This window comes from Ochotona curzoniae, unplaced genomic scaffold (assembly GCF_017591425.1).
Source record: "Ochotona curzoniae isolate NIBS_2020 unplaced genomic scaffold, NIBS_Ocur_1.0 contig_832, whole genome shotgun sequence".
Classification (NCBI taxonomy): domain Eukaryota; kingdom Metazoa; phylum Chordata; class Mammalia; order Lagomorpha; family Ochotonidae; genus Ochotona; species Ochotona curzoniae.
Genome location: NW_024466580.1, coordinates 4,885,578 through 5,029,756, shown reverse-complemented (window position 1 = coordinate 5,029,756; position 144,179 = coordinate 4,885,578). Strand labels below are relative to the sequence as shown.

At 42.8% G+C, this 144,179-nt stretch overlaps 1 protein-coding gene across 1 annotated transcript; it reads left to right on the top strand.

Annotated features, from left to right (window-relative positions):
* The first annotated feature begins 64,698 nt into the window (after positions 1-64,698).
* Positions 64,699-134,356, top strand: BARX2 (BARX homeobox 2). Its single transcript, XM_040992641.1, has 4 exons — positions 64,699-65,108; positions 119,464-119,764; positions 124,205-124,289; positions 133,647-134,356. Exons 1-4 carry the CDS (start codon positions 64,733-64,735, stop codon positions 133,914-133,916), a joined length of 1,032 nt encoding a protein of 343 aa, XP_040848575.1. The 5' UTR covers positions 64,699-64,732; the 3' UTR covers positions 133,917-134,356.
* The last annotated feature ends 9,823 nt before the right edge of the window (positions 134,357-144,179 follow it).

Below are 144,179 nucleotides of genomic sequence, written 5' to 3'. Positions count from 1 at the left end.
TTACTCAAGTGTCTAGAAATTTTTGAAAGATTACAGAGTTAATACTCTACTGAGTCAAAGTTTAGCTAATTACTAAATTTTATTTCCCTGAGGTACTTGAGGCTAGACAATGAAAAAGAATTCTATCACATTTTACCAGCCTGAGTGGCAAACTTGTCTAAAAATTTTGTCTTTCTGGTTCTCAAAGATATGTCATGACAGAACATGCTAAAAACAAGTGGATTTTAACTTTTAATGTAAATTAGGAAGTACTAAGTAACAGTTCACCTCAGCCATTATCTTAAGATTATAAATGTGAATATGTATAATTCTTCTTCACAACTATTTAAGGCATCTAGAACCTGTCACAGTCTCATTATTTTTTAACTTTTATTTTTCATGATAGTTTCTTAGGTTCAGGGAATTCCCCTCCTGCTCTCCTATTCCTCCCTCCTCCCCCAATTTTCCTTTATAACAATAGTGTAGTCCTGCCACAACAGTCACAAGTCCATCATTCTGCTATTTAAGTGTATTATGACATTGTAAGTATAGACAATTCTTTTTAAAATAACTATTTATAAAGGGGAAGTTGCACTTATGTAGTTCTAGAGTATAATGTCCCATCCGACCCTCCCTCCTTCCTTTTTCCTCTGAGTTTTGCAATGACACATTTTTCCATTTACTTCTTATTCACAAGCCTAACGCTCTACCAAATAAAGCTTTCAACAAATATTAGAAAAACCACTGTTCCTCAAGAACATAGACAAGAACTATAAAAAATAATCAAATCTCAAAGTGTCCATTTGCTCAAGTGCATTATTTTTGATGCTGTAGTATTTTGTTCTTTAGAATTTTCCATCCATAATTCTACCCTGTGAACTTCATTTTTTCTGTATTACAACATAACTTTTAATGTTTGCAGTATTCTTATGATTATTACAATTTCCAAGAAAGAACTGTTAGGTTCGAAGACACCCAGACTAGCTTGAGAGGCTTTTAGTTCAGGCACAGGGTTTTATTCATCAGAGGAGAGAGTCTGCTAGATCACTCCCTGGCAGGAGATGGCCTGGCACCGTTTTCTCATGGCAGGGTGGCCACATGAAGAAAATGGCCACCCGCCCAGGGTATACAGCACTGGGTTTTATACATCTAAGGTACATGGTATAGGAGAAGGCGAGGTAAGGCAGAAGCTCCTTGTTCAGTGCATATGTCTGATGTGCAGCTCAAGGTACTCCATCTTGGTGGGCTGAGACAAGGTCTAGTTGGTTCCTGCAGTGTATTCCAGACTTTCCTGGATGGGGGCATCAGGCCTCCAGCAGGAGTCCAAGATAACAACCATCATGGATTTACCCTTACTCTGTCTCAGGACAGCATCCTGCTTTGCCAATCCTAAAAGGAACACCATCATGGCTTAAGGTTTTTGAAAAACTGCATTAGGTCTTGTTGTGTCTTCTATGTCTCTTGAACCCATTTATATCACTGAAAAGGATACAGGGAAAGTAGAAAAGGATTAACACAACAACCCAAAATATCTAAACTGATATAAAGTCACTTGATAAAGTTGAGTACTTTTTTTCTACACTTTAGGAGTTAGGAATATGGTATTTCCTTAAATTATGTTTTTACCAAAACATGTCAAGTACACTTTATTGTTAGTAGTGAGACCTACCAATTAATTCATATAAAGTCACGACTAAATATTCTTATGGGCAGTTGAAGACTGAACCTGAAGACGAAAGCTCTGCCAACTATAATGGAAGAATTTAATCTGTATTATTGACGTTCTAGGGGTTCAGGAAAATCTACAATCAAAATAACAGAATTCAGCATGGTTACTCTATAAGAGATGGAAACACAACAGTAATAGCAGCTGAAATATTGAGTGTTACTGTCCACCACTAAGTACTTTACACTTAAGTAATCTTTCAATCTTGCTGAATAATTACTTTTAACTTCACAGATCTGTAAAATGCAGTACTCAGAATTTAGGAAGTCTGACTCCAGGTGTATGCTTCTCCACCCTGCCAATCACACTTCTGTACACTATTGGTAAAGAATTAGAAAATATAACTTAAAACACACTACTTATTAAAAACAATAATCCTTAATATTCTACACTAGATATAATAAATGCATGTAAAAACTTTCTAAAAATTGCAAAAAATGTTTAATTACCTACAAGAGATTTATGTAAATGAAGAGATATACAATGCTCATAAATCAGAAGGTTCACTGTTACTTAGAAATAAATTATCAAAAGAATTTAATAATTAATACTTCAGGGAGGCACCACAGTTCCCCACTCCATAATCTGATAGGCCAAGTCTAAAATTTAAATAGATGGTTTGATAGTCTGTTTTCTGTTACTGTAAAATACCTGATGGTAGTTTCTTGGGAAGCTTTATTGAGTTCACAATTTGGAAATACACAGTCTGAATTTGTAGCCCCATTAGTCTGGCATCAAGTGGAAGCAGACAAAGCAAGTACAGAGGAATTAAGTAGAAAGTAGACCAGAGCAAATCTTGCCTTGTGAACATACTACCTGCAAAGAGTTGCCTCCCATGGATCTATGGGCTTCTTTTGAAGTGCATTTTCCAGATGGTATAACTGCATCAAGTTCCTATCTTTAGTACATTGTCTTTAAATAACATAAGACCCTGGGGTTTAAATATCTACGTGCATTTTGGGAGCTAAATCGACTTCAAATCATAACAGAAGAAAGGGCTAAAACACAAGGCAACTTTGAAGATTCAGTGGACGGACTCAACTGTCCAGATACTGTGTGGTAGCATAAAGTGCTAGAATTTAATAACGGGAAGTTTTTGATGAATAGATGAACCAACAGAATTGGAAGAACTCAATAGCAGAACTCATACATAGCAATAGTTCAAAAAACCATGGAAATGGAATGAGTAGATGCTTATTTGGGAACCAAAAATTAAGAATCATGACTCATTTTTTATAATTTGTCTTACATCAACTGTTAAAGATTCCTCATATCAATTTTTTCATATAAGACAGTCACTATTACAAATCAATGAAGCACAGATATCCACCTACAGATTACATAGAATCCAAAGTTGCTAAATAAGACAGATACTGAGCATGAAAAGGTAGCTGAATAATAGGGGAGAAACTTCATTTTCAGGAGAGTTGGAGATAAGTCTTCAGTGGAAAGCCTACACAACAGCAGCAAAAACTGCACAAAACAGATGCTGGCAGGATAACACAAACAGATGCTGGCAGGATAACACAAACAGCCGACATCTGGCAGTGATGCCATCTTCCCAGGGTAAGGTGAGAGGAGCCTGTAACAGCCTACACACTAAGGGCAATCATGGGGTCCCACTGATGCTGGGCATTTCTTGGAGAGCTTTGGGGAGGGGACAGGGCACCCACTTAGCTCCATGAAGTGGGGAACACTGCATTCCTACTCTCCCTCCACCAAACTACCAGGCAGCCACTGAGGGGGAGCATCAACATCTCAGAATAAGGAAAGTGGTGGAGGCTGCTAAAGCTCTCTTGCCATCTGTGGGTTATATATGAGAGCCCTGCGTGATTCCCATTAACTTTGAGTATTGTCTGGAGAGTTGGAAGGGGGCATCATGCCCATTTTCAGTAAAGGGAGTGTTAAGTTGTTCCCGTCACCTTTTTCCCTCCTCCCCACCTAAGCGCCAGTCTCAGATTCCCAACGTGGAGTAACAATTGATCGCTGTCAGGCAGGTGACTTAGTTGTTCTATGGATTGGGAAACTAACTGTGGAGCTCTACATTCTCTGAATGAAGGAATCCTGGGAGTGTGCACACGATGCGTATACTGGGAAACAAAGAAGGGTATCTGGTATGGCTGACATTTTGGAAGTCAGCCAGTATGACTCCAGAAGGTCCTAACTCCCTGATGTGCTGACGGGAGAAATCAAAGCAGTTGATACCACTAAGTGTCTGACACTCTGCAGGTTCTTGCAGCTGAATTGTGGAGTGTGCCGGCTTCATGAGCACACCCTAAGCAGTAGATTCCCTTTGGCAAAGAGAACAATCATCAGCCAGCATGATCATCTGCCTCCCATGCTTGAGATCTAACAAACCAGCCTTGAGTATCATTCTGGACTCTTGCATCACCCACAAACCTTGGCCAGTGTTCCCTAGACCTACTCAGTACCCATCACTGGATAAACACTGAATATCAAGTGATTCTACTAAGCCACAAACACGGTTTTTTTCATTTTTAAGATTTTTTTTTCTCATTTTTAAAAATTGATTACATGGCTGAGCAGGATGGGAAGCACAGAGCTTCAGGGAAAACTGGGTGAACTCATCGCTTCCAAATTTGCTATTTCTTCTTGTTGTTCCTGGGAGAAGGGGAGAGAAAGCAGGAGCCCATTCATGACTTTCCACACATCCCAGTACCCAGGGACAAGTAACCGCCTCATATCAACAGAGTCTCAATGTGTACATATTCCAAGGGTTCTGTCCAAGTGGTTTAGATAGTTCTGAAATGCTGCTAATTTCACCAATTTGAGGATGATGTCACCCTCCCAATGTCCATTAGCTCCATTCACCAAATTTTTTCAATGTCATTGTTTGTTTGGGATAGTTGTCCAGTTAGTTCTTTTCTTCTGCTGCTATAGCACCAAATGAGCTGTCATATTTTCCTTTTACAACAGGTCTATGTCCACTGCTCTACCTTTTTCATTAGGTAAGACATGTTCTTACAGGCAAGTCCAAGGACCCAGGCCAGGCATCCCAAGCATCACAGAATCCACCACCTCTGGGTCTCATGAACCCAACACCCACCTAATAGGCAGGCCTCACAACCTGGGCTAGGAGACCAAAGCCCCACTGGATTTCCCACCCCTGGGGCTCATAAACTGGGTATCCACATCGCAGAGAGGCCCCGGGACCTAGGAAAGGTGACCTGAGCCCCACCAGTTTCCCCATACCTGGGGCTCAGGGATCAAGCCCTCACCACGCAGGTGGGCACAGGACCTGATCCAAGCTACCTGAACCCTGTCAGCTCCCCAGTCCCTGAGATTCATGAACTCAACCCCCCACTGGGTCCAGGCTGGCATGACTTGCCTCACCTAAGCATCCACAATCTTATTGCACAACCTGACCTAGTCTAGTTTGCCCCCGCTCTACCTCCTGCTGGTGGGTGCTGCAGCCTATCCCAGCCCAGTCTGATTGCTGCCCCAGTCCTAATGTGAACTGGTTGGTGTTGCAGCCTGATCTGGCTCCTCCTGCCTCCTGTCCTGATTCTCAGATCTGTCAGTGGGTGCTATGTGCTGGCCCAGACTGGTCTGTCCCCAGACCTGACCCACATGTATGCCAGTGGGTACTGTAACCTAGCATTGTCTGGGCTGCTCCTTGCCTTGCTTCCTACAATCACCTGCAGGGTGTTTCCCAAGCTCCTCCATTAAGTCTCCTCCCAGTGGTATTTCTCACTCACACCAGTGGGTCATTGGCCCAGGTTGACTTTGTCTACCTCTTGCCCTGGCTGTAAAGACTGATGAAATGCCTGAAAAAAATTCAAAACAGTATTCCTAATATCACTTAATAAAACAGAAATAATTACATGAAATAATCAAACCCATACATGAAATTCATGAGAAATTCTACATGTGAGTGGAGCTATTAAAGATAAATTAAACTGATTTATAAGAAATGAAAAATTCTATATGTGAAATAAAAATACAGTGAAAATCCTTTACAACAGAATTAGGGAGAAAAATCAAAGTTTGAAGGCAAATATTGGAAAAGATTTCAGTCAGGGATCAAGAAAAACACTGACCATAACCAATGATTTACCAATCAACCAAATATACATGTTTTAGGACTTCCCAGAGTGGAAAGAGAAAATGGTTTAGAAAACATATTCAATGAAATAACTATGAAAAATTGCCCCAGTTGAAAAAGATATGTATAGGAAGTGCATAGAATCCCAAATAGATACCATCAAAACAGATGGTCACCCTGAGAAATCATAGCCTAAATTTCAAAAGTAAAACTTAACAGTCTTACATTGTGCAAGACAAAAATGCCAGATAACCTTCCAAAGATCTCTAATAATATTGGCAGGCCCTCTGAAACACAATAGGCTAGTAGAGAAATCAGAGCTAGTCCAATCCCTAAAAGAAAAAAACAAAAATAAAAACAAAAAACAAAAACAAAAAACCCGCCAATCCAGAATACTAAACCCATATCCCTGATGAATACTGATATAAAAATCCTCAGAAAAATGCTATGTTGTCAAATTCAATAACATATAAAACATCATACAACTAGACCAAGTGTGATTTATCCCTCATAGGCAGGAATGGTTTAACATAATCTATAAACATGATATATCATAATAACAATCTGAAGAGTAAAAACATGATTACCTCAATAAATGCAGAGAAAGCATTTGATAAAAATGCAATTCTCTTTCATTATAAAAAATTAAAGAAAACTGGGCAAAGAAGGAACAAACCTCAACACAATCAGAGTAATATGACAAACCCATACCAAACATAATTTTGGAAGGGAAAAAGCTGGAAGCATTTCCAGTAAGATCCAGAACCAGACAAGACAAGGATGCCAACCCCACAATTACTGTTCAATACAGTTCAGGAAGTTGTAGCCAGTCATTAGGAAAGGAGAACATATGAAAATGATACAAATTAGAAAACAAGGAGTCAAATTATTCCTATTTGAAGATAACATAACCCAACATGTAGGAGAGCAAAAAGATTCTATAAAGACGACTGGAATTCAGTGGAGATTGGAAAGTGAAAGGATATAAAATCAGATAAATTTTAATGTCACCCATATATACTAAATGCTGTGGTTAAGAAATAACCTTCAAAGACTAGTTCTATTCACAATAGCCACAGAAAATGTAGATATATTGGGATAAATTTAACTAGGATGTGAAGAATCTATATAATGAAAGTTATAAAATATCAAGAAAACAAATAGAAGAGGACACCCCCCCCAAAAAAATGGAAAGAAAAAACTTTCCTGTTTGTGGATTGGAAGAATTAGTATCATCAAAACATTCAATGTCTGCGACAGTGTTAGGAAACTTGGGTCTCTGCTGCAGAAATAAGAAACCAGAGCCCTACCTTACACCCTATATAAAAGCCAAGAGAAATGTAATAGGAGGCATTTATGTTTAGTGAAATCAAAACATAAAAGATAAACGTGTATTCTCTGATTTGTGATAGTTTATGTACAGATTATTAAAAAAATCCTGAATGAGAGTGAAATATCATCTAATGACAATTATATACAGCCCTTGTCTATATTTGTGTGGAACAGCATCTTTACAATGTTAAAAAGTGTTGGTATTTATGTTGTTAAAAAGCTGAAAGTATGTCATTACAAAATTTAAAGAAAAAGAGGAGGGTAGCAGGAAACCTTCATTATGCTCTTAAAACTGTATTTATAAAATACCTGAAGTCTCTTCTCTTTTGGATAAATTATTTTTATTATAAAAATAACTACCAGAAGAACCATAGAATATGACTGGAAATTACAAGAGTAAATGTAAACAAAAATGTGACTAAAGTCTCTTCTTCCAATAGTCCATCTGGTATGGTTTAATGTATTTTGTACAGAGTCACGTGCTGGAAATGCAATCCCCATTGCATTAATGTATTGAGGAGAATCTACTGTGATTTGCTTTCTTCATGAGGGCTCTGCTCTTATAAATGGACTAATGTGCTTCTTTTAGATGTGGGTTCATGATTCAACACATGAGTTTATTAGAGAAGTATCAAGAGGGCAAGCAAGATGGTGGAATAGATTAAGGACCTGTTTAAACAGATGGAGAAATATTAGCAAGTGTGAAGCCAAGAGAGTACATTCCAGGAAACAGGAGAGGACAGAATAACAGCAGAGGGGCACCTGCAGACTGACACAGGAAAGCAGCAGACACAAAGGTGTGGTGTTGCAGTGACTGATTCCCCAGCAGCATTCAGTAAATGGTGATCTGAACTCCACCAGCAGCTGGGACTCCACCAGCAACCAGGTGGAAAGGGACGTTTACCGGGAGCTGCAGAGGTGAACCCATACAAAGAACTGCTCATTCTGCTGCTTTGTTTCAGCAAAGACATAGCAGCAGGTCACAGACGGGTGGTGCAGGAATAGGGTGGATTTCACAGCCCAGTCCACCTACTAGGCCAAAATAGGCACCATTTTGTCTAAGGAGGCAAGGGCTATAGGGGAAAGACTGCACATGCATGAAGCTGGGAGTGAATTCATTTCTGGCTCAGTGAACAGCAACAACATGGCATCCTACAGGTTCCACCCAACACAGGTCTGGGTAGCTATTAGACCTGACGGGCAGCAGATTAAGAACTGTAGTATGGCACACTAGGCACCATTTCTTACAATGTGGTTAAGAATTTAAAGACTAAATGAGACAACAGTGAGCTGTAAATGTGCTGAGCTTGGTAAAAAAATCACTGAGCTTGGTGGATTGCACTGGTCCCACAGGAAAATAATACTGACTGTGGCATCATACAGGTCAAAATAGGTTCGTGTGACCCTCAGACCTAAAGTCCAACAGGTTCCGGCAAGATCAGTGCCACCAACAACAACCTAGCTAAATAGGATACCTGGTGTCTCCCTAATCCTGGGACCTGCTCAAATTGGAAGTGGGAGAAAGGATGTACAGACAACAGTTCAGCCTCAGCATGGGATCACAGAAGGTGGAGACTGGTGAGCCAGGATCTGGGCCTCAAACCTTAGTGGTAACCTAATACAACAAACCAGACCTGGAACTCGCTGGAGGGAGTGGCACAAAGTGACTGCAAACAAAGAGCCATGTCCCAATCACAATAAGTAAAATAGAACTGTGGACCTGTGGGTGACACAGCTTAGAAACCTGTCCCAAGGACAAGACTCTGATAACCAGGTGTACAATGACCAATAGCAGGAGACAGAGGAATAATAAATATTACTGAAGACTCCCCTGCAAAGGAACAAAACCCTCTGCCAACCTCAGAGTTCACTGAGGAAGACATTGAGAAAATGGGGGATACAGAATCCAAAACACTTGTTATAAAACTTCTTATCAACAATGAGAAGTAGGTAAAGCAGACATTCAAGAAATTTAAGGAATATATTGTGGAGAGTAGAGCTGCTGCCTCAAAGATGGCACTTGTTGATCTTGCTTTGTGGCACAAAGGTGGTAAACAGGTTTCAGGAAATTACTGAGGATTGGGCCGAGCACGCAGGGAAGCTACGTGACCTAAGTCGTGATTGGTGTGCTTACCGCATGATGTGAGGAGCTGTGTATGGACTGGTTTGTGTAATGTAAAAAGGTCTGGGTGAAAAATAAAATGAGGAGATTCTCCCAGGTGCACCGCTAGAGCTAAGGCTATCGCTTCAAGGCTATGTTGTAGCTGCTATCGCTAGCGCTAGACTGTAGCTGCTTTTGCTTTGTTGCAATAAATCTTACAACTGCTGTAACTGTTTTTATTTTCTTTGCTGCTACCCTTGAAGTCTTAAGCAATAAACTTTTTAAAGAATCTTTACCTAGAGGAAGCGCCTGACTCCCAGCTTCAGATTGGCTCAGCTCTGATCATTGAAACCATTTGGGGAGTGAACCAGCAGATGAAAGATTCTTTCTCTCTCTCTGTTTCTGCTCTGTAAAAATCAACTTTCCAAATAAAAATAAATACATCTTTAAAATCAGAAAAAAAAAAAAGAATCTTTACCATATTGGGGTCTTACTTGCGGGACGAGGGACCCTGATAATATACCACGCTGGAAATAAATAAAAGTTGATATATCAGAAATGAAGAATACAGTGGAGCAAATTAAAAGTACAGTGGAGAATCTGCAAAATAGAATGAAGGAGACAGAAGAAACAATCTCAGAATTGGGAGCTATTTCCTGTCACTAGGAAGAAACAAAAAGCTGGAAACAGAACTGGGTCAAGCTAGAATAAGTATTTGAGAACTAAAGGACATGATTACAAGGTCAAATATTAGAGCTATGATACTTTCATAAGGTACAGAAAAATAAGCCAGATTTAAAAGTGTATTCAGATCTTCGGAAAGCAAGATGGCCTACCAAGGAAGGCTGGCATAGAGGAGGATGTGGTGAGAGAGGTATAGATCATAGCTTAGGGGAGAGCAGCAGAGCACAGAACTATAGGGAAGGGTGCCTGAAGCTCCCTGGACTTGAAGCAGCCAAGAAGAACCACACAACTTGGAAGGATGGCCAAAGAAAGAAGGCAGGGAACACAGCGACCGGCTCGAAATGTGGTGAGTTAGCCCAGGCAGGGGGAGTGCCAGCAGGAGACCCAGCCGACCCAGAGGAGACGGAGAGAGCAGGACGGTTTGCCTTTTGTGAACATCCCCACCTGTGACAGTGACAGCCCACAGGAGGGCTAGAAGGGCCCAGTGGAGGGTGACCCAGGGGTTTGCTTCCTGAGAGTGCCACACGGAGCCCAATCCCACTCGTGCCCTTCCAACCGGCGGAATTTCCACCAACCAAAGCTGTGAGTGCCTGAGATTCCAGTCAACACAAGCCTCGGGTGGGACCATACCTGGAGGCTCCTTGGCACTAGCACTGGGGAGGCGGGGGCGCCCAGGGTCCCAGCAATGCAGGGGCGGCTGGGGTAAAGCGACCTCAGATTTCACTTCCTGAGTGCCACACAGAGCCTGATCCTACTCAGTGCCCCTACCCCCTGGCGGAATTCTCAGAGACTGAAACTGTGTGAGAGACTAACATTCCAATTAGCACAGGGGCTGGACAGAAGACGCCTGAAGGCCCCTCAGTGCACTGGCGCCTGGGTTTCACGTCAACATGGGGCCTCCCTGGACTGCACCTGGAGGCCCCTCAGTGGCACCTGCAATTAGATTTCGTGTTAACACAGGGGCTGCTTGGGACCGTGCCTGGAGGCCACTCTGCGGCAACTGCGCCTGGGTTTCACATCAAGACAGGGTCATGCAGGACCGTGCCTGGAGGCTACTCAGTGGCATCAGTGCTTGAAGTCCCCCCTCAGCAGAGGGGATGGGCGGACCGGGCCTGGAAACTCCTTGGTGAGACCAGCGTAGGTAACATGTGGGCACCTAGGGCCCTAAAAAATCACAGGAAATGGGCAAAGCACGCCTTGAAATTGCAGCAGATCTAGTGTCAGCAATGTGCGGGCACACAGGGCCCCAGGAAGCTGGGTGGAGCATGCCTTGAACTATTACGATACTGGCTGCAACAGGGAAAGGAATGCCCGGCAAAGGCTGTAGAGAAACACAGTTTGGGGCAGGGGGCAGAGGCATTAATGGGCTGTGGTTCCGATGCCTATAGCTAGAGCCCCTGGCAGCCTGAGACGAACTCCCTCACAGGCCTGAGGTGCACTGAGGGTCTCCCAAATCCGCCCAGACAAGAGACCTGGAGTCCTGAAGCTACAAAGTGCTGCTACTTCACCCCACCCCTGAAGACGCACACATGATGACGCCATAGCCAACAGACAACAGGGAAACCCAGCCACAGAGGGTTATATACATGTAGGGGTAAACAAAGCTACACAACCCCCCCTCCACCAGACACCCCCAATAGAACACAGAGAAATTCTCTTTATGTTAATGGAAGAGAAAAAAAGGCTGGGGTAGCTGTCCTAATTTCAGACAATATAGATTTCAATCTGACAACCTTTAGAAAAGGACACGTATGGACATTTTTTATTGTTGAAAGGAGTGATCCATCAGGAAGTGATTACCATCATAAACATCTATGCACCAAATTCAAATGCACCTAGTTACGTAAAGCAATTACTTACAGACTTAAGGGGAGACAGATACACATGCAATAATTGTGGGAGACCTCAACACCCCATTAACACCAACAGACAAATCAACGAGACAAAAACTCAAAGAAACAAAGCTCACACAAACAATAGAACAACTGGACTCATTGGACATTTATAGAACATTTCAAATTAAGGCCATAGGCTCGCTTCAGCTGAGCGAGTGGACCTGGGAGTCCGGAGAGCTGAACCTCCACCAGCCTGACTGTGGAGGCTGCCAGGCAAGACGGCTGCCTCATGCCTAAGTCATACGAGCCGCAACTGCATCCGTGTGGTGAGCAGCCACTGGGCGGCCAGTGCGCCATTTTGTGTTAGGCTCTGCCTGCTGGCCACCCGGCCAGGGAGCTCTGGGATTTTCATTCTTTGATATGCTGCCTAAATAGCTCCTAGCTGAACCCTCAGTGCTTTGGGGGTGTGAATTAATCCTAATGATCTCCAAGGACAGTAAATCTTCCTTAGATAAACCTGTAATTAATGCTGTCTCAACCCATGTGTTTTGAAAGATTGTAATACCTACTATACTTTCAAAACCTTGTGCTAATCAGTATGGGGCGGGAGAGCAAAGAAATCTTCCATCTCCTTAGAATGTGTGAGGGAGACGTGTAGTGTAACCTATCAGAAAAATAACAGGTAACTTACTGGTTAGATTAAAAACAGCATTAGACAATAGTTAAACTACAAAGACATATAGGGGGAACCAAGAGCGATCCTAACAACCACAGGAGGTCATATACACAGAGCAGGGGTGGACCCCAGAGTGGAACAGCAGGACTGGAATAGGCTTGTATCCCAAACTTGGAGACTCCAGAATCCCCACCAAGAACTATCAGTATGGGCATTGAGGACTGCATCCCAACTGCCAAAGAGACCACGGGGAACTGGAATGCCTTCAGAGCCCAAGAACTCAGAGGACAGCCACCTCCCTCCCTTTTGGATCTACTACACAGGATAAAAGAAGCTTGAAATCTTCCTCGTAGGATCCAAAGTCGTTGGAACAACAGCCAGGAACCCAGAGCGGTCCTCAGAATCAGAAGAGTAAACTCCCTTCGGGACTAGAGAGAGGAGCTTTCTCTGGTCCTTAGTTCCAACTTTGGGTCTCCACACTCTTTGCAATGACTATCAAGGTCGCTCCAGGGCCCCCCCCTCCGAACACATACACACACACACAAACACACACACAATTAGAATAGATAGACAATAACAAGGAAAGCTTGGTCAGCATGGACTCACACATACCTTACTAGGTAGGACACAGAGTAAGTACTCCTCACCAAAGTATTGAAGATTTCTCTGCACACCCCTCCTATAACTGTTATGACCCTCAATTGTTGAAATGTCAATGGAGTAGTCACAGGATGTGGTAAAGAACTTGCATTGTTTTTAATATATTATTTTCTCAATACTATGTCAATTAATACCATAACACTGTATATTATTGCTGATGTTATATTGGGGCTTTTGATTGATCGTGATTTTACTCTGTTGGCTTTGCCTTCAGACCAGAGAAGGTCTCCCCAAGAAGCCATTGAACTTATCTGATCAATAAGATGCTGGACTATATGCTTGGTATATGCTTACAATGAAGGAATCTCAACTGAACTTGAAGTGTGATTACACAACAAGGTGGAGGAATCCACCATGGGGAGAGGGTTATGGGAGGGGTGGGGGGAATCCCAGTACCTATAAAACTGTGTCACATAATACAATGTTATTAATAATAAAAAAAAGATTAAGGCCAGAGATTATACATTTTTTTCAGCAGTGCATGGCACCTTCTCCAGAATAGACCACATAAGAGAACATGAAGCAAGTCTAAACTTCAAAAAAATTGGAATCATACCATATATCTTCTCAGACCACTAAGAAATAAAACTGAAAATCAACAATTCAAAATGCTCCAGGAAATATGTACACTCTTGGAAGTTGAACAATTAAAACAAACATTGGGTTAGAGAAGAAATTAAAGATGAGATCAAAAAATTTATGGAAACCAATGAAAATTCTGATACAACATTCCAAATCTTGCAGGACACCGCCAAAGCAGTGCTATGTGGTAAGCTCATTGCAATTGGTGCTCATATCAAGGCCCAAGAAAGGCATCAAATACAGGAATTAAGCACACACCTCCAGGAATTGGAAAAGCAACAGCAGAAGGACCCTCAAAACAATAGGAAACAAGATCATCAAAACAAGGGAGTAGATAAACCAAACATAAATTTAAAAACTATATACAAAATGAATGAATCAGAAAGCTGATTTCTTGAGAAGATAAACAAACACCCCACTGGCCCAACTGACAAAGAAAAAAAACAAGAGGAAGCAAGAATTAGCAGCATCAAAGATGAAAAAGGCAACAACAGACACTGCAACCATCAAGAAAATAATTAGAAATTACTACAAAGAATGTACTCCAATAAGTCAGAAGACCACTTGGAAATGGAAAGTTTCCTAGACCCCACCACTTACCAAACTTACCTCACAGGCAACAGAAGATCTGAACAAACCGAAGCAGAGATTGATTCAGTGATAAAGATCTCCCAACGAACAAAAGCCCAGGCCCAAAGGGCTTCACTACAGAATTCTGAAAAAATTTCAATCAGAATTAACCCCAATCCTCTACAAACTATTCAAAACAATAGAAAAGGAAGAAACTCTTCCAAACTCATTCTATGAAGCCAACATCATGTTAATCCCAAAACTGGACAGAGAATTAACACAGGAAAGGAAAACTACAGACTGATTTCACTGATGAACATTGATGTTAAGATTATCAACAAAATCCTAGCCAATAGAATTCAAAAACAAACATCAGACAGATCATTCATCCGAATCAAGCAGGATTCATTCAGGGAATGCAGGGAAGGTTTAACATTCAGAAATCCATAAATGTGAAGAACAAAAATTGAAGAACAAAATCCAAAAACTGAAGAACAAAAATCACATAATAGTATCAATAGATGCAGAAAAAGGTTTCTACAAAATTCAACACGACTTCATACTAAAAACCCTAAAAACCCTAACCAACGTAGGCATAGAAAGAACAATCCACATCATAATCAAAGCAATATATGAAAAACCCAATACCAGCATCATACTGAATGGAGAAAAACTGGAACCATTTCCACTGATATCTGGAACAAGATAAGGATGCCTGCTATCACCACTACTTTTCAACATAGTCCTAGAGGTACTCGCAGAGGTCATAAGGCAAGAAAATCCAAAGGAATCCAAATGGGAAATAAAGAAGTCAAGTTTTCACTATTTGCAGATGACATGCCCTATACATAGAGGGTTTGGTAGAGTGGCAGGGTACAAAATAAGTGAACAAAAATCAATAGCCATAGTGTATGCAAACAGCCCCAAGATGGAAAAAGGTCTAACTAGCAAGGTACCATTCAAAATAAAAGTATGAAGTATCTAGGAATAAATAAACCTAACTAAAAATGCAAGAGACCTCTTTGAAGAAAACTACAAAACACTTAAAAAACAAATTGAGGAAGACCTCAAAAGATGGCGCAACATACCGTGTTCCTGGATAGGCAAATTTAATATCATTAAAATGTCCATACTTCCAAAAGCAATATATACATTCAACGCAATCCCAATCAAATTACCAAAAACATTCTTCATTGAACTGGAAAAAGAGAAACAAATGTTCATTTAGAAACAACAAACCACGAATAGCTAGAACCATCCTAAAGAATAAGAAGTTAGGAGAGGGAATCATAGTCCCAGACCTCTGAACATATTATAGAGCAGTGCTTATCAAAACAGCCTGGTACTGCCACAAAGATAGAGAAGAGGGTCAATGGAGCAGAATAGAAACAACAGAAGGGAACCCAAACAGATACAACCAAATAATCTCTGACAAAAGGTGACAATCCAGGCAAATGGGAAAGTCTCTTCAATAAATGCTGTTGGGGCAACTGAATTATAGCGTTCAGAAACAAGAAGATAGACCCACATCTTTCACCATACACTAAGACCAAATCTAAATGGAAAAAAGACCTAAACCTTCATTTAGAAACCTTCAAACATTTGGAAGAAAATGTTGGAAACACCCTGCAAAGATTGAGGGGTAAGTCCCTGACTTCCTAAAAAGGACACCCAAAGCAATAGCAATCAAGACCAAAATAAACAAATGGGACTTCATCAAACTAAGAAGCTTCTGTACAGCAAGGGAAACAAATCAACAAAGTAAAAAAGCAACCCACAGAATGGGAGAAGATCTTTGCACACTAATCTCCAGAATATAAAAAGAACTCCAGAACAACCAAAATACCAAAACAGTCAAACCATTCAAGAAATGGGCAGATGCTTCACAAAGGAACAAACCCAAATGGCAAACACATGCAAAAATGCTCAAGTTCCCTGGCAATAAGGGAAATCCAAATGAAGACAACAATGAGGTACCACCTAACACCAGCAAGAATGGCACATATACAAAAAAACAAAACAAAACAAAAAACAAACAAAAAACACCAACGACACTTGCTGGCAAGGATGTGGGGAAAAGGAAACCCTACTACACTGCTGGTGGGAATGCAGACTTGTACAGCCTCTATGGAAATCAGTATGGAGAACACTCAAACAGCTGAAAATCAGCATACCATATGATCCAGCAATAGCACTCCTAGGAATACATCCAAAACACCTGTTTCACGACAAACCAACATGCACCCCTATGTTCACAGCAGCACAATCAGCAATTGCAAAAACATGAAAGCAACCGAAATGCCCATCAACAGAAGAATGGATAAAAAAGCTATGGTTCATTTACTCCATGGAATACTACTCAGCTATTAAAGCTATCAAAATGCGGTTTTTTGCAGCCAAATGGGCCCAACTGGAAGCCATTATGCTAAGGAAAATGAGCCAATCCCAAAAGGTTAGATACCACATGTTTGCCTTAATTTGAGATTATGTCAATCCAGAAAATAGTACCTATATAATGTAATATTATTTCAACCTCAAACAGCCTGTATCTAATGCAATAAGATGATGTGATATAACCAATGAATGAACCATCAATGTGAGTCACATTGCTTATGATCCACATCAAAGAACTGTAAAACCTAATATACTTTAAGGCTCTAAGCTAATTGGAAATGGGGCAGGAGAGCAGAGAAATCTTCCATCTCCTTAGAATGTGTGAGGAAGATGTGAAGTATAACATATCAGGATCATAACTGGTAATTTATAGACTACAGACTTGAATCAGCATTAGACAATAGTAAAACTACAAAGGTACATGGGGGGAATCGGGAGTGATCCTGACAATTTCTTAACAGGAGATCATGTACACAGAGCAGGAGGGGGACCCCAGAGTGGAGCAGGTGGACAGGAGGAGGCTTGTATCCCAACCCTGGAGACTCCTGAATCCTCACCAAGGACTATCAATATGGGCACCAAGGACTCCATCCCAACTGCCAAGGAGACCATGAAGAATTAAAATGCCTTCAGAAGCAGAGAACTTTAAAATCATCCATCCCCATTGGAACTGCTACACAAGATGGAAGAAGCCCAAACCCTTCCATGCACGATCCAAGCTCATTGGAACAACAGTCAGAAAAACAGTAAGCTTCCTTTGGTACTAGGGAGAGGAACTTTCTACGGTGCTTGCTTGATTCCAACTTTGGGTCCCCACCCTCTCTTGCAATGACCATCAGCATCACTCCGGAACCCCCTCAAAACAAACAAAAACCCAACTAAAATAGAGAACAATAAGGAATGCTTAGAATCAGACAGGAAATGGTCAGCGTGGACTCACATACACTTTACTAAGTAGGACACAAAATTAGTTACTCCTCACTACAGTACTGAAGATTTGTCTGCACACTCCTCCTAAAACTGTCCTGCACCTAAACTGTTGACATGTGCCTTGTTAGTGTTATAAGCCAGTTTAGATTACCCTAAAAGCTGCCAGGTTCAGCAAAATTATGCTTCAACACTATAAACTGCTGAATAGTGAAATGAAAATAGACACAAGTCAACTGAATATTGCCCTGTAGCCATTTAAAGGTGTGTGGCAGCCGGTTCTGTTTATAAACTGAAATTGAAAAGCCAATGAAGTAGTCACAGGATGTGGTTAAGAACTTGCATTTTTAACATATTTGTTACTCAATACCATGTCAATTAATTCCATAATGTTGTAAATTGTTGTTGATGTTATGTTGGGGTTTAAATTGATTGAGGTGATATTCTGCCAGCTCTACCTTTTTCATACAGAGATGGTCTCCCCAAGAAACTATCGAATTTATCTGGACAATGAGATGCTTGACTCTGTGCTTGGTATATGCTTGCAATGAAAGAATCTTGACTGAATTTGAACTATAATACTTCAACAAGGTGGAGGAATCCACCATGGCAGAAGGGCACGGGAGAGATTGTGGGAATCCCAGAGCCTATGAGACAGTGTCACATAATGCAATGTAATTAATAATAAAAAAAAAAAAGAAATGCAGTGGGTAGTCTGCATTCTATTAATATCTACAATTAACAATTTAGCAAAATTACATTAAATACCATTCATACATTAGGTAAACAAAAATGGTAAATTTATAAATTATCCCCAAAGATAATTTCTTCAAGTCTTTCGCTGACTGAAGTTGGGGGGAATCATGGATGATTTTGTAGACTGAGAACAAAAATGAGAGTTCATCTCAACTTTAAACAGCACAATGAATCTGCCCACAAAAACCCTAGTCCCAGAGAGTTTTAAGATGGCCGACGTAGGAGGAAGGCTGTGAGGGAGCGTTCAGCGAGATAGGGATAAAACGCTACAGAAGCAGCAAAGAGGAACAGCAGGGAACCGCAGGGAGAGGTCTGTGAAGCTCCCTGGGACAGTGTGGAGCCAAAAAGATCCACACAACTCGGAAGAACAACGAGAACAGAGCAGAACAAAGGTAGAGAAACCGACATCCCACTCCAGACCTGCAGAGTCACTTTTGAAAACGGCCTGACGGGAGACGCGGCCAGCTCGGAGGCAGGGAGATCGGGTGGATCGTCGCCGGCGGGAAGCCTTTGACAGCGGCGGAGGCAGACTGCAGCAGCCGGACGTTTGGTGAGCGGGGGGGGGGGGGGGGGGTTGACGTGGCAGCCTCCGCATTCCTCGCCCCCTACTGAGGTTCCAGCCTCTGAGAAGGCGGGGCAGGCAGCCTGAAACGGTTGGGTCTGTGCCTTGGGAACTACGCGCAGTGGTGTTGGTGGTGAGGGAAGGCGCCTCGGATGTTCCTGCGCTGAGGGGGGCCAGTGCGTCTCGGTGCGCAGAGGCTGCTGGCGAGGATCTGGAGTCCCCCACATCCTGCCTGGTGGATGCGCGAGAACACCAGGAGGATTCTGATCGCTGCCTGCAGCAGCCGCCTCCGCAGCACAGGTGTCAGGTGTCAGGTGTCAGGAGAGCTCCCAGTTTTGGGAAGTGTAGCGCTGTGTGTCCCTGGCACGCAGGTACCACTCCCATAGGGTGAACTGCTCACTCCTAGCCTCCCACCCCGCAGTTCTGAGCGTGGGCGACCCACCAGGAGAGCTCTGAAAACTCCTGCATCACACTGACACGGTGAGAACCTGCCGTGAAGTCATTATAACAGGGCGCCTGGGTCACTCCTCCGCTAAGGGCCTGTGTGGGGGAGCCACACGGGAGCAGGGGCTCTGAACACCCACACACCACGAGTGGTGGATTCACTGCACAAGAGCCACGCCTGGAAAGTGCCTCACCCACAGTCCCGTGTGTGGGAGACGCAACAGGTGGGCCCTGAAAAACCCTGCAGTCCCTGACACGGAGAACGCAGGGAGAAAGCACATAAAACCTTCTAAGCCCTGGGGATTCCCGCACAGGGGGCACACCCAGAGAGCGCCTCCATCCCTCCACGCCCTGGGGTGTCACACCTGTAGAAGAGGTGCCCAGAGTGTGCCTGGAATCCACTGGGCCCCCAAGGTGGTGCTCTACAGCCCCGGGCCCTGAGAACGCACCAACGGTGCCTTGAAAATTACCACGCCCGGCAACACCACGCCTGCAGGCTCCAATCTCTACAGGAAAGCACCTGACAGCCCCTCAACACACGGGTCCATTTGCCCCACCAGAATACACCAACGCAATGGGAAAAACCACCAGAAAGAGTTGTGCTCCAGATGAAAGAGCCAGCACCCCACCAAACAAGGGCCAAAAGCCATTATCAATATCGGCGATGCGAGATGAAGACATGGAAGTGTTACCAACAAAGGAATTGATGAAAATAATGCTAAAATCTCTCAGAGACGTGGACACAAAGCTGGAAGACCTCCAGAACCGCATAATCACCGAAATACAACAAATCAAAACCAAACTGGATGCCCAAGAGAATAAAATTGAAAGCCTCATCAACAGAATAAATGCGGCAGAGGAAAGGATCTCTGAAACAGAAGACACACAAAATGAAGGTGTCCAGCGAATTAAACAGCTGGAGACAAACCTCAGCAAAACTAATAAAATGATGCAAGAGATGAAAGATTACCTTAGAAAACTGAATATTCGGATCATCGGCCTCCCCGAGGGAGTAGAAAGAGAATCTGGGATGCAAGCAGTGCTTGATGAAATTATACAGGAAAACTTCCAAAACACTTGGAACACAAATCCACCCCGCATACAGGACGGACAGAGAACTCCCAACAGACATGATCCAAAGAGATCTTCACCCAGACACACGGTGCTCAAGTTCTACTCCAATGAAGACAAAGAAGGAATCCTGAGACAAGTACGAAGTAGAGAAAAGATCACATACAGGGGAAAACCCATCAGAATCACTGCTGACTTCTCCGAAGAGACCCTACAAGCAAGGAGAGAATGGACAAAGATCTTCCAAGTCCTGAAACAAAACAACTGTCAACCAAAAATAATCTACCCAGCAAAGATCTCATTTGTATATGAGAACGAAATCAGATACTTCAATAGCAAAGAAAAACTAGAAGAATATGTCTACACAAAACCAGCTCTGCAAAGTCTCCTTAGAAATGCGCTAGTCCCGGACAAAAAGGAGGCAAATCACAAACAAAGTTGGCAAATAAGAAGGTCTCCAAACTAAAGGCCACACAAACAAGACAATTACATAGGCAACAACACACACACAACACAATCACATGGCAGGGCAAAATTGCAACCTCTCAATTTTAACTCTCAACACAAATGGTCTAAATTCACCAATCAAAAGACAGAGATTAATAGAATGGATCATCAAACAAGACCCAACCATCTGTTGCCTACAAGAAACGCATCTAACCAGAAAGGATGCAAAGAAACTGAAAGTGAAGGGATGGAAAAAGATATTTCACGCCAATAGACGAGAAAAAAAAGCTGGGGTAGCTATCCTAATTTCAGACGAAATAGATTTCATTCTAACTAACATCAAAAGAGACAGGGAAGGCCATTTTATACTGGTGAAAGGAATGATCCATCAAGAAGCAATCACCATCATTAATGTTTATGCACCGAATCTTAATGCACCTAGTTACGTAAAGCAATTACTTACAGACTTAAGGGAAGACATAGACACCCGCACAATTCTTGTAGGCGATCTCAACACACCTCTAACAACAATGGACCGGTCTACGAAACAAAAACTCAACAAAGAAACAACAGAGCTCACACAAACAATAGAACAACTGGACTTAGTAGACATATATAGAACTTTTTATCCTAAGGCCACAGACTATACATTCTTCTCAGCGGTGCATGGCACCTTCTCCAGAATCGACCACATGATAGGACATAAAGCGAATCTAAACAACTTCCAAAACATTAGTATCATACCATGTACCCTCTCAGACCACCATGGGATGAAACTGGAAATCAACAACTCAAAACTCCCCAGGAAGTATAGGCACTCTTGGAAATTGAACAATATGCTATTAAACGAACAATGGGTCAGAGAAGAAATTAAAGATGAGATCAAAAAATTCATGGAAACCAATGAAAACTCTGATACTACATTCCAAAACTTGTGGGACACCGCCAAAGCAGTGCTACGAGGTAGATTCATCGCAATCGGAGCGCATGTCAAGGCCCAAGAAAGACGCCAAATACAGGAACTAACCACACACCTCCAGGATCTGGAAAAACAGCAGCAGAAGAGTCCCACGCACAATAGGAAACAAGAAATCATCAAAACAAGGGAGGAGATAAACCAAATAGAAATCAAAAAAACTATACATAAAATCAACAAATCAAAAAGTTGGTTTTTTGAGAAAATAAACAAAATAGACACTCCACTGGCCCGATTGACCAAAAAAAAAAAACAAGAGAAAGTGAGAATCAACAGCATTAAAGATGAAAAAGGCAACATAACAACAGACACTGCAATCATTAAGAAAATAATTAGAAATTACTACAAAGAACTGTACTCCCACAAATTTGAGGACCACCAAGAAATAGAAAAGTTCTTGGACTCCCACCATTTACCAAAACTCAGTCCGGAGGCAACTGCAGAATTAAATAAACCCATAACCGAGGTAGAGATTGAAACAGTCATCAAGGATCTCCCAACGAAAAAAAGCCCAGGCCCAGACGGCTTCACTACAGAATTCTACAAAACATTCCGAACAGAACTAACCCCAATCCTCTACAAGCTCTTCAAAACAATAGAGGAGGAAGCAACCCTCCCAAACTCATTCTATGAAGCCAACATCACCTTAATCCCAAAACCGGATAGAGAACCATCAGAGAAGGAAAACTACAGACCTATTTCTCTGATGAACATTGATGCTAAAATTCTCAACAAAATCCTAGCCAATAGAATTCAAAAAATCATCAGACAGATCATTCATCCGGATCAAGTAGGATTCATCCCTGGAATGCAGGGATGGTTCAACATTCGGAAATCCATAAATGTTATAAACCATATCCAAAAACTGCAAAACAAGAACCACATAATAGTTTCAATAGATGCAGAAAAAGCTTTCGACAAAATCCAACACCTCTTCATGCTAAAAACTCTAGCCAAAGTAGGCATAGATGGGAAAATCCACAACATAATTAAAGCAATTTATGAAAAACCCAACGCCAGTATCATACTGAATGGAGAAAAGCTAGAACCCTTCCCACTGAGATCTGGAACAAGACAAGGGTGCCCACTATCACCACTGCTATTCAACATAGTCCTAGAGGTACTTGCAGAGGCCATAAGACAAGAAAAAGAAATCAAAGGCATACGTATAGGAAACGAAGAAGTCAAGCTTTCACTATATGCAGATGACATAATCCTATACATAGAAAAACCAGGAGACTCAATACAGAAACTGCTAGAACTTATACGAGAGTTTGGCAGAGTGGCGGGGTACAAAATTAACGAACGAAAATCAACAGCCATAGTGTACGCAAATAACACCAAGATGGAAGAAGATCTAACCAACAGGATACCATTCAAAATAGCAGAGAGAAGTATGAAGTATTTGGGAATAAATCTAACCAAAAGTGTAGGAGACCTATTCGAAGAAAACTACAAACTATTTAAAAAGGAAATTGAACAAAACCTCAAAAGATGGAATAACATCCCGTGCTCCTGGATAGGCAAAATCAATATCATTAAAATGTCTATACTACCACAAGCAATATACATTTTCAACGCAATTCCAATCAAATTGCCCAAAACATTCTTCACGGAACTGGATACAATGATTCAAAAGTTCATCTGGAAACACAAAAAACCACGAATAGCTAGAACCATCCTGAAAAATAAGAATTTAGCAGGGGGAATCACAATCCCGGACCTCTGGACATACTATAGAGCAGTGGTTATCAAAACAGCCTGGTACTGGCACAAAGACAGAAAGGAAGATCAATGGAATAGAATAGAAGCACCAAAAGGGAATCCACACAGATACAGCCAATTAATCTTTGACAAAAAGACCAATGACAGCTTAAGCAAGTGGGAAGGACTCTTTAGTAAATGTTGTTGGGACAACTGGCTGATAGCCTGTAGAAACAAAAAGATAGACCCACATCTATCACCATACACTAAGATCCAATCTACATGGATAAAAGACCTAAACCTACATCCAGAAACCTTCAAACTCTTGCAAGAAAATGTAGGAAATACCCTGCAAGACCTAGGAGTAGGTACCGACTTTCTAAGAAGGACACCAAAAGCAATAGCAGTTGAGAACAGAATAAACAAATGGGACCTCATCAAACTAAGAAGCTTCTGTACAGCAAGGGAAACAATCAACAAAGTAAAAAAGCAACCCACAGAGTGGGAGAAGATCTTTGCACACGATATAGGCGATAGGGGGCTAATTTCCAGGATATACAAAGAACTTCAAAACAACCAAAAAACCAAAACAAACAAGCCACTCAAGAAATGGGCACGGGAAATGGGCAAACATTTCACAAAGGAACAAGTCCAAATGGCAAACAAACATATGAAAAAATGTTCCAGCTCCCTAGCAATAAGGGAAATCCAAATTAAAACATCGATGAGGTACCACCTAACACCAGTAAGATTGGCCCACATAAACAAGAACACCAACGACGCTTGCTGGCGAGGATGCGGGGAAAAGGGAACCCTACTCCACTGCTGGTGGAGCTGCAAATTGGTACAGCCTTTATGGAAATCAGTCTGGAGAACACTCAAACAACTCAAAATCTGCATACCATATGACCCAGCAATAGCACTCCTAGGAATATATCCAAAACACCTGTTTTACGACAAACCAACATGCATCCCTATGTTCATTGCAGCACAATCAGTAATTGCGAAAACATGGAAGCAACCGAAATGCCCATCAGCAGAAGATTGGATAAGAAAGCTTTGGTTCATCTACTCCATGGAATACTACTCAGCTATTAAAAAAAACAAAATGCAGTTCTTTGTGGCTAAATGGGCACAACTGGAAACTATAATGCTAAGGGAAATGAGCGAATCCCAAAAGATTAGATACCACATGTTTGCCTTGATTTAACCTGTAATTTTTTGTTTGGTTGTTTGTTATTTTTTGAACCTGTCATTGATACTGTCTCAACCCAGATGTTTCGAAGAATGGAACTTGCATTATTTTTAACATATTGTTTACCCAATACTATGTCAATTAATTCCATAATGTTGTATAATGATACTGAGGCCTTGTTGGGGCTTTTAACTGACCGGATCTTTACTCTGTTAGACCTATCTTCAGACCATAGAAGGTCTCCCCAAGAGGCCACTGAACTTATCTGGACAATAAGACGCTGAACTTTATGCTAGGCATGTGTTTGCAAGCAATGAATCTCAACTGAACTTGAACTATGGTTATGCAACAAGGTGGAGGAATCCACCATGGGGGGAGGGGTATGGGAGGGGTGGGGGGGATCCCCAGCGCCTATAAAACTGTACTACATAATATAATGTAAGCAACAATAAATAAAAAAAAAAAGAAAAAAAAAGAAAGAAAGAAGCCTAAAAAAAAAAAAAAAAAAACCCTAGTCCCACTTTCTTCAAAAGCATAAGAGTAAATGAAATAATTCATATGAAGGACCTAGCAAAAAACAGATGTTGAGCGATTTTGGTCTGATGTGCTAATGTGCTTGAATGCAGAAAACACCACATTAATTTTGAACTAGAAAAGCTGGCTATTAGAGTTCGAAGTCACTTTAATTTGAACATTACAGCATTAGTGACATCTGGTGGGAAATGTGGGCATTACAATGGAGTATTACTAAACTATTGTCATCCTTCAAGTGCCGCAATATGGGCAGGAAGGAGGGTAGGTTGGAAAGTGTCATTATGCTCCTAAATCTGCATTGTGAAACACAGGAAATTTTTTCATTGTATATAAGTAAAAAGATTCAAAAGATAAAAAGCTTACATAAGAAAACACAGAAAGGTCTATGAATAGATATTTATGATTTTTATGCTAATGATGTTTGAACCTATAGTTTAAAATATATATAGCAGTGGGCCAACTATATATATAAAATACTACGTGACCTAGAGCAAACTGTGACCCACTAAACGGTTGACTGCTACAGCTCTCAGAGCAAACAGGTCCAGTGTTCTTTTTGTCACTGGAACACAGATATGCTCCATTTACATAGAGGCTCTGGCCATAATAGCTAACTTGAGTAGCTGAAAGAGGCCCCAAACTTCAAAGCCTGAACTATTATCTGGCCACTTACAGGAAGCTTGCCAATCCAGTTCCACTGAATCACTTTCACCAAACATCCACAAACCTTTCTCCTCATTTCTGCAGGTGCAGTATACACTACCAAGCCTCTGTATCTCAGTCTACATTTCCAGATGGAACCAACTGTGAACCAACAACATCTGGAAGAGAATTGTACATGTACTGCACATGCAGACTGTTCTTGTCAGTGCTCTAAACAGTATATTCTGACAACTAATTCCACAGCATTTAGACTAAATTGAGTACTACACAATAATCCAGAGATAAATTATGTGGGAAATGTAACTAGATAAAAAGTAAATGCAGCGTAATTTTACATAAGGACTATGAGCATCGGCATTATCCTGGAACCAAACCCTCAGTGACAGTAAGGACATCTACACTCTCGGATCTCTAGAGACTTGGCTTGGTCATCAGACTTGACCGTAAGGTTAGAAGGTTGTAAAAATGTTATAATGCAACATTTACTAAACTACATCCAAACAATTTAACTTTTTCATTTATTTTTACTTGGAGAAAACCAACTTAATATTTTAATGACCTGTGCATAACAATGATTAAGTTTATTAAGGACAGGAAGCAGATATAATCATATTTTACTCATTAGACTCAAAGTCCCACACCACTTACTCAAGCTTGCATTTCTTGGCCCTATGACCTAGCAGGCACAAGAAATCACCTGCTATACAAGGACTGGATCCATTCTAACTAATTAGTTGTATGAACATCACATTACAATAAATATATTTTAAAAAACCCATTTAATTTTATTTCATCATTGTAATATAAGGTTTGAGTTTATAAAGCATATCAATGTTAATTGTTGACTTTCCAGTGATCCAAACCTCTTAAGTATTTATTGTTTTAGGAGCTAAACTTACACAATTTGAAAATCAAACAATTAGAATTTTTTCAATAAATAAATCACACAATAGAATGAAATTGTTGACAAAAGGAGCCAATAAAGCATTATATTATTAGTTAGTTTCACGCTGTCAATGAAGAGTCTGAATACCTGGTTTTTTTTTTTTGTTTGTTTGTTTTATGTTTATGTGTCATCTCTCTATCAGAGTCAGACTACATGATTAGTATGTCTGCTTTAGGAAAGTATTTAGCTTTGTAGGAAATGATTTTCCTTCCACAATATCATCTTGAAATTAAAATGCTAACAAAAATCTGCCAGTTCATTTTCAATTATGTGAAATCAATTTATAATGTCAAAATTGTGGTAAATCAAACAAGTACCCTCAAAATGGAACATCATGTGCAGGTCATTAAAGTATAAAGTTGGTCTTCTTCCCCTTCTGAAAGCTAACAAATGAAAAGATATATACCAAAATAGAATGAAGGAGGCAGAAGAAAGAATGTCAGAATTAGATATTTCCTGTCACCAGGGGGAAGCAATCAAAAAGCTCGAAGCAGAGCTGAGTCAAGCTAAAAGAAAGTATTCAAGAATTAAAGGACATGATTACAAGGTCAAGTATTAGAGCTATTTGAGTTTCATAAGGTACAGAAAATAAGCCAGATTTAAAAGTGTATTCAATGAAATAAATGAAAACTTCCCAAACATGGAGAAAGAATTGGAAAACAATATCCAGAACTCCAAAAAGATTTGACCAAAAGCAATCTTCACCTCGACACATGATAATTAAGCTCTCTTCAGTTGAACATAAGATCCTTAAATGTGCATGTGAAAAAAAAATCAATTGACATATAGAGGAACAGCAATGAAACTCACAGCTTACCTCTCAGAGGAATCTCTACAAGCCAGATGAGAATGGAGAAACTTATTCCAAATTCTAAAAGAAAAAAAAAATCAGCCCAGAATAACATACACAGCAAAGTTCTTTGTCTTTGAAAATGAAATAACATTCACCCACAGCAAAGCTTACAGAATTACCTCTTCTAAACTCGCCCTACAAATGATACTCAGATATGTTCTCTTACCAGAGCAAAGGAAAAGCAACTACCCAAACCAAAAGCAAATGTGGAGAGCATCCAAGTAAACAGCCAACAGAACACTAAATCAATGAACAACCCATTGCAAAAATGACAGGACCAAATTGCCACTTATCCTTATTAACACTGAATGTAAATGGCTTAAAACTCAATCGAATGCCATACATTAGAGGATTGAATCAAAAAACAAAACCCATCTACCTGTTGCCTAAAAGAGATGTATCTCACCAACAAAGATCAGCAGAAACTGACAGTGAAAGGAAGGAAAAAGATATTCCAAGCAAATGGTAAGGAAAAACAAGTAGATGTAGCTATTCTTATATCAGATAATAGATTTTGACATGAAAACCTTTAACAGGGATGAAGAAGGATACCATACCCTATAATGATCAAAGGATCCATCCACGAGGAAAAGATCACCTAACGAATGTATTCACACCAAATGCAAGGGCACATTGCTACATGAAACAAATATTAATGGATTTAAAGTGAGAAAAAGACTCCAATACAATGATAATGGCAGGCCTTAATATCCCATTAACATAAGTGGACAGATCAAGACTGAAACTCTGCAAGGAAACAATAGAACACATCCAGACACTAGAGAAAATGAACTTAGTTGATATCTACTGAACCTTTCATCCTACAGATAGAGAATACACATTTTTCTCATCAGTACATGGAATCTTCTCCAGAATTGACCATGGCTTAGGCCACAAAACAAGCCTCAAAATTTTTTAAAAAGTCAAAATTATACCATGAATCTTCTCAGACCATCATGGCATAAAATCAGAGACCAAGAAGTCAAAACACCCAGCAAGACATGCAAATACATGGAGACTGAATAATATGTTACTAAATGAGCAATGGCTAGAAGAGGAAATCAGAGGGGAAATTTTTTAATTGCTTGAAACAAATGAAGGCATCAACATAACATATCAAAACTTATGGGACACTATGAAAGCAGGGTTAAGAGGAAAGTTCATTTCAATCAACACTTATTTCAATAAATTAGAGAAGCACCAAGTAAATGAGCTAACATTACAGTTGAAGGAGCTAGAAAAACAGAAAAACAATCCCAAAATTAGTAGGAAAAAATAACCAAAATAAGAAAGGAAAGAAAACAAACAGGAACCAAGAGAACTGTACATAAGATCAATGAATCAGAGAGCTGGTTATTTGACAAAATCAACAAAATAGATTCTCCACTAGCTCAACTAATCAAAAAAATGAGGAAGATACACATCAATAGGCTCAGAGACAAAAAAGGAACTATAACAATGGATACCTTCAGACAAGCATAATAATCAGGAACCATTACAAGCAGTTACATGCCAACAAATTGGACCTAGAAGAGATGGATAGAGTTTTAGACACATACAATCCACAAAAATTTAATCAAGAAGTAATTAACAATCTAAATAGATGTATGACATGGAATGAGTTTGAATTGGCAACTAAAGCCCTCCCAACCAAGAAAAGCCCAGGACCAGATGGCGTCACTGTTGAATTCTACCAAAGGTTTCAACAGGAACTTACCCTCAATCCTATACAAGCTTTTCCAAACAGAAATAGAGGCCAATTCTTCCAAACCCATCCTATGAAGCCAATATCCCCTTAATACCAAAGCCAGATTGAGACACAACAGAAAATGAGCATTACAGACCAATATCCTTGATGAACATAAACACAAAGATCCTCAACAAGAAACTAGGGAACAGGATCCTACATTACATCAGGAAAAAAAAAAATCACTCACAGAGACCATATGGGATTCATTGCAGGAATGCAGGGATGGTTTAACATTCACAATTCAATAAATGTGATACATCACACCAATAAAATGAAAAAACCATATGATCATTTCAATAGATGCAGAGAAAGCATGCGATAAAATCCAACATCACTTCATGCTAAAACCCTAACAAACAAGACAGGCAAGAAGGAACATTCTACAACACAATTAAAGCAGTATGCGAAAAACCCAATGCCAGCATCATACTTAATGGGGAAAGACTGGAAGCTTTTCCTCTAAGATCTGGAACTAGACAAGAATACCCTCTCTCACCACTGCTATTTAATATAGTATTGGAAGTCCTTGCTAGAGCTAATAGCCAAAAAAAAAAAAAGAAGAAATTAAAGGAATCCAAATTGAAAATGAGAAATTGAAATTGTTTGCATATGACATGATTCTTTACATAAGAGAACCGAAACACTCAGTAAACAGACTATTGGAACTCATAAGAGACTTTGGCAAAGTAGCAGGATACAAAATTAATGAACACAAAATCAATGTCTTTATTATTGTGTGCTAGTGCACACAAATAATTCCATGACTGAGAAAGAAATTGTAAGTGCAGTCCCATTTAAAATAGCAGAGAGGAATCTTAACTTCCTCTGAATTAATCTAACCAAAGATGCAAAAGACCTCTGATAAAAACTAGAAATCATTAAAAAAAAAAAGAAATAGAAAATGATGCTAAATATGGAGAAACCACGTTCATGCATAGGCAGGATCAACATAATCAAAATGTCCATATTACCCAAAGTAATATACAGATTCAACGCAATTCCAATTAGAATCCCAACAACATTCTTCTCAGAAATAGAAGATACAGTATTTCAACTGCAAACACAAGAGACCATAAACAGCCAAATCTATCCTGAAGAATAAAAATCCCAAGCTGGAGGAATCACAATTCCAGACTTCAACACATACTACAGAGCAATGGGGTCATCAAGTCTGGTGCAGCAACAGAGAAGATCAATGGAACAGAACAGAAACCCCAGAAGGGAGTCCCCACTGCATGACCAACTAATCTTTGACAGGAAAACTGAAAACAATCCATGGAAAAAGGCTAGTCTCTTTTACCGATGCCTTTGGAATAATTGGAGAGTACCCCCACAGAGGTAAGACCCCACCTGTCATCTTATACAAAAATCGGCTCTAAATGGATCAAGGACCTAAATCTTCACCCAGAAACCATAATATGATTAGAGAAAAATATAGGAAGCACTCTCAAAGATAGAGGAATGTGGCAAGAATTCTTGGAAAAGATGCAAAAAGCAGAGGCAGTCAAATGCCAAAAACAAATGGGTCTATTGCAAACTTAAAAGCTCTGTACAGCAAAGGAAACAAAGACACAACCAACAGAATGGGAGAAAAATCTTTGCATATTAGACAAGCAATAGGAGACTAATATCCAAGATTTACAAATATAAAAGCTTCAGAAACTCAATGACAGCAAAACAAACAACACTGTAAAGAACTGGGCAAAGGAAATGGACATTTTTCAAAAGAACAAATTCAGATGGTTAATTAACATGAAACAATACTCAGTTCCCTAGCCATCAGGGAGATACTAATGAAAGCCACATTTAGGTAGTGCCTAACTCCAGTGGGATTGGCCTACATTCAGAACTCTAACAATACCTACTAGTTTGGATGTAAGCAGAAAGGTACCCTCCTCCTTCCCTGTTGGTGGGAATGCAGACTAGTACAACTGCCATGGAATCAGAATTGGGAGTGCTTAAGAGAACTGCAAATAAACCTGCCATATGACCCAGCTATCTCACTCCTAGGAATATACCCAAAGGAAATGAACACTGCATATGAGAAGCTGGCATGTAATCCTATATTTACAGCAGCACAGTCTACAATAGCAAAGACATGGAAACAACCTAGATGCCCATCCAAAGAAGAATGGATAAAGAAACTGGTACACCTACTCCATGGAATATTACTCAGCCGCTAAAAAGAATGAAATTCTACCATTTGCAACTAGAGTCCATTATGCTCAGTGAAATAAGTCAATCCCAAAATGACAAATATATATGTTCTAATAAGGAAACCATCATGCAAATTGGAATGTGTAGTGATGGAGTAATGGACACTACCATATCCAGATGTGAAGACACAATGCAACACGCATCCCTACTTCCAAATCAAAGATGGACTCCCAGTGAAAGTGTTGGACATATGTAGAGGATGGGATGATAGACTGTCTGACATTGTTTCTACCAGCAATGTTGGAGCGCACTTAAATAGCAGACTGATACTGATGGAATTATAACTCCTCTTGAAGGGCTGTACTGTTATATGACAATATGAGAAAAATCAGTCGGGGGGTGAGAATTGAGGGGAGGGGAATCCCATACTGTACAGAATTGTACCATAAAATTCAAAATTTTAAATAAAAATTTTAAGAATTTAAAAAAAAAACTATGTTAAATCTACTCCATGGAATGCTACTCAACCATTAAAAAAAAAATTGATATTCTCCCATTTGCAAACAAATGGTCCCAACTAGAGACCATTATGCTCAGTGAAACAAGCCAATCCCAGAAGGACAAGTACCATTTGTTCTCTCTGATATAAGGCCACCTTCACGTAAAATACAAGATCAATAGATATATAGGTAAACATGCATGCACATATAGTCATCTAGAAGGTCATTATACCAAGATATGAAGATATAATGCAGTATACATCTCTACTTCGAAATCAAACACGGACTCCCAATAAAATAATTAAATATATCTTGACAATAGAATGCTGGACTCTGACATTGTGCATATTTACAATGTCAGGACACACTTAAATTACAGAATGATGGAATTATGACTGTTTTTGAAGGACTGTACTAGTATAATAAAACAGGGAAAATCAGTTCGGGGAGGAGATCTGGGGATGGACCAGGGAAATTCCAAGAGTCTTTGGAACTATATCATTGATTTTTTTAAAAATAAAGTAAAACCGAGTAAATTTTAGAGTAATTATAGAAAAGGTCAGTGAAATGAGCTAACTTTTTTGAAAAGATAAGCAAAATTGATATACCATCAGTCCAACTAACCAAAAAAAAAGTCCCAACTTAATCACATCAAGAAGGAAAAAAGATGTTATAATGAACACCACAGAAATACAAAGAATCATCAGGAATGTCTACAGATATATGCCAACAAATTGGAAAATATAGAGAAACTTTGTAGATTTCTAGATACGTATTATTTACTAAAATTGAGTCATGATGATATAGAAAACCTAAACAGATCAATGACCAATCAGAAATGCATTAGTAATCCCAGGACTGGATGACCTCACTGCTGAATTCTAACAGTTTCAAATAAAATTTAATCCAAATTATTCTCAAAATATTCAAAACAATTTTAAGGAAGAGAATTCTACCAAAATTCTTCTATGAAGCAAACATCACTTTAATTACAAAACCAGAAATATATGAAATAAAGAGAACTACGAAACAATACCCCTAATGAACATGGATGCAAAAGTTCTAAACAAAATACTAGCTAATAGAGTCCAACAACACTCAGAAAGATCATTCACCCAGACCAAGAGGGATTCATCCCTAAAAATCAGGGCTGATTCACCATCTGCAAATCAATAAATGTGATATGTCACACTGACAAATAACAAAAATTCATATATTTATCTCAATAGATAAATTGAGATTACATCTGATAACTAAGAAGGCATATGGTAAAATTGCAAAGGCATCTAACACATTTTTCATGATAAATATCTTAAATTCATTATTGAAAGAACATTTCTTAACACAATCATGGCAACATATGACAAACTCAGTTACATCTCATTGAATAAAGGTTGCAAGCATTTTCATTAATATCTGAAACCAGACAATGATGTACACTTTCACCACTGTTATTTAATATAGTTTGAGAGCATTTACCAGGGCCTTTAGGCAAGGAAAAGAAATGAGTGATATAAACTGGATTGAAGAAAGCCAATTATTTGTTTGCAGATGACATGACCCTATATATTCACTAAGACCTATTGGAGCCCCATTAGTTTGACAATGTTGAACATAAAATCAACACACAAAGATCAATGATTTTCCTATACACAGACAATGGCATGGTTGAGAAATAACTCAGTATAATTCATAATAGCTGCAGAAAATGTAAATACATTGGAATAATTACAGCCATGGAGGTCAAAGGTTTCTACAATGAAAATTTCAAAATATTAAAAGAAGACACAAGAAAACAAAGAATCTGCCATCTGTATGGTTTGGAAGATTTAATATCAAAATCTCCATAATACAATCACAAATTTACAAAATCAACATGACAACAATCGCAAAACACCAACTACAGTCTTCTCAGATCTAGAGAGATATTCAATAATATACCCTGTGGGTCTCAGGACAGGGCATCTCATGCCTGGATCCCAGATGCCAGCCACCACGTGCATGTGGTGAGCTGTCCCCTGGCCTGCCTGGGCTCAGGGGGCTGCTCCCTCTAGTAGGAAGTCAGGGCTGAAAACAGAACCAACCCAGCAATTGCAACCACTAGCTGATTGGGCTGATGGACTGTGCCGGGCCCTGTACTTGCTAGTACATACAAGAATCTGGTCTGAGAACACTTCAGACAGTTTCTTTGGAGATTTCCCCAATCGAAATGCTGGACTTAGAACCCTAATCAAGAAAAGACAGAAGACAGAACATGTCAACCATCTCAGCTATATGTTGGCAGTGAAATACTGGGCAAACAGAGACTCTCTGATGGACTATGTCAATCAGTGGATTCTTCAAAGACCTCATGTTTGGAGTGGCAAGATGGGCAATGATTCATAACTGGTGAAATATCAAAACCACTTGAGCAAGAACCTCGGAGCATGCCCTACATTCCAGACCTGCAGTAAGTGGGAACTGGGTGGGCCTTCTCCCTTAATATTCCCCTTTAAACATGAAGGAAACAATAAGGAAATAGTCTTACCCACTTTCCTATAGCCCTTGAACCTTTTTACCCTAATTAACTATGTAAAAATTGTCAAAAATATAAAAGAAAATATACCTCAATATAAATTATATTTTATTATTAAATTATAAATATGAATGTATTTGTTAAATTTATAAATGCATAAAGCATAATCAAGCTAAATATATAAATACAAATTATATGTATTAAATTCATGTTAATATATTTATGTAGCTATCAATTCTTTACATATAATTTATATTGTATTTATATAAATTATATCTTAATATGAGTAATATTATCATACTAAAATTTATATGGAAACACAAGAGATTCCCCATTTGCTTAAAGCAACACAATACCAGATTTCAGGACATACTACAGGACAGTGGTAATCAAAATAGGCTGATACTGGCACAAAAATACTTTAGAACAATGAAACAGAGCAGAAAAACTCCAGAAATAAGTCCGCACATCTACAACCAAGTGATCTTTGACAAATGAGCTACAATTATTCTCTAGAGAAAGGACAGTCTATTCAACAAATGGTGCTGGGAAAATCAGATGTGTGCAGAGGTCTGAAAAGATTCCTATCTACACCTTATGCAAAAACCAACTCACAATGGATCTATTACTGTTATAATCTACTGTTGGTGGGAATGTAAACTAGCACAATCTTGGAAATCAATATGCAGATTCCTCTGAAATCTAAAAATACATCTACCCTATGACCCAATCATTCCACTACTGAGAATTTACCAAATGAAATCATATGAGTTATCTGTATCCCCTCACTTATGATAGCTCAATACACAATAGGTAATGTACAAAATCAATCCATATGTTAATGGATTGCTAGATAAAGAAAATGTGAGATACACTATGGGATATTATTCAGCCTTAAGAGGAATGAAACCCTGTAGCTTGCTACAACAAAATAGATGCAACTGGAAAGCAGTATTCCTAGTAAAGTAAGCCAGACCTCAAAAAACAAGTATCACATTTTCCCTGATCACGGAAATTAATAAAAACTACCAAAAATAGTGTATTTGAATGAAATTGAAATGAATATTTTGATTTTTTTTTTACAGCCCTTGAGTATACTTTTTAGATTTTATTTTCATTGGAAACTCAGATATATAGAGAGGAGGAAAGAGGAAGATGCTCCATCCATTGATTCACTCCCCAGGCAGCTGCAACTGCCGGAGCTGTGCTGTTCCAAAGCCAGGAGCCAGGAGCTTCTTTCAGGTCTCCCACGTGTGTGCAGGGCGTCAAGGCTTTGGGCTGTCCTTGACTGCTTTCCCAGGCCCCAAACAGGGAGCTGGATGAGAAGCAGTGCTCCTTGGACTAGAATCTGTGCCCATATGGGATCCCAGCACATGCAAGGCAAAGACTTTTAGTCACTAGGCTACTGCACTGGGCCCCTTGAGTATACATTTAAGATCAGTGTTTTATTGTCTGCTTACTATTTAATGCAAAACTCTACCTAAGGTAAGATTAAGCTCATGATTATAAAGTAAACAGAAAGTATGAGCTTGCATAAAATAAAAGGAAAAATAAGAAAGGAAGTAGGAGGCAGGGTGGCACTGAGGGTGAGAGTGAGGACAAATGCTCCTAATTATGTATTTATGAGCACACACACATATAAACAAAAAATTCAAAGAAACACATTTGTAGTGAGCATATAATTTTATAAGAAAAACTGAATTCAATCTACAAAAGAAAGCAGTTCTGCTACTGCTGTGTTTTAGTGTCCACAACACTGTTAGACTTAAGTAGGGATTTGATAAATATTTGAGGAATGCTATAAACGAAGACTGGTCAGTCATAATGACGTTATACACAATAATGTGTAGAAAATCAAGACGGGGAAATGGATGTTTAGGATGACGTGCTGTGGAATACTTTCTTTCCTTGACAGCATTTCCAATTTTTCTGGAAAGCTTGGGCATTATAGTATCTTCCCCCCACTGATGCTATGTGCAGAGATCATTCAAGAAACCTTGATTATAGGAATGACTTTAAATTAGTGCTTTCATCTTTTTTCCATAAGTTTAACTCAGTGTGATTATTGACAATAAACACCTAGAAAATGACAAAAAGTATCACTACAGCTGTAACCTGTCTGCTCCCTGAGTGGATCTGTCCCTGCAGTGCCATCCTGGGCCACTTACTAGGGGCAAAAAATCAAGGCACCAAAACAATTTATTTTAAGCTTTTTAACTTGTTAAATTTGAAATCAAGTTATTGAGAGACAGGGGAAGACAGAAAGAACTTCCCCCTGTTCATTCACTCCCCAAATGGTTGAACCGAGCTGGGACAACCTGAAGACAAGACTCAGGAGCTGCATTCGAAGTCTTTCCCATTACTGCCGGGGCCCAAGCACGTGGCCCATCATCATGCTTCCTTCTCAGGATCAGAAGTGGGACAGCTGGGACGTGAACCACCACCAAATAGTAGCACTTCATATACTGGCCTTACCCACATTGCACAATGGCAACCCTCTAGGCTTTTTTCAATTGTATATAAATTGTATGAAGGTCTCTATATAACAGTTCTCTGAAATCTGCCTTTCACATGAAAATCAATAATTCTTAAAATAGCTGTTCCTCATACAGTTTTTTTTTCATTATCCCTCAAGGTAAATTTAATAAATATTACTTTGAATATCTAATTTAAAAACGCTTACATGACTTTGCCCAGATACTTTGAATGTGGAGCATAATGAAAACACATGATTTAAAAATAATATTCAGGTTTCTTAGGAAGCTACCAGTTAGTATAAAATTACTAGTTTACTGATCACATAGGCTAATATCACATGAAAATAATGTTCAGAAGCATGAAAGACATAAATACATACAGGTTACTCCTGATGATAGGAAATACAGGTGGGTACATTAATATTAGAGTTTTTATTATTAAAGAAGTATAGCACCCCATATTTACAACAGATTGATTTCAGAAAATGGTTCCAAGAGTACTCAGTGGAGTAAGGCGTTTCTTCCAAAGTGGTGCTGGGAAGACAGGGCATCCCTAGGAAGGACAGCGACTTCAGTCTCTCCACAAACCAAAAGTTAACTTCATATGGCTTTAATGATGTAATCATAGCACTCAAAGCTGCAGAAGCACAAAAACAGGATACAAGCACCATGATACTGCCTCCATGCAGGCAGTAATTTCTTTGATAAGATCTTGAAAACACAGGCAAAAGTTAAGACCTTGGATTGCATCGAACTAAAGAGATTCTGTAGAGCAGAGGCAACAATCAACAGAATAAACTCTTAAAATGGAGAAAATGTGTGCAACCATGAGAGACCCAAAAAGGTCAAGGAACTTACTAGTAAGATGACAAATAGACTTAAAATTGGGCAAAAATCTTGAATAGACAGACTCAAAAGGAGACAAATGGGCTTCAAATAAGTATGAAAGGATCTTTGACACTGTCAACTCCAGAGAAATTCACATTAAATCCATAATTAACAGTCACCTTACACTTACTTAGTAGCTGTTCTCTTTAAATTTTCATAGGTTTTCATTTTACTTGAAGACAGTGTATGTGAGAGGAAGAGGAAAGGGAAAGAGAAGGAGAGACAGGGAGTGCATAAGAGTGGGAGAGAAGAAATCCTCACCACCTAGCAGATTCACTCTCCAAATGCCCTCACCAGGCAGAGCTTGGTCAGGCCTTGAACTGAGTTTGAGTTTCAAGACCTTTGAATTCAGTCTGCATCTCCACACATGGTTCTCAGCAGACCACCTGCTGGACCTCTCACCTGTTGCCTCTCAGTGTGTGCTCTAGCGCGAAGCTCAATCAGAAGTAGGACTCAAACCTAAGTACTGCTTCAGGATGTGGGCATTGAGAAATCGTACCTTTAAGGCACTAAGCAAAAATCCACAATGGTTACTGTAAAGCAGATAAAAGGTAACAAATTTTGTGAGAATGTGGAGAAATTAAACCCTTTTTGTTCATTTATTATTTATACTAAAACTCAGAGAAAAAGAAAATCATCTGCAAACCCCTCCAGGTACACAGTTAGCAGGAACTGTGATCAAGCATGGGGCCAGGACTTAAACACAGGCAGTATGGCATAAGGGCAGCCCAAGTTCTATCCTTCTTGCTGCACAAGACACCTTCTCTCAGTGGAGAACCTTGAACGCTGTTTTGTTGGAATGTAAATTAAAGCATACATTACATAGTGTGGATGATCTGTAAAACGTTAAAAATAGAAATACCAGACTCCAGCAATCCCACTGCCGAATCCATATCTAAAAAGTGAAATTAAATGTCAAAGACAGCTATCTACACTTTCATTTTCATTGAGCCGTATTCACAATAAGCAAGGGATGGGTTCATCTTAGTGTCTTTCAACATCTGAATGAAGAAAACGTGAAATTCATGCTTGTACATAGGAGGATTCTATTCAGGATAATGAAAGAAGCAAATTCTGTCACTTGCAGCATCATGAGTGGTTCTGGAAGATATGCGAAGTGAAATAAGCCAGAAACAGAAAAAGGAATACTGCATGAGCTCACATGTAGAATGCAAAAAAGTCAAACTTAAAGACAAAATAGCAGTTTAAGGCTGCGATGGGATGCAGGTAATATATACATGAAATGCTTTGTTTAGCCATTTTACAGTATATAAACATTTCAAAACATGTTTCCATACAGTAAACATAAAAGCTTTTCTGTCAAAAAATAAGTTTAGTATCTAATGATGCTCTCTATACACACAGATATACATATATATGAACTGTATTCAACCTGTTTAAACTGAAAGCATAGCTATGTCTCGAAAATGAACTTTAATACCTGATGATCCTGTGCATATGCACATGCATGCCCATCACACGCACATGTACAGTATCAAACCCGTGGAAACAAACACCATTGTGAAGTGCACAAAGAAAACAATAACCCATTCTCATGCAGAGGAATCTTAATATATCTTTCTTGGATATCTATAAGTTAAGCAAACAAACCATTAGTGTCCATCAAGCAGTCAAAAATGAGTATAATGTGAGCTAATGGGTACCTCTAGGAGCTGACAAAACATTCACTTTAGGGGAATAGCAAAATGTGATGAAAATTATGCAAGGCATGTATTCTGATAGATTGCAGCAAAATCATCCCTCATACTCATGTATTAGAGGTTAAAAACTTTGCCGAGCCAGCATAATGGCACAGCTGGCTAAGCTTCTGTGTGCAGTGCTGGCATCTCATTTGGGTGCCAGTTCATGTCCCAGCTTCTCCACTTTCCATCTGGCTCTCTGCTTATGTGCATGGGAAAGCATAAGAAGATGGCTCAAGTGCTTGGATCATTGCACCCACAGAGAAGACCCAGAAGCAGCTCCAGGCTCCTAGCTTCAGATTGACTCAGCTCTGGCCTTTGGGGGAGTGAACCATCAAATGAAAGACCTCTGTTTTTCTTTGTAACCCTGCGTTTCAAATAAAATTAAACTTAAAAATACACTTTGAAATTATTCTTAAAGAAAAACAGTTAACAGAGGTCAGAATACAAATAAACAATAAAAATACACATCTTGATACATGTGCCATGCAGCTAAAGTAGTGCTAGAGAAGGATCTGGAACATGGTTTAGCAAACACTACAAGTGTGTGACTAAAGAGAATGGTACCAGGGTTGTGGCACAGGAAGGTGTAAGCTCCTGCATCCCGTATCATAGTGACAACTAGAATCCTGGCTACTCTGCTTCTGATCTGGCTTTTGGCATTTGGGGAGTAAACAGTGGATGGAAGACTGTCTCCCTCCCTCCATTTCAAGTTAAATAAAAATACATAAACATTTGAAGAGAGAAAATTCTAAATGAAGACACAATTATCCAGTATAAGAAAACACATAAAAGTAACAACATACACAAAAACAGTCAAATCAAAGAAAGGATCAAATTAAGAACAGAAATTAAATTAGGGGGCAGCACTGTGGAGCACCGGATTAAGCCACTGCCTTTGACATGGCATTCTACATCAGACTGCCAATTCAAGTCCTGGCTACTCGGCCTCCAATCCAGCTCCCTGTACTTGGGTCTCAGAAGGAGCAGAATGGGGCCCAGGTGCAGCCCTTGTTGGCGATCCAGATGGAGTTCCTGGTGTGGGGCTTCTGCCTGGCCCAGCTGTGACTATCCTAGCCATTTGAAGACTCTGAAGATTTCTGTCTTTCCTTCTCTGGCTGTTAATCTGCCATTCAAACTTTTGAAAGAACAGAAATTAAGTAAAAACTGTTATACTTTAAAAACATCATCCAATAGCAATTACAATGTCAAATAGAATCTGTACTCACAGATGTTTTAAAGTGTAAAGATGTTGTTAGTGCAGTTATGTGGAAATTATTATCAAACCACTTTGAAATGTCTTAGCAAATTTCAGAAAATTCATAAATCAGAAAATGTATCTCATGTGGAGAAGGCTGCAATAGATTTAAGAATATTCTAAATAAGCCGCAGATTATTACTGTAGGAACACCTCAACCCCTTCCCATTTTTCTAAATGGAAATTTCTTGCTCATAGTTACAAACATTTGTTAAGCATCAATTACCAGTGAGCTGGAAAGATGCAATGATGCAGCAAGGAGTCTTTGTCATAAAAGTATTCATGGATGCCCTCAGGTGACCAATCTGCACCTATTCCTAATTCCCATCATGGAATTACAGGAGGAATTTACTATGGAGAATGATGAAAACCAAATAGTTTTCCTCAAAACAGTGTGGGCCAAAGATGCACGGAGAACACTTTGCACACGTGGAAATGTTTAAGGATGAGATTTCCTTGCAATGTGCCTGTAGTAGGTAAGGTAAAGATAGAATTTTAAGTTGAATCCTCGCCATCAAGAACAGAGCACAGAAAAGTGTATAATGTATTTGAAGAGCATGGGTAGTGATTAAAGCAGCAGCATGCTGAGGCTGAAGATTGTGAGAAATAGTGGTTTATTGTCAATATAAAATAGTAAGTGGAATATTTCTGGCAGTTAGCCTGCTCAAGCAGTTTGCTGACATTGTAACTGCAAAAAAAAAAAAAACCGGAAACACCTGGAGTAACCTCAGTAAGATACAGCCCTTACCGGGCAACAGCTTCAATCAATCAGCTCCAACCATGTTTACTGCCCTCGGGTACTTTCACTGCTATGGAGAAAGAGAAACTTAAGTGGGGTAACAAATAGGAATAACCTTTCATGGAAACACTAAAATGTAGGTGATATCAGCAAGACTGTACACCCCACAGTACTCAGCCGACAAAGACATGGGGAAGCGACCTGTGTGCTAAGGGGCTAAAATGCTGATTAATCAGCCTGGCTAGGACCACCTGCCAGAACCTGATCCCGCAAGTCTCCTTTCCAACGAGTTTCTTAAGTTCATCTTTTGAGTGGACAAGCGTGGACTTTCCCGCACAGTATTGGAACACCTGTGTCACGAGAGGGAGTGAAGTATGGGGCGAGCGTTGGGAAGCTAGCAACCCATCTAGGAGGGTTGGCTGCTTGCCTCCCAGCTAATGCTCTCTGCTAAAGCGCCTGGGAATGCAACAGAATGGCCCAAGTACTTGAGGTCACTACCTCCCACGGAGAAACTCAAATGTGGAGCTTCTGCCTTTGGCCTAGGTCAGCCCCAACAACTGTGGCCAACTGGGAATGAGCCGGCAAATCAAAGGTCCCTCATCTCCCTCTCTTTCTTTTCCCTCCCTGTTTGTCATTCTGCCTTTCAAATCTTAAAACAAACAAACAAACAAACAAAACCAAGAGAGTAAGGTGGTACTATGATTTCCCAGTACATCAACAGGGTTTAAAACTGTGGCTTAAAGGCACAACACAGATTTGTCAAAAACACGGCCAGACTCCTTGAATTCCTGACTTAACAGGAATTACTGCTTAGACATCACAAAAAACCCTTAAACACTGGTTAAGAGGGCAACCTCAAGCCTCAAGGAAGTGTTGAGTTTCTATTTAACACAGATAGATGCCCTGGCTTTGAACAAGCAGGGCAAGGGGGAGCTCTTTCACAGTTTCCCACCTGTTACCTGCTGCTTCCCAGGGAGAGCGCAGATGGGATGCTGGGGTCGCAGCAGGGTCTGGCACAGGAACAAGGGTGAGTCGGATGCCGGCCTCTGAAGCAGCGGGTGCCTTTGGCCCAACCGCCTTCTTAAAGGCCATGGCGGCCAGCCCCGCCCCTCCACGTGGCTCCCCCTCGAGGTAGTGAGCCCCGCCTCCCACACACACAGCCCACACCTGGGTTTAGGATGGAAACTACTCTAGGATCTTCCTAGGCCTGCATGGAACAGCTGAGACATATTAAAGCCTCCGAAAGGAGCTGAGTGTCTGTGTTCCGTTTCGGTCATACACACGGGTTTTTTCGGCTTACACGCAAAGGCATGTGCTCCAGACCACGGCTGCAGGGATGGAGTGGGCTGTGTGGAAGGGTCAGCACCGGAGAAATCAGCGTTCCTCACTCCACGCATCTGCAAACTGAGGCTTAGCCAGGCGGGCTGCCAAATTGGCCACGTGCAATCAGCTGGTCAGGTTGCAAGGTGGTTCCTGGGCAGGAATTCACTCAGGTTGCAGAGTCTTCTCGCAGCCTCCTCTCGGGGGCTTGAGGCACCTAGTCAGGCCAGTGGGGCTTAGTGGGAAACGGGAACTTCTGGGGGCCCCACTGTTGGCCCCTACCAAGCTCCTTACTTTGGCCCTTCAATGGAGGTTGCCTGTGGCCCCTGGAGGTTGCAGGCTGAGTCCCAGCTGATTTGGGGTCCTGAGGCCCTGGAACACCAGGCAGGAGGAACTCTGATCTCTGCAGACCTCAGCAGCCTCAGGATTTGGTAGCCTTGGCAGGGAGCTGAGGAAAGCGACTCCTGAGAGCACCCCCACAAAGCCACCTCCGTGGGGCCCTTCCCATCCTCCACCCCTCCTGTCCTCTGAGCAGCTGAAGCAGATTTCCTCCCCCGACACCTAACCCTGCCCCAGCCTGGAAACAGTGGGAGAACTAAGAGATGCCACCCCTGTCTCAGGCCACCTTTGCAGGCAGGCAGGCAGGCAGCCAGCCTATGGCCCTGTCTATGACCTTGCAGAATTTGGCCAAGCCCATACTCAGCTGCCCCTTTGGGGGACAACGGGAGGGGCCCAGGTAGTTCCAGGTCCCCACTGGAAGGGCTTTGTGGGGTTGCTTTGGGAAAGAGATAAGTCACCTTTTAGCTGCCACAGGAGCTTGAAGAGACAGGCTGCCGCCATCGAAGAGGACAGTGAGTTGTCTAGGCTGAGCGAGAACCCAGAGAAAGGACAGGTGCAGGAGGCTCTTAGGCAGTTGTCAGTAACCTGTAACCAGCTCTCCCAGAAGACACCTCCTCCTCCTCGCTCAGACTTGAGGGACAGGATCCCACCGGGTGGCACTGGGGTCAAGTGTCTGGGTGGTACCAGTCAATTATGGCAGGAGAGGGCCAACAACACAGACTAGATCTGGCCAATGCCAGAGAAGGGTGAATCTACGGGCAGGGTGGGGTGGGGCAGTCACAAAGGCAGGAGACTGACAAGCAAGCAACAAAGATCCTTTCCTAGTGAGCCCCTACACCCTTGGACCAACCAAGACAAATGTCCTGTGGAAGGAAGGAGCCTAGCAAAGATGAGGGAGGAGAGGTGTGAGGCAGACTGTAAGGAATGGACCTCAGAGATAGGGTAGGACAGGCGTGCCATGGTCTCTGTTGTAAGCAATGATATTGGAAATGAGACCTAACAGTGAGGCAGGTGGAGGGAGACAAGGCTGCTGGCCAGGACTCCTACACACACAGTGGCATTCCAATAAGATGGGGGATTGAGGGAGGGGGCCTGCTGAGCGGGGTTGAAGAGCTAGTTAATGTGAAACATCCCTGTGGTGAAAATCTGTAGGACACATGGAGAGAGGATCAGAGAGCAGTGGGCATAGGGAAGAGAACCCTGAGCTGCAGTAGGGTTGAGTAGGTGGCTCCCATGGATTCAGATGATCCAGGAGGCCAAAAGAATGTCCAATAGTCACAGAAAAGTGTCCAAAAAAAAAAAAAAAAAAAAAACAGAGCCCAGGATGGAGCTTTGAGGAAGCCAATATCCCAAAGAGAAGAGGGAAGAAGTCAGAGAAGTAAGAGAACGGGGGTGAGACCAGGCCCAGAAGGACCCACCAGGAGAACATGGGACATAACTGAAAGGTCCAGGGGGACCTTTAAGAGAAGATCCCCAAGGAGGACTGGGATGATGAAGGGAAGAGGGGAATCCAAAATGGGCCATCTCTCTGCCACCAACTCTCCACCCTCAGGAGTGGTTATGTTATGGAGAGCAGCAGCTCCCACATCCATGCAGACCAGAGATTCTTCTGTCCAGTGTCTGAAATGTGCTGGAAAATGGCTGCCCTGTGGTTGCAGGACCACTGAACAAAGCCAAGATTATCCAGAAAAAAATGAAAACAACCCATCCAGGGTTCCATAGCACATCAGCAGTAGAAAAGGACCAGGCCATTGATATCCTACCTGTGCCTTCTGTGTTGTTACCAGTGAGTGCGGTGATCATTATAGAAGTGAGAAGTGGCTAGCTTTCTTTTGTTTTTATATCTAGGTGGGCCTCTGTTTGATCCTGATGCTTTCTGTACACCAGCCTGGTAAAGCCAGAGGGAGCCCCACCTGCAGGTGCCCCAGCTCTCACCAGGAGGCATCTGGTGGGACTTGGCCTACACAGACACCTGCTTTCCTCATTTCCTCACTGCCAGCTTCTGGAATCTGGGAACAGGCATTGCACATACCGATGACCTTGGCAATGATGCACAAGGGTAGATGAACTCTGAAATAGGAGCCAGACCAGGATTCTGGTGGCTTCCTGGAGTCCCCATGGGCTTTGAACCTCAGTAGGTCCCTGTTCACATCCTGGCTTGGCCACTTGCTGTCTGAGAGACCTTGGGCAAATCCAGATCTCACATTAGAACCTTAACTTCAACCATAAAATGTGTTTCCATGTAAGTCTGTCTCCTAAGACTTCGAGAGGGAAGTGAGTCTCCCTTTGGGTGCCTAGCAAGGAGAGGGACTCTATCAATGACAGTATTGATCTTGAGATCAATAGTGTACAGTGTGTCCTCACAGGACTGATGAGAGAGAACTGTTGTATGCTGCACAGTCCAACATGACAGGAAGTGGATAGTGTAAGGGAATTTTCAGGGTCTCCATATTTTTTTATCAAAAAGCCAAGAAAGCATTTTTTTTCTTTGTCTGGGCTGTGCTCTGTGCCCCATGGGCCAATAGCATGTCCATTCTTTGAGGCTATTACTGTTCGCCTATCTCTGCCCACACTAGGATAAGACAAAGGGTATTTCTCAATGGAGAAAATAATAGGGAAAGGGGTCATCCTTGAGAAAGGATCCTAGGGAAGGCTTGGCTAGGAGGCCATGAGATTGAGAGCGAATTCAGGAGACACAGAGGCAGGGGCAGACCTAGGCCTAGAGCCTGCCTACAAGACAGTCTTGTACCAGCAATTCCCTTCCCCAGAGCATCTATGCAATAGGTAAACAAGAGCTTTTGCAGAGGGTTGTTAGGACTCAATATTAGATCACAGATGTCTGTGCCAGGTGTTCAATAAATCCTTATTTCTCTGATTGCCAGACTCTTTTCTAGGCATGTCCATTTCTCTTCCATCTGCCTTTTCAGTGATCCCTGTAGCTGCCAGGCCTTCCACTCTGGTGAGCTCTGGCTGAATCCAGGCACCAATTTGGTCTTAGCTCCTTAACCTAAATCTGAAGGAGCCTCAGTGCAAACCGTCACAGGTGCCAGGCATGGCTACTTGTCTCTGCAGCTGAATCTTTGCCAAAGATCCATGATTTTTGTTCCAACCCTGACCACAACACACTCAGTGCCCCTCCATGAGGGCCCTGATGAGGGGAGCACCTGCTCCCAGGTGTGTGCCCCCTGTATGTGCTCTTTGCCATCAGATCTTTATCTCTAGGAAGATGATGATCTAAGTCAGGACAGCTACAGCAGAGGGTACAACACTCTACTGACCCTGTGTGTGGAAGGTGCATATGTTGGCTTGGTGGTAGGAAAAGGTGGGGCAGGCAGTATAGGATGCTGGGAACATCCTCCTCCTGCTTATCCGAGCACACCAAACATTTCCACAAGGAGGTTGTCTGCTGTGTATCCTCACCATGAGCAGATGTTTTCCAGGTTGAAGCTCCTCACAATAACTGAGTTGGGTGGCTGCTCTTCCATGGGGTGGGTTTCAGTTCTTCTTAATATGTTGCATGTCACATCCATGCTGCTGGAGTTATTTTCATTGGAATGGATATTTTTCCAAGTATGTCATCTTCCAGTTTCCAGCCCTGCCCAATAAACCCACTATAGTTTCTGTCACTGTGAGTATCCTCTGTTGGCCATGTATTTGTGCCCAACTCACCATTCCCAAGACAGATGCTATAGATTCTTCCATCACTTTCTTTATTAACATGCTTTTCTTGGTCCAGATTTGACTGGATCAATGAATTCTCCAGGGAGATTCTCCTGTTCTGGGTAAAGAGTTGTGCTGGTACTTTGTCACAAGAAGCTTCAGGCCTGCAGGAGGGTCCACACCCCTTGGGTGTGGCAATCAAGTTCTGATGGGAGAATCAACTTTGGGGAACAGGCCAAAAGTAAGACCAGTTATTGACTGGGAGGTGATTGGGCCTGTCCCGATCCATGTGGTGGTGTGCTCATGTTGAGCTGCTGGGAACTTTGAGGAGATGTTGATTTGAGAGGCTGTCACAAGATGATGCTGCCTTCACAGGGATGAAGTATTTCTTGTGGCTCCCTGGTTAGTTCTCCAGAGTGGTTTGTTATGAGACTCCTAGTCAGGCCACACTTCAGGATTCTCTGGCCTCCCAGCTGTGTGTGTGATCTTGGCTCCCACAAATGTGGCCAACACTTCCACTTTCTGTGAGATGCTGGAGCTAGGATACCCTCCCCAGAGCTGGCACTATGCTGTTTGAACTCTTCAGTCTCCAGAACTCTGAACGTAATTCAGAACTCACCTTGATGAAGAGAGCCTGCCTTAGGCACCTCATTATAATCAAGAACACTGGCCAACAGAAAAACCTAGCACAGGTAGGACTACCAGCAACCCAGACCCCATAGGAAGACAGGTTTGTGGCCCCCTCTATGCCAGGAACCAGCATCCCTTGAGACATTGCTTTTTTCTCTTTGGCTATTGATGAAGTGAGCAACTCTGAGCTTCCTGGTATTCACCACCCAGCAACCCCCAACCCTTGAGGGAGGGCGGGCCTGTAATTTGATGTAAACAGCAAAGGGAAGCTGAAAGGATGTCACATGTTTGAGGGGGTGACAAGCTTATGGTGTACCTGGACAGCAGAGTGGCTCCCAAGTTGGATTTGCTAAATGCAATGCCAAGTTGAGAGCTGCTGTCTTGGGGAAGCCCACAAGGCTTCACAGCAATAAACAGAAAGGACCAAAATTCTACGCATGATCTCCAGGCTCAGAAGACGAAGACCCCCTTCCAATTCCCTGATGGAAGCTGTGTATAAGACTCTAAATTAAAGGGCCCACTTAAACTATACTCAGACTCCTGGGCATGGGGTAATGAGTTTGTTTTGCATGAAGCATCTAAATATTATAGTGATCATTCAGCAGCAGACAACTAAGACACGCAAACAGATAGCAAGAATAATGGGTCTTCAAAAAATTTATGGGAATTGGTACTGTTAAAATCCTGCATAGATTTCAAAACTTACTAGTAACATAATATCTTTTAATTCATTTTTTTTTCAGATGTGAGAGTAGAGTAATAATGAGGTCCATCAATAAGTGGTTTGAAATCTCTATTCCATGAAAGTGGAATGAAATCCCCATATCCTTCGATCATGAAGAAACCCAGTGTCCAGTGCGATGGCTCAATTGGCTGATCTACCCTATAAGCACCTGGATCCTATGTGGGCACCAGTTCATGTCCCAGGAACTCCCAATTGTGGCCTGGGAAGACAGTGGAGAATGGCCTAAGAATTTGGCTCCTGCACCCACGTGGGAGACCTGGAGGTAGTTCCTTGACTCGTGGCTTCAGATTGGCTCATCTTTGACCACTGCAGCTATTTCACAACTGAAGCAGCAGATGGAGGACTCTTCTCTTTGTCTCTCCTTCTCTCTGTAAATCTGACTTTCCAATGAAAATAAACAAATCTTTAAACAAAGCAAAAGAAGACCCAAAGGCTACAGCCATTTATCAACAGTAGGGTTGCTTGCTGCAGTCCTGACTTACAACAATGGCCTCCAATCTTGACTTTTTTTTTTTTAAGATTTATTTATTTTGATTGGAAAGGCAGATATACAGGGAGGAGGAGAGACACAGAGGAAGATCTTCCCTCTGATGGTTCACTCCACAAGTGACCACATGGCTGGAGCTGAGCCAGTCCGAAGCCAGGAACCAGAAGCTCTTCTGGGTCTCCCATGCGGGTGAAGGGTCCCAAGGCTTTGGTCTGTCCTCAACTGCTTTCCCAGGCCACAAACAGGGAGCCGAAAAGGAAGCAGGGCCACCAGGATTAGAATTGGCGACCATATGGGATCCTGGTGCATGCAAGGCCAGAACTTTAGCCACTATGCTATCACGCCAGGCTCCAATCCTGATTTCTTAAAAACTTGCTACCTAGAGTGATTTTGGCTATATTTTTCCAATTTTTTTCTTGTAGTAAAGTACAAATAACTTGTAATTAGCCACATAAAGCATTTTTAGCACACATTTAGTGATAAGATGTACATTCACATCTTTGTGCAACTATCACCATTCTTCATTTGAAATAATGTCTTTTTAAAATTCTATGCTTTCATTGTTGACAATGTATAAAAATGCAGCTATACTTCTTTGCATATTTTTTATTATTATTTTATGATGCAGTTTCATAGGCTCTGGGATTTCCTTCCCCCTCTCCTAAAAACACTTTCCCCTACTGATTCCCCTAATATTATTACCATAATATGGTTCTTCATAAACAGTTATAAGTTCGCCATTCTGCTATTTAAACATATCCTGACATTGTAAGTGTGGACAAGGGCAGAGAATCCAGCATCCTGTTCTCAAGGCATATTTAACAGTTTCATTGGGAAACCATCTTTAATTTGAAGTAGAGATGCATTCTGTATTATGTTTTCACATCTGGATATAATAGTCTTTATTTACACAGTTACTGAGCATCCCCATAAATAAAAAACTATAAAACAAAATCAACAATAGGAAAAAGATAGAAAATGTACAACATGAAGTTAAATAACATGCTACTGAATAGCCAATGTGTTACTGAAGAAATGAAAAAGAAAATCAAAGCCTTGAAGAAAATGATGACACTGTGACCTATGCGTCACAGAGGAATTATGTGTCGATCCGAAAAATAGTACCTGTAAATTGAAATATTATTTTGACCTCAAACAGCCTGTATCACATGTAATAAGATATTGTGAGGTAATTAATGAACCAACAATCAATGGGAGTCAGACTGCTTACAATCTACATCAAAGAATTGTAAAGCCTAATATATTTTTAAAAACCCTATGTTATTTTGTAATGGGGTGGGAGAGCAATCTTCCACCTCATTAGAATGTGTGAGGAAGATGTTAATTATAACCTACCAAGTGACCTGGCGTGATAGCATAGTGGCTAAAGTTCTGGCCTTGCATGCACCAGGATCCCATATGGTCGCCAATTCTAATCCTGGAGGCCCTGCTTCCCATTCGGCTCCCTGCTTGTGGCCTGGGAAAGCAGTTGAGGACAGACCAAAGCCTTGGGACTCTGCTCCCACCTGGGAGACCCAGACGAGAGTCCTGGCTTCAGACTGGCTCAGCTCCAGCCATGCAGTCACTTGTGGAGTGAACCATCAGAGGGAAGATCTTCCTCTGTGTCTCTCCTCCTCCCTGTATATCTGCCTTTCCAATCAAAACAAATAAATCTTTAAAATATATATATATAACCTACCAAGAATACAACAGGTAACTTACAGATATCAGGCTCAAATCAGTATTAGACATTAGCAAACCATGAAGACATACAGGGGGAATCAACAGCGATCCTGACAACCTCTTAACAGGAAGTCAAATCCACAAAGCAGGGGGGACCCTGGAGTGGAGCAGGGGGACAGGAGCAAGCTTGTATCCCAATCCTGGAGACTCCCAGATCCTCACTAAGGGCACCAAGGCTATATACCAACTGGGCACCAAGGCTATATCCCAACTGCCAAGGAAATGACGGGGCGTTGGACTGCCCTTGTAGACCAAGAACTCTGAGGTCATCCACTCCATTTCAGATCTCCCACATGGGATGGAACATGCCCAGATCCTTCCTCACAAGATCTAATATCATTAGAATGGGGCCCTGAGCCCTGAGCAGACCTCAGAAACAGAGGAACAGTAAACTTCCTTCGGGACTAGGGAGAGGAGCTTTCTCTGGTCTTAGTTCCAACTTTGGATCCCCACACTCTCTTGCATTGACCATCAGGGTCACTTTGAAACCTCTCCCCCGACCCCACCAAAAAAAATTAGATTAGATAGACAGAGAACAACAAGGAAAGCTTAGAACTAGACAGGAAATGGTCAGCTTGGATTCACACATACCTTACTAGGTAGGATACAAAGATAAGTTACTCCTAACTAAGGTATTGAAGATTTCTCTGCACACCCCTCCTAAAACTGTTCTGCGCCTCAACTGTTAGAGTTATAAGTCTGTTTGGACTGTCCTAAAACTTGCCAAGTTCAGTAAAAATTATGCTTCAACACTATAAACTGCTAAATACTAAAATGAAAATAGACACAAGACAGTTGAATAGTAGTACCCCATAGTCATTTTAAGGTGTATAGCAGCCGGTTGCGTATAAACTCAAATTGAAATGTCAATGAAGTAGTCACAGGATGTGGTTAAGAACTTATATTTTCTAACATATTGGTCACTCAATGTCATGCCAATTAACTCCATGATGTTATGAATTGTTGTTGATGTCATATTGTGGCTTTTAATTGGTTTCAGACCAGAGATGGTCTCTCCAAGAAACTGTTGAATTTATCTGGACAATAAGATGCTGGACTCTATGCATTGTACATGCTTGCAATGCAAGAATCATGAACTGTACTACTGCAACATCTTGAATGATCCCACCATCAAGCCCACACTTATGCCAGCGGATGCTACAACCTATCCAACCAGGCCGGCCCTCAGCCTTGGTTTTCATGCTCACTGGTTGGAACTGCAACCCATCCAAAGAGTGCCCACAGTTTCTCTACTAGGCCCACTCCCAGCCCTGGATTTTGCACTTTCCTGATTTTGCAGTCTAGCCTGACAGAACTTGTCCCCAGTCCTGGCACTTGCTAGCTGATGCTACAGCAAAGCCTGACCAGCCTGCATTTACTCTGGCTCATGCATAAACCAGTGGATATAGTTACTTAGCCCAGCCTTGCTCTCCCCTAATCCAGCTGACTTGCATGCCAATGGATTTTGTAGCCCTGCCCAGCCTTTTCTGCCCCAAGTCCCAGCTCTCACACTCACCAGCAGGAGCAATGGCCCAACAGGAGAGCCCCTGCAGTTCCCTTACTGGGCTCATCCTTCCCCCAGGCCAGGAGTCTTATGTGTGCTGGTGGATGCTGTGGCCCAGTCTGGCATGGCATGCCTCACATTGGCATTTGCTGGTGGGTACTGCAAACTGGCATCGCTTAGCCTGCCCCCAGTTCCAGCTCATACTGGCTGGTGCTGCCGACTAGCACAACCCAGCCAGCCCCCAGTCAAGGCCCTAATATGAACTGGCTGATGTTGTGGCCCAACCAGGCTTATCCTACATCTGACCCTGGTTCTACCAGCTGCCAGTGGATACTATGAACTGGTGTAGCCAAGTGTGCACTCAGGCCTAACCCACATGTATGTGCCTGTGGGTACTATAACCTGGCCTGGTCTAGGCTGCTCCTAGTCTTGGTTCTTGTACTCACCTGCAGGGACTGCATCCTGACAGAGAAGTTTCCCAAGTTTCTCTATTAGGCCACTTCTCAGTCACAGATCTTGCACACACCAGTAGGTGCTTAGCTCAGCCTGTCTTGGCCTACCTCCCTATTCCGGTATTCATCAGAAGGTACAACAGCCTTGTCCACACCCATTCAAGTTCTTGGGTGCTACAGCCCAACCCCAACTGGCTCACCCCCAACCCAGCTCTCACATTTTTCAACAAGTGTCAAGACCTAGCCCAGCCTGTCCTCCACACTTTCTGGCTCTTGTGAGCATCAGCAGATACTGGAGCTAGCCCAGTCCACACCAATGCTGAGGGATACTGCAGCAATCTCCAGCCCAGTTCATTTGCCTTCATTCCAGCTTTTGCACTCATCAATGGGAACTGCAGCTAGCAGGAACATCTCCCTTGTTTCCCTGACTGAGCTCACTCCCAGCCACAGATCTTGCAGGTGTTGGTGGTTGATCTGACCCAGCACAGCACAGCCCATCCCCCACCTTGGCCTTTACCATCAGATCCTGCAGTCTGACCTGGCCCGGTAAGCACCTAGTCCCAACTCTCACTGGTAGGTGCTGCAGCCTAACCCTGCCCAGCCTGCTCCCATTCTAGCTTTCATACAAACCAGTAGGTGTGACAGCCTAGCCTGACATGACTTGTATCCCACCTTGGATCCTCTGCTTGCCAGTGTTTGGCCTGGCCCTACCAGATCCACTGCCCTGAGTCAACCCACATACCTTCCGACAAGAGGAGCAACCTTGTTTGGCCTAAACAACACCCAGCCCTTGACTCACATCGAAACAATAGCCTACCAGGGGGAGTTTCCCAGATTCTCTCACCAGGCTCACTCCCAGACCCAGATCTCACATGTGCCAGTGGATACGAGGGCTTTACATAGTCTGCTCTCAAATCTCAGCCTTTGTGTGTGCCTGGCCCACCCCACACCAAATTCTTGGATGCACCTGTGGGCCTGTTCCAAACTCCAGTTCCCACAAGTGTTGATGAATTCCATGGTCATGCCTAGTTTGACGCATCCTCACCCCCAACTCTTGAACAAACCAGCAGGTATTGCAGTCTCCAGGGGTGATCCCATATATCCCCAACAGAATCTGCCTTCAGCCCCACTTCTCTCACATCCTGCTTAGTGCCATGGCCCAGGCTAATGTAGCCCATCTCCTGTTCTGACACTCACTGACAGGTATTGTGGCTTATCTCTCCCAGGCTAGCCCCCAACCCTAGCTTTCCTGTGCATCAGTGGGTGGTGGTCTATACCAACCAATCCAGTCTCCCATGTGGACAGAGTACCCCTAGATCCATTTGTCAGTTTTAGGAGAGCTTGCCAACGTGGGTCCCTTCTAGCAAAGCACTGAAGAGCAGGAACCCTCTGAGCAGAGATTTTTGCAACACACTATTCTTACTCATTAGTACTGACTCAGCACCTTCTACAGCCTTTCTTGGATGACTATTTCATCTGACCAATAGAGGGAGACAAGATTCCACAGCACAGACTCTGATTTTCTCTGGTAGGGGTGGTCATGGCCATACAGCAATTCTGAGAAATGCTGCTACTGGTTCTTTTCTGTTTCTGCTTATGGTCAAGAGCTAAGCCTGTTTGCTGATGGGAACTGTCTATGTTTAGAAGATTACCTAGTAACTGACCAGAACCCCCAAGATACATGAGATGGTTAACAGACCTCCCTATGATATTCCATGACTTAATATGCATCCATGTCAGCTTTCTTAAGTACTATTTATTCTAATTTTTTTTATCAAATACTTCTCTTTTTAAAGAACAAATGAGGCACATGAGAGAAAGACTGAAACTCCTAAGACCAGAATTTCATCTTTTTTGGAAAATAATTGAGATCAATGAGAAAACATTGTCCAGTAAAAGGATAGTAAACTTGGATTCGAAAGACTAGGATTGAAAGCTTGAATCCCTCATTTATATATTGGAACAATAAGACATGCCATTTGTCATACATGGGACTGTGTAAGGGCTCATGGGATGTAATGAATGTGGAAATATTCTGTAAATGTATGCAAATATAAGCTCCTATTAAAGTTCCTTTTCATGTTTCTGAGCTCAAATACTATAATATTTGAAAGAGAAGGTGGCTATTCACTGTAAAATAATGAAAACAAATTCAAATGCATAGAGAGGAGATTTAAATCCTCCAAAATGCCACCATCAGGAAATTATTACCGTTCAGGTTTGAACATACTTTCCAACTTCCAATGGGTTACTTTGAAAAGCTCAGTGAGAAGTCAAAGTAGAAGATACATTTATTTTGACGTCAAATAAACCCTTAACTAACATATATGAGAAAGTATTGAAAGTTCATGAAAAAGGTTTATGTGTTTTATTTTTTGTGTGCCAAAATAGACTTATCATTTCAAAATATTTGATTGTTTGTTTCTGGGATCAAGAAAGGGAGACAGAGACACAAAGAGAGAGAAAGAGATTCCATTCACTGGCTCATTTCTCAAATGCCCACAAGAGACGGGATCAAATCAGGCCAAAGTCAGAAGCCTCCCAGCATGCACGTTAGGAGCTGGGATCAAGAGTAGATGGGACTCAGACGCAGGCAGTCTGCTATGAATCATGCATGCTTAGTCAACCACTAGGCCAAATGACTACACCTAGACTCAGTTTTCGTGCAATCTAACAGAAACAAATAAGAGACTGAGAAATTTTCCATTTGCTGACTCTTTCTCCAACCAGGACTGGTTCAGGCTGAATCCAAAAGCCTGACATTCCATTTCCCACATGGATAGCAAGGGCTTTAGCATTTGGACCACCTTTCACTGTGTTCCCAGCTGTGTTAGTAGGAAGCTGTATCAAAAGCAGAGCAGCCAGCACTCAAACCACTGCTCCTACTGCACATTGGTGCTCTGATACAAGTTGCAGATCTCAAAGGCAGAGGTTAAACTCACTGTGCCACAATGCTGGCCCCTAAATTCATTGTTTAGTTTCACTTTTTTCATGAACTGCTTGAGATATCTTGGTATATATGTACATATACAATTTTTCAAAATAGAGTTATTTGGGGCCCAGTACAATCACACGTACCTTCCCTTGTAGGGATGGCATCCCATACGGCACCAGGTTGAGCCCTGGTTGTTCCACTTCCGATCCAGCTTCCTGCTAATGGTCTGAGAAAGTAGTGGAAGGCCTTGGACCCCTACATACACAGGGGAGATGTTGGAAGAAGCTCCTGGCTTCGAGCTCCAAACCAGCCCAGCTCTGGTGGTTAAAGCCATTTGGGGGGATGAACAAGCAAATGGTAGCTCTCTCTGTATCAATCTCTTAATCTCTCTCTCTCTCTTTTTTTTCCTCTCTCTGTAACTCTCTCAAATAAAAATAAACCAGATTTTTAAGTGGGGTTACAATGTGCATTCTGTTACTTAAATACTTTGCCCATTTGATGTCTCCACAGGAAGGCTCAGCTCTTATTGGTCGTTATGTGTCAAGCACTGCCCAAGCCATGTCTGTGCACTCATCTACTTCATCTAACAATAGCACCATCAGTTGCTTAGTTCTTTGATAAGGACAAAGAAACTGCAATTCAGAGATGTGGCGTGAAGTAATAGACTTTTCATTTCCTTCTACGTCTTCCAACTAAAATACTTGCTTCTGTTTACGCCCTTTCCCAGTTCTATTAACATTCCTTTTGGCAACCTGCTTGCTCGCCAGTAACAAAATCAGGAAAAATGACATGTTTAAAAATGTGAGCTCCCAGAGTTACACATTGCTTGGGGAAACAACATAGGAATTGAGCACCGTTAAGCCAGTTCTCTTTGGAGACACTACAAGCAAGCTTCATTGAGAAGCTCGGCTTTGGTTTCGTCCCTGCATTTGGACTCCTGGGTGGAATCTGGGTTGGAGACATGAAGCCAAACTGCCCCGCAGAAGTGTTGTACATGTACATTCCCACAAACAGCATGTGAATCATTCATGCTCTTTTATGTGGGTCTCTGTGCTCCAAGATATTACCCTGTAAATGTCTGCTGAGTGTGTCATCAAGACAGTAACCTATTTGTGGGCCTTTAGCCCGCGTTAAATGCAGGTAGGTGTATTCTGAAGTTTTAATTCAAGACTAGGCACCTTTGTTTCTATATGGCAATAATTTTGAGGTTCTCGGGAACCCATCCTTCTATTGCATCTAATAAAATCCTCTCATCTCCTCAGTATTTTTTTAGACCATGTCCCCTTTCTATTTTCCATGTCATTGTCATGGGGGTGACAAAAATCTGTTTTTCTGAGATTATACTGGATCATGAAAATATTAGCCTTCATAATTGGTCCTTACAGAAGGAAAAATAGTGTTGCATGTATAGGTGCTAACTATGGCCTTAAGCTCCAGCACGATGACACTGTAACTTCCTCCTAGCCTTCTGTCTAGTTCAGAGGAGGGGAAATAAAAAAGAAAGAAGGGAAACATCTAGATTCTGCAGACTGTCTGTTGTGTTAAAACTAAAGCCCTCCTTCTTGGCTTATATAAACACTATTCCTCTGCCAGGTCCCACATTTTACCCAGTAGCTTGTTGCTACTGTTGATTCATAAGTTAAATCAGTTTTTAGAGTAAGATTGTCTTCAAACCAAGATTATAAATAAAGCCTTTACTATTCTTAAAAACATTTCCTTTTTCCTACCTAGAAAATTGGGTTTCTTTTAACTTCTTTGTCCTTAGAACAAAGAACTATTTATTGTACCGCATCAAGGAGACAAAGACTTTTTTGGTAATTCATTAGCAACTCTTAACAATTAAGCTGCAGACACTGAACAAGATATATACAGACACCAAGCCAAGCAACCTAAGAGATCATGCACTCCCAAACACCCAGGGAGGGTGAGTCACCTCAGACCTGAACATAAAGTTTATATTATTCAGTCATGATGATAATTGTTTCTAATTGTCTCCGTGTTTTTAGAAAGAACTTTGTGCACGGAGAACAGTCATGCATGAATAGGTTATCTGTCCTTTACATTTGCTCATATTGACTTAATCGCTAGTTCGTTTAGCACAGATTTCAGAATTGAATCATTTAGTGGAATGTCTCTGATCAACGGCTGTTCAGTCTGTAAGAGGGAGTTTTATAAAAGAAAAAGAAAAGGTAAGGAGGCAGGCAGAATGCTGGGCTGGGCTCTGGAAGCACTACTGCCTCTGCGCTGAGGAGCACCTGCTTCCCCGTGGAGCTATCACTATCTCCCCCATTAAGACACTATAACATTTTGATATCCACTGAAGAGCCTATGGAAAGTACTAGCATTAGTAAAAGGACATGATTATTCTGCTTTTCTTGTATGGCACTTTGTGTAATGAAGGTTCTGAAGGGAAGCTATGTATTCCATTTTGCATTTGGTAGATCACATCACTTATCACATTATGTGAAAAGCAAGACTTGAGAAGGAATAAACACTAATCTAGGATTTCTGGTTCTGCTACATTTATTTTTCAACATTTTAGCAAACACCAGCCTGGCTTGATTCTTCTGGCTTGGTCCCAGCCTCAAGAACACAGAAATCAAATGAGTACAGAACTATCTCCACGGCGTGAGTAAGTCATCTTCATACCCATTACATTTTGGCCTGAAGATCTGACCCAATACCTCCCAAACATTAACTGATAAAAATCACAGCCTCCTTCAGGAATTGGGGACTATATTCTGGTTTCAGAAGAGAAAACCAAAACCTTTTGAGCTACATCCACTTACTGCCAACCGGGAGAAAACAACCCATTGTTCTGCTTATACACATGAGTAATTTGACTAATTTCCCCCCTGCCTTGGCAGACTCTTTTATTGACCTGATTGAAATGACCAGATGTTTTGGCAGCTTTTCTAGACACAATCTGAAAGACTCCATAATTGACTTAAGTCAACGTATCAGGATGTGCACTGGCAATGCAAATGGGACTTCTGTGTTCCATGATGACTTCAAATTCCAGTTTAAAACACAAGCTGCTGGTGCAACAGGCACCATCTCATCCATTCGCTTTTGTAATTTGAAGATGACTTCAATCTGAATACTCCTGTAACTTTTGAAAGTAATGAAGGAAAAGTTGCACTGTTGATGATGTCTGAAAGCCATCTTGTTTGCTCCAAGGGAAGGTAGTTTGTTCCTCAGCATAAAATCTTCAGATGGAAAAATGTGAACAGAAATTCATTTGGCTCAAATTATCCAGAAAAGGATAATTTGTAACTGTGTGAGTGTTTCACTCCAGAATTTTCCTCGTTGCTTTGTTGTTGTTGTTTCTCTGTTGTGTTTTGAGCACAGGTGCTCTGCTACAACCTCTACAGATGGAAACAATATTCTTTATAAAAGGTTCACAGAGGTCAACTTGCATTTCAAGGTGTACACTATTGCTTAGAAAAGGAACTGTCTGCATTTCAGTGCATGCATGCATGCCTGCTAAGGGCAATGGGATGCTTTGGGCTCGATGGAGTGCTTTGCTTCCTTTTCCTTTTTAACTTCCTATAAATAAAAAGGTTCCCCTTGAATTTGCTTAATAAACAAGATTTATGAACGTATATCTCTTTTAAAATTCTTTTCCTTCTTTACGCAACAACAACAATAAAAGCAATGTTTACAGAGTATGAGGTCAGGGGCATACGGATGCATGGTACCCTAGAGAGAGCATGTGTGAGTACACACACACACTCACACACTCCAAGAGGAGGGCAAAGGGAGATGTTCATTTACGCATACTGTATGCTTATACCTAAGCAGCTGATTAGCATCTGTGTCCAGAAGTTTGTGCAAACTTCCTCTTAATTAAGGACCAGAGACCATTAAGCGCCTAGACCATTTACAGCTCAAATTGGCATATTGCATCCAGTGTCCTTGGTAAAGATCATTCTGTATTAGCATAGTCACAGTTATGCCAGCAGATTTCCTTAATCACTCAAGCTCTCCTCGAGTTTTGTTTTTCTTTCATGTGCACAGAAGGCCGACTGGCTCCACGGGTCTTTCCCTGTGCTGGCTGACACAGGAGCCCTCTTGTCCTTGATAACAGGCGACGTTAATGACCCACCAACCGCTTGTTCCCTTTGAAATCTTGCCTTGTGGAGTTGCCAACTTGCCCTAGGTTTGGGAAGACTACAAAGAATTCACGGAAACCTACTGGAGGTCCGTTTGAGGCCAACAAGTGAATAAAAGCATTTAATGGGATGATTTGGATGAGATGTCACCCAATAGGTGCAAGATGACGGCATTTTTTGGCAGATGAAAACACGTAAAAACTATAAATGACCCAGTCTCCTGTGAAGTGGTGCTGATTACACTGATTGACGCCTGCAGATGTGCTAAGTCTGGGACTACAGGGCCAGATGTTCAGTAGCAGTTAGGGACCTAGGTGGCCAAGGCTGATTCCCTTAGCTAATGATAGTCTGCTTACTCCTCTCCCTCCCACTCCTTTGTCCTCTGTTGAGTCAGGTTTTGAACACTGAGCAAAATCCAACTTTAAACACACAGGAAAGTGGAGAGGCATTCTCCAGTGCTTTTCAAAATGTCATACTTTTTGTTGTTTTTTGTTTGTTTGTTTTTAAACAGCAAGCTGCTTATTTTATTGAAAACTAAAGAGCTTGGGGAGGTTGGCGTTGTATGAGTCAGCAGTGTACATAACCTCTCTTGGACTTCCTAGCAAACCTCTGGGGACCTGGTGGAGGATTATTACCATATTAACAAGCTGGCTTGTCTGTTCCAATAGTCTTTGCTCCCATCCTAGACACCAGGACGCTGTTCCAATCCACTTTTTAAATGCTGCTTCTCTCATCTTTCTCATCAGGGAAGCGATATCACTGGGGAGGGGGGAACCTAAACCCTGTTGCTGCAAACTTGCAGATATTTTTTCACAACGCTTTGACAAAATCAGAGTATACTAAATTTTATTAATTTTTTTTAGCTTTATCAGTTGGGCTAATTGAGGCACACAGGGCACTGGCAGAAATATGATAGCATGTCAGGATAGCATGATTTTCAAAAGGAGAATCTGATTGTTTTAATCTGCGTGCCAAGATTCTAAAATTTTGGAAACAGCAGTATGATTTACTATGCTTCCATCTTTCATATAAACGTCAGTGCCCTGTGGCTACAAGCCCCAATCTTGCTATGAAAAGTAACAGAAAGCTGTTTGGGAGAAAATAAAGAAGGATCTACGCACTCCTCCCCATGCCCATTTGTCAAATGTGGCCGCTCTAATGAAATGCACAAGCAGGTTTGTAAATTAATATCATCATTAGTAATAAGCTGGCCTCCTCCTACACCTCCCTTAACTTGTTATCCGAGGCTACCCAGCCGGCCTGCACAGACAGCAGCTTTGGCATGGCTCTGAGGCCCAGGGGAATATTAACTTACGAGGCTTTCCTTATTTTGCTTTTACGTGTCTGAAACTATTTCAAAACTTAGCAGCTGAAATACAAGTTACTAAATGCACTTTACAAGAATGTTAGAAGTGTTTTCATTCCCATCCCCCATTTTAGAGAAAAGAAGGTTGAGAAATGAGTGAGTGTCCTTAGGAGACATGTCCAGGCTGTTCCCAAATATCTACTTCAACACACAGCTCAACATGGCAATAGGATAATGAAACTGAAAATTAAACTGAGACCATCTCGGGTCAGATCCTAGATGCAACTTAAAAGTCACCCTAGGGTTTAAAAAATTATTTCATTACATTTCAGTGGTTGTAGTTGACTGGGGAAATACTGTGTGGGAGGTGAAACTGTATACTAATTCTTTGGTTTCCTGCTGTCCTCACCTCCAGCCCTGACTTTGCAGAGTCCTTGTCCCCTTCTTTCTGGCTGGGCTCAGGCTCCAGGAATCAGAAGTAGGTTAGGGAATCCCCTGAAGCCTCCTGAGAAGTCTGAATGTGTATCCCCTTCCCTGCAGGTCTAAAATTGGCCCTGCGACAACAATTTGGCAGTGTTTTCCTGGTGGGCACAGGGCAGACATTGCCTGGGTACGGTCACCGGAGGCTGGGACCGGTCTGTGGGTCTCCAGCAGCCGGCACAAGTTTGAGTCACTTTGGCAGATGTCTTCTGCTGTATCACTTCACTAATGTTGGAAACGAGTTGCCTGCTTTTTCCAACTGAAACCGCATTTGGTGATTGGCAGCTGGGATGTGCTTCCTCCCAAGGAAGGTGTCTGGGTTCAGAGGACTCTGGGTAAAAAGAGGGACATGGGAGCAGAAGGAATCAGACTGCATGCCACTGCTTAAAACCTCAGAATTATCCAAGATACAAGGGATTCATTCAAAAGTCTCATTTAGTATAAATTCTAAGGTTTGCTGTTACCAAACGCCTTCTGTAATTTAAGGTTCCCGGGTTTTATACTTTCACCACTCATGGCACATTTACGGAGCAGACGCCAAGTGGGTTGCACACCGGGACTTCATCCTCTAACGTGGAATAAACGTGCAACAAACAAAGAGCGTGCTACTCCAGAGGCAGGAGCTGGGATGAAGAAAGGACAACCTGTGGTGCAGGAATGAGGATTTCCTGTTTGCAAGTGAAGGCTCAGACGCATCTTAAGTCAGAAGCAAGGGAGAGCTAGTTAGGACACTCCAGGAGCTGAAATCTCTTGAACACCTCTGCCTGCAGAACTTGATGGCTGCAAACTCTTTCCTCTTGATGGGAAAAGCAAAGATTTAGAGAGAGAGAGAGAGAGAGAATCCGAGGTGCTCAGTATAAATATTTGACTTCTTCAGCTGTGAAAACACCGCCAATTAAAAAATAATAACATAACAAGAGTGTCCGCGACAGCCGACGGCCGACCGGAAGCCGGGAGGAGATGCCTGCAAAAGGCCAAACCAGCGAGCAGGAGAGGTGGCTAGGCTTTGGCTATCGGACTGCTAACCAGGGGCCTCTGCAGGAGCGGCGGTCGAGAAACTTGGAGGGAAGAGCGAGGAAGGAGGGAAAAATAAGTGGGAGATGGACCCTGGGGAGAAGCGAACGGAGGGCGGAAGACAGAAAAGAGAAGCTACAGTTGTTCTCTACTGGGAGGTTGGAAAGCCCTGCAGGGACTTGGTGACGCTGGAAAGCAATTAAGAGTTGGAGAGCGGGATAGAAAGGAGAAGGAAATGCCAGGTAGGACAATGACAGGACTTAACAGTAACGCTGTTTGCGCGCAAGCTGGGAGCACCCGGATTGCGCTCGGGGGTCGGCGCACTCAGTTTGTCCTAGGCCAAGGAGGCGCTCAGGTAGGGGACTGGCAAGTTCCAAGCCGGCCCTGCAGGTGACATTGCTTTTGGGTCACCTTCCCGCCAGGTGCTCTCAGATCCTCCAAGACACTGCAGGAGGCTGGGGGCGGGGACTGCTCAGCATTTTCCGGCTGGCAAATAGAACTCAATGCTCCCTGGAAGAACGCAGCTCCCTTCCCCTGAATCCCTGAGCTGTTACTATCCGGCCCCAGCTCCTTCTGCGCTCCGACAATCTTAGCCCGTCAAGGCCCTGGTTGAACGACCGCTGTACCCGCCAGAGGACAGGACGCCTGGTTCCACAGAGAAAACAAGGACGCGCCAGGGCCCACTGAGGCCACCTCGGGTTTCTTGCACTGCACGCGGCCCTTGACGATCGTTTTCTAGGGCCCTCAAGTTTCCTGGCGCGGGGGGGAGGAGGAGGAGGAAAATGAAGGAAAACGGTCGTAAACGAAGAGCAGGGAGGGAAACCCGGGCACGTAATAACAGCTTTGTAAGGAAGTTTCTCCGAGACGCACTGAGGGCCACGTCTAGTACTAGGATCCGCCTATTAATAGGTTGTTTTTGTTTTTGTTGTTTTTTTTTTTTCTTTTCCCTTCTTCTTAGCGCGAGATTCTGTGTTCCTCCGCCAAGTTTAACATTCGGCTCCGTGTCTATCCCCACTCTGCAATAGGCTTCGCCGGAAGCCCGCTGAGATTCGCGGCCGCTTCCAGGTTGGGAGTGGAGGGCAGATGTCGTTCGCTTTTGGAGAAGGCCGTCTGCGTCTTTAATTTTCAGTGACCGCATCTTTTCTTATCTTTTCTTTTTTTCTTTTCTTTCTTTCCCTTCCTTCCTTTCTTCTTTCCTTCCGGTCTTTATTTCTTTCTCTCTTCTTTTTCCATTTCTGAACACACCAATTCCAAGACAAATCTTGGAAATGGGCGCGCACCTGCCACTGCCAGCCAACTGCAGGGCGCGGCTTACGCAGCGGGAGCCCCAGGGACTTGGAGGCCTGGTGGGTGCCCTCCACCCAAATTGAGATTGAAAACGAAAGTTCGCACAGAAACGGGCTGGTACGGACTCGGAGAGTGACAGCCCTGAAGGAAAAAGGCAGACTTCTCAATAAACTTGAGTCTTTGTGGCAGCGCATACCCTGTCGCGTATGGTGGGACCTGGGGACTGACTGAGCGCTGGCAACAGCCCGCACGGGGCCCACTGTCCGGGGACCCGTCGGCAGCCTGGAAACAGGCTGCGCTGGCCCTGGCTGGCGAGGAAAGACAGGTTACAACCAGAGTTTAACATAAAAACGAATGCACACCTTTATTACCAATTTGTAGGTTATGATAAGGATAACGGCTGGGGCCAGGATCATTTACAAAAGTCTAGTAGCTTCAGTTTGCGCCCTCGGTGTAAACGTCCCGATCGCCTAAGTCGGTGAAGGCTGCTGGGTTTCCATCTGAAGATGGAGAGGCCGCGGTCCTCGGGCACAGTCCACGCAGGAATCGAGGAAGGCACAGGGGCTCTCGGGGGCTTCGGTTCTCTGATTCTCGGCATCTGGAGATTTGGCCGAGTAAGACCTGGGCGCACCAGCATCCCAGCCAGACGCTGGCGACAGCCAAGATCGCGTGAAGGTGCCGCTGGACACGGTCCCGGCCCAGGTCGTTAGCGGGGGCGGCGCGCACTGTCCGCCGCGCGGCACGCGTGCGCGCACGCCCTGCGCACACCTGGAGCTTGTCCCGAGAGGGGGTGGGGAGGAGAGCCCAAGCTGGTGTCTTAAAATAGAGACGCCGGCAGGGGAGCGTGAGACACCGGGGTAGCTGCGGGAGGCGGTGAGGGCAGCGAGGCGCGAGGCGCGCAGGGTGACGCGCGGGTCTCCCAGGCGGGCGGGGGCGGGGTGGGCGCCGACGCCCCTCGGCTTATACCCGGCACCTGGTCCGCAGGAAGTGCGCTCTGATTGACAGCCGCCTGGTCCCCAAAAGGCTCTGCAAAGATGCTGCTCTTCGGATGGGTGTAGACGCGCAGCAGGCGCGCCCGTTGCCCGCTGCTCTCGGTGCTCCCCGCCCCGCCGCCTGCCCGGCTGCAAGAGGAACGGAGCTCAGCTCTCCCCTCCCCTGGCGCGCCAGCCCGACTCGGCGGCCCCGTCCGGGCACTCGCAGTCGCGCTCCGCCCGGCGGGCGCTCGCCGCGGCTCACCATGCACTGCCACGCCGAGCTGAGGCTGAGTTCGCCCGGCCAACTCAAGGCAGCCAGGCGGCGCTACAAGACTTTCATGATCGACGAGATCCTGTCCAAGGAGACCTGCGACTACTTTGAGAAACTCTCCCTGTACTCCGTGTGCCCGTCTCTGGTCGTGCGCCCCAAGCCCCTGCATTCCTGTCCGGGTAAGATACCCGCCGGGGGGCGGGGTACACGGGCTGCAGTAACTTTCGCCCCTGCCTCTGTCCCCTCTGCTTTCCCGGCCGGCCGAGGGAAGGGGGCCAAGGGATCCTTCGCCTGAGCCCCAGTTAGGCATCTGAACTCCCCAGCTGCGGGCTTGGCGAAGCGTCTGTTGCCCAGCCAAGCAAGGCCGGGTACGGGTCCCGGTAAAGGCGCCTTTGCTGCATTTAGTATAATTCCAGTAAAGGCGGCCCGGCCCTTGGAGGAACCCTGCGAAAAAACGCTTACTCCTTCCTTGCTGTGCTTTTCAGTCAGAAAATTCTAGCCGGTGACGCTACGCAGCGTCCCAAGTGCGGCTTCTGCAGGTGGGGTTGTAGATGGTCTTTGCCAGAGAACTTAAGGTGTTACGTCCCTGGTCCCCTGAGACTGTCCTGAGTAGGTCGCGATTCCAAGGTTCACTACGAAACCGGGAACTCTGCGACCCTGGCTAAAAGTGACAGCGCCCTCGGAGAGTCCTGCAGTCCGAAGCGCTGAGGGTGCGCGCCGCCGCCAGGGAGGCGGACTCGTTTAGTCTGAAGTGACTGAAAACCAAGGATGACGTTAAAAAAAAAAAAGTCCCTCACAACTGCTTTGCTGTCTACAAACAGCTGAGACCTGGGGAAGTTCATGAATACATTCAGGAAGTTGTAGGTTTTGTAGAAAATAATCCCAAGATGTGGGGGAAAAATTTTTGAGGACATTAAGCTACAAATTTCAGAGTGCCTTGAGGGGGAAAAAATGTTGAGTCCATTTTGTCACAATTTCTGTTAAAGGCAAACATAATATTTCTAAACCAAAAGAAATATTGAGTTCAGGCTTGGGTGTAGAGGTCGCATGAAATAAACTAATTGAAGTATACTTCCTTGGAAAAGGAGCCTCTTTGAATGACTTTTCAGACATTCCAGCCAGAAGTTACTTGCGAACAATGCAAAGTCTCAATAGAACAATCAGTACATAAATATTAAACATCCACAATGAGGTCCTTTGTAAATCAATTCCTACATGCCTGTGATGATAAAGTAAGCGCCATGTTCATTTACTCTTTGAAGTGAAATTTGCAAAGTGGGTTTAGGTTCACTATCCCAGAACAAATCTTTCGATTATTTTAAAATACTGAGTTAAGAAAAATAAAAAAACACTGCTGTTAATGTACACCAGAATTAAGAAACCAATGAGACATTTTAGTAATAGGGTAGAGATCTGTAAAGTTGATATTTTTACATGTTTGTGATGCCCTTGAGTGAATGCTCTTTATTATTATTATTGCATTTTTATTGTGATACATTTTGAGAAACAGGGGCTTATCCTCCCTCGTTCCAACTTTTTGTTGGTTATCTGCTTTTATGTTTCAAAGGGGAAGTCGGCTGAATTTTGTTTTGAGCAGAAAGCATCGTTTGCTATGTTATCTACAGTCCCTTTGAAGAGAAAAGAGAGGCTCCATTTCCATGGCAAGTGACAGATCTCCAATCAGCAGTGTGTTCAGACCTGGCCTCCGGGAGCTTCCTGGGACCAAGCTGAGCAACTTCTCCCCCGTTCCCTGATATAGACTAGTGCTGGCAAAATGTCCAGGGTCTTTGCCTGCATTAACTTGAAGGCAACTTTCTAGGCTTGTAGGAGTCACAGAATTGGATCACAGAAGCAAACCTGCCAGAAATAGAATAATAAATCGCCTTCGTAAACAGTCACCCTGTCAGTGCAGGCTGAGTAAGTTCTGTGGTTTAGTGAACCTGGTGTGGGAAATAAGTCAGAGGGAAATGAAGTGACTCACAGGTAGTGTGAGCTTTGAAAGTGAGCTGCACCTGGGTCATGGGCTGAGGTCTTGCCCAGCTTTGCCCTTGAGAAGTTCGTTATGGTTTGTGGATAGGATGACTATCGGCAATGATGTTCTTGCCCTGTTCATTCAGTGCTTTCCTCCTGCAGATGTTGCTTTGAAAATGTGTGATGGTTTTTGTGTCATGGTTTTTCTGTAGTTGAGATTTTAAAAAGAGAAACTGGGATTTTCCCAGTGAAATTAAACCCATAAAAACTGGCTACAATAGTTCATATTTTCAGATCATCAGCCGTCTGTGGGTTTACAATTACAGTTAAAGCCTGACATGTATTAGATCATGGGAATCCCATTAGTGCCTTCTTGGGAATTTCATTAATACCAGGCTTTCAAAGTGAGTTTTTCGTTTTTGTTATTAAACAGTTGCGTTCAGAATCAGAAGTTTATTTTAGAAATTTAAGAAAGGTACGATAACAAACTGTCATTCATAAGGAAACCATGATTTCTTTACTGGGTATAGTTAAATGCTTAACACAGTTTTGGTGGAACCAATGCATCAAAAGTTCGAATTATGTGAAAGACATAAATTGGAATTAAAGCTATTGAATTTTCTCATCCTTTTGTTTTCTATTTTTATAAAGTCTAAGTGATTGCAGCAGAAGCGAACATTATCAGGTAAATTAATGACAAAGGAGAAAAAGTTTCCACCAACGCTAAGAATCGCCAGCCTGCGCCGTGCATGCATGGCGTTGGGGTAGAGAGAAAGCTACAGACTTAGAAAAACCATGAGGTTTTAGAAAACATCATGAGGCAGTTGATGTTTTGATTGAGTAATCCCCATGTCAGTGTCTGGTCCTCCATCTCCTAGGCAGACGAGCAGGTGTTTAAGTAAAATGAGAAATGGAAATGTTTTTCACCAGGCAGAACATCACCTGACGGCATGTTGGTGTTGGATACTGTAATCCTGCTGAAATACTCGTGCTTGTGACTGTGAGTGCAGTAATTTTAGTCCTGGAGAGCTGTCTTTTTTAAAGCTGCTCGGCTGATTTCTTAAATCACTTTGATATCTAGAGGGAAAGCAAATCTTTCCAAACAAGAAGAAAGTTTCCCACTAAATTTAAAAGAAAACATAAATTTTAAAAATTCAACTTAAAATCTGAGCACGAAGGAAGCCGCCTCCATCTGCAAAAAAAAAAAAAAAAAAAAAAGAAAGAAAGGAAGGAAGGAAGGAAGGAAGAAAGAAGCAAGTCTTGTTACTCAGGCTGTTGTGGAATACTTTTGCAGGTAATTTTGTGTAAGACCTGTTGGTTTTAACTTTGAGTAATAGTAATCCCCATTGAAAAATAGAATATATCGCATTGAGAAATCAGTCAGTAGCTCTCATAAACATTAACATATTGACAGTGATTCAAAGGCAAAATGTAAGATAAACTTTATGATGTCATAAAGAGCAGTGAGTTTCAGGGTGCATGTTTTGCTTTTCTGGTAGGGGGGCACGTTTCTTGGAAGAGTCGCATGAAGCAAGCTGGTTTCCCATGGTAGGGTAGATTTTGGAGGTACCAAAAGGGATTGTTTTTGAGGCTCTGTCCTGAAGCTTGTTCCTTATTGCAGGCAGCATTTCTAAACTGCTCCCCAGAGTCAAGGATGTAGAGATTTTTCTCTTAGCAATTTTCCATTCCTATGAGGATACCAATAAATGAAGCTATCGTGCTAATGACTTCTAATTTATTATAATTGTTTACTCTTGAAACCTAAGTGAGTTAGATCCTTGGATCTTTCATAGCCTCTGACCATATGTGGCTTTTAAGTATTTCATTCACTTCACACTCTAATTCCTTTCCCCCACTCTGACAGCATAGCTGTGTTGAATCTCTATAGCTTTAGCAGTCAGGCTTGTAGAGCTGATCACCGAGCTGTGGAGCTGAACGTGAACAATGGGCCGAGTTCCTGCAGTAGGGGAGTGTTTCCTGCAAAAAATGGTTTCACTCTACTCAATAAGGTCATCCTTGTCACAGCTTCCAGGAATCAGGAGGAATTTTCTCACTTGGTTACATACTTGGGATCAACCCAACCAGCCAATTAAAAAGCAGCATTTGGGGAAGGGTGTTTATCTTAGCAGATGACATAGAGAACATTTTATCCTTTGGTGGGTCCAAGAGAAACAAGTTCTTTGGGTGATGTCCTTGGGCGTATTTCAATTGCAGAGATTGTGTGTCATCCCAGAGAAAGCAGGCGTGCAGCGACTTTCTTGGGAGATAGAGAGCTGACGACTGCTTCCTGGTGTGGGCTGCAATGATTCCTCAAATCTGAATGCTAAGTTGGAGATGAAACTCACAGAAGTCTTGGACAATTCAAGAGTCGGGCACTGGAAGATTAATGAAGAAGTATAAACCAGGGTCTGGGAAAATGATTGTTATCAATGGGTGTTTGCACTTCTGCCAAGGGCAAATGAGCTTTTACAGCAATTACTCATAACTGCATCGTCTGTTCCCTTTTGAGGGGTAAATAAATTGAAGGGCTTAGGACTCGGGATTTCTTCTAGGGTCAGGTTATGGTGGGACTGAGCTGGTATCATGTTCCTGCTCCAGTCTTATGACTACTTTTTTGGCTGAAGAGACCATAGGCTCCCCTGGGGAGTCAGCTTGAATTCATGAAATCATGAATTAATCATCAGCAGTATCATCTCTGCCTCTGAATTATTATTATTATTATTATTTTCTTCTTCTTTTTCTATTTTGAACAGCAGCTGGAAAGATGGTTGGAAAAAGTTTTCTTCACAGTTCAAATACCTCTTCAAATGTCCAATCTTTGCCATCGGTTAATGCAATAATTTAATCTACAAGCATTTGTATTTACCTGGTGATGACATTGCCAAGTTCTTTGTTTTTAAGTTGTTTCTAAATCAAGATGATCACCTAAGGTGTTTGAAATTACTCCAAGCTACTTGCAGAACCATTGCCAAGCTCTGATTTGCTTATTTCTAGAGTGGATGATGGGTAGTTTGGAATCAGGTTAGGGGAGTGTTAAGACAGTTTACTATTTCTGCTTATCCTGTGAAATTTTTTCTTTGAGCTCCGCCTAAAAGGTTTTATCATTCACTAAAATTATCAAGTTAGCCTTCTTAAATGCAAATGAAATCAAACTGTGTGTATTAACTCTTCTGTTAAGCCAGATTCCTAAAGACATACTGGCATTCTTGCTGATTATAGAAAGGGATCCAAAGAATTCATGGGAAAGCGCAATTGAAGTTAAATATATTTTGGTTTGGAAAGTTTTAAGTTCCATGCATAGCTAGTTTGTTTTTACAATATTTTTATGAACTTTTTGTAGCCTCTTTTGGATAGAATATAGAATTTGTGGTACAAGGCTGGACAGTATTTGTTAAATTTAACATATCCCAGGGATTTGTATGAAAAGCTTTGCAAAATGTTATTTACATTGTCAAGGCAAGTTAAAAGGAAGAAAAAAAGAGAAGATTTAGAGAAAAAGAGAAAAAGTAGGTTGCTCTGAAATTCTTTCAATTTTTTTCATTATAGTTTAAAGGGGGCAAGAAGGGGAATTTCTTTTATGTGCTGGTTTACTCTCCAAATGCTCACAGCAGCCAGGCTGGGCCAGGCTAACACTGAAAAGCTAGATTTCCATACTGGCCCCATCTCACATGTGTTTGGCAGGCAGCCACGATCTGGTGCCTTTTAGGAGGAACCTGCTGTTGCAAGTGGCGCTGGGATTTGAACATAGGTCTTCTGATACAAAATGGAATCATCCCACATAGCAGATGAATTGTCAGCTTGCTGTGCCTGGGTTTGAGTCCCAGCTCTACTCTTAACTACAGCTTCGTATAAATGTGCACCTGGGAGACAGTCATTGATGGCTCAGGTAGTTGGAGCCTTACCACTGACTTGGTAGTGGAAATGAGTTCTTGGCTCCTGGTTTGGGCCTGGTATAGCCTCAGTCCTGGCAGGTACTGGGAGAACAACCAGTGGATAGAAGACCTGTCTCTCTACCTTTCAAGCAAGATGAATTAATTCTATTTACGCACACACTCAGGATCTTCAAGAGGGAAGCCCAAAGCCTTGACAGTGCCCAGTGCCTTGTGTTCACTGTGGAGGACATTTAAAATTTTTATTTATTTGAGAGACAAAGAGAAAGAGATCCAATCTTACTGTTCATTCTCTAAATGCCCATAATAGCAAGATTAGGGACAGACCTATACCGGGAGCTGGGAACTCAATCTGGGTCTCCCATGTAGTTGTTAAGGGCCTAACTACGTGAGCCATTTCTAATGGTTTCCAGCATGTGCATCAGCAGAAAGCTGGAGCCAGGAACCAGAGCTGGGCAGGGAACCATCCTCCCTGATGTGGGATGTGGGTGACCTAACTGCTGAGCCAAATTTCTGCCCCACCCAGAGCTTTCTGAGCTGTTTATTGGTGCTCTCTGTTGAGATCACACTGCAGGAGGCACAGAGAGGAAAATAGATCACGTGGTCTGAGGCTCGCATGCATGCATGTAGCTCATAGCCTGTGAGAGCTTTAGAGTCTAGAACACATTTGTTTTACCCTGAGACAGTCAATGGCCATGAAGTTCTCGTGTCTCCTGAGTGAGCCCAGGACTGACTCTCAACTGGAGTATGAGCAGAGGGTGACAAGGATGTGGATGAACGTTTAGACTTAAGTCTCATTGTGCACCTTGTTGGGGAAGGTGGTGTTTTGTACTTCAGTCTTGGGCGTTTAGTCCTAGTGAGATTCTAGAGATGAATGAGCCACCTCCTGCTTCCCAACTTGCCAGAGCTCAGAGGTGCTCCTGGAACCATCAGAAACCCCTGTGTTGCAACGCCTTTGCTGGAAACAGAAAACGGAAGACAAAGAAGGAAAGAGGACACCTTGGGAAGGAGCAGGCATGTGGAACCTTCCCCTCGTGTCTATCTCTGTTGTAGCTGCCTGAGGGGTTAGAATGGGGGTTTCCTCCCTCCACAATATGCGTGACCAAATTTCCATTAGGAGCTTTTAATAAAGGGCTTTATCTCAGGACCTTGCACTCAGTGAGTGGTGTTAATAAAGTCAATATTCTCCAGGAAGAGAGTTGAAAAAAAAAATTCTTTTGCAAACACCCAGGATTTAATTTATTTTTATTGCAGTTTAATAACGGCAAGGAAAAGAAAAGTGTTGTTAAAGTAAATGCTCTAAATAAAAACACAGTTAATTTTCCATTACAGTATCTAATTACTCATCATCACCAGGGCATTTTTATATGGCAATTTAACTTCTTGAAAGTGGAAACTTGGCACACGTGTAAGGAAGAACGCTGTGCACCTAGATAGATATCAGAAGGCTGTCTAATTATATTTGGGCGAGAGTCGCATCTTACATATGATTGCTGTGAAAAGAGGGCCTCTGCCGGAGTCGCTGAGGAAAGCTCTGGTTACTTCAGCGCCAGCTGAAACGGAATACACACGACTCATTCTGAATGCTCCAGGAGGCACAAGTCAGTCACCAGGGCCGCTGACATGAGGACTACTTGATAGGCCTGGAGGACAGCTTTCTGTGTGTCCTGGCTGCTCACACAGACGTTGCTAGGATGGGCTGGGCCTTCCTTGTGGAAAAGGTCAAGGTGCCCTCACAGGGGAGCCAGTCGGATTTCTCACCAGTCATTCCCCCAGGGCCAGCAGAGGCACTTACGGGAGTTTTTTCCCTTGCGTTTCTGTAGCTTGCCAGAGTACTTGCTGGAACCCGTCTTCCTGGATGTTGGGGATAGATGGGAGGTTTCATGGTGTGCGTTGAAGGGACTGGCAACCATCTAGAGTGTATCAACAGCCTTTTGTCCTTTGGTCATTGTTGTTATTAGTATTATTATTTATTGTCAAAGTACTTAAGACAGTTCATGGAAGATGGAAAGAAAGTTTATTTTGGTGTGAAAAAGAGTTGTGAAATGTATGAATAGGTTTTTGAAATACTCATTTTTTCCAAGATGTTTTTAAGATGCGTGGATTTAAAATTAACAATTCTTACAGCAGAATAAACTTGTCTTTTCAAATTTCATGTTCTACAAAAATTTTTGAGATCTTGTCATATTTGATCAGTGGTGTCATGATAAGCGATAGCATGACCTTATTTGACAATCATTTCTGACAGGCCTGGTGGAATTTCATGAGGTCACAGCTGTATTTCCATACCAGGAAATACCTGGTAACGGCAGGTCCCAGAGGCTAATTAGCCAGCCTGCCATCCTGCCAGCCTCTGTGTCCACCTACCTGCCTCTTTCCCAGGGTTCCTTTCATTCTGTGACGTAACCGTGACTGGGGCTCAGGATAATGATCATCTCACAAACAAGGTCACGGTTGCATGTGGATTGATAGCAGGATAACTTGGATGTTTAATTATGTAATATCGAGGGGTGGTGACCTACATGTTTCCCTGATGACAACGTTCAGGATAGAGTACTAATGTGATGCTTTCTGATTCTCAGCAGGGAGAGTTGCTGAGAGTCCTCTTTCTGAGTCCTGCAGCAATGGTTCAAAGGGAGCTAGATACTTGAAAAAAATTATATTGAAACTCTATCCCGAAACTTTTTGTGTATGCATAATAGTAATAATAGGTGTGGTAACTTTTTGTTAATAGCCTAATAGTTAGTGGGTACTGGACCAAGTGTTTTCTGATCAGTTTTCTTTTTCTTTCTATTTTCTTTCTTCTTTTTCTCTCTGTCTTTCTTTCTTTCTCTCTCTCTTTCTTTCTTTCTTTCTTTTTTTCTTTCTTTCTTTCTTTCTTTCTTCCTTCCTTCCTTCCTTCCTTCCTTCCTTCTTTCCTTCCTTCCTTCCTCTTTTTCCCTACAGAGATATATTTTTATTGGGAAGGAAGATTTACACACAGAAAAAGATCTTCCATTCTCAAATGGTTCACTCCCCAAATGGCCGTATCCGCTGGAGCTGAGCTGATCCAAAAGCAGAAGCCAGGCAGCAGTGGCATCACAAGTGATGATGTTCCTGCCACCCACTAGGGAGACCTGGATTCACCTGGCCCAGTCGTGGCCAGGGTGAGGTTCTGGAGAGTGAGGCAGTGAATGGAAGCTCTATCTGTTTGGCCTGCCTTTCTTTCTCTCTGCTTCTTAAACAGCTAAAATGTTTTTTAGTGTAGCTTTTTAGCAGGGAAGAGTAATGTTTGGAGTAGCCTTAGGAGTATTATCTGGCTGACTTCTTTTTACTTTCTGTGACTGTGATCTGATTTCCAAACTGCAAAAGTGAGTCATCAGAGACTGAGAGAGAGGGATGATCTGTTACCATGGTAATCCCAAAGAAATGATCGTTATCAGTTGCCTGAAACAGTCAGCCTGAATAGATCGCTTTTCTCCAGAATGACAACTGTAGGAGCAGGTGCTTTATTCCACTGACCAGAACAGCCAAGGCATTGCAAAATAGCCCCACGTAAAGAATGCTGTGTTTAGACTTTTGGTAGAAATGTTGTCCTTTGGGAGTTCCGTTTTTCTTGCATCCCTGCAGAGGGAAAGCACTCTGTAGTTTAAAGAAATGAGTTATGTAGTTGAGAGCTTGCAAAGCACTTTCCCTCCCTGGACTGCTGGTCTCTGTCTAAATAAATACATATGCACTGAATCAAATAAAGCAATCAAAGCTCTCTAGGGCCCTCCTTCCATCTAAGACCAGAGCCAAGTGTCACTGAACTTTGCCTTGGTGTTTGTGCTGCTGTGGTCAGCAGGAACCAAAGTCCACAGCAGAAGGACTGTGGAATAAAGGACTTAGAGGATGTGTTCCTAGTATATAGACTTGTATCTGTAAAGTCCTACATTTCATCATACTTTGACGATGACTGGTGTTGATCAAATGGACTGGAGCTTTCAGTTGTGTTTTCCTCTGTTGACCTCCCCATCTTAGCAGTAAAATTCTACTGCTCATAAAATGGACTAGCCAGATGGGGGATTGTGCAGGAAGGAAATGCCAACGAGGCCATCACAGATGTCTGCCTCCACCCAGATAGGTAAGAAAAATCTGCTAGGGAGTCTTGCTTTAATTCAAGGTGGTTTGTTCTCTGGAAACAAATCTGAAATCCTCACTCTTGAATCTTGAATCATGAATCTAATGTTCAGGTGCTTTTAGCCACAGCCCATTTCCTGTTACTGCTCAGCTTAACTCCTTAGCCCACAACAGGTCCCCCATTTTTTGTTTTAAAGCAGACTTGAATGCGCCTGTCTTAGGTTGTGGACTCTTAGGTTATCAGCCTTACCTGTCATCGGGAATCTCTGAAGCATGACAGAGTCCCTGTCTTAGGTTGGTCAGTGCCTGGTCCATCTTACCCGTCACTGGCTGCCATTCAATGTGTTGCCTACTGCAGATGCACAAACCATACTTGGGGAGGCTGGTAACCCTGTTCCATGGCTAGGAGTATCTTTAGCATGGTAGCAATAAGCAGACAGCAGTCCCCAGGTTTGGGAAACATAGCACTCACACAGGTGTAACACACACAAAGGCATATGATGGCCCTGACCATATTCCACAGCATCTGCTGCTCCTATGCCAGCAAATCAACCCGTAGTTGCAACGTAAACATGCTCACCCACACGTATTCATCTATAGAGTTCTGTTGTTCCATAACTCTGGCAGTCTGTTCCGCCAGCTTGTTCACTTTCATCACGGTAGCTGGTGGTGGTGGCTGCTGACATACTGGCTACGATGGTCACCGTTATGCCAAAGTCTCTTTTAAGCTTATTCAGGCCAACAGAGGCCTCTCTGTTAGCCCCAACAGGCACAGGCAGGATTCCGGGCAGCCTCATAACAGCAGTATCGCCATTGCCATTCCAACACGCTGTTAGGATGCAATTGACCTTGGTGTAATTCACTTCAGAGGCATTTCCTGTATGTAAGAGAGAAACGTGGGGATAACACAGGCAGACATGGGCTTAAAATTCAAGGAGCTGAGGTTCACCCACATGAGCGAGTCCTCAAATCCAGAGGAGTGATAGAACTAATACATTCCATAGGAATAATTGCCTCCCTGAATAAGGGGGAGAAGGGAGCATGGTAGCACATGTCCATACTTCACAAAGCTGCCACATAGAAAAAGAGGGTATTTTCCCCATAGTTATAACAGGGGAATGATAAGAAAAAGCATGGCTAGAAATTGAGCTATATTTAAGGGGAGGACCAGATCTCCAACAGCTGGGGTCGCACACTAGGCAGTCTGATAGTATAATTTAAGGAGAAACTGTCAGGAAATATTGGGACCTTGTTGCTCATAGGAAGAGGACAAAAAGGAGGGGTGCTTAACAATGGCCCAATATACTTGCTTGTGCCGTTAATCTTCTGATTCAAATACCATTACCATGGCCAGTACTCGAGCTTTCACAAGACTCAGCAGCAGGAGCTTGCCGGACAAGCCCCTCAGGAATCCACCATGAACCATTCTCATTTTCTGAAAAAACACAAACCAATCCTCACCCCCATATGAGGACGGGATCTGAGCCTTGCCACTGACCAGTCAAAGGATCCTTCCACAGCACGTAACCATTCTGTTTTCGAGATGGATTCCAATGATCATCTGTAGCTGACCTTCCTTCAGCATTCAATGTTAGAAAATTTAAGATAAATAATACAAGGTTCAAATGGTCTCAGGGATGCTATACTCCCCCTTTTTTCTTTAAATAGATAATCCTCAATAGTATGATTGGTGTGTTCCACAATACCTTGTCCTTGAGGATTATAAGGAATGCCTGTTATTAGCTATATATGGTGGGAGGCAGCAAAATTACAAAACTTACTGCTGGTATAGCAGGAGCCATTATCAGTTTTAATAACTTTGGGAGTACCCAATATGGAAAAACATGCATTACAATGGGCTAGAGCATGCCTGACTTGTTCTTCTGACTGAGGAGTAGCTGGAATAAATCCAGAGCAAGTATTGACAGTAACATGCACATACTTTAGTGTCCCAAACTCTGCGATGAGTGTCACATCCATTTGCCAGACATGATTGGGTAACACCATATTGGGGAACAGGCAAAAACTGCAGGCACACTGAGCATTGCTTCACGATGGTTCTGGTTTGTTCCTTGGGTCAAACTAAAGCGCAAACAAAGGGTGTTAGAATTCAAATGAAACCTAGCTTGTGCCTTTTATGCTACTTCAAGGGCCAAGACCATCAATTTGGTGGTGATATCTACAGCCACATTTTATGCCCTTGCCTTCAGGATATAAAGCGGGGCCTTAGATCTGAGCTACCAGATTTCTTACTCTTATAGAGACAGTATAAAGTGGAAACTGTCAAATAATAGTTTTATAAAGCATTTATTCCAAAGGCCTACCGCCTGTTATAAATGAGACAGGAGTACAGGTTAACAATAAACTTAAATATAAGTGTATCAATGACTTAACATATTTTAAAAACAGACTATTATTAATTTAAATTACATAAATCACAAGAAATCTGTGTTAAGTAGTGATCTTATTGCTGGACAAATTAAACGAGTTTTTAGCAAAGGTTTAAAATCATTTAGATACTTTTACAACACTATCAGAAAGCTCTGGGAGTAGCTGCAGAATTCAGGTACTGCCATGGCCTCAAGGCAACCTGCTTTTGTTGTTGATATGCAAATTATGTGCACTGCATTTGCAGCTGAGGATCCAGATAGCTGATGAGACAGACAGATGAATAAGTTTACCCACATTAAATTTAATTCACAAAAACTAGAATATTTTCTGACTAATAAGCAGAAAGTAACACATAATAGCAATGTTAAACATGTACAATGTTAAACTTGTACAAAAGACAAACATTAAGACACACATGTGCGCACACACAGACACACACTTTTGAAGACTTAAAAAAATGATTCTCAATCAAACTTAGTAGTAATGTTCACCAGAAACCAGTAGCTGAAAAGCCATCAAGTAAACAGCCTTGAACCAAGACCTTGAGAGAGAGAAGTCACCAGGATGAAATCCCTCCATCAATGCAAGAATGTGAATTTCAGTCTTCCCAGTAATATAGATAGCTATCCTAATACGTAGTGAACAACCAGGTACAACTGTAGAGCTAAATCATTAAAAGCACGCAAACTAAAATTAAACCTTCACGACTCTATGGATGTATACATTTTGACATGACAGAATTTTACTCCATTTAGCAATAACCTTAGTGTAATCTAATCAACCTGATTAATTGTCTCCACAAAAATGGGAGAGTAATCTGTTGGCATTCTTGAGGCCTCATAAGAATATCAAGGGAAGCCCTAAAATTTGAAACTTTTGAATTATTGGATGCCTTTTTAAAGATGGCTAAAATATCTGAAAGAAGATTTTTGTTGTTGTTAGTATAACGCATTATAGATTAGACTCAGTTATTGACATGAAATCATCACTCAAATACCTTTAAAATTTCACATTTTTGAAAATATCATAAATGAAATCTCAAGAATTACAAGAGACAAATATTTTCTTTGAATTCTAAATTCCCAAAAGTTGCCATGGACATGCAGATGGAGTTAGCTTGTTAAACATTTATCACAACAAAAGACCTTCCAAGGTATAATTTGCAAATCTAGAGGACAAGTTCTGTAAAATCCTTCTTTTTTCCTTGACTTTTTCTTCCTGATCATTTTATAAAAATATTTAAAAAGTGGGCGATCAGGCAATAGAAAACTTAGGGTCAGGTATGGAGGTCTGGATGAATCAAACGCGGCCAGCTGCTGGCAATAGAAGGCCTGACTAACAAAATCAGCATCCCAAGAATTGCTATCAGAGCAAAGCATTCAGCCAAGCTTACAATGGGTGGGGTCTAATTCGTAGATGCCTAGGCTTCAATTATGGAAACGGTGAGTGGGGCCAACGGGCCATACATGGCAACAGTGTCCCTCAGATTCTTTACGTCCTTAAAAGATAGTGCCACATGCTGCCTGATTCTCTGCCCTTGCTGAGCTTCTACCTCAACCACCGGGAAGGCAAAGCACCTAACAAGGTGAGCTGCCTCAGGGTCTCTCTGCTCCTGTGCTTGCTGTACCGCATGTTCCACAGCTGAAAGGGAAGTTGAAAGCAGGGGTCCAACGCAAGCCCTGTTCCTGCCTCAACTGAAGGGAGACACGCTGAAGTTGTTCCTTAAATCTATCATAACGGTGCCCAGATTTAATGGGGTTGATGGCACAGATGGAGCAGAGGGCTCTGTGCCTGTCCAAAAGTGATTTTTGCTTGGCACACGCTTTATGGACACAAGCTCTATGGGTGGAGGATCCTCAGATGACTCACTTCCATCCTCTTCCCCTTCCTCCTCCTCAGAAGAGGACCGCGAATCTTTACGCAGTTTCTCCAAACTTTGTCTGGTTTGGGGATCCTTCTCCTTTTTTACCCTGATTTGGGGTCCCCTCTGTCTTACTCTGGTTTGGGGTTCCTTCTTTCTTACCCTGGTTTGGGGTTCCTTCTGCCTACTGCTCCTTAATCTAGTTTGTGGTTCCCTCCCCCTTCTTACAGATAATTTTTCAAGAAAGGGTAGCACCGCCGATTGAGGGGACGACAAAGCATTTTTTTTTTTTGCCAAGCTCCAGAAGAAAATGGTGGCTACAAGGAGAGCAAACCATGGGAATACGTCACAGACAGTTTCAACGAACTTCTGCTAGGCCTTAAGCTTAATGTCAGTGCCTTGTGAGTGGAGCAGATCTTGGATTGCCTTAATCATCTGCATTTTAGCGAGTTCTTGCCCCATGATAAATTTTACTTATGCCCCTGCAAAATATTTAATTCTAAGCTTGACTCTGGATTTCCGGGGTCCCTCAGATTATCCCTTGTGCCCCAGGATGGGGAGAAGGTCTGGGGATGAAATCATAAATGCCCCTCCAGAGTTCCAGGGGTCCCTCAGATTGTCCCTCATGCCCTAGGAGGAGAGGCACTGTACTGTGTTCAGTTTGTATGAAAATATGTAAGTTAAAACTTAGGTCTATCCCTTTACATTCAGGCCCCATATACAAATACAAATATGTTACACACATACAGATAGGAATATCTCTATATCTACTTGTATGTTTCTCCTATTTGCTCTCTCACACATACTCCTATATCTGTATATATATATTAAGGTCCAATTTATGTGCCAGCTCAATTGGAATCTCATGTGTATCTGTCAATCTTTCATTTCTTACATTGATTTCCTGGATTTCTGAATCATTCCAGAATTCTTTTGAGAGAAACAAGGTAGTTGTGAGACCTTTTGCATTCTGGTCGTGTGTCTTGCAACTCATTTCATTGTCTCTGTATCACGGTGTCCTTGTCTATGTAGTGTTGGCTAAGACTTTTCCATTTATTATCTATTGTTTGAATTAGAAAATGCTTGACAATTAGAAGCCAATCAAATATCTTGAGATTTGAGGCTTGGCATGAAATTCATGTCATTACAGGTAGGGGTAGATTTTGGGAATCTATTTTTAAAAAAGCAGTTTCTCTGATTACAATGAAAAATCAGGTTTTGAAACCACTGTAGCGGAGAAAGCAGTGTTCAGATTGATGTAATTTTCAACCATGCCAAATACATGATAATGTGTCCATGGAGTGAGCCTAGTGTGGGTTTGGAGTCAGAGGATCCTGGGCTTTTCTGCATGCCTGTCGGTGTGATCTTAAGCTTTCTGACATTCAGTTTCCTTATCTGTGAAAGACAGGTAATAATAACTTCATAATAGAGTTAGCCGTGTAGGTTAAACAAAACAATGTATGTAAAGCTCTTAGCATAGTTCCTGGCAACCAAGTATACAGTAATTGGTATCATCTATTAAGAATAATTATAATAATCATCTCATTGTGGTGAACTCAAGCATACCCCTGTAGGGAAAGATTTCTACTATTGGTGAATTAAGCACATAGAAAGTTGACATATTTTTAAAGCCATTTTACTCTGGGGTGTTATTTCTGGATTGTGGCATTTTAGAAGTTACCTTTAAGACCCTTAGCTGCATGGGTGGTCTGTGAGTTCTTTAAGTCCGAGGTTGTCAATAGGTGTGTTTTCTCCTTCTTCACACTTATTCTACAATATAACATGAATACAGAATCTTGTCTATTCATAAGCGAGTGCCACAGACAGGGGAATGTTGCAGCCTCACAAAATGTGCCTTGTAACTTCACTTTTTACAAGAGCTGCTCAGGATGAATCGCCCCTAGGCAGCGTTCCATCCCGCAGCTGCACAGAGCTGCAGAGGCGTCTTAGGAAAGAAGCAGAATTCCCCATGAGAGGTCTGATCTATTTGCTTTGAAATATGGAGAAAGCAAGAGTCCTTTTCTTGAGAAGAGAATAAGAGTGTTTGTTTTGATTTCACAGCACTGAAACAGCATGTCACTCTATTGAGACTTTAATTTTCTAATCAAATGGTGTGGAAAATAGTTTTCAGGGTCACCTTTTCCTGATGTGTTGTTGGACCTGTGATTCAGAGTGAGTGTCAAATGAAGCCCGTGTTTGTGGCTTTGACATTGGTAATATAGTCAGCATATAGTCCCTTTCTGAGTGACTCTGTGTGTGTGTGTGTGTGTGTGTGTGTGTGTGTGTGTGTGTGGTGGGGGATGGATGGCATGGATGACCCGTGTAGGGGAGGGCTTTAAGAAGAAGAGTTCCGTGTGGATTTTTCTAGAATTGTGGTTTTCAGTTGGTCACTTGTGAGGTCTAGTGTCTCTGGATGAAATACACTCATTAGTGACTGCTCTCCATAGAGTGAGAAGACTTTTCCAGTGGAGGAGTCGTCCCCTTCAATGGTGAAAAGGAAGCCCCAGTGAAGAGGGTGGCACCTCTGTTCAACCATTTTACAATGAGGATTCCTATAAGCCATGTCGGATGACCTCATCTGGGTTGAGTGGTGGGTGGGGGCCAGGTGGAAGGAACCAGGTGGGATCAGACACGGTAATGTGTCATCACAGCATTTGTAAAGAATGAGGAGATGGACTGGGTCCCCTAAGATCCCCTAAGATCCTCAGCACAATTGAGTCTGAATTTTCTGAATTGTTGAAATGGGATTCAGTGGGAGACAGTAATGGTTGGACTGCTTTTTTAGAATGTGCTTTGACACTTGCAAATTCAGAACAAGAGTGTATGTGTGTATGTCCCTGTAGGAGGGGAGATAGACAGGCATGGGTTGGGAGGTAGGAAAGGGGCATTTGCGTCTGGGAAAGAGAGAGTCAGAGTAAGGCATCAGATGAGTCCACCGAAGCAAAGCTCCCTAGATGCTGCTCAGCATTTATTGGCTCCAGAAGAGAACCAAGTTAGAAATGAGACTGGAATCTTTCATTTTGGAAATGGCCCTGTGAGTACGTGCTATTTCAGAGGCGTTCCTCCTAACTGACAGCAATGAATGGCTTCTGATTGGGCAATGCCCTACCCAGTTACACGGGTAGCCCAATTATCATATATATTAACGACCCATTAAGGGATTTCATCATTCTGGGTCACCTGAGATCTTTGTGATTGTATGCTAACACAGCAGCACCACTCAGGAAACTGCTACAGGTAGCATAGAACCCAAGTTGAGGTGAAACCATCTCCAAAGCCCCTACATTTGGCCCACCCCTGACTCATTCTCTGATATTTCAGCACTTTCATTTATGCTCTTTCTAAAACAAGACTTATCTCCGCAGTGGGCTGTAGAGGAGTGGCTGATTAAGGAGTATTGATTTACTGCTTTGAAAACACACAGCTATGATGACCTCACAGACATGGAGTGAGACATAGCTTGACCAGGTTTCATCTAAACCTGTCTCACCACCCATTTGTCTACTGCCACACACTCTGAAAGCCTTTGTACATTTTTAAGTGGTTGAAAAGAAGTGAAATAAGGAGTGCTGTTTTTGTGACCTTTGTATATTCTGTGGCATCCAGGTACTGCCATCCGTATGTGAAGGGCTTACTGGAATGTAGGCACTGGTGCTGCTACCATGTAAGGCAGCTCTCCTGTGACAACAGCAGAGGTGAGGCCATGGCACAGAGACAGCAGAGCCCACAAAGCTCTTTATAGGTAACGTTTTCCAGCCCTTGGACTGGACTCCTGCAAGCAGGATGCCTCAGCTGTGAAGTAGGTTCTTACTGATCCACAACATATGATGTCATGCTGGGCCACAAGAATACCTCCTTTGATCCATCACAGACCAGGGTTCTGTTTTGTCACTCTACGATGTGGGAATGATTTGGAAGTGGGAATTGAGTGGGGGAACCTTGCTAAGAAAGACTCCCACACTAAGTTCAGGCTCTCTGGGCTTTCAGACCTTTTTTAGAAATACTTTCCTGCATGGGCAAAGGGGTCAGCATTATTTACAATGAAGTGGTTGGAACCGAATATTTAAGTGGGGTTGGCATGTTCTCTTTCTTGCCACAGCCCTCACTAGTTCTGCCCTCTCCCTGTCCACCTTACCTCACCCCACCAGAGATCTGAGGATGACCCCTGAGAGGAGAAAAGTAGCTGGTGGCATCACCGATTTTTCAGTTTGGGACTTCGGTAACAGTTGATATGCTTTTGACTTGACTTTAGCTTGTCTCCCAGACCTAGAAATAATAGTAACACTAATAATAGTCTCACCGTAATGTGATCATTGCCATACCCAGAAGGGTTTGTGTGGCCACACAAAGCATGCTCCTCTGCTCTGCTTTGAAAATGTGCAACTTTGTAAGTCATCAGAGCTTTCAACTACTCAGGGTCAGGAGATACTGGATGTTGAGGAAGGATGAAGCTTGGGTCTCCAGGTGGCTCCATGACTTGCTAACTTTACAAATAGGCTCTTGGATCACTGAGAGGGTGTTTACCGTGAACAGCCTTTGAATTCATGAAGCCCCCCGGGAATTGGGTGTATGTGAAATGAGTCTGACTTGGCTTCACGTTTCTATGCATTGTAGGGCTTACCCAGTCAGCAGATTGAGGATGTTTTTATAGTTTTTAACACTGAAATGAGGTTGGAGATATGTACAGATGGATGACTGATTAAATTCAGAGGGAAAAAATATTCATCTTAAAAGTAAATGTTTCTAGGACTGGTATTATGGCTCAGCTGGCTAATCCTCTGGCTCCAAGTGTCAGCATCCCATAATGGCACCACTTCATGTTCCGGCTACTCCAGCTCCCACCTGCTTCCTGCTTGTGGCCTGGGAAAGCAGTTGAGAATGGCCAAAAGCCTTGGGACCCTGCACTCACATGGGAGTCCCAGGAGAAACTCCTGGCTTCAGATTGGTTCAACTCTGGCTGTTGTGGCCATTTGGGGGAGTGAGTCTACTGATGGAAGAGCTTTTTCTCTATATAAACCTGCCTTTCTACTAAAAAAAAGAATGTAAACTTTTACGTCAAAGATTTGTGTGGTAAGGTTACACGTGATTTTCTTACTCTAAATCAAAGGTGGAATTCACAAAACAGTGGTAAACACATAGAACAACATGTGCTTGTGTAACAATACTGAGTGCCAGGCACTGTTCTGTGTGCTGACATGAATTATCTCCTGCCACAATCATGGAGGAGTATTCGTTTCTCATCTAATAGAGGAGGAATCAGACACTGGGAGAAGAGGGGTGAGTATAGAACAGGAAAGTCTAGGGCGTTCAGGGTGGTAGAGAGTTCCACTAGTGAATGAATCTGTTTTTTTTGCCTTGCTACTATGGAACAGAAAACAGTACTCAAACACTACGAGAAGGGTGAGCATGAGGCACAGTGATTAAGCATTCCACATGAACACCCTTGTCCAACGTGACAGTGCCTAGTTCCAGCCCCAGGTCCTGGCTCCACTTTCTTGCTGATGCACTAGTCTCTAGGAGGCCATAGGTGATGGTTTGAGTAGCTGGGTTTCTTCTATCCACATAGAAGACCCAGACCATGTTCCTGTCCCTGTCTTTAAACTGGTCCAATCCTGGATGCAGTAAACACTTGGGTTATGAACCAGCAGATACAAGCTGTTTGCTCTGTCTGCTTCTCCAATTAAGTATATATTTGGAGGGACAGCGGGTAGGCTCAACCTCATCGCACTTTGTTAGGAAATCCGTTGCCTGACAAGGATTTCGGAAACATTTCTTATTTTAAAAAGAATGGTTCTTGGGACTGAGTAGTTTTTCAGTAACATCTTAATCAAATTTCTGATTTTCTTTCATTATAGATTTGATTTTCCTTATGTAGTTCCTTATGTAGGATACAAAACTGTCTCTAGAATTATTAGGGCATTTTTTCTTCTCTGGTGCTGTTAATTTCTTACACAGCTGAAAACCTAAGGGGTGTGTTTGTGTCGAGCGTCACAAAGTGAGTTACTGTCAGGGATGCGCATCGATGTTCTCTGCCCTTATGCTTCCCTCTCCTAGGTTCTGTTTCAGGAGGCAAAAATATAAAAATATAGGTAGGATGTGTAAAACAATACAATGTACACCACCATCCAACTGAAGAAAAAATTCTGTCTTCTGAAAGTTGCCTGTGCACCGCTGCTGAGGCTGCCTGTCTCTTCCCTGTGTGAGCCGCTAGTGGCAGAGTGCTCTGCGCTCTTTCCCTGCAGTGTGTCGTGTTTTTGTATTTCTATGTCGTATACTGTTTGGTTTTGCCCCTTGCTGAAACTTATGTCAGTGTAATCCTATGGCATGTGCTGTTGGTGACTTGCTTTTCCACATGGGATTGCATTTCTAAGATTAGTGTTTGCTGTGGGGTGTGGCTGCAGTCCCTCACTGTTCCCACTGCATGTGGCTCTCCAACCACCTCTGTTTACTTCATCAGTCAGTGGACACTTGCACTGTTTCATTACAGATATTGTTGCTTCAAATGTTCTTGTTAAATTCCTCTCTATAAACCTGGGATCAAGTAGACAAGTAAAAATGAATTTTTTTTTCTACAAGAAGGATACTCACAGTTTAATGAAAATTTATAATATCTATTACTGGGCATAGATATTTGTAATTTTTATTTTGTATTTTTATTTTGAGTTTATTTAAAATAGATACTTCCTTGGTTAAGCAATACCTTATTTATTTTATATTCTAAAAGGAATCAGGACATTTATTGTAGATTTCCCTAAAAAATGAGTCTCACTTATCTAACAGAAAAGGTTTTATAAATATGTTCACAAAACAGGGATTTAAAATGTAGATAATTCTAGACTATGAAGTACTTTCTTTGGTAAGTGAAATCTTATATAACTTTTAAAACCCGGAGCAACACACCAAAAATCCTGGATTATGTAGGTAAGATGGTTTATTTGTAGAATGGAAAAGAAATATGTATTTTTCAGCACTTTAGAAAAGGTATTCTTCACAGCTAGACCTGAAACTTCTTCTGAAATCATCTGCAGACTCAGGCAGACACAAAGACTGAGGGCACGCCATCTACGCCCACAGGGACAGGCAAGAAAACCCAAACCAAAATAGTTCAATCCCTTGGCCACGATTCTGTAAAACAGCTACATGAACCTGTGGTTTCATTTCTAAATTGGAAAGCCACAGGCTTCTTTCATGATCATCTTTTTTGCTTCATTGCCTCTTTAAATGATCTGCTATCATTTAAAAAATCAGTAATAAAATCTCTGAGAGTTTGAGGTTTGATTTTTAAGATTACTTCTCCTCACCTTGTGGACACAACAAGCCTGAAGCACTTTGGATTGGCTTCCCATCGCCTGGTTGCTGGCATTCACACTATCGCCATTGTCTTACAACTCGCTTGCGATTTGTGGTGTTGGGAGACAAGCTCAAAGCTGGAGGGATCCTGCCATTGTGTCATCAGCACGGGTCCTCACAGCCTCTGCACAAGCTGTCCCATGGCCATCCCTCTTAAGGAAGCAGCAGCTTTGCAGGAAAGATCTTAACGAGGTTGTTTGGATTACATTGAGTTCGTGGGCAGCAAAGTTCCCATTCAGGACTGGTTGTGTTTTTATGTTCTTAGAATCTCCCCTGACCCTGCAGGGCCATGTCCAGCCCTGTCCCCTGCACCCATCCTGAAATAGCCATGGTTCAGCATGGAAGAAATTCATTCCCCTAATCCCTGCTGAGCTGGTGAGCTCTGCATTTGCCAGGGAGGGTGGAGTGGGGTTTGACTTACTTCTCCTTAAGGAGAACTTCTGAATGCTGAAAATTTGTATTGAAGACACAGCAGGAATGCGGCCAGGCTTGGCGTTCCCGCTCGGCTGCTTGCTGGGTGACTGTGTGCGAACTTCTGGACTCTTCCTTTGTCAGCGGTAAAGCAGGTGCCATCTTGCCCAGGCTCCTGTGGCTGCTGCGAAGGTGCAATGAGCCCAATCTCCAGAAGACAAAAGGGCTTCACCTCAGAAATGAGTGTTTAGATCCTGAATGTTTAAATGCCAGGGATCATGGTCTGTACAAAGCCAAGCGTGCAGTGGTGACGGCTGCTCATCCACCAGCCATGCTGTCTCTCTTGTGCTCTGGCAGTACTGGTATGTTGAATACACAGCGTTCATGTCCTTTTGTTGATTTGATTGTCTTCCCGGGGGAGGGAGCCTATGAGGTTTTCAGGCAGGGATTGTGCCTTCTTCATCTCTGTCCCCCATCTTCAGGCACTTAGTAGTTGTTCTAGGCAGTGTGATTTTGGACCTTACTGAACTTGAGACTTGTCTCTGCTGGTGTTTCTGTCTAGCGCTTTTTCTTGTGGCATGTTTTTCTCTTGCTCAACCTCTGCACAAGCTTTATCCTGTCCAGGCATACTCCTGACCCCACACCTGCAGGTTTTAGGTGTTGTTTTTATCCTCACTCTACCTCCACCTTGTTTGGTCTAAGTATTTATAATACACAGCTGGTCACATACTGCTGCTAATATGAAGTAGTTGGAAAGATCCGCTATGGCTTTTGAGTCCTTAAATTGACGCCCCTATCTATAAATAATAAAGCTTCCACTGTTTTTCTTTAAAAATTGTTTTAAAAACTTGTACTGCATGGTGAGGGATAATGGTTCATTTTAAGTTAATCTACAAGACTAAAGTGTAACCTATTTGGGTTGGGGGGATAAGGGTTAAATGGCAGCTGTTGAACAGTGCATAGCAACTCTTCACAACAGCTTAAACATGAAAAAGAAATTGGAGTAACAGAATATGCTGGAATTTGATGAGGACATGAACAACGACAAGACATGGGATTTGAGCTTGCAGTTGTAGACAATGACTGTGTCTCCCGAGACCAGAACCCTTGAACCTTTAGCCCCACGACAGTCCAGAGCGGCTGCTGGAATTCCCAGCAATGTGCATCTAGCTCATGAAGCTTTACACCCTGTGGTCACAATTGTCCCTCCCTTTATCCTTCAGCTAAACCTCCATAAAGTAGAGCAGATTCGTTCTTGTCACCTAGTGTTCCATGAAGTTGATAGTAAGAATAAAAGCCTTTGCAGAGAGAGAGAGAGAAATAAAAAATGCTAATAAATGGAAAGAATCTGGGACATGCAAACAGAAACTGGCCAATTCTCTGAAAATGTTTAAAGCGTTATTAGACAGTACTGGCCCTTTTGCATCTTTTTGTGCATTGGAACATGCATCAATGACTGATTTTAAAAATCGTTATATAAAATCAAACTTAACAGCTTTATTCAAAAATTTATATTATCTGCATTGAAAACCTCGTTAATTCAACTATACTCTTCAATTATGCTGTGATCCACACTGAACTTTCTGGTAAAGCCAAGACAAGCTATGACCCTTATTATTTCAACTGTAATTCATTGCATAATATTATAGAGCATTTAATCCCCAGGCATTTGAAAAGACAGAAGATGTGATGGTGACCTGAGCCATGGATCTTATGGAAGATCCAGAGAGGCACATACGCAGTTACATGTATAGCATCATATGACAGATTCCATGATGGGGCAAGGTGAATGGTTGAAGAATATCGAACTAACTGGGACTTGGAGGGGCAGTTAGCGGCAGTCAAGGGAAGACAATCTCATAGCTGAGACCTGTGGAAGAACTAGGACTGCTGTGTGGGATGTCCTTGCAGAGACAACACATTTCCAAAGTGTGTTTCTTTTCCACATTTCTGTGTCCATTTCTGTTACTTCAATTTCTTTTTCATGTTTAAGCTGTTGTGAAGAGTTGCTATGCACTGTTCAACAGCTGCCATTTAACCCTTATCCCCCCACCCAAATAGGTTACACTTTAGTCTTGTAGATTAACTTAAAATTATATTAAGCATAATATACACAGACGGAGCACTGATGGTGGAGGAGTTCACGCCCTACAGGGCAATGGCTTTTATTGCTAGTTTTTATAAGGTATTATAGAGGTCCTTGCATAAGGTACAGTGTGTATCAAGGACAGTATGATGGTGAATACATTTTTAAACGTTTTTTTTTTAAAGATTTATTTTATTTTTTTATTGGAAAGGCAGATATACAGAGAGGAGAGACAGAGAGGAAGATCTTCTGTCCGATGATTCACTCCCCAAGTGAGCGCAACGGCCGATGCTATGCCGATCTGAAGCCAGGAGCCTCTTCCGGGTCTTCCACGCGGGTGTAGGGTCCCAAAGCTTTGGGCTGTCTTCAACTGCTTTCCCAGGCCACAGGCAGGGAGCTGGATGGGAAGCGGGGATGCTGGGGTTAGAACCAGCGCCCATATGGGATCCTGGGCGTGCAAGGCGAGGACCTTAACCACTGTGCCATTGCGCCGGGCCCCATTTTTAAACGTTTTTAAAGTGATTTGTTTATTTTTATTGGGAATTAGGATATACAGAGAGGAGGAGAAATAGAGAGGAAGATCTTCCATCTATTGATTCACTCCCTAAGTGGCTGCAATGGCTGGAGCTGAGCTCAATCTGAAATCAGGAGCCTGATTTCCTGTAGGTCTCCAATGTGGGCACACTGTCCCAAGGCTTTGGGCCATCCTTGACTGCTTTCCCAGGCCACAAGCAGGGAGCTGGATGGGAAGCAGGGTGACTGGGGTATGAACCAGTGCCCATATGGGATCCCGGTATGTGCAAGATGAAGACTTTAGCCACTAGGTTACCCCACCAGGCCTGACATTGTTTTTAAAATGAACTTGTATAAACTCAACCTAACACTTCTATAGCAGAAGTACAATGCAGACCATTATGACACCATGTATTTCTAAAAAAAATTGTATTTATTCACTGAGTTGTTTAAAAGGCAGAGAGAGAGAGAGAGAGAGAGAGAGGTCTTCCATGTGCAGGTTCATGCACAGAGGGCCACAACAGCTAGGATCCAGAAGCTCTGTCAAGGTCTCCCATGTGGATGACATGGACTTAAGTTTTTAAGGTATAATATGCTGCTTTCCAGTTGAACTAACAGGAAGCTGGTTCAGAAGCAAGGTATCCAAGACTCAAACGGCTATTCTAATATGGCAGATAGGGGTCCCAAAAGGTTTCAGCCCATTTTACCAGTGTTCACCCTGCTAGTGTACTTTCTAAACCTGACTTATGGTTGCTTCATAGATTCATATTTCCTCATATCAACTCCCATTTTGTCATTTCTTCTTTGGAAAAGCAGGATTTTTCCCATGTCTCTTAATTAAATATGGTGTGTGTGTGTGTGTGTGTGTGTGTGTGTGTGTGTGTGTGTGCATGCTTTTTTGGAAAGGCAGATTGACAGATAGAAGAAGAGAAAGAAAGATTTTCCATCTGTTGATTCACTTCCCAAATGGCTGGAACAGCTGGAGCTGAGCCAATCTGAAGCCAGGAACCAGGTATTTCTGCGTTTCCCACACTGATGCGAGACTTTGGACCGTATTTTGCTGCTTTCCCAGGCCATAAGCAGGGAGCTGGTGGGGAAGTGGACATGAACTAGTGCCTATATGGGATAGCAGTGCTTACAGGCTGAGGATTGGCCAGTCGAGCTATTGTGTTGGTCCCAGGGCTTTGTGTTTGTACTTTGTTAAATAGGCTGAGCTTCTTTCTAATTTTGTAATGGCCCTGTATAGTAACACAGGTAAGTTTCTCTTGTGAACTTTTTAAAAAATTTTTATTGCAAAGTCAGATGTACAGAGAGGAAGGGAGACATAGAGGAAGATCTTCCATCCAAAATTCACTACCTGAGTGACCACAATGGTCAGTGCTGTGCCGATCCAAAGCCAGGAGCCAGGAACTTCCTCCAGGTCTCCCATGTGGGTGGCTGGTCCCAAAGCTTTGGGTCTTCCTCAACTGCTTCCCCAGGCCACAAACAGGGAGCTGGATGGGAAGTAGAGCTGCCAGGATTAGAACCAGCACCCTTATAGGATCCTGGCACGTTCAAGGTGAGGACTTTATCTGCTAGGTTGCTGCACAGGGGCCCTAATTTTTGTTTTTGAATAAAGAAATTGTTGTCATTGCAAGAGTTCTTGGAGATTCTTAACTATGAAATAGAGAATCTAGAAAAATGGAAATTATGACTATAAATATACGTTATCTCATTCTCCCTTCAAATAACTTGATAAATAAATCTTTTATTTGTGTGGACATTTGCCTGTTTTAAACAGATGCATAATAAAAGAATGTTGGAGTAAATTTAATAAAGAATTTAATAGTCCTCTCATAGTAGACCATGGAAGTAGTTGTAGAAAGTGAACTAGCACTAGCTCATGGCTGTTTGCACTGTAATTTTAGAGCTGCATGTTTGAAAACTGATTTTGCACAAATCATCCTTTGATTGGCTAGTTTTATCAAAATCCTGCATGCCGGGTCAAGAGTGTTTCTTTTTTTACTGTGTAGAAAACCATCCAGTGTTTTGATGAAAGCTGAGTTGACTTTAATTTTTGAGAAGATCTTCCATCTGTCGGTTCAGTTCCCATCTGGCTGCCACAGCCAGAACTGATTTGATCCAAAGCCAGGAGTCAAGAGCTGCTTCCGGGTTTCTCAAATATTTGGACTATCCTCTGCTGCTTTCCCAGGTCATCAGCAGGGAGCTGGATATTAAGTAGAGCATCCAGGACTTGAAACAGTGCCCATATGGGATGTCACTTTGTAGGCAGAAGCTTAGCCTGCTACATTCTGGTGTATTCAATTCCTGAGGCAAGGAAGAAGCAAAAAGAGAGGGAAAGAAGGAATAAGGAAAAATGTGATCAAAGATAACATGGTTTGAACAGCGAATATATGTCTGGGAATCACGAACTGCATCAATGGGTTATAAAGCATAAAGACTTTATGGAAGGACTGAGACTACTTCCAGTAGCTGCTAAAGAATCATCCATGAGTTTATAAAAAAAGAATAGGTTACTCTGGAGGCTGACTGAGACAAAAGTGAAGGCTTTTATGATATCATCCAGGCAGACAATGATAACTAGGGCAGTGGTAGGAGGGGACTAAAGTTGGAGCCATGAAATGCTGGACTTAATGAGCAGAGATCTCAGCCAACTCTAGAGAAAGACAAAGGGGAAAAGTCTATGAAACACAGGGTGGTCCTAGTAGGGCCAGTAGCAGCTGCAGTCTTCTGGGCAGGCACACAGTGCAGACTCATCCTCCACAGTCAGGAACACCATCTAGATGTGGGAATGATTGTTAATGACCTTGACATAGCCTTTTCATTGGAATGGTTGAGACAAAATTAGCATTGCAATAAATTTAGAAGTTGTGAGAAATGAGAACGTTGCAATTATATTGTCTTGCAAGACTCAGAAAGAAGTAGGGACAAATGTAAGTCAATAAAATGCATTTTTAGTAATATAGCCTTGAGCACATGACTTTTGGCTTAAAGGAAAATACATCATTTATTCAGATGTTGGGTCATGGAAAGAGATCCAACACTAACAACCAAAACCACATGAGTTAATCCTTGTCCTCAAGGAGCTTAAGAACTTCCAGAAAAAAAGTAATTAAGTCACATGAGGAGCCAAAATGTACCCAGAGGGGAGGAGGGCAGCATTAGTAAGTAACTTTTTTGTGTGCAAACATTTGGGAAAATGTAGTGCTAACCAGCTCCCTTCTTTGAGAATGGTCTTATCTGCGCCTCAGGTATTCTTTTAGCCTTTTCAGGTAGCTAAGTCAGGACTTAGCTATTTTGAATGTAGTCACTGTCCGTTATTTACATAGAAACTTTTGTCCTTATCTTCTTACCTATAAAATGTGTGGTGAAGAAGCAGAAGAGGAATTAGCAAGGCAGTGTGGTAAACTTAACTTCTATCAAGGGAACTGGTTGATTTCCTGTACTAGAACATACTGAAAGGCTGTGTGACATCTGAATCTGTCTCAGGTGTTGTTCCTAGCACCCAGGGGGCTGCTGCTGGCTTCTCAGTCTTTGGGAGAGGCAAGGCACTCTCTCAGATTATCATTCTCAGCATGACCTACCTACCGTTCTTGGCTCCCACCCTCATAAGGCACCCTAGGAGTGTTTCTTCAGTGGTGACAGTGCCAGGCATCCCCTGTTGTCCCCCATGACTGCCCCTTTCAGATTTGTGTGCAGCATTTCCTGCTCTTGATTTTAGGTGGAATTGCCAATTGTGAGAGCTTCATTTGCTTTCATCCTGTTTCTTGCTGACATAGCACTGAATGGCTTCTCCTGCAATTGGGGTTTAACTCAAACGGGAACATGTCCTTTTCTGCAGACCCAGAAAAGTCAGTAGGTGTTCAGGACAGCGCCAAAACAAGGGTCCTGGCATGTTTGCTGCTTCATAATTCAGCTAAAGATCCCACAATAGATGATCCACCATCTATTTCACCCTGAAATCTCCCCCCAGAAAACACCATTGAGACTGACACTGCCGCGTTTGTCAGTTCTGATTGTGATTGCAACACCCTGAAGCCAGCCGCAGTCAGCTTGGAGAGGGCAACAGGGGAGGCCATGGGTGATGAAATGAACAATGCACTATTCACAGGTAATAAGGGTGTGCCTGCCTCCTGTGCCAACCAAAATGGTGCCGGGAGAAAATGTCACTACAGAGTTTTGCTTCAGGTGATTAGAACCAATTAAGAGCATGACACACAGTGCAGATGGGGAAAGAAAACACAGAGGGTGTCAGTTGTTTCCCCTTGGCCCCAGAGAGAAAAAGCAGGTATTTGTCATCTGCCTGCTTCCCATGTCTCCTTACCAGTTGCTGAATAACCTTTCATTTGTCAGGTGACCTTTCTGAGCTTTTCTTTTTTTAATCCACCCCGTTGGATTCATAGAACAACGCTGATGCTACCTGCTCTGAGAGAGTCGCCTTGTCTTCGTAGCCTCATGGGAAATGCTTTGCTCTTTGCAGAGCCTCATTGTTATTCCACATTTAGTTCCCAGGAAAACACAAAGCTTATCCATTTGGTGTGAGCAGTGAAAGGGGGATTCCAACAGGTGCCAGGCAGGCTTTCTGGTGGAAGAGCCAGTCCTAGTGCTTCAGGCTCGTTTTGATCTCTGCTCAGATGGAGCGCTTGAATGGAACACTCTCAGCCTGGTTAAGGGATGCTTTGATCTCACTGTGCCTAATAGGCAGGACTCTCTTCTCTGTTTCCTCTAAGGACAAAAATAAACAGAGAGGCTGAGTTTGTGAACAGCTGCATAAACAATGCAATTTGGAAGCATGCAAAAATATATGGGGTCTCTACACACACACATACATGCATCCTCTTGATCTGCCTTTTGTATCTTCTGACCAGCCCTTGATCTGAGAGAGCTTTCCATCGGATGCAATGAAATCCAGGCCCTTTGAATGCCCGGAAAGGTTTAAGACCCTAGAGCAACGTGGGCAGAAACATCTTTTTGGTCTGCATGTGGGTCAAGTGTGAGACATTCCTACCACAGATGGGCCATGGTTATGATGATTTGGACCTGGGATTTCTAGACATATGGTGGTACAACATGGACCCAGGCAATGCTGTAGTTTTACTTTTAGGATAGTATTCAAGAAATCATGTAAGACGTTCTACATTTTAACGTACATTGGACTTTATGTTAGGTGGTCTACTGTATTATAGCTAAGCTAAGTGATCTAGGCATGTTTAAGGGAGGCTAGGCTAAGCTGTGATGTCCTTAAGTTGCTGTTTAAATGCATTTCCTTTTTTCTAGAGAAATATTTTTATTATTTGTGTTTCAAAAGATTTGTTTTATTTGGAAGGCAGAGTTAGGGAGAGAAAAGAAAAGAAATAGAAGGGAGAGAGAGAGAGAGAAAGAGAGAAACTGACTTCACTATTTTTCATCTTCTAGATTACTGCTCAAATGGCTGCATCACCTATGGCTAGACCAGGCTGAAGCTAGGACCCAGGAGCTTCTTCCACATCTCCCTTGTTGATACAGGGGCCCAAATGCTTGGGCCATCCTCCACTGTTTTCCCATGAGCATTGGTAGATTGGAAGTGCAGCAGCTAGGACACAAACTGGCACCCATTTGGGATGCCAGCACCACATGTAGTAGCTTTTTGTGTTATGCCATTGAGCTGGCTCTCTACATATATTTTCAATTCATGATATTTTCAGTTTATAATGGGGTTATCACAATCCAAGGAGCATCTACACATCATAAAGGAGTCCCCCAAATATGAGGCTCATACTCGGGGTCAGTTAGTAGGAGTTGATCTTCTACTAGAGGTGTTAGATTTATGCTTGGACAACAAAGTTTGCAAGTCTGGAAGCAAACTCCCTTTCTTGGTTCTGCCCTTTCTTCCACAGAGCTGTCTTTTGACATTCATTATTTACTTTATGTGTTCACCACTATCCTCATATTGGCCCAGAACCTCAGCATCTCCTTCATTTGTCTCCTTTTCTCTTTGATCAATCTTCAAGCAATGTGGAGTTTCTCTGTAAGTGTTTTTTGTCCCTGACTCATTGAATTCAGGCTGTTATCTTGGAGTTAGTATCACAGCTCCCTAACAGGTAACATAACTTTGTGTTGGGAGATGATGGATGATGACATGTACTTGCTTGGGAAAGATGACTGACAGAATGGACAGATGGACAGAATGATAGAAGATGACTGACAGACATGTCCCTGAGAGTCTCAGGAGAATTTGTGAGAAGCAATGATGTTTCTAAGGCTTCAGAGATGAAGAGCTTGGCAATTCAGTTCTGCATTGTGATGCTAGTACCTGATTATCTTCCCTATCTCCCCAATTTGCTTTCCTTGCTCTGTCAATCATAGTCTTCTTGCTTACTCAGAGTCGGGCTCATTGGTTGTCCCCTTCCTTGGACACTCAAGGTAGAAATCTGTATCCCCACTATTGAATTTCTAAACCCCTTATACATGGGAACTTTGAAATGTTTGTGGCAAATGGCTTAAAACATAAGCTTATTTTTGGGGTAATTCTTTTTCTTTTTTTATTTGAAAGGTGTATATGGAGGGGTAGAAAGAAAGAGAGAGAAACAGAGAGAGAGAGATGGGGGGGCAGAGATCCTATCTTCTCATTCACTTTCCTGGTGCCTCCCACAAGCCAGACCAAGGCCGAAGCTAGGGACCAGGAACACAATCCTTGTGTCCCAGGTGGATGGCAACATCCAGTTATTTGAGCCATCATAACTGCCTCCCAAAGTAGGCATTAACAAGAAATTGAAGTCTAGAGGTGGAGTTGGCCATCAATCAGAGGCAGTCCAATATGGAATTTGAAAATGTTAATCATTAGGGTAAAAATTCTTGTATGTTTCGAAACATTTTTGAAAACCATGCAAATGCTAGAGATATTCAGAAAGTCCATAGAGAACATATTATGGAAAAACTTAAAGAATTTAAAATACCAAAATAAACTTATATTTTAATTCCATTTCCACAAATTCTTTGATGCCCCTGTATATTCTTTATTCTTTTTTTTAAAAAAAGATTTACTTATTTTTATTGGAAAGTCAGATTTACAGAGAAGAGAGAAATATCTTTCATCTGTTGGTTGACTCCCCAAATTGCCACAACAGTGGGAGCTGAGCTAATCTGAAGCTAGAAGCCACAAGCCAGAAGCTTCTGCTGGGTCTTCCACATGAGTGCAGGGTCCAAAGCCTTCGGGCCATCCTCAACTGCTTTCCCTGGCCACAAGCAGGGAACTGGAAGGGAACTGGAGCAGCTGGGATACAAACCACCACCCACATGGGATCCTGGCTGAAGTTAAGATGAGGACTTCAGCCACTAGGCTACTGTGCCAGGCCCTATTCTTTATTCCTCATCCTGATGATTCCCTTGTTTGATAGGTAACTTTGTATGTTACTTATTTCCTTACTAGAGTATGAATTTCAGAGAAATACATAAATAAACATGGCACCTGTTGAGCATACGTAGCATAGTGCTTTGCATATAGTAACTCCAAATACTGAAAAAATAAATGGATGGAACTAAGCCATGACAACCACACATACATCTAATATATTTGTGCCCATTATTTTAAACAAATGTGTAAGCAGCTCTTTAATAATAGAAATCGTAGAAATCTCATTTAATTCTCACAGTAATCCTATGACATTAATATGACTTTGTCTTCATTTCATTCTTTAGAAAGGAAGGACTCAACCAAATCCATGCCTTCAGACTTGTTTAGTTTCTTTCTTTAATTTTTAAACATTTATTTATTTTTTATCATAGAGTCAGATTTATCAAGAAGAGAGACAAAGAAAGATCTCCCCAAATGATTCTCTCCCCAAGTGATCACAATGGTGAACGATGAACTGATTTGAAGCCAGCAGCCAGGGGCTTCTGCCGGGTCTCCCACGTGGGTGCAGGGCCCCAAGGCTTTGGGCTGTCCTCCACTGAAATCCCAGGCCACAAGCAGGGAGCTGGAAGGGAAGTGGAACAGCTGGGACATGAACTGCTGTGCATATGGGATCCTGGTGCATGCAAGGCAAGGGCTTTAGCCAATTGGCTACTACGCTGGGCCCAGAGCTTTCCAGTTTCTTATTGACAGAACACAAACCCCAGCTCTGATGGGTCTGACTCCAAAGAGTTCATCTTATTAGGCTGTCTCGTTCCCGCAGTGCCTCATGTGGAGGTACAAGGTGCAGACAGCACAATTTCTGCTTCCAAGTCGTTGGGGGGGGGGGGGGGTTATGTGAGCAGCCATTGCACTGCAGTGACATTAGCTGCTCTAGAAGAGGCACCTGCTGTGTCAGTATTGGGGATAGAGGATACCACAAGGTACCTCACAAGTTGTCAGTGACCTGTCTCTGAGAAAAGAAAGTTGTCAGGAAGGGTCAGTTTTTCCTTGTGCTTGGCTAACCAGTCACAACAATAATGGAATCTGCAGCTGTTTATTCTTGCCATCTTGATTTAAATCAGTCTGCATTTCATGATGTTATGACCTTCTTCACATGATGATAATGGAGGAAAGTGAGTAAAGAGAGAGTGCTTAGAATTTGTACAAATCAAGTTAAACTGCATAACTGAGTTTCTTTGGTCTTCAAATACTCATGCTACGTTGAAACCAAGGAAGTGCTAAGTGGACATCTAATGAGAAAAACTGACAACGGCCTACCAAGAGGATGTTCTTGGATTAGTTCAGCAAATGCTCCCCTCTGTTCCTTCCTGTATTCCTGTGTGGAATGGATCTGGAGGACCTGACCCTGTCTGTCCCTTCAAACCCCCTCTGTGCTTCAGCCACATCCTCATTTGTTTCTGGAACTTGCTAAGCTCTTACCTGCTTCTGGTTTCTGGTCATTTGCTTAGTCTCTTCCACTCCCTGGAATGGCTCCATTCTTCTCAATCTGTAGATCTCTTCCACATTGTTGCTCTTCAGAGATTTCATCGATCTTGGCCTGCTCACTCCTATACCTCCCCAACACGATCTTCCTCACTCGATCCTCTTTACTTCTTTCATAACACTTGGCCCAAGTTGTGATCCCAAAATGTCCATGTGCTTGTTCATCCTCTCTCTGAGAGCTCCCTGGGACCAGGTGTGCTTTGTCTGCTTCGGGTGCTCACTGTGTGTTCTTGGCTGTTCATTCAGTGAGGTTTCCATGAGAACACCCATTCAGTGTCACAGTACGCTGCTCCACAAGGTGGTTGATAAATCTTATTGTATGCAAGCTTTGAAAGGGGAGCCAACTTCATCATCCATATTTGGGAGTGACTGAGGAGCCAGGAGACACAGGTACTACAGAAACCAGGAAAGTCTTGAGTGACCGTTTTTTGCCTTTTATCATTTGTTTGCTTAATCCACCATGGGGGTAGGGTTGTAGGAAGGGTAGGGAGAATCCCAGTGCCTACAAAACTGTATCACATAATACAATGTGATTAACAATAAAAAAAAATTAAAAAAAAAAGAAATAGAAGTACGATGAGGTAAGTTCCCTCCCTCCCAAACAATGGACTAGTAAGGAATTTAATGCTCTGTGGAGGAGAGGGATTCCTGTCTTCCACTGTCTACCATTTGGTCGTGCACATAAAGACGTGAGAGATGCTCTGTATATTCTACTTCCTTATCCAGGCATTCTACTAAAACATGTGAGAACTGAGCACTTGCTTTTAGTGACCTCTGCAGTTCACCACTGATTTTGTTTTAAGGACTTAAACGTAACTTTTAAAAATTGTTCTAGAATTTTGGGACTGGTGGTATGGCATATTGAGCACAGCCTCTGGCAGCAGAGTCAGCATCCCGTATGGGTGCCTGCTCAAGTCCCAGCTGCTGCACTTCCAATCCACCATCTCACTTACAGCTGGGAAGGTAGCAAAAGATGGCTCAAGTTTTTGAGTCCCTACACAGACGTGTGAGACCCAGAAGAGGCTCCTAGCTCCTAGCCTCGGGGTGGCTCAGCTCTGGCTCTTGAGGCTGTTTGGGGAATGAGCCAGTAGATGAAGACCTCTCTCTGTGTGTCTCCTTCTCCCTCTGTAAGTTTGCCTTTCAAAAAAAATCTTTAAAAATTGTTCTAAAATCTTTGTACACACACACTCCAAGGTTAGTAGTTTATTTGTGAAACCAGGGACATCTTAGTTACTGTGGTGACAAGTGAATGTCTTTATTGGAGCAGTTGTCCATTTACCATTTCTGGAACTGTGCAAAAAGTGCATGTGGCTTGCTTTTTCCACCCTTTAGAAATGCTTAAGATCTTACTTCCTAGTTTCCTGAGATTTCAGAATACCTGTGTGCTTTTATGCACACAATTTGCCATGCCCTCATTACCGCAAATGTCAGCTGCCAATCCACTTAATTCAACTTCAGTTTAGGAATATTTTACTGTACTCTTTTTAAAAATTATTTTCTCCCTTCCTTTTTATTTTTTCTCATTTTGATCTTTGGTTAATTGGGTGTTGAAAGTCTTGGGTTAATCCATGTATTAGCTTATTCATCTCCTCATGTTCCTGGTTTGTATCTGGACATCACTGCATTTCGTCTTGGATCCTCAGACTTACAGACTCACCTGGACCTTAATAGCCTTATCTGTAAGATGAGGATGCTGATGGAACTTTGTTCCAGGGATCATATGCAAATATAGTATGATGTGTGTGTATGTGCATAAATGAAGTGTAAAATGTTTATAATGTTACCATTTTGTGTTGTTGCTCTCCTCTGACTAATATTATACAACCTTGTATTTTCAATCTACCTTTTGTTTTTCTCAGTGTTAGCTTCCAAATCTTCTATTTTAAAAAAATATATTCATCATGGCTTTATTTTTAAAAAGTAGTCTTTTGATTTCTCATTGTTGCTTTTGACAAGTGGCCTCTCACCCCATGAATAGCTTATGTTTTCATCTGAGTTTGTGAGTGGTAGTTTCCTTTGTAACTTTCTTTTCCTTGAATTGTCTCTTACTATGTCATTTGCCTTTATTCTCCCCAGCTGATTTGATTGGTCTTTCCTGTGCAAGGCTTGGTGACTTTGGCTGTCTCCTGCTCTATGGGAAAAAGACACGGAGTGGGAGTTGTTATGGGCCACAGACAGCTCTTCTTGTTGTGGGGGTTGGGGCTGGCTTATATGGCCAGTCTGTGACTGGATGGCAGGAAGAGAAAAATAATAATTGGGATAAAGCAAAAGTCTGGGTAGTCTAGAGGAAATGGGCTTATTCACCCAGAGAGGGAAGGCAGGGAGGCTTCACAGTAGTCTGCATGTGCACCTGTCACTCAGCAAAGATTTGTTGACTTGCAGTAGTTTGTGCTTGGTAGTGAGTCACTGCTCAACTCCAGCCACACAGTAGAATCTCCAGGGCTCACCCACACACCAATTAAATCAGAACCTATGCAGTTTCTTTAAATTAAGCTTCCAGGGTTCTTATTATTTGCAAATGGGATTGATTCTTACAAAAAAAGAGAGTCTTGTGGAAGAGAAGCAGATATCAAATAGGAAGGTGCTCAACTGGAACTTAAAAATGTAACGCTGAAATTGTGAGTGCTGAAGTAAAGTGTTTATAAAGGTCAGATAAATTATTTATAACATATATGGAGATGAGCTGAGAATAGGAGCTATTATTTTGTACATGGGACAATTGGGAACCATTACTTAATACCAATTTGGGGCCCAGCCATGGCTAGAGTTCTGAAGAAGATACAGATGAAATAATGCACAGGTCATGTATTCAAGAAATTTACATGCTTGGTAGGGGAAAATAAAAATAACAAGCTTGGAAAAACAGTGCTATTCACTATGTTGTGCTTAGAAATTCAAGTGCAACAGGAGTCTGAAGAGCCATGTTAGGAAAAAGTTTCTAGCTGCAGGTGGAATTTGAGATTTGCTTAAAGAACTCCAACAAATTTTAACTTAATTTAGAAAGTAAACTGTGAGTCCACGTTACTTCCCAGGCACTATGCTAAGCATTTACATGGATTATTTCATTTAATTTTCACAACATACTTATGAGTGATGCATTATTAACTATGCTTTGCAGGTGTGAAAACAAAGGCTTGTTGTGGGTTAAAGAAATGTGTCAGAGGTCACTCCTGTTATTAAGTGGTGACGTCACTCAATCAGGGCTTTATGTCCCTTGAGCTGGGCTTATAATCACCATCTACTGGGCCAGAATTAGCAGAGGAGAGGGGGCAGAGGACATTGTGTTAACAACATGTTAGGGTGAATATTGGCTGGGAAAGGTTCGTTGGGGCCTATTGAATTGGTCGGAGGCTTTGCCGAACGTGGCATGGAATTTAGCTATAGCATCTGGACACTAAAAGGTTTTTGAATACGATGATGAGAACTAATTTTAGGAAGACCATGAAGCCTGAGTCCAGTTCAAGAGCTGTCTCATGGTGAAAGCATGCATGGCAAGGGGGTGATAGGCAGCAGAGAGTGGGAGAGTCAGGCACCCTGCAAGAAGGACTGTCCTGTGTCTCCAGAGACCACAGGACATCTGGGAGTGGACAGGATCAGGAACTGTGTGGACTTGATGCCAGCAGGAGCTGAGGAAGGGGGGCCTTAAAGTAAAAAATATATATCTTTCAGAGCTTAAGAAAAAAACTAATTTTTTTTCTTCTAGAATTAAGTTCTTTCTGCACTAGTTCTAGGCTTGTATCTTAGTTAGGGATATGATTTAGTGTATGCACTATATCTAGTGTGGCTTATTTAAATGCCTCTGAGATAAAGAAATTAAATAAATACAATCTTTAATGTTAATGTCAGTCTGGTGATATTTCCCAGTCTGCCACAAAATCTCATTCGTCATTTCCCTGCTTCTTTTTTAAAATTTTATTTTATAATTATATGTAGCCCCCGGGTTGGGTCTTGATCTTAACCATTCAAGAACTTTGCTTTAAGTGAGGCTTCCATAGCACTGTGTGTCTGTGCCTGATTCATGCCTGCAAATCCTGAGTAGGAGAGGCCAAGGACAGTGATTGGAAAAGCAGGCAGTGTGCGAGGCGTGGAGGACTCTCTGGCGATCATAGTCATGCGTTGGCTTATCAACGCCCCTGTGCTAAAATTACTAGCATCAAAGGTATGTAGAGATACTACCCGAACCAGGTGTGATACATTCAAATACATTATTAGTAATGATTTTCATAAGGGCTAAAGAGTTTAGGCCAAAAATAATTAAAGTGAACAATAGCACTGTCAGCAAAGTTCACAAATAATGAGATAGCAATTAATGAGTGAATGGACTCATTGTTCTTTTTGACTGCAGGCATTCATCATCATCTCATTCTCTGTCTTGATAAATAATGACGGGCTTTTATGCTATGTCTTTATTTAATATGTTAATTTTTAACTTCCATTTTATTCATAGTATTTACTTTTTCTCTTCTAAAAATTATGTGACCCTCCAATTATACATTTTACGAACAAGAGTGTTTTAGGTTCTTTGGAGTGTTCTGTGTTCACTCCTGGGTTTAAGCCCTGGGATAAGGTCTTTAATAAGCTGGTTGATGATATCATTGATGAGAATGATAAAGCATGAGTACGCATATTGCCTACTAAGGCTGCCTGTTTTAAGATTTTCCATGGCTCCATTGTTTGGGATCCACTTGGTTAGTTGCTCTCCCCATGGTTTCCCCCCACCTTTAGCCCCAGAAGTTCTTGATCTTCTCAGCAAAAGTTATGGAATGTTGAAGGACATGCTGCTACAGAGCTGTTCTGGGCAGCTTCCTTCCTGCCAGCTGTACTGAGATTTGGGAAAGAGGGTGATGCTCATTTGCTCAGGCCATTGGTTGTGATCTCTCTGTTAAATGTATTTCCCACTACCCTCAATATTTCTCCCTTCTCCTCAAAGAAGACTAAGTATGTACAAACTACTTCCCAGATCATAGGGCACTGGAACCTGGAACCTTTTGCTCTTTCTTAAGCCCTGATTTGTTCAGTTTCAAGTTAAGGTATCATTGTGTCCTTATAGCACGAGATATAGTTATACAAACCTTTTATCAAGGCGTTCTTTAACTCTGGTTGAAAATGTTTAATTATGTATTTCAAAATAGATAATAGAGAAGACTTTGTTTGAAGTATAGAAAAATGATAAATATTAGAGGTATGTTCATAATTATCTGTCACACATTATTAAACATGTACTAAATATGTAGTATACCCCTTGAGTATATACAATTACTTGTCAATGAAAAATAAAAAAAAGTTAAGATGGTTTAGCAAACTCACTCTTCCTGCCTCCCCTCAGCTTTCCTTTCTTACCCCTTCTCTAGTAGATGAGATGTGCTTGTAAGTCTTAGCTTAAATCTAGATGAATCTAGGTCATTAGAAGATAATTTGTGGTTTAATTTCCCTGTATTTTCAAGAGATACTGGTTTTTGTGATTTCTTATTACTGGATCTGACATGACATGGGACTTGAGTACCCACCTTAGGCTCCTTAGATTCCATGCCCAATTTCAGAAATGGGGAGTTCTTGAGAAATCCATGATGTATTTGTCTTTTATAGGAAGGATGGGGTGGGATGGGATGCCTCTTCTCTATGTTTACATGTGAAATGCAAGGCCTCCACTCTTGGCGAACAGGCGTCTCCGGGCCAGGGCTGGTATGCTGAGGTAGTCTGAATATGCTCTTTGAATCTTCAATCTGGGATGCTTGAATTCTGCCATTTCACCTTGCAATGATTGGGAACCTTGCCAGCACCTGGGTCCTGGATTGTTTACTGAGCAGTGATAGATGAGTGACTCTTAGTGGCTGTTGTGGAGAGAGTAAGGTGTGGTGAAGGGCGGAGGTGGAGACAATGGTTAAGCAAGACTGGCAAATGGGATGTAGGAGGAATAGTACTTGAGCATGGAGAAATTTGGCAAGACAGCCTCTACCCACAGAAACTTTCTCAGAGACTTCTTGGGGGAAATGAGCTGGCTTAGAATTTCAAATTGATTGTCTTTGGCTACAATGCCCAAAGGATGTTGAAATTAAGTATATCTCCTTGCTAACATAGAATATTAAGAAATTAGAGACTCCATTAAAATTATTTGAAGTTGATGTGTTGAGGCTGACCATTTCTCCCTCAAATTCTGCAAAGCAGAAATCCAACTCATAAGTGGGTAGGCTAACAAATTGTCAACCCCAGTTTATGTTTAATCATTGCTTTAGAAAAGTCACACCACGGTACATTTAAATAGCAGAATGTTAAGCTTGTAACTGTTATTAAAGGTCTGTACTATTGTAATAGTACAGGGGAAATGATGGAGGGGGAATGAGGAAGGAGAAAGTGGAGAGAAATGTGGAGTTTTCATTGGGATTTTGACTTCATAGAGCTTGGATGTTATTTAAGGCTTTTGGAGTATACTAGGAGTATATATACATATCTAATGTTTCTATTCGAAACATTTTACTTGAGAGGCAGAATAGCACAGGCAAGAAGAACTCCCATTTGCTAGTTTACTCCTAAAATGTCCACAATTAGCTGGGCTAGGGCAGGCCAGGCCAAAGCCAAGAGGTGGGACTTCAACCTCTGTCTCTCAAGCAGTAGCAGGGAAAGAATTACTTGAGTCAAGACCCGTGCCTCCCAGGGTCTGCATTAGCAGAAAACTGGAGTCAGGAGTTGGAACTGGGTGCTCTTACATGAAATGCAGATATCTTAATCGATGTCTTTATAACTAGGCCAAATGCCCACCACCAGTCAGTGTCTTCAGTTTTACTTACCATTACAGCACTTATGCCTCCTGCCAGTCCTTTACTGGTGATGATGCAAATATGGCTTCGTGGGCGTGTATCACAACTCTGCCCCGATGTTCTCTCTACCCTAAACCCTGTGACACATAGGATGCATTCCCTGAATAACTCCCATCTCTTGCTCTCAGATTTGTACTGAGAGAGCAATGCAGGATCTAACTGGATGAGAGCTTTCAGGGTTAGGTACTACAAGAGATCCTCAGCCCAACTAAAGAAACCTGTTCCTGCAGAACAAAGTGTGTGCTCATATCTCTTTGGGGGCCTAAATGTTGCTTTTTGTTAAAAATCCTCTTTGCTGAGCTGCGTGCGAATAGCAGAGATATTCCTGGCTTGGGCAGTGAGCTCTTAATGTTGACAGCACCAAGGCAGGAAGCATTGTAGGCATCTAGAGCAGTACTAATAACCTACACTACAGGGCTCTTTTCAGTTTATGCTTGATGTCTTATAGTGTGTCAACCACTCCATCAATACTTTTATAGTTTTCTGATTTCTGATACCATTTCAAAACCCTGCCCTGACATCTCTCTTTTTAAGTAGGCAGAAGAGATCCCAAATATCGAACATATTCACTAATTGTAAAACTCTGCTTTGATACAGCTCTACTCTGCTGTTCATTGGCCTCACTCTTTTGTTATATTGAGAGACTGGCAATGGTTGAGACCATCATCCTGAGCTCAGAGTTTGGTGAGGAGGCTGGTGTACATTTATTTGGCATTGACTTTTCTACAAGGTTTTGCAGCATGCAGTAGCTGGGAAGCAAACTGAGGAAGTAAGGGGAATTGAGAGCAACATTGAAATGTATCTTTAGGGGTAGTCGTGTCAGGTTTGATAAACTTGCCTTTCTGATTCTCATTTGCCAGTGGGGAAATGGCTCACAAAAAAAAAAAAAAAGAGAATATACCTAAGCAGTTGGCTTCAAATTGGAATTTCTTGCTCATGTGTGTTGCCTGAAATCTTGTAGAGAGGTTATTATTTCTCTGTCAGGTGGATTTAAAAATGCATGTTATTTCAAACCAGGTTATTTTCCAGGAAACACAGCCATGTACCCCACTTGTGCTTACTTGGACTGAAAATAGAGTGCTATCTGCCTTCCATCCAGGGCACAGCCTCTGGATGGGGCTGGACTCTTACCTTTTAGAAACCCATAAACTTCATTGGAGTCTCTGTAGGTGGGAATATATAGATCTTTGGTGCATGTATAGTTCTATGTGTTTTCTATATTAAGATATATTACTTCCTACTGAGAAAAGGTTGATGTGATCTAATGTGAAAATATATCCTTGGCCTCTTTCTTTTGGGAAGTGGCTACCGGATTATAGAAATTATGAGGTCCTTGGGATAAATATTGAATATCCTTTCACAATGTCAGCCAGCACCTGACATAGCTTCGTTGCACTCCCTGGTAAAAGAAGGATGTTGTCACTACATTTCAATGTGTAACTGCTGCCTTGGACACTGGAGTATCAGGAAGGATTGTCACCGGTAAGCTGTATTTTGGAATTTTGAAGGGTACATGATATAACTAAAGGTAGATGGCCTTGAATCAAGCAGTCTTCAATTTTGATGCCAGATACGTGGTGTAACCATGGTTAGCTCTAGTGAAGGAAATTTAAGAGACATGAGATCAATTTTGTAGCTTGTTGAGCTTCTCTTCATTTGGAGATCACTGAGTAAACTATTACTGTCATTATTGTTCTTAGTGAATGAACCTGTGCCAGTATTGTTGGCCATTGGGTTATAGAACAGCTGGGATTTTTTTCTTTGGCTTGAAACATGTATTAGCTAGTTTTAGGAGAAATTTCGAATCGTTTTTGGATTGGCTGATAGTGTATCAGATTGTTTGTGAATGTCAGTGTACTCAAGCTTCTCCAAGTCTTGATCACAGGAAGGGGAGAAATCAAGGTCTGTGATCAAACTGTGCCCAGCATTTTGAGTTGAGGGCTTCAGCAGTGACATGAGTAACACACAGCTCCTCTTCCCCAGAGGACTGAACTTCAGTCTTAGACCAAATGTTGATGTTCAGTGGGATTTGTGTTTGATGCCAAATTAGGAAAAAAAAACCTCTGTGGCCTGTTCTTCATTGTGTCATTAGTGATACGTTACTAACCTCAAACTCTTAATTGTGCATACTGAAAATTACACAATGTAATCTTCTGCCTTTACTAATTATTATCTAGATTACATATGGGAATATTAGTATGTAAATGTTTGCCACTCAACTTCCTTGTGACCTAAGAAGATAGAGATGGAAAAGTTGACATGCCTGTATGTATATATTTGTTCTTCACACACTTATTTACTTCAGCCACTATATATTTATTCAGTTGGTGGATTATCTAAAGTATGAGAGGAATATTATGCAAGATAGAGATACTAAGGAAAAGATTTTAAAATCAAGCAGAGAAATATATGAGACATATAGTGTATCACTGAGAGATTACTCATGAAATTGTTGCATCTTGGTATTGAAAACAACCGGAAAAAATCATCTAATTACCTCATTTGCAAATAAGGAAAATTCAGAGGAAGAGAAATGTCATTCCAGAATGAAGACTGAGCAAACTTAGCAAAGTATTAAAGATACATTTGGAGTTTAAGAGACAGAATTTGGCTCAGTACAAGGGCAGGGTAAGGCCTTCGTGGGGAGTCTTTGGTCCTAATTGGCCCATTGGACATGTTGGAACCTATGGCGCATGTTCATTGTAGTCACTCTATTGTGATAGTCCCTTCAAGAGCAAGACCTGAAGATGAGCAGACAGTACTGTCTGATGTGTAAATTGCCCATGATTGAGGGATTGCTCAGTGGCTTCCATTGATCCCAATTGCCTGAGAGAAAGGAAAAAAGGAGAGGAGTTATTTCATTTAGTCCAACAAGAGCCTTCCATCAAACCAATCCTTTCTCTTGCTTATGTTGGGTGAAGTTCTCCAAACTCCTTTGGCAACAGAGATCTGTGCTCTTTGACCAAAATGGCTGCATGATCATTAAAGCCACGTGCTTATCAGCAAGTAGTAGTATGGTATGAAGAGGATATTTAACCATAGAATTCACAGGACTACACAACATGGAAACATCTATCTGATGAATCAGATTTAATTTTAGTACCGTCATCATATTTTTGTTCTTATTTATAATTTGGGCAAACCATAAAGAAATTTAAGGCAAGATTCAAATGTATAGAGAGAAGAATGAATTAGACTTTAAGAAAATGCATCTTGGTGTAAGACATTCCACAGCTTGCCTGTGGAACTGTCAACTTAGTAAAGTTCTAAGAAGATACATTTTAAAGTTTTATCTGGTCCTTAAGAAGATTGTAATTTGGGGAGTAGCAGATGAGTAAACAAATTAACCTGTAACCAAGATTTAGGGCTGAATCAGGATACAAACAAAATGCATGGGGGCGTGAAGGCAGTGTTTTTTTTTTTCTTTTCTTTTCTGTACTAAGCCACAGTTGCTGTGGGTAATTGTCCTTGGGTGAATGCTTCTGAGTTATGGGTGAAAGCAGAGGTGGGGGTGGTGCACAAACAGCATGGCAAGAAGGAGATAGCCAAGCCGTTTTCAGGGTTCACAATGACCAAGTGAGCTGAGGGAGGGTAGAAGGCTGCAGGGTGAGTGAGGACAGCACTGGAGCTATGTCATTGGAGGTAGTGTGAGAGGTCCAGAAACTTGGCTGCTGGGCTGGTCAAACTGAGCTCAGCCCCCACTGTAGCCTTATGTGGGCATCCACAACTGTGATGATGTGGAGTGAATGTGTTCAGATGGAGCTTGTCTGCTTATAAATAATCTGAAAAGATGGTGATGCAGCCAATCTCCCAGTTACTCTGACATCCTTTGACTATTATCCCAACTTCTCTCATTTGCTCGAATCAACCCACATTTTCTCCCAAACCTACTGAGTATTTTCAACCTTCTTAAGTTTCCTTTTAACTAGATGGTTATTTTGAAGTGTTGATCATGGCAATCACATATAGATTTAGAACAAACCTATTCTATGTTTCTAACTCATTTATACTTGGCTCATCAAAATGTCCCTACTGTCTTTCCTTTAATGAGAAGGTTAATTAATGGCTAAAACATTTTGTCAGCCTTTGGGCTGACTTCTTAAAACATTTACTCTTTTTTTTCCAGTCATAAAACATCACTCGTGAAAAGTTCATCTGTTCGTTTATACCCTTGCTATGCTTAGAAACTTAGTGCATCTCCAAATTAAATGCCACTCCAACCATCTTTGCATTTCTTTCCTTCCTCTGCTGCTTTTTCTCGTGCCTATGGTCATGTAACTATCATGTGCAGCCCTTCCATAGCTGGAATCAGGCACAATGAAGTAATGCTATGGACCCTGTGCCTCTTTTTTCCCCTGCAATTTCTAGAAAGTGGTTTGGGCTCTGTCTTGAATCTCCCAATGCTGTCCTTCTGTGACTTGGTATTTACCTCAGGAAGGTCTATGCCTTGGGACTCTGAAGCTATGAACCTTTAGATGTGGCTGCTGTTGGAGTCTTGGCCATTCTAGCATGAGGTCTGATGAGCTCTCATCAGTGTCAGTATTGAAGACCTCCAGCAAGCAGCAGAACCTGTGTGTCCGGTGTTGTTGAATCCTTGTTTTGCATGTAAACCCACAGAGCATGGGAGATAGACATGTATGGTTCACAAAGAGACCTGCTTGCTGGGTAAGAGACTGATCCCACTTCAACTGGCCCAATCATGAAGCATCAAGCAACTGAACTGAAGGGAAAGAAAAGGAACTGATAACAGTGAAGTATCCAGGGGCGCTGTACATTCATGAATGTATGTACTCCTCAACAGCCTAGGAGGGAGAGCTGTTGTTAGTCTCACTAACGCTTAGGACACTAGGCTAAGAAAGTCTTGGTAGCCAGCCCAGGACCCCTATGGGTCTGGAGTGGAGAGATTGTTCCTTTCACTATCCCAGTCATAAACTGGTTGGTAGGAACGGGAACCCCGGAAATCATGTGGTTTGGATGCCCATGCAGTTTTTTTCCTAGAAACTCAGCTGTCGCTACCAAGTTATCCCGTGGGTCTCTTTCACATCATTGGCTGTGTATGTGTGTGTATATCCCTGTGAAGTTTGCTGATCACACCTATTTCTGGAATATAAATCAGTCATGCAGATAGGTTTGATTTTTTTGGCCACTCAGACTTTGGGCCCTGCTCCTCTCCACCAGAAATGTGGGTGGAAGGAGCCCATCTGGGCACTGGTACATTGGTGACAGGGAAGAGAAGACTACAGGAGATGAGTAAGACCCAATATTGTTCGGGAGAGTCAGGGAGAGGAAATACTGCTCTGAAATTAAGTACAACCATGGCTGGAGGAGACTGGCTTCTGCCATGAAGGACTTCAATTAAGGAGACACCCTGGAAAGCAGCAGCCCTCTGCCCTGTGTGTGCCTATCCCCAAAACCTTCTGAGGCTTAAGTGAAGGTTTTTTTGTTTTGTTTTGTTTTGTTTTTTAAGATTGATTTTATTTATTTGAAAGGGAGAGTTACAGCGAGAAAGACTTAGAACTCCAGCCAGCTGGCTGCATTATCATGCCTGCCCATGCACTACAGGTTTGTGTTTACAGATGGTTTTCAGAATTAGCACCGTGGAAAACACCTTTGCCCAGAATGTCCATTGGCCCAGCCCACCACTCATGAACTTGAGTTTTCTGATCCAAATACAAATTCTTGAACAGGCTAAACACATGGTCGGGAAGTGTTTCTAGGTATATGATCACAGTTATATGATCTCTATCCTATAGTGAAACACTGGCTCTGGGGACTGAATGAAGACTGTTAGGAAACATTCATGTGGTCATGTTCACGCTCCTTTTGTCAACTCTAAGCATGTTTGTTTAAACACTGTCTTTGGTCTATTACAGTCATCACAACCTCTCAATAGCAGAAAATGTGCTTGAATTTCACAGGGTATGTAAATGAGCCAGAGGAGCAGGGCAGCTGTCTCCAGCCAACAGCACTTTACATGGGGATAATTTTCAAGAAACATAGAACACATTAGGGTTCTTTAAACAGTGAATAGGAAATGGAATTAAAAGATGATTTTATTTTGGTGAAAAAGAATTCTGATTTCCCGAAGTGTGTGTTTAAAAAGCTTGTGAAAAATGCATATTATGAACAAACCATACATATATTTAATTATTTCCCACCAAAATAAACATCTTGTAATTCCATTTTCCATGGACTTTTTGAAATTTCCAAAGACTTAGGGTTGCATATTAACTGCTTTCTCAGTAACCAAAATGCCTCCAAATGTTTACAGTAATTTTGAAAAACATTTTTATGATACAGTTCTATAGGTTCTTGGATTTCCCGTCCCCCTCCCCAGGTCCCCTCTCCTCCACTATAGATTTCCCCTCTAAAATTACAATGGGCGGTCCTTCATGAACAGTCTGCACTAATTTTAAGTTGTCCCCTCTTTCAAAACTTAACCTTGATTTTTTAGCCAAAATGTAGAAATGTGGCTGGACTTTTCTAAGATTATGTAACGGTGCCGACTGAAATTAAAATTCGAAGTCCATGCTATTTGGGTAGAAATCAAGGCATAAAATGAGAAAAGACAGCAAACAGCTGGTTAAAGCATATTTGGTCCCCTTTTTCCCTTGCCACAGGAATGTCACTCAGAAGATTCCACGCTCTGTAGCACACATTCCCCATGCCCGCCTCGCCAGCCATACTGCTTCCTTCCCTATCAACTCAAGAGGCATGCGTCAAATGCCAAGAGCTCAGTGTCTCTCTGCAAGTCTACTTATTCACAATACCAATCCTTCCGGTACCTGAAATGCTTTCCACATTCGCCGCGACTTTGTGTGAGCATCTTCAGCTTCAGGAAGATGCTCTCAAGCAGCAGGGAAGAGGATAGTTAAATGATTGCGATGTTGTTTTCAATAACTCTAATTCATCAGAAGGGATGAGAGAGAGAGAGAGCGTCTATAACGAAGGGGTTCATTAGATTTAAGCTTCAGAGAACCAAAACCATTAAAAATAATCTGTGCTTGCTTTTCAACCCACCAGAAGACAGAATTAGCCAAAGGAACATCTCTTCCAATAATTAACCTACATCATTAGTATAATACTAATCATGCTGTTATTATGATTTACTGTTGAGAACCTGGATTCTAGAATTCAGTCGGAAAGATAAATGAATGACGAACGCTAGGAAAATCTGGTGAAAATAATGAATGAGAAAGACTTGTTCTGTCCAATGCCAGACTCCTTAAAAACTAATTGCCATGATTTGAATGTGATTTGTTTTCCAACAAGTAAGGTGCAGGAGGAGTAGTCCAGTATTAAGAGGTTGGTGGAAACTTTAAGAGGTGGTGTCTAGTGGTAGGGTCACTGGGGACCTTATTCTCCAAATTACTGAATGTTGGTTTGGAAGAATGAGAGCATTCTCACAAGAATGGCTTGTTGCAAAGCAAGCCTGCCTCATACGCCTGGCCCACTAGGTGCACAGCTGGGTTTTCTTTCCAGCTCCTTACCATATTGTGACCAGTCAAGAGGGTTAAACAGGTAGAACCAACACATCCTGCAGTTAAAGAATCCACAAGAGTGAGTTTAAAAAACCCTTTTTCTTTAAAAATATCCAGCTTCTGGTATTTTGTTATAGAAACAAAAAAGCATACTGACAACACCCACAGTCATTGAAGTGAAGGATTCCTATGGTAGGACCTTTTATTAGTCCAGTAGATGACAACAAAGTCCAGAAATGAATTCATGTGTCCATACCATACCAAGTATCTCAGGCTCCCTGTTTTCCAGTGTGTACAAAAAAATTATTTTCAAAGACAACTGAAATCTCACTATAGAAGCCTGGAGGCTTTCCTTGAAGGAGTGTGTCCATGAATTTTATACAGGATACCCCTGAAATGTTTTCCAGAAATCCTCTCTAAATAGCCTGCCCTTGGGCCCGGCGTGATAGCGTAATGGTTAAGGTCTTTGCCTTGAATGCACCAGGATCCCATATGGGCACCAGTTCTAATCCCAGCAGCTCCACTTCCCATCTAGCTCCCTGCCTGTGGCCGGGGAAAGCAGTCAAGGACAGCCCAAAGCCTTAGGACCCTGCACCCACGTGGGAGACCCAGAAAGAAGTTCCTGGCTCCTGGCTTTGGATCAGCTCAGCACCGGCTGTTGCGGCCACTTGGGGATTGAATCAAGGGATGGAAGATCTTCTCTGTCTCTCCTCCTCTCTGTATATCTGCCTTTCCAATTAAAAACTAAATAACTATTTTTAAAAAATAAATAAATAGCCTGCCTTCTTCCTCAAAGTTGCAAACTCACATCAGCCTCTCAATGCGTGCCCCAACCCTCCGTGCAGTTGACTTTCTGACTGCTCACCCCCTTCCTGCTCATGCTCCTTCATCCTGTCCACATCACTATCCCTCTCTGTAGTCCTTGGGTGGTTCTTGTTCAGTTTCCAAGGATCTTCTAGAAAAACAGGCAAGCCTCAGAAATCACCTGCTAAAAATTCTCCAGCAGACTCCTGGGACTCTGATGAGCAAAAAATTCCTATCCTCATTTCATTGGGAATTATCATAGCTACAAAAAGTATTTAAAATAATCAGAAAGGGACTATCCATAATGTCGTGATACACTTAGATCACAGAATAATGGACTTATGACTGCTTATGAAGGACTATGAAATTGTAATAATATGGGGGAATTCATGGGGAGAGTAAAAATTTGGGAAGGGGCAAGGGAAATCCAAGATCGTATGAAATTGTATCATAAAATAAAAAATTTAAAAAACTAACCAGAAGGTAGAATGAGCTCAAGATGAACATAATCACAGATACTTAAAAAACACTGTAAAAAATAAATAATAAAATCACCTTGGAAAAAAGGGAGAATACAAGAATTAACAAGTAAAAGCAATAAAATAATATGAATATTTTTAAAAATAGCATTGGAGAAATCAGTATATGGTATTAGGGTTATTGGCAGTCTACTTCAAAAAATAAATTGACACACCTATTTTACAAAATAAACATCCTATAAATTTATATTCCATTAGATTAGCATACATATTATCAAGTTTGGAATAAGCCTTTGTATGTATGTAGAAACATTTCTGCAAGTTTATCCCTACCATTTGGCCTTGAAAAAAAGTGAGAAGACTCTTTTAATGTGTAAATTTCTGAAATTAAAAAATATCCTTTATCTATTTATTAACTTTTCATTTCTTTTTTAAGTCATTTAAATGTGTTTAGTAAAAATTCACTGTTTCAACTTACACATATAAATTTTGAAAAGTACAGAAAGTTTGCTGATTAATGATTACTGCATTTGTCAACATACAGAACAATTTCAGTAACTCTTTCCCCCGCCATGCAATTCCCTTTGCTTTCACTTGGTAGTCAAATTCTTCCCCCAGCCTTAGCCTCTGGCATCTTTTTCCCCATCCCGAGTGATGCCTTTTGCAGAATGTCATGGATAGGCAGCCATATGTCCTTTTCTGTCCAGCTGCTTTCACTTATCACAATGCATATTTGAGAGTCATCCGTGATGTTGTGTCAATCAATAGTTTGCTAGCCCCCTTCCTATCTGAGTAGTATCTCATTAAGTGCCTGTACAAACCACAGTTTGGTGTCCTAACACCCCACCCAGGGGCATTGGGCTTCTTCCCAGGTTTTGGTAATTACTAATAATGAATTTGCATACAGGTTTTCTTGTTTTCTTTTCACGTGTGTTAACACCTAGCTAGGAACAGGTTTTACAGGGTCCCAGGGTGACTGTATTTCACTTTGTAAGCAACTGCTTGAATCCCTTTCCAAGGAATCTCTACCCTATTGGGTTCCCACCAGGATGCATTCTCTATCCTTGTCAACACTTGACACTGTCTGGTTATTAAAAAATAATAATAATTCATTCTAGTTGATGTGTGATGGTATCTCGTGGCTGTTTCAATCTGCATTTCCTTAAAGCCTTCATATACTTATTTTCTGTGTACTCTTCTTTGGAAGCTACTTCAACACTTTTGCTCATTTTTAAAAGGTTATCTTGGAGCTATTGAATTTTGAGAGTTCTTTACATACAAATCAGTCATTTGTCAGGTGTAAAATTTTAAAATATCTTCTCTCACTTTTAACTTGTTTTTCCAACTTTAGAGTAGTTTTCCTTTAAACACAATAGCTAACTTAGATGAAAATAAATTTTTAAAGATTTATTTATTTTTATTACACAGTCAGATATAGAGAGAGGAGGAGAGACAGAGAGGAAGATCTTCCATCCCTTGATTCAATCCTCAAGCTGCTGCAACGGCTGGAGCTGCGTGATCTGAAGCCAGGAGCCTGGAGCTTCTTTTCAGGTCTCCCACACTGGCACAGGGTCGCAAGTCTTGGGCTGTCCTCCACTGCTTTCCCAGGTTATAAGCAGGGAGTGGATGGGAAGCGGGGCCACCAGGACACGAACTGGTGCCCATATAGGATTCCTGCGCCTTCAAGGTGAGGACTTAGCTGCTACACTATCGCACCAGGCCTGAAAAATCCGTTTTTTGCATTTTTCTTTTGGGTATCAGCTTTTTAGTGTCAAAACTAAGAACTCTTTGCCCTAACTCAAAGTCACAAAATTTCTCACCTAGACTTTCTTTTAAGAATTCTATGGGCTTGTTCTTACATGTAGGTCTGTATCCATTGTGACTGAATTTTTAAAATAATTTATGAGATGTAGGTCCATTTCTTCTTGGTAAATGGATGTCAAGTTCCTCTAGCACCACTTGTTGAGAAAATTGTACTTCTCCATATTAAACAATATTTGTTTTAAAAGAAAAAAAATAAGTTTACATAGCATAAGAACCCGAACATTTTCTAACATAAAAACAGAATTCAATAGACCCTGATTCAAAGGTGGCTAAGAGAGTCATCCTTAGTAGTGGAACAGCACTTGTTTCATTTGTAGTGGCATAAAATCAAACTTATATTCCATGTCAAGATTGATTTTCTTTTCATTGCTTCTAGAAGTTTTAATTATTTGTATCTTCAAGGATCAGTAAATTATAAGTCCTTTTGATAATTGTTTTTAGAGTGGCAGTGAAATTCAAAACTCATCTCGATCTAATTATTCCTTTTTAATTAATAAAATAGCACATACGTGTTGAATATGCCAATAATACAAAATGTCATCTAAACCTTAGGATATTATAGGATACTGATGTTCATATGACTTCTCTGTCCTTCTCGAGCTCTTTGGCTTGTTTTCCTCTTCTTCTTCTCCTTATGGCTTGCAATGTCGGCCTAGGTTGGTTTCTTTATTTCACTAGTTCCTTGGGTGATCCCACTCAGCTGGACAGCATGAACCGCCACTTACACTCTCATGAACTTAAGTTGTGCCTGCAACCTAACCCCTTCACAAACTCCAAGCTAGTTTATCCAATTGTCTTGTCCACAACACATCCAAGATGTCTAATAGCCATGGTTTTTCCCACCCAGTCCTGATTCTTTTTTTTTTTAAACCCTTCCTATCTTGGGTTGGAGCACCATTATTCCTTCAATTGCTAAGACCAAACTCCCAGGCATCACCCAACAGCACTCCCTTCACCCACCCACTAGCTCCCTTCTTTCAGATCTGACATTTAGTCTCCAATAAGTTCTTTGAACACTAACTATAAAATATCCCTTAAACTGGATTACCATTCACTGCCACAGCTGCTGCCTCTCTGGGATATGGAGAGAACTCTGAAACAAGGCCTTGCCTCCTCACTGGTTTCTCTGCCTATACACTTGCCCCTGCAGTCCTATCTATGCCTGTTTTCCCATGTCCTTACCAATACTACATACGATCATATTTTTAAACATTTTTCAATGTTAGGCAAAACACAAGAAACCTCCACAAAGGAGAAAGATGATTTAAAACACCTTTGTTCACAGATAAGTAGACATTTTTTTTTAATTTAGATTTATTTGTGTGTTTATTTATTAGAAAGGCAGATATACATAGAGGAGGAGAGATAGAAAGATCTTCTGTCCACTGGTTCACTCCCCAAGCAGCCACAACGCCCAGAGTTGAGTCATTCTGAGGCCAAGAGCCTCTTCTAGGTCTCCCATGCGGCTGCAGGATCTCAAGGCTTTGGGCCATCCTTGACTGCTTTCCCAGGCCACCAGCTGGGTGGGAAGCAGGACTGCCAGGATTAGAACCAGCATCCATATGGGATGCTGGCCAATGCAAGGCAAGGAATCAGCCATTTGGCTATCATGCCAGGTTAAATAATTAGACATTTCTTATCTCAAGAAGTTTGAGTTTCCAGAAGATGAATTGTCCTGGTAAAGTCAGTCCTATTTGGAAGCAGTGAAAAAAATTAAAGCAAAACATGACTTAGATGTGAAAGATCTTCCACCTATGTAAGAAACTTTTTGGTACATTTTTCAGAAAATAGCACTTCGTGTTTTAAACTGGGTGATCCGAAGTCAGAAGCCCAGGAATCCTCACTCACGTTCCTGCTGTAATGTGTAGCTCTCAAGTTTTCCTTCCAAGGAATCCACAGTACAAGACCTCAAGGTTTAGCCTTGGTTGGAGGGCTCATGGAAGTTGTGACACGTGGCAATAGATGACTGTTTAACCCCTGGTGGTTTCTGCTGAGCCTTTCTAGGAGGGGACTCAGAGAACAAGAGAAGTTGTCTGTTTCAGTAACAGAGAATGAGTAAGGAAGAAGAGCAAAGCCCACCCAGAGAAGAGATCCCGAGCTCAGGAGCCCTGGCAGTGCCTATGCTGTTCCGTGGATTCATGCAAATGTCTGCTTGTTCGGATGCTTGCCTTTCTTGTGCTGAGTTATCACTGCTGCCTGAGCCTTCTTTATCCTCATCAGGTGCCAGATACTAGAGCTCAGAAGCGTGTTCCTGGCAACAGTATATAGGGAACTTTAAAACGTATTAGGAACATAGGTTTGTGCTGTCTGTGTAATTCCTATACTACATATTCCCCATATGCTTTGTGAAGTACCCTCGTATTAGAGCTTGAGAGATTCTTTGCAATCTCTCCTTTGCAATCTCTTATTCCCTGTGCAGATGACAAAATGATTGTCATGGGTAATGATCCGGACATGTTTAAACTCATACTATTGAATAAGGAAAACAAAGAACTGCTTCACTTCAGTTCTCATGTCTTCTCAGATTGTCAACTGGAAAAGCACCCCGTCTGTAAATTCCTAAAGCAGGAGTGGCAGATAACAAGTGCATGTCTGACCAAACCCCTGTGCTTTGGCACCATGAGATGGACACTGGTAACCAGCTTCAGTTCAGCTCTGAGCAGCCTGAGAGCCCTCCAAGCACTGTGTCAAGCAGGACCTGAGGCTGGGGCTATGCCAAGCAGCCAAGATGCCTGCATACCACACCGCAGAGTCCCCGAGTTCATTTCCTGGTTCCCCATCCTGGTTTCCTGCTAATGGAGTTTTCATATCTGAAGGAGTTGGGTTCCTGCCACCCATGGAGGAGATCTGGATTGAGTTTCTGGGTCTCAGTTTCTGCCATGGCCCAGCCCCAGCTCTTTGCTTCTTTGGGGATTCTCTCTCTCTTTTCCCCCCCTCTCTCCCTCTCACTTCTCCCTCTGTCTCTCTCTTCAGCTCTATGTCTCTGAAAAAAAAATTGGTAAAGCTAATCTGAGTTTTCAGGTGAATTCAAATCCTTCCCCTCTTCTGAATGGTGTTTGTATGTGATTCATGAGGTGGGGCTAGGAGTATGGACTCCAATCAGAGCACTTATTTGATCCCAAATCTGCCTTTTCTTAGCTGTGTGATTTTAGGCAAGTTGGTTCACTTTCCCAAGATGGATTGCTCAGCTCTGCAGTAAAGGAATTAACTACAGTGGAAGTGATCCTTCTACTTCTGACAAAGGCGATGAGAGCCCTCCGAGAGATTCCTGGTTTCCGGAGTGTGTTGAAAAAACTGCAACTGGTAGTCAGGAAGTTGGCTTGTTAGAAATTGGTATTGAGTTTCTAAGGAGTGATGGCATTCTAGCTTATCCTGACTTTTCCCCTGCTTGGTCCTTTTGATCCATATCTGTGAAAGGAAAATGTAGGTCTTTAAAAAGGAGACTGAGGAAGGGCTCGCTTACAAGCAAAGACTTACAGGAGCCCCTGCCAGGCTTTGGGTCCTGACTGGGCAGACCTCCAGCTTCCCTGTCGCCACTGCCACCTGGCATTACTTCTGCTTCACTTCCTGCATGTCCATGGGGACAGGAAACCCTCAGACAGCTCTCAGCAACCTAGCCCTCTGAGGGCTCCCAGGTGCCACACCCAGCTCCCCGCAGTGATCCACCTACCCGTTTCTCTTCCAGGTGCCCCTTCCCTTCGGGCATATCCTCTCCTCTCCGTGATCACCCGACAGCCTGCGGTCATCTCCCACCTGGTCCCTGCCAGCCCGGGAATTGGCCAGGCGCTATCTCGCCGGCCTGTCGCTGAGGCCGGGTCTGCTGAGACCCCGGGCGGTGAGGCTTTGGCGAGCAGCGAGTCAGAGACGGAGCAACCCACGCCGCGGCAGAAGAAGCCCCGCCGCAGTCGCACCATCTTCACGGAGCTGCAGCTCATGGGCCTGGAGAAGAAATTCCAGAAGCAGAAGTATCTGTCCACCCCAGACAGGTGAGGGTACATGGAAGGGGTCGCCTTCTCTGGACCCAATGGAACCCATTTCCCGATAGCCTGCCTGTGGCTGGACTGACTGGTATCACTCTAATGGAAGGAGCAAGCTCAGGGGTAGTGAATGGTTGCTCAGGGTCTCAGTGGGAGGGAAACAGGCTGAATATATAAAGCCATGCATCCTGAGCATCCGAATCTCCCGTCTATCCAATACCTCTTGCTTGGAAGGGGCTGGCTGGATGTAGCTGAGGAAGTGCCAGGTGTCCCAGTTAGGACCAGAGGCAGAAGCAGAAAAGAGCTGCACTACAAACAGGCATGGGATGTGTCTTGTTCCTTCAAGCTCACTCTGGTCATGGCTGTACTAATGGAGGTCTGATTTATTAAGGGGATTTTTGCTGGTCCTTTGCTCACTGCCTTATCTAAATCCAGTTTGGCTTTTGTGCTTCCAGAAAGAAAGGGAAGGAAATGCAGACAAATCTTGGAAACTATTTAGTAAGAGGGATGAGGATTTCAGTGAGAGGGATTCTGTGGATCACTAGCAGGGAATTTCATGAGCTGGAAACCACCAGCTGTTGGCTGAGGGTCTGCCTGGGGGCACTGAAGCCAGTCTGTGATCTTGCTCAAAAGGAGGTCATGGAGAAGGAATGTGTACATAACTGTGATACCATAAGCAAGGCCTAGAAGCCTTCTCAGGGGAAGTTATACTTAAGGAGAGCTTTAATTTCAAACAAGGCATTGTATTGAAAAGGACTGACACACAGAAGGTACATGACATGTTTCCCAGGCAGTTGAGGGCTCTGCGAGTGGGTAGAGTTATCTATCTCCAGGCTCAGGAGTGGCAGGGACATGGTAAAGATGAAATCAAAAAAGTGAGAAGGCCCTGGCCAAAGAATGTAGGCTTCAAAGGGGGCAGGCATTTGGGCATGGTTCCATTCCCACCTCATCTCCTGACCCCAGCTTCCTGCTAATGCAGTCCCTGGGAAGCAGATAAGGAATCAGCCACCTGTATGGGAAACTTATACTGAGCTCCCAGCTTCAGCTCAGCCTATCCCAAACTTGCAGGCATTTGGGGGTAGGAACCAGCAGATGGGAGCTCTGTTTGTCTCCTCCTTTTTCAAATAAAGGAAAATAAAGATTGTGCATTGTGTTTTCAGGCAGCCAGCAGCTATTAAGAGCTATAAGTGACAGATCCAGATTCCCATGTGAGAATCAAAGTTTTGGTGGCACTGTAACTGGTGGTTACAGAATTAACAGATGGGAAACCAGTTAGGAGAGAATGCAGGGAGCGTCATTGGAGACAATGGGAATAAAGGGAGAGAATAGATGGGAGAGCAGTGTTGAAGATAGAATGGACAGACTTGACACTGTGGGAGCTAGCAATTCTGTGGTTCTTGGATTGGGCCACCACTAAATAGGGATATCAATTAGCTGATATTGGAAGGCAGGGAAGGTTCTGTGGGGACTTCTCTTTTGCATATGGACATTGTCTTGTGGTGACAATGGAGACAAGCCTATGCGTGGGAGATCAGTGAACAGTGCACCCTGGTGTTTAATAGTTGTTTTGATGCTCCACCTCTTCCCAGGTAATTGTGAGCCTCCTGTATTTGTGCACCCACGTGAAGCGAGCCTCATTACCATCTCTGAGTTGTGCAGTGGTGTTTCTAAGGGGCTTCAGCAATGGCAGTAGCAATTTGATTTAGGCTAATTTTTCTAAAGTCAGAGAAACGGCCTTTATAGAAATGTTACTTTTACATAAACCTTCCAGGGTTTCCTGATAACCTGCCCAGGCACTTCTCAGATGGCCTACACAAGACTGATTCACCTGCCTGGGAGGAGGACACCAGCCGGCTGGCATCAGCCTGCTGCCTCAGTCCGCCTTCTCAGCTCTTCCTTGCCTCCCTACGTGACCGGAGCCATGAGCGCGCCCTCTTCTCCCAGTCTGTGCCCTCTTCCTCTGTGTTTGTTTGCCCGGTTTCCTAGGTGACTCCATTTAAACGAATACGCAGGGAAGTGAGAATTTGTAACGGTGGCAGGTAATGAGAGAAAGCTGATGACAGTGAAGCATGTTTCTGTAGCCAGAGTGAGTCAAGGAGGCATGCTTCCCAAGTGAGCTAACACTGTTGGCTGATGCAGTGGCAGAGCTGTGAACCTTCCATTGACTAATGTATCTGATAGCCCCAGGTGAACCGGGCTCAGGCAGGAACTGCCAAAACACAGGAAGGACCTGGGGGACCACCAAAGCCCCCAGAGAACTGGGGACACCAGAAGTCTGTGGCATGGTCCTCTGATCTGGGTTCTTCAGGAGTGACTGCTTCGGAAATGATGCTTTGTTAATGGAAAGAACTAAGGTGATTTGTTGATTTCAATCCATTTATTGTTTTCAATAAAACTGTCAGCTGCCAGTAGCCCTTGCACAGGGATGACCAGACATGTGTGAGTGTATGTTTATGGCAGATTCCAAAGCCCCTTGAAAGAAGATTCTATTTTTACTGTTGAAAATTTAAGTTGTAAGGCAGTGGGGCATCTGCACCTGCCAGTGTCAGCATTAGCACCTAGACCCTTCGGGTACCAGTTGATCTTCCTAGTGGTCAGATCTCCCCACAAAAAGTTGCTAATGAAAATTCATAGCTGAGGTTGCTGACGGCTCAGGCTTGCGCCTCTGTGGGCTGTGAGACTCCAGGCCTTAGATCTGCATGTGGCCGCCCTCAGAATTCCGGGGAACTTCAGAAAGCACTGGACACTGCCTGAGCTATACTGAGGATGGCAGCCTCAAGCAAGCAAGTTACTGCTTCCTTGAGCAACATTGGGGATATGGCTATTGCTAACTCCAAAAGGTGCTAGGCTAGACTTGGCCAGGAGTTAGCTGCCAAAAGTAGGATCGGAAGCTTGGCCACAGACTTCCATTTCTCATTCCACACATATCACATGGGATGTTGGCTACTCTGTGGGATGTAATCTCCCCAGTTCCCCATTTTAACTTATTTTTTAATTTCTTGTAAGGATGGATTTATCTTTAAGGTAGAGTTACAGGGAAGGGGGAGATGAGAGAGAGAGATTACTCTTTCATTTGCTGATTTACTTCTCAGATGACTATAACAGCTGGGGTTGGGCTAGACAGAAGCCAGGGTCTGCATATGGGTCTCCTGCATATGTGGCAAGGGCCCATCCTCTGTTGTTTTTTTCCAACCCTTTAGCAGGGACAGGTAAGGAAGTGGAGCAGCTGGATTCAAACCAGTGCTCATATGAGATTCAGGTATTGTAAGCAGCAATTTAACCTGGGGCACTACAGCACCAGACCCCAATATTTCCCATCCAACTTGTACAAAATATTGTGGGTAAAGGTGGCATAAGCCCAATACCGAGCAGAATTAAGTGAGTTTGAATACTGCCTCCATTTCTGACTCTAGGGTCACCTACGAGGAATCAAGAAGTTTTTCAGTAAGAACCGGCTAAGGCAGTACTTTGGAGCTGTGTGGTTGTTACAACTACTCAACTCTAATGTTACAGCAGAGGCAGCCAAAGACAAAAGTATAAACGGATGAGCATGCCTGTGTTCTAATAAAACTATTTACAGAACCAACTAATAAGATCTGGTCCTAGTTATTGAGATCTTTCTGAGCCTCAAATTAGTCATCTGTGAAATGGAAATAAGTATATCTACTTCACAGTATTGCAAAAGAAATCCAGCTGGTAGCACATAGCATGGCTTAGCAAGTAGTCTAGGATGCTGTGGTGTTAAAATAAATCTCAACTTTATACACCCCACGAATGGCTTAGACTTTGGGGATTCCTCAGAAGGTTATAAAAAATTCAGAATCAGTATTGAGGGAGCAAAGGAGGTAGGAGGGCTGCATATGTAATGTTTTTTGTTCAATCATTTATAGCACCTTAATTGCTAAAACAATATAGGGCAACTGTAAGGAATGATTCAATCTATCAAAAATATTTTTGATGTTCAGTTCAGGATTTCAAGGCCACAAAACACTTCATGGATGTAAAGAAAGGAAAGCTATAAGCTGCCCTTGCTGTGACATTAGGGAGGCAGGAATCCCACATGCTCTGTGATTAGACAAAAGCTGAGAATGTGGGACATCTGGGGGACTGCTGGCCTCTGAGGGGCAATGGCGATGACCTTGGCAGGCTTACCTGCCAGAGGTGGAATTTGGATGGCCGTGAGGTGATGAGTGGTGTCCACCTAAGAAGCTACAGCTGTTATGGTTCATGTTTCCAGGGGTGGACTACCATAGCTCTCCCTCGTTTCTCACTGTCCCTGAGTTTCCCAGAGTTCCCAGGGGGTTCTTGGAAGCAAAGAAAATCTCCCTGAGTTGATTTGCTGGAGGAGATTCAAATTTTGGTAACAGCTGCCTGGAGCAGGTCAGGAGGATCCCATCCCCACTGCCATCTGCCATCTTCCTCATGCTCCCTTCATATCTCATCTTCTAGGTTGGACCTGGCACAGTCCCTGGGGCTCACTCAGCTGCAGGTGAAGACTTGGTATCAGAACCGCAGAATGAAATGGAAGAAAATGGTAAGAAAGGGCAGAGTGAGTCTCACCCTGGGCTCATCATGGTGGGAAGAGTGCTTGCCAAAGGAACACTGTGAGGCAGGAAGGACCACCTGGTGTTTGGGGTGACTGAGGTTGGGAGGATTGCTAAAATCTGGCTGGGAACAAGGCTGTTTGAACTGCAGGATAAGCTCTTGGCTTCTTGACCTGGATTCCTAACCAGAGAGATTCTTTTTCACTTTCCTTAGAAATCAAAGAAAACCCACAAGCTTCTCAGATGCCAGTTGTAACCCCACCTGCTGGCCTTTTCAAAGCACTTCCTTTCCCCTCCCACCAAGAGCCAAGAATAGAAGTCAGCTCTCTTTGTTTCTGATGACACCTGTTCTGCTAGCTGTGCATCCCTTAATGAAGGAGTTCCCAAGCTTTAGCTGGCAGCACAGTCACCTGTGTAGCAGGTGATTCCAGGGCTGGGAACATGCATATTAAGCAGCTTTCAGGCTACCCTGAAACACATACTTTAATTATCATAGTTTTCTTGACACATTATTGTCTAGTCTTTCCATCTTTAATATTTTCCATCTAACTTAAAATACCTCACGTTTTGAGGAACTCAATTTCATTGTCGTTTATCCTTGCTAAAAAGAGTTACATTATTTACTTGAACTGCAGATGGACACAGAGAAAGGGAGCTACAAGAGGAAAAAAATCTACTGTTTGCTGGTTCACTCCTCAAATGGCCTCAGTGGCCAGGGCTGAGTAACCAAAGTTAGGAACTTGGTGGAACTTGATCCGGGTCTCTTATCTGGGGCTCGAGGGATCCAAGTACTAAGTCATCCTCTGCTGCTTTCTAAGGCACATCACCAGCAAAGTGGATCAGAAGCAAGGCAACTGGACTCCAACTGGCGTTCCAATAGGGCTTGCCAGCATGACAAACAACAGCCTAGCCAGTTTCACCATAGTACCTGCCCTATATCTTTCTTTTTAAAAATTTTTATTTTATTATTTCATAATACAGTTCCATAGGCCCTGGAATTCCCCACCCCCTTCCACACACACTCCCCACCCTACTGATTTTCTCTATATTATTACAATAGTACAGTCCTTCATAAATGGTCATAAGTCATAATTCTGCCATTTAGTTGTATGCTAACATTGGAGGTATGGACACTTATGTCTTTCTTTTTAAAGGAATTATTTTATCTAAATTTTTCAAAGCAGATGAATGTAAATGATGAGGGGCAAGGGCAGAGCTCAGTGAAGAGAGTGCTGGGGCTGCAGACTTAAGGGTTGCCCTATTCTTGGTGATCCATGTGTACATTCTGGGAAGGTGGGATTAGGAGGGGAGCTGTGACTCAAGCTGAAGCACTCCAGTATGTGATACAGGCATCCCAGTGGCATCTTGACCACTGTGCTAAATGCCCACTCCATTGCTGATTTATAACTTGAAAGGGTCCATAGGAAAGATGGAAAGGAAAGTTGCGGGGAGAAACTAAAATGGAAGAATGGGGTTCAGTTGACACCCCACACGTGGAACTTTCAGGGGATTGGTTTCAGAAAGAACCAGATTTGGAAGGGAGATACTGGGCTGTATTCCCAGGCTTGCCCCTCCCTGGCAGTTTTTTGGACAAGTCCATTCACTGCTTTCTGTGTAAGTTCCACCACCCACTTCTTTCCTCGTCAATCATCGTCATCAAAATCAATGTCTCCCGAGTAGCAGAGGCATTGTTCACATTGGTTATCAGCAATCTTCTCATGAGTCAGATGAGTAACGAATCGACAGCCAGCAATCTCTGCCAGAAACCTCCCAGGACTTGTAGGAGGACGCGTGTGCCTTTGCCTCTGACATCACTTGTTTTTTACCAGCCGCTGTGCTACTGGCATAGCTGGGGGCTGGTTATTGATGGTTATCGATGCTATGTAAAGCAAAATGCAAGTCACTTGGCAGATCTGACCTCAGAGAATGATCCACAGGCCAGCTGAATTCACGTCCCTTTGTGGAGCAAGATTGGCAAGCATCCTTTCACCTCATCAATAAGTTAGTGAACATGTAGTCTCAGCAGTCAGTGGAGATGCAAAGGTGAGACTGGAAACTGTCCATTAAAGAAAAACGTTTGGGAAAGATATTTAAGTAGAAGGGGTGACAGACCTGGAAACTTGCAATTATACAAGTGATCAGGGCCACAGCAGAGGGATTTGCAGAGTTCACAGGCAACACAGAGAAGAACAAGTTTCAGGGGAAAGTACCTTGTAAATGGTTTGAATGCCTCAAGAGAGATGTGCCCAGTAAAGGTGGAGAGGATATGGCAGGCAGCAAGAGAGATCAGAACCTTTTGGGGGCAAGTCCGTAATGGGAATCAGTACTTCAAAATGGGAGGAACCCAGATGCTAGGGGTTGTGTTCCACACTGACTCTGAATTCTAATATTCCCTCAGAACAACAAAGCATTGTTGTGATCCTGATTGCTTCATTTGTTTTTCTGGTATAACTCTTTCAAGACTATCTCTTCAGGTACTCAGGAGGAAAAGAAAAAGATAATTGGGCAATAAAGATGTCTCAAGGCTAGTAACCTAATTGGAACTGGAAAAAGATTAGCACTTGATTCTCAGACTTATTCATGAAGCTGCCAAGAGAGTACTGCCAAAACCAAGATAGCATCTCCAACTAGTTTTGACCAGTCAGCATTTGTAACCTATAGCGGGTTGGGTAAATTTAATCTCACACATTAGATGGAGCACCCAGCCTCTCTTCCATTTCTCTTGGCTTTGCTTCCAGAAGGATCTGCAGTGTTTTGCAACAGGCTGCAAAAGTGCCTGCTTCATTCCATGCTGCTTCTGAGCTCTAAAATGCACATTTCTTTTGTGAGAAGTCCCTTCCTCTCCCAGCCACAGAATTGAGTAGCAGGCACGATGTACCGTCCATATCTCTCACTGCTAGGTAGACAGTGTTCATGAAATGGTTATTAATTAACCATTCATGTACTCTAGGGCAGTTTATGTAACCTTAGTTTCTTCATCAGTACAATGCCTCACTTGCACCTTATAGGGTGTAGCATTGACAGATCAAATCCCTGTGAAACCTAGAGAAAAGTATCTTCCACACTGGACACAGCCAAGAGATATTGACTTCCATGATGGTTGTTGTTGTTATCATTATTAGCCTTTCCGCAGAACCTGTGTCTTCAGAGATCCCAGAGTTTTGGAGATTGGGACAGATAAACCCAAAGTGAATTCTACAGGTTCTTGGGAGTCATAGCATTTCTTATCCCCATCTTTCCAGCCATCTCCCCAGGACCTGGGACTCTGGAACCCTGCATGAGGTACAGTGGAGCATCCCCCTTTTAGGCTGAGCCTGAGCCTTTTGGCTGGGGTGAGTGACATGGTCTTGGGAGGAAGTTCTAAATGGCTGGAGAATCCCAAGTTGTTTCTGAGCTCCATGGGAATGGGTTGCAACTCCCTGGCCCTAACTGGTCTCTAAAGCTGCGGTCTGTGCTGGCTTGGAGTACTCTAGCTCATGAGCCTCCTGGTTGTAGAGTCTGTTAGGAGATGGGGTGACTTCTAACAGCAGACACAGAGAGAATAGTGACACATTTTACATTCCCCTCACACATTGAACAGCATGAAAACACTGGCTAAGGAGGTAGAGGGGAGGGGCCGCAGGCTTTGTGTTTGAATTTCTTCTCTGCCTTTGGATTACCAGATCCTCCCTTTTGGCTCAATTTCCCGTTCTCTGTACTACAGTGAGGGAAGGGGAAGTTTTCTATGCACCAATCCTGGGAGCTGCTCCCCACATCAGCACTTTGGGAAGAAAGCAAGAAGTCCATCTTGACATCTGCAGCTATGGGGTGTTTGAATATCTGTTGGCATGACTAGTAAAGTAGATGGGTGCCAGATGTAGATGGATGGATGTTTTTCCAGAAGGCAGAGAGCAGTATATGGCCTTGTATATGTGGGTCGCCTAGCTTCTCCAGACCCAGGTCACCTCATGGGCTCTAGGGATATGTGGGGGAAGGGCCCTTGGAAAGAGGCCACAGAGTGCATGTGAATGAGCTGCCTTAGTAATGGGAGGTTTGGAGATAATTGCATGTCTTAGGTGTGCTGGGAGGCAGGGGGCCAGAGGTCCATGGGGAAAGCAGCCAAGAGGGTCCTTATCTCCTAATTATTGCTTGCACTGGAATGGTTGATTGCAGTTAGAAAAGGCCAGATTGTTGTTTTTGTTTTGGTTTGGTTTTGGTGACTTGAGGAAGCAGCCAAGTAGGGTCTATCCAAGCTGTGTGGGTGGTGTTCTGTAATTGTTGGGGTGGTCTCTCTTTTGCCAATTAGGTGGCTTCCTCAGGCTGGCCCTTTTCTGACTTGATTACTCCATGGAGCAGCTTTCTTTTGTATAACCTCTTTCATATGGAGAGGAACTGCTTTCAACATGTACCTTCCATCTTGGCACACACACTTGAACGCTCTCCATAGCTTGCACTTACTGAAGTCAAATCAGCTACTTTCTGTCTTGAGAAGGAATATAGAGAACATGTTCTCCCCAGAGGTGCTTCTGCGGCATCCACATCTTGTTAAATGTCTCCTTCGCATTTGCTGTAGCTGTTTGGGGGAATTAAACAGATTGAGTTGATGCACAGTCGAGAGGAAGTGTTTGTTATGAGCATATTGTGTTCCTCACACTCTATAAAAACAAGCTTAAATTGGGCCATGGGATTCAATGAAGAGCTAAAACTATACAACTGTTAGAAGAAAATGTAAGAGTAAATATTCATGATGTTGAAGGAGGCAAAATAGTCTTAGATATGGCACCAAAAGCACAAACAGCAAAAGGATAAAGAGTTGGACTTGTGAAATGCTTTTGTACTGTGAAGGACAATTTGTAGAATGGGAGGAAATATGTACAAGTCTTTCTCCGGTAAGGGATATGTATCTATAATATTTAAAAGAACCCTTACAACAGAACACAACTGGTATAGTCCTACTCCAAAAATTTGAAATCTGAAATGCTCCAAAATGCTAGACATTTTGAGCACCAAAACATCACCACCAATGGAAAATTACACACCTGACCTCATGTGACAAGTCTGTGTTGAGTGGCATGTACACTAAAAAGACTCTATGTATAAAGCTATGCAAATAAGATGTGCACAAATATAAGTGAATTTCACATTTAGACTTGAGTTCCATCCTCCAATTATCCCATTATCGATATGTACAAATATTCCAAAATTAAAAAAAACATTTCTGGCACCAAATATTTTAGATAAGAGATATTCAGAAGGACAACCACATTTAAAAATGAGCTAAGAAAATGAATAGACTTTTCTCCAAATGGCAAAGGAGCATTCAGAAAAGGTGGTTAAACCTCGTTAGTCACCAGGCAAATTCAAATCAGAAAAACAGTGAGATACCATTTCAAGCCAATTCTGAGAATTACAATTGAAGCCTCAATGGTGGGGAGTCCAGAGGGGGCTGGGTTACATGGCACGTGACCTTGGGCCTGCCTACACAGTGGCTGCTGGATCCTTGAGCCCTAGGGGTGGGGCTCGGGTCTCCTGGCCTATGTTCTGGAGACCACTTGCTGGGGTGCGGCAGGGGGGTTGCGTGTCCATTAGCCCCAGGCTTGGGGCTTGGCCCAGATCACCTGGCCTGGTTCCATGAGCCTACCTATAAAAACTGGTCCTCCTCAGTGTGAAGGGTGGAGTGCTGGACAGTAGACCATGGTGCACATAGAGGACATGGTAGCTCATTGGGGCCTACAGAGGACATCTGGTACCATAGCAGAGCATATAGACAACTACCCCAGCCAAACAATAACATCAAATATCTGGGCAGTTGGAGACTATAAGGTCAATGATGTCAGCCAGTGGATATTGAGGAAAGGATTCCTCATCCATATGTGAGTGAGATCAACAGCAGATCGACAGCATTTCAGAACTATTGCATCCACCTGGGCAGAACCTCAGAGCATGTGCCACATTGTGACAATGGATTGATATGGAATGGCCTTTTCCCATCCTCAGGTACTGGGATGGTTGAGAGGCTGGAAATGACCTATCCTCTTATCTACCCTCTCCCCAAAGAAATGGGAAGAACAAACAGAAAGCTTGGAAACAGTGATCACACTCACTTCTCTCTAACCCTAGATCCTTCCCACCCTGATTAACTATGTAAACATCATCTAAAATAATAATTAAAAATGCAGAGTGAACAAAAAAAGAAAAGACATAACAGCAAGCGCTGGCTAGGTACACAAAATTGGGACTGACACGTACTGTTATTTGGAGTGTAAATCATGCAGTTACGTTGGTAACCTGTCCTTAAAATGTTAATGTTACCCATGATCCAGCCATTCCATTTCTGGGTCTCTTGCCAAAGGAGGTCCTTGAGCAGACATCTGTGCTGCTCTGTTCATAGCAACATTTTTCACAGTTATCCAAAGGTAGGACTAACCCAAGCATCCATCAACAGGTACAAGAGTTAGTACACTGTGGTTTCTATATAAAATGGTATATTACTTACTGATACATGCCACAACTTGAATAAACCATGAGATCCTTATTCTGCTTGAAAAAAAGCCAGTCACAAAAGTCCATGAAGTATATGATTCTGTTGATGTATAATGTCCAGAATTGACCAATCTGGAGCGAGTATAGGCTGTTCAGTGGTTGAGGAGGGAGGAGGAGTGACTGCTAATGGGTGTGAGGTTTGCTTTGGTGGCCATGAACATGTTTTAAAGGTTGCATTGCGGTGATAAGTGCACAACTCTGCAACCATGCTAAAAATCTTTAGACTGTATACTTCAAATCTGTGAACTATATGGTATGTGGATATCTAAAAGCAGTGTTTAAAATTTATTTTTAATAAACTTGTTTTTAAAAAATTAATTTGTTTTAAAGAGAGAGAGACCAGAGAGATATTGCACCTGCTGGTTGATTCCCCAAGTGGTTACAGCAGCCAAGGGTGGTCCAGGCTGAAACTTGGACTATGGAGCTCCATCCGTTTCTCCCTTATGGGTGGCCATTTTCTGCTACTTTTCCAGGTGCATTAGTAGGGAACTGGATCACAAGTTGAGCAACAGGGAGTCAAGTGGGCACTTATATGGAATGCTGGCAGCAGTTTAAACAGCTGCATCACAATGCCAGCCTAGAACTTATGCTTTGATTATCTGCTATATTTGTTCTTAAAAATCAGCACCTGGGTGTTTGCTGTTGACTTGAAAGATAGGTAGTTAATAAATATTTGGTGGCTGTATAGGAAGTTAGCTGGAAGTTAGATGCTTCAAGCATAGAAGAAAGGAGAGGTGCAGGTTTTTCTTTCAAGGAGTGCAAATGGAGAAGACAGTATTAACTCAGGTGTGTGATCAGCAAAAACACCTGCCACTACCACTTATCAGTGCAAGTCCTCCCAAAACACTGCTCAGCAGTACCCTGGGAAAATGAACAAACACACTCAGTGTTCAGAGCCAGTGAGGAAGGAGTGTCTGTTACATTCCAAAGTAGAATATAAATATAAAAAAATTGTCCCTATCAAACACATGGAATTCTTGTGCAGGTCACAACTTGGGATAGGAAATGTGCTAGTGCCTTGTGATCATCCAATACCACTTGGGAGATGAGCTCCCCTTGTGACTACAACTTTATGGAAAGTCTGCTCATTTCACAGAAGGTGTTAGATGCCTGTGTGTGTACAGGGAGTGTACAACGGACAGCAAGGGAGCAGGCACACGTGACAGTTGTTTCTAAAGAGGGCATGTGCATAGAGTATTTAATGTGGACTTGGAGGTGAGGGACAGCCTCCAGGGCATTAGCCCAGTGAGAGACATACTCCGAACAAAGGAAATCTGTCCTGACTAGTTCTCGCCCTTATACCACCATTATCCGTTGGTTACTGTCTCCTCTAGCCTGTAACTACTATTATTCCCATTTTTCAGACTGGAAGGTTGAGACTATGTTTTTAGAATTTTTCTCAAAAACAATGCCAATAGTGGAAAAGGTAGGTTTTCTACCTTCAAAGCTAGGGCATTATATTTTATCTTAGTACATCTTTGAGCAGTACAAAACTGCATTTTAACGCTTTTTTTTTTGACAGAAATGTGTATACATGATCACTATTGAAAACTTAGAAAATATAGAACAAAACATAAAAAGAAATTTTAAATCATCTTTATCTACAAACAAGGTGGTATATGGTTGTTTAACCTCCAAATTAGACTATGCTGTCCATTAGCTTATTTTTTGTAAGAGTATATTCACATTGTTTCCTGTGTCATTGAACATTCTCCCATATAGTTACAGTGGCTATCAAGCAATCTGTAGGATACACCAAGCTGCCTGCTCCATTACCTGGTTAAAACTTTGGAGGATATTTCTCTCTAGTTTTGGCTATTACAGCCAATGTTGTCATGAATATTTTTTAAAGATATATTGATTTGAAAATCAGAATGACAAAGTGAGAAGAATACACACACACACACACACACACACACACACACACACACACACACACAGTCGTTTCCCATCCACTGGTTCACTGCCCAAATGAGTGTCACACCCAGGCTTGGGCAAAATTAAAACCAGGAGCCAGCAACTCTGTCTGAGACTCCCACGTGAGTGACAGAGGCCCCAGGTACTTGGCCATCTTCTGTTGCTTTCCTGGGCACATTAGCAGGAAGCTGGATCAGAAGCAGAGTAGCTGGGACTCGCAGCAAGACTTAAGGTGCTGCATTACAGTGCTAAGCCCTGCGGTGAACATTTTTGCACAGTAATCTTTGTCTCAGTCTTGAATGACATTCTGAATTTGGCCTAAGAAAATTCCTGTGACAAAAAGAGCATGCACATTTTAAGGCTTTTGATTTGTAGCTTTAGTATTTCTTGTGTTGCACCTGTTAGAGAGTTTCACCCTGCACTGTGTATTCATTGTCTTGCTTCCTTTGAACTTGTCATTTGACATTTATTTCATTGACATTTTAGTTCTTTATTATTGGAGTTGACTTTTATGTTTTGTGTTCATTTTATTAAATGATAGAATATGTAATATTGTAAGAGTTCATTGATTGTTTGAAGACTCACACTCTTTGTAGGCCAAAAGTGATGATTTACGAACATCAGAGGACTTAAAAAATTCATTTTTCTGTAAAAATGCTTTTGAAATACTTGTGTAGTTTTTTCATAATATGAATTTTCTGAAGACCCCTTTATATGCATGGATTCCAAATATCTTGCGGCAAAATAAACTTAAACTTTTAAATTTCATTTCCCACAGACTTAAAATCTCCTCCTGTATTTTCAGCAGACCTGTGACTGCCCAGGAATGGGACATTTAGATGTTTTGTGAGCAGGAGAGAGGGGAGGAATTTGTTTCTGAGGTGATCACTGTTGTTTTTGTCACGCAGGTTCTTAAAGGTGGACAGGAAGCTCCCACTAAGCCCAAAGGTCGTCCCAAGAAGAACTCCATCCCCACGTCGGAAGAGATTGAGGCCGAAGAGAAGATGAACAGCCAGGCCCAGAGCCAGGAGCCTGTGGAACCCTTGCAGGCACAGGAGGAGCCTTGTGAGGTGCAGGACCCCAAAACCTGCGAGGGCCTCTTGGACGTGGTGGCAGAACAGCCAGGCCAGCCGCAGGAGGTGCAAGCAGTCTCTCTGGAACCCCCACCGTTAAGCTAAAAGAAAAGTCTTTAGAGGGTCGGGGAGACAGGGAAGGAGGGGGAAAAGAGAGAAGTCAGGAGCAATGGGAGAAAATGAGCTTCCAGCAGCCTGGGAGACTGAGAGAAGAGGTGCACCTTTCTCCTGTCCTCCCGAAGTTCTCAATGGCGTGTCAGCATGGGCATTTGAAGGAGGCGCACAGACATGCGCTGTTCTCTTCCTAAAAGGCAGCTTATCCAGGAAGCCCTTGATGAAGGGAGTCAGCACCTTGCAGCTGCCTGCCCTGGCTGGGGCTGGGGAACCCCTGTTGTGGGGCCACGAACCCCTCCTGCCACCTGGGCGACTGCTGCTGCTGTCATCTCCCTGCTGGTCCCTGGGCAGCCATCAGAGCAGAGGGTTCGAAGCACTTGGGGCAGTTGTCCAGGCTCTTTGCTGACTCAGCACTTACTTCTGTAGCTTTAAAAGAGAATGTAATGATTTGGTGGGTGTTTTTTTCCCTGTGTTTTGGGGGTGGGAAGGTTGGGGGGAGTGGGCCAGAACGAGCCGAGAGGAGGGGATTTGGCTTTGTTAGAAGTGTTTCTGAATCAGGTTGGTTGGTTTGAAGACACGTGTGCCTTTGTACCCATTTTAAGGTGTTCTTGCTTCATTCAGTTGCCATCCCTTGAAGCCACAATGCAGATATGTTAAGATAACTTTTATTTTTTAATTAAAATAAATGTGCCAAAAGGACTGAGTATTTATGTTTCTTCCAGGGAGTATCTCTACCCCTTGCTGAGTACAATGTGTGGAAAAAGCTCCACAGAGCTGGCACAGCCCCTGGGCCTTTACTTTCCCATCTGTGAAACAGGCCTGGATGGTCATGTCCAAATGGAAGTCCCCGCAGGATCCCCACTGCCTGTCCTCTGCTCCCCCTGGCAGCAGCATCATGGCCAGCTGTTTACATTTTGGGCTTCTGATTTTAGAAAACTTAATAAATCTGTATGCTGCAAAGATTAAAACTACATTTAAAATGTCTTGCTATCACTCTGTCCTCCTTTCTTATTGATAATCTTTTTTATTATTATTTACTTATTTTGAAAGACAGATTCACAAGAAGGGAGAGACAGAGAGATCTTCATTCTCTGGTTCACTCCCCAGATGGGCATAAAATGCCAGTGTTGAGCCAGGCCAAAGCCGGAGCCAGGAGTTTGTTCCAGGTCTCCCACGTGGATGGCAGGGACCCAAGCACTGGGGCCATCTTGTACTGCCCTTCCCAAGCCATCGCCAGGGAGCTGAAATAGTAGTACAGCAGCCAGGACACAAAATGACACCTATGTGGGATGCTGGCATTGCAGGCATCAGTCTCCCCGTCCCTGTAATGATACAACACTGATCCAAGTGAAAAATTTGTTTCTTTTTTTTGGGGGGTGGGTGGGGTGGAGGCAGATATATAGGGAACTGATACAGAGAGAAGGATCCTCCATCCACTGGCTTACTCCACAAGTAGTCACAATGGCCATAGCTGAGCTGCTCTGAAGCCAGGAACCAGAAGCCTCTTCCAGGTCTCACACGCAGGTTCAGGATCCCAAGGCTTTGGCCCATCCTCCACTGCCCTCCCAGGCCACCAGCAGGGAGCTGTACAGGAAGCAGAGTACCTGGGACATGAATCAGCACCCATATGGGATCCCGGTGCATGTAAAGTGAGGATTCAGCCTCTGGGCCATTGCACCAGGCCCCCTAGTAATTATTTTTATTGGTATCATTATCTATCATTCCAGAATTTCTTAATTGAATACCTGTTTGGATGATGGGCTCTGCAATTTTAATGAGACAAGATTTGGGTACTACCTGGCTGAATGTTGGGTAATTTTAAATTTAAAACTGATATCCTATTTTTTAATAAAACCAGAAAAGAGGCAGAACCCCCTTGATGACTAGAAAGAAGGGTTCTGCCTACCTATTCTGTATGATTTCCACACATTCTGGCTCAAGGCTGTGGTCTCCCCAAGGTCACCTGTGGAACACCCTGCAAGGCCCTCCTGGATGCAGCGCCCATTGGAGGCCTGATAGTTAATGACACAGGTTGGAGAATCCCAATAATCTATTGGCTGTGGCCTCAGCTAGGGTCCAAAAACTACTGCTAATTCTGGAAAACAAGCCTACCACCCACATCAAAGTTCAACAGGAAAGGTTTGTGTGTTTTCAGTTCTCTAGCTGCTTCTCCCCATAAATGCACGTGGTTAGAAAGTGACTGCCACCTGCCCTTACCAAAGAAGGGCCTCCATTCCCTTTGCAATTGAAACCCACAGATACAGCAATCTTCTTAACTCTTGTGATTACACAGATGAAGAGGTGAGGTTCTGGCCTCCAAGAACCAGCTTGTGCAGACCATGCTACTGTCTACTTGAGGTGTCTGGCACCAAGCATGTAGAAAGATGTCCCTCCTCCAGCCCAGCCCATGGTGCACCTTATGATCTGCCTACTGTGTGTTGTGCTGAGCCGTACAGTGTAACCATAGCCAGAGAAAGCAGGCAGGAACTGTACTGCACAATTCAACACCACCACTCCCCACCCCCACAGACCTTGCCTTTGGATGCTGACTTCCCATGGCAGTGGGATTTTGGTTTCATGCTTTAGGATACCCGGGTGTCTTTGCATTATCTGTTAGTGACAGTCACTCCACAGACACAGGTGTGTACACATGTGGAGGGTGTACACATGTGGTGGATGCTGGGTCCCACATTCTCTCTTGCAGCTCTTGGTCTGTCCTCTGTGGTGGTGGTATTGCCCGAGGAATTGGTGTTAATTCACTGGTGAGTTTAAGAACCTGGATTATCTTCTCTGGTGTGTTGGAAGTCCCAACCCAAGTTCATCTCTACCTATAAGTCCTCAGATTATGTTTCAGCTTCCACATATGTTAGCACAATGCTGAAAGAAGGGCCAGAGGTGAGCTTTTGGCAGAGTGGTTGAACTGACATTTGAAGTCCCTGCATACCATGCTGGAGTAGGTGGGTTCTAGTCCTAGTTGCAGATTGGCGTGCCCAGTTTGAGTCTCAGCTCTGTTTCGGATCCAGCTCCCAGCTAATGCACATCTTGAGAGGCAACATATAATGGATCAAGTACTTGAGTTCATATCACTCACATGGATTAAATTCCGGGCTGCTGGCTTCACCCTAGCTCCACCCTGGCTGTAACACGCATTTGGGGAGTGAATCAGCTAAGGAAAGATTCTGTTTCTTGCTTCTCCCCTACTTCACTCACTCCATCTCATTTAAAACCAGTAATAAAAACAAGAGGCAAAATTATAAATGGAAATGTATATATTATGTACAGCATGATGTTTTTAAATTATGTATACATGGTAGAATAGCTAAATAAAGCTAATTAACATTGCATTTTTCATACTATTTGTGCTGAGAACACTTAAAATGTACTCTGTCATTTTCAGATACACAATATATTGTTCATTATAGCAAGTATAGTTTCTCTGAAATGTAACTTTCTGCCATCGTCCTACTGCCACACATCTCCTCATGGCTCTGCAAACCACCATTTCGCTTTCTTTTCATATGACTTCAACATTTTTAGATTCCACATGGAACTGATGTGGTATTTATCTTTCTGTGCCTGGCTTATTTCACTTACTGCTTCCAGATTTATCTATGTAGTCATAAATGACAGGATTTCCTTCTCTTTGATGTATATAGCCCTCGTTTTCTATACCCATGGATCCATTGTGGACATTTACTTTGCATGCATCTATTAGCTGTTGGTGAACAGTGCTGCAGTAGTGTGGGAGTGCGGGTATGCTGACTTGATGTCCTTTGGATATGTACTCAGTTGTGGGATTGCTGGATTATATAATGGTCCTCTTTAATTTTTTGAGGACAGGATTGAGCCTTTTGAGTGTGAATAGATGCTTGCTATCTGGGTCTCCATTGTAAGCCAGATTTCTTTCTAGTTCCCAAGACTGTGACAATATCCAGGCCAGATTCACAAGTTTTCTCTGGAAGGTGGATGCAGGAGACCTTTCCTGAGAAGGGTTGCTGGACAGGGTACTCCAGTGTGGAGCTTGCAGTATCATGTGTGTGGACTCCTGATTTTCTTTCTCCTGAGGTCCCCTGCTCTATAGTCCTCATTCTTGTTCCGTGGTGATCTCTGAGGGATCAGGGTCATATGTGCAAAGTCCAGCTGCCGGCAGCTTTCTGACGTTAAATAGTCCCTGTGTGTCTCAACCTTAAGACCTTGAGGAGACTCTGGCCCCCTTGTCTAGGAGGCTATCTCCCCTGGGAGGCTTGGAGAGCACTTTAATAAGCATTTGGATATGTTGCCACACTTTGGGCTGTGCTGTTGGCACACAGATCAGAGGGAGATCATGGTCTTCCTCTCAGTCGGTCCTTTGCTTAGGAGCTGCACGGAGAAACAAGCTCTGGACCGGGGCCTTCCTACTTTCTTCACAGCCCTGCAGTTAATTCCATGTTCTTGCATGTCAATCCATTGTGCCCACTTTCTCATGATCCACTTGAGTCTTATCCATGCCTAGGAAGCAGAAGCTGTGACGGTCACATGGAAGTTACACTGCACGTAGAGGTACTGTCTGATTCCCAGAAAGCCTTACACACTAAGCCCATCCTAAAAGCCATTTGATTTGGAGGCCACCCGCCCCCATAAAAGTCACTATTTTCAATTAGAGCAATCCTTTTGCCTCTTGGCTTCCTGTGCTTGTTGTGCCAGCTCTAGCCTCCTCCTAAGTTCTGTCCTTACAGACAACTGTTTGTTGGGTAGCAATAGACATCTCACAGGTGGGATTGCCCACATTCACACATGAGAGTTTATTCATGCTCTCACTTTACATAAATCCATGATCTCATTTATTGGAGATAAATAAATCTTATGCCTCCACTTACAATTTTTTTTAAAAGATTTACTTATTTGAAGGAGAAAACATCTCTCTCTCTCTCTCTCTCTCACACACACACACACACACACACACACACACACACGCAATTATTTTCCATCTGCTGATTCACTACCCAAATGGCTGCAATAGCTGGAGCTGGCCAGGCCAAAGCTAGGAGCTAGGAACTCCATCTGGGTCTCCCACATGAGTGGCAGAGGCCCAAGACCTGGATCATTTTTGCTGCTTTCCCAGGCATATCAGCAGGGAATTAGATTGAAAGTGGAACAGCTGGGACTTGAACTGGTGCCCATATGGAATGCTAGTATCACACGAGGCCCCTTAACGTGCTGTACATCCTGTTTTGAGTTTTTAAAAGATTTATTTATTTTTATTAGAAAGGCAGATATACAGAGAGAAAGAGAGTGATTTAAATAGATATTCTGTTTGCCGATTCACTCCCCAAATGTCTGCAATGACTGGAGCTGAGCCAATCTGAAGTCAGGAGGCGGGAGCTTCTTGCAGATCTTCCATGTGGGTGCAGAGTTCCAGGTCTTTGGGCCATCCTCTATTGCTTTCCTAGGCCACAGCAAGGAGCTGGATGGGAAGTGGAGCAGCCAGGACACATGTGATCCTGATACTTGGAAGGTGACGATTTAGCCAATGAGCCATCATGCCAGGCCCTATTTAAAAAAAAAATTTTTTTTTAACAACTCAGATAGTTGTACCCGTAGCAGCTTGACCTGGGAAGTACCAAATGGGTCTCAAGTTGTGAGCCACAAGCCATCAGGCTAAGCTAAACAGCTCCATCAAAAACCCATCATCTACTCTGTCGACTCTACCTTCAGACCAGAGATGGTCTCCCCAAGAAACCGTTGAACTTATCTGGACAATAAGATACTGGACTTTATGCTTGGTAGATGCTTGCAATGAAAGAATCTCAACTGAATTTGAACTGTGGAAATGCAACAAGGTGGAGGAATCCACCATGGGGGCGGGGCTGGATTGAGGAGCTGAGGGGGGAATTCCAGTGCCTATAAAACTGTATCACATAATGCAATGTAATCAATTAAAAAAAAAAAAGAAGGAAAAAAAACCCATCATCAGTTGGCTGACTGAAACTAATCAGAAAACTATCCTAAAGAGTAGTCGAGTACACAGAGCCGTTCTTCCATGACTGAGTGCTCAGAGCTCAGTTGCTCTTTGTACAACCTTTCAACTTTGTCCCACACCCCTGGCTGGGCCTGAGTAGGTACTGGACTAGATAGTATGTCCTCTGTCCTCAACAGAAATAGTGTGTAGTCAGCATGGTCGAGGGTTGTCCACTCATCAGAAATCAGCAGGGCCTTACCAGTCACCTGGCTCTAGCGGCTGCATTAGAGCCTGTCTCAGGAGTTACCTCCTCCCTGGTTTCTCCTGCCTGGGCAATCCTATCTTATTTGCAAGGAACCATATAGGCACAGGAAATGTTGGGGTTAATGAACTGAAATGCACTTTGCACATAACTTAAGGTACCTATGCATTGAATTTCCCATGTGTATGGAAAGGACTTGGGGGCTGCTTATTGCCCTTTGTTTCACCGCCCCTCTTGAAAGGCCTGGCTTTTCTCTTCTTGCTGAGTGTCGCCTTCTGTGGCTTGGAAAAGCTGTTCCCAAGAGACAGTGACTTTCTTCTGATGGCTGCAGCAACACTCCTCAGCCTCCATTTCTCAGAGGGTTAGCTTGAAATCACCTTTCCCTGCAATTGCGCATTAATTAGCCTCACCTGTTCTCAGTCCAACCTGTTCATTCCTCCCTAACCCCTTCCTCCTAAGGTGGGTTTTGTAATTGCCACTGTGAATGTCTGGAGGCTGTTTCACAACCATTGTGTTCCCAGTTACTACTTCTCTGCCAAACCCCCTCTTCCGAAGTCCTCTGATGGGTGACGGGTAGCTGGATCCGAATGTTCCTCATCTCCACCTGCTGACCTCTTTGCTGCAGATCCAGAGGTTTGGTTCTCAACAGCAGAGATAATGCAGCTTCAGCAACAGCACAGTACAGTCACTCTCCTGATGGTTAACCAGTGTCTTGGGGACTGCCAGCACTTGTCAGAGACAGGAGGGAAGGCAGAACCAAATATTTTGGCTGCCTGCTAGAATATGCCCAGCACTCAAGGGGAATGGTTCTGGGTCAGTGTCCTTTGGGGAAGCTGTGAAGAGACACAGAGTGTTTTCTGGTGTCCATGCTCAAAGACCCTCCCGGCCAAAGGTCAGTTTGCCACCAACTTCCTTTGGGGGAAAGATACGCATGGGACTTGAAGCATTTTCCTTGTAGAGGATCCTAGGCAGTGGAAATGCCTACTGAGGCATCTGTCTAAAACAAAACTTAAAATCTTACCCAGACCCAAATGGTACTTGGCAGTGGGTTGTGGGCCATGAGGCTGTTGCAACCCACAAGCAGAGGCAGTGGCCAATGGAAGACAAGTCCTTGCTGATGTGCTGTGGGATGGCTGGGGTGAAGGAAGAGCCTGAGAGACCATTACTGCCATAAGGGCACAGCTTTGACAACTCAGGTCAAATACAAAACCATGTTGTGGAAGGGGAAACCTGAAAATGTGGAAGTTTCTTGAGGGAGTGCCCCGAATCAGTCAGGATTGGAAGCCAATGTTCCTTTGGACCTCAGCAGGCAGAGTGCTTGGGACTTCCTGCCTCTGTGAACATCCTCAGCCTCAAGTTCAGTAAACAAGTGTGTCTTCAGCATCTGCTTAGTACTTAGCCTTGTGCTGATACTATGGGAGGAATAAGAAGAGATAGGAACGAGGTGGGTGTCCTCACTCTCAAGCAAAATAATAATACTATTGGAGAAAGTTACATAACCCCGTGAATTTGGAGGGGGAGCCAGAATTCTAGCCAGATTTTTCCAACATTTGCACCTTCCCTCACCCTACAAGATGGCGTTCTTTCCGGGCAAAGAAGATGATTCATGGAGCACACAGCCTTAAGCATATCCGCAACAGGCTGGGTCTTCTCACAGAGGCCTCCTGTGCACCTGGAAGTGTGATTAACACTGGAACAACAGGTGTTTGCTAAGTTCACCTCAAAATGCCTCTAATCCCAGATTGTCTCCCAAATCCTGGGTGGAGGAGGGTGCTTTGGGGCGGGCAGCAGGATCCCAGTAATGCCATTGGTAATCTGGGCGTGGCTCACCCAGGGAAGGTAGCTCAACACCAGTCTGATTTGGTCTCTTTTCTCTTGCCCTGGCCTCACTGATGGGCACAGGGGTAGGCAGTAAATGGAGCGGCCTTCCTGCTTCCTTTATCCATCCCATCCAAGTGTGCTGTGGAGTTGGCCTCCACCTGACCACTCCAGGCCGTCATGTCAGACTCTCATATCGAGCAGCCATGACCAGGAGGGATCCAGTGGACCCTGCCTGCCAAGCTGGGGGTGGGAAGTGTGGTGTGTACCATAACAGGCTTCTTTCATGCAGTCAACCTGCCTCCTCTCTTTTCCAAACCCTCTTCCCTCGTGTTTATTTTTGTTGCAGATTTATTAGACACTGGGTTAAGTGCCCATTTAATTCAGTGAACCGTCACCATGCCTGCTTTGTGAATAAGAGCATTCACTGACAAAACCCTTTAAACATTCTTTTAAAGAGCAAGCGAGGGTGGAATAGGGGAGAGGAATGAAGGAGGAAACTGTACCGTAGATCAGAAAGGAGGCCAAGAACAACCGAAACCCAAACTGCAGCCTCTCCTGGAGCTTCAGGATGGGACAAGCGCCTTCAGCGTTGCCACCAGGCTGCCTGCTCATCAAGACACGTGTCAGCTTCCTGTAGAGCACTGCACTCCCAAGTTCTCCTCTTTGTTTCGGCTGCCAGAGAGCAGACCTTTCAGGGCAGGCTGAATGCTGTCAGCTGTGTACCTGCTCTAAATGATTGCCAAGAATCTCAAGGCACGGCAGGCCGCCCGCGCCCGCCCCCCTTCCATTTGGGACCCACAATCCATTTCCTCCATCCAAATCCTTCCAGTTCTTCCAGGGCTTTCTGATTTCTTCTAGTCATTCTTCCTAAAGTGCCCCTGAAACACATGGGCAACTCAGCCCAACGTGGCAAGACGCCATTCAGTGTTTTTAGAACATGCTGTCCATATGGGAGGCACTCTACTAAACATTTTCCTACATCACACTCAATCCCCAAAGCAGCCCCAGAAAGCAGGTACTATTGCTGTCTCCATTTCAGATGGGTGACAAATGAGAACGTGGTTGCATATTTGCAGTCACTTAACAGAGCTGGAAGGCCAAGCTGATCCCTGCACTGGGCCTGTGCTGACTTACAGGACCCTGAACTGACTGAATCTCATAGCTCAGAACATCAAGGCAGGCTGGCCTCCCACTCCTTGGCCAATGCTGAGGACATCCCTTGTCCCTGCTGCACCTAGCTGTAAGGGAACAGCTTTCACAGCACAGTCTCATAGCTTGGAGTTCATTCTGCCCTCCTAAAGCAGCCTTATCATGGAGTGGTAAGCATCAGGGGATTTGATATTCCCCAGTAGTGCAAGTGAAACAATCATGAGGACCCTGCTAGGATGGATGCTGAGGTCCCTGCTCTGCACACAGTGATACTGCACCTTCTCAGAGGTCTTTGGGGTGATCTCTGAGCTCTCAGAGGCCACCAACTCTCTGGTCCCAGGGGTTCATCTTGCTTCAGTTGCTAGGAGGCCATGGCCTACAGGCTAGTCTTTGCTCTGCTACCCTTCCTGTACTTCCCTCATTTTGGTTTCTCTCCCAGTCATTTCTTCTTGTTAGCCATTTGCTTTCAGTTTGTATGTAATGCAAATAAAGTCCATAATATTAAATCATTACTACCACCCAGGCCAAGTTGCACACATACAATGCACAATCAGAACAGAAGTCCTGCATAACGGAAAAGGAGGAATGCTCAGTCACACATTTAAGAGCTTGAGATAGGGGCTGGCTGGTATTGTGGCATAGTGTGTTGAATTGTTACCTGTGATGTCAGCAGCTCATATGGACACCAGTTTGACCCACTCCCTTCTGACCTAGTTCCCCTTTGATTGCCTGGGAAAGTACCAGAAGTTGGCCCAAGTATTTGAGCCCCTGCCACCCTTGTGGGAGACTAGAAGAAGTCCCTGGTTCCTGGCTTTAGACCTACCCTTCTTTAGCCATTGCAGTAACTTGGGGGCATGAACCAGCAGATGGAAAATCTTTCTGTAACTCTGCCTTTCAGAGAAATAAATAAACCTTGAAAAATTGTTTATAATAGGTTGGTAATTTTATTTTGCTTTCTAAGGATGACAAATATTTGTTTTGTTATCAAGGCTGTTGTGTCTGTCTGGACCTTGCAACTCCAGTTTATGGTCATGCAAGTCAGAGACCTCAGTGTGTGTGTGTGTGTGTGTGTATAAAGGCAGTA

Coding starts and splice junctions, on each gene's coding strand:
- BARX2 (XM_040992641.1), top strand. CDS start 64,733: ATGGGTGTAGACGCGCAGCAGGCGCGCCCGTTGCCCGCTGCTCTCGGT. Junction 65,109..119,463: donor GCCCCTGCATTCCTGTCCGG/GTAAGATACCCG, acceptor TTTCTCTTCCAG/GTGCCCCTTCCCTTCGGGCA. Junction 124,290..133,646: donor GAATGAAATGGAAGAAAATG/GTAAGAAAGGGC, acceptor TTTGTCACGCAG/GTTCTTAAAGGTGGACAGGA.